Consider the following 142806-nt stretch of genomic DNA (forward strand, 5'->3'; position numbering starts at 1 on the left):
TTTTGCCATCTTGGTCTCGTACTTTCATATATAGGTCAATAGTTACCTAATCGTTGAAGGATTGATGTTCAGAAAATATTTGTTGTGGGCCCCTAGTTAATTATGATCCCTTGTGAAGTGTTTTTGAAATTTGAATCTTCCATTTTTGGTTTCTGAAAAGTGAAAACCTAAAAGGTTTTTTTTTCTTTTTTTTTTTGGTCAAAGCTCCAAAGCGCAACATTTATTACAAACCAACAACACAAACTTTACAAACCAACAAAACAAACACAAACCAAAAGTCCAAGGCTAGCATATGAACAAACAAAAAATGGGCCAAAGGAAAACAAACAAAAGCACAGCTCAAGCAACAGAGCCTAGAACCAAAAAAAAAAAAAAAAAAAGTCCAAGAAATCGACTGCAGCCACTGTTGCAACATTCTAGCACAATCTGTCCAATTCTACTCCTCTAACCTCACGTCAGTTTGCCAATCATCACATCCAACTCTAAGCACCACCAGGTATGCTGCCTCAATTGAAGAAATCCAACAACCAGATGAAGAAATCTAGCTGCCAGAAGAAAGAAGCCCGTGAGAACCCACATATAACACTGTTGGTGAAGGCAGATAGAGATGAGAAGGTGGTGGTGTTAGGAACACCCGAGCCTGTGCAAGCACCGAAGCTTTACACACCATCTCAGTAAAGCAGAACTGCATATAGGAGTAATGATGAACGAGGAAAAAGGATGCAGGTGGGATGAGAAGAAAAGGGCAAATCGAAATAAAGACCAGGGAAAACGCAGTCGAATGGTGGAAAATAAGACAACAAGAGGAAAAGGAGAACGGCTAACCAACCCTAACCGAAGCTAGGGTTGGCACCACCAAATCTGTGCAAATTTTAAGTTATCACACAGACAGTAAAAACTACAAAGTTTGAAGAATAATCTTCATCAAAAAAAAAACAAAAGTTTGAAGAATAAAAAATTTATTTATTGGAAATAGAATATAGAGAAAAGAGAATAGGAGAAACGAGAGAGATTGGGATGAGAAAATTAGTGTGTCTTCTATTATCATTAGCCATATATATATAGGGTAACAAATACATGAGTCATCATCCAAAGGTACCTAAGAGCCCTCTTTACATTATTATGGTGTTTATGATGGTTTACTACCATACAATGTATAAGGGCATCCACATTTTGTTTCACAACACTCCCCATTAGATGTTCGTCTATCAATCATAAGTTATGCCCACCGTTAATGATAATTGCTTCAATAAAACTTTGTTTAGAAAACTCAATGGGACAAAACCAAAGCGAAAGAGAAAAACCGAGCACAATCTAGAAAACATTAATAAGGTGTTGGATGCACATAATGTTGCCTTACTAAAACCTTGATAGAAAAAAATCTAGTGGGATAAAAACCTAATCGAGGGGAAAAGAGCACAACGCGCTTATATGTCCATTATAGCATATTGTCGAAGATTTCCCCTGATGAATATCTCTGCTGAATAAGTGACTCCCCCTTATGATAGTAAGGTTTGATTCGACTGATAACCATTGTCAAGTTTGAAGTAATGTGACTTCAGTTTCCAAAAAATCAAGCTTGAATAGAACTTGACCTGGAGAAGTGTATTAGGAGTTGACAACAGCCATTTGTGTTCTTGCAAAGAACAAATAAATACAAAACCTATTGTATAAAATAAATTAGGTTAGTACAAAACTTAATAGTAAATATGAACCATATATACAAATAGCCTTGTTAGCTCTTCAAGAGTCATACAAAAACTCTTTTAACTCTTTTAAGTATGTTGCAACAATATAATTTAGTTCGAACTAATAATAGTACTCGTTGAGACAATTTATACCAACTTATCTAGAAGAGGTATTGAGTACATATTTTGAGCTTTATACTCTCATATTTAAATCTTTGAATAAGAATTTCATGGCATTTTTATGCATTAAGAAATTATTCAAGACATAAACTAAAACTTCAAAAATCTCAAGTAGCATGCAACCTCCACATGCCATGAGTCTCATGTTCAAGATAGCATTGTACTTATAGGAATGTGGTTGCGCTTACAATAGTAGATTATGTCTCTAGTGATTTTATTCACTTCATCACATACACCTAAGAATAAACTTTGGGGTAAAATATACAAATAGGAACAATTGGAACATTGATATAGCACATTATCAAGTAAAACAGTGGTTGAACTATATGGAAACTTATGCTTGCTATCTGAGAATGTGGTGATTCACCTTCTATTGCAGGAGAACCGACGAACTTAATTGTTGTGTTCGGTGTAGACATTCTTATCAGTGTGAGTATCGTGATAGCGCTGGTTCAGGTAAGTGCGGCACAAGATCGGAGGAAACCTGGAAAGTAGACAAATACAGGAATGCAATGAACAACAAGAATATCATTCTAAATTCTTTATGGTTCGAATTTCAAAACTACCATCCTTTGGCCACATAAATGTTGGAAAGTTGACCTTTTGTAATTAGTTTAGTTACCTATTTGAGTCCTTGTAATCAGATTGTAAATAGGTTATTTGATATTTCTTTCCTTGTAAATCACTCTTGTACATTATATATTTTCCTCTTTGATGAGAAGAATGATATTAGAAAATTAAGCCCCAAAAATAAGCTCTAATTAACATGGTATCAGAGCAGAGATCCTAGGATTTCTGCTCTGCCCATTCCCTCAAGTAAACTCAGCCCTCCCATGGAGAACCTACCACCACTCCACGGTGAAAACAACCTCATCCTGACTGATCTTACCCTTATACTAAACACTACAACCCTAACCGAGCCTACCATGAATCCTCCTCATGTTTCGAGTTCTTCCGACATGCTTCCGGAGTCCTCAGGTAACTATGGTTATGCTTTTAATATGAATAATGGTGATACTCAGTCCGGTTGGATCATTGACTCTGGTGCCACAAATCATATGACCTATGACCACACTGATTTAGCTTGTGATACTGTTCCACTTCGACGAAATATTACCAATGTTAATGGTGTCACCTCACCGGTAACTGGCGCTGGCATTGTACGCCTCACGCCTACCTTCTTTTTGCCGCGCACACTACTTGTACCTTCACTAAAGCATAAATTGATGTCTCTTGGCCAAGCTACTGAGCAATTGAACTGTTGTATTTGAAGTTTTGTCTTATTCAGGATATTCTCACGAAGGAGACAATTGGTTGTGGTACTAAAAGGGGGGATCTTTATTTTGTGGACAATGTCAATACAAGACGGGTCAATCTCGCCTAAGGAGCCGTTGATCACAAGCGGCATCAGATATAGTTATGGCATCACCGTTTGGGTTATCCGTCTTTCAGTTATTTACAGCAGATGTTTCCGGATTTATTTGTTGGTTGTTCGATTTCAAACTTTAAATGTGACACTTGCATACTCACCAAGAGTCATCGTGTTTCTTATCCGCTGAATTCTAATAAAAGTGTTATTCCTTTTGGTCTTGTTCATTTGGATGTTTGAGGACCATCTCCGATTACTACTTCATCTGGTATTCGATGGTTTGTAACATTCATAGATGATTGCACACAGATGACATGGTTATATCTTCTTAAGCATGAAAGTGATGTTTTTTCGGCTTTTAAGACCTTCCACACCATAGTTCAGACACAGTTTTCTACTAAAATACGGATTTTGGGTTCTGATAATGGTGGTGAATATGTTAATAATGATTTTTCCCATTATTTAACTAATTACGGAATTCTTCACGAAACTACCTGTCCTTAGACTCCTCAACAGAACAGGATGGCTGAGTGCAAAAATTGTCATCTCTTAGAAACGCCTCGCTCACTCTTTTAATTGAGGCGTCTGTTCCCCACTCTTCTTGGGATGTTGCTCTTCAGACCGCCACTTGTCTTATCAACCGTCTGCCATCCAAAGTCCTGGATTTTCTTACTCCCTTACAAGTCCTTGCTACCTTCGTGCATCCACCGTTGGTTTTGGTACTCCTACCTTGGGTTTTTGGATGTGTTGCATTTGTTCATCTTCATAAAAATCAACGGACGAAACTTGAACTGTGTGCTCTCCGTTGTATTTTTATGGCGTACAGACTCCATCATAAAGGGTACCGTTGTTACCACCCTCATTCCGGTCAAATGTATGTTACTATGGATGTAACTTTTTCTGAGTATGAGATGTATTACCCTTTGGATTCTTCTAATCCTCCTCTTCAGGGGGAGACATGACATAATGAGAAGGATTGGACCATGAATGATATTGTTGATCTTCCGCTACCACTAGCCGAGTCTATAGCGGCTGCGCTGCCAACCCAGACAACAACAGTCGCAGTGCTGCCCATAGAATCAACGGCAAGCACGGCAATGCCGTCCTCACCCACAGCAACAGTGCTGCCCCTTGTCAACTTTGAGACTTCTACTGATAATACTCCCCATCGTCTCCAAATATAGTACCACCAGATAACCATACTCCTGAGAATATTCCTGAGGTAAGCTCTACTATCCCTGTTGATGATACCGTTGTTCCGAATTATCAATTACCTTTCAGGCACAACCGGGGAAAACCACCTAATTGATATTCACCGGACTCAACGAAAGGCTTTAAATACCCCATTGCCAACTATGTGTCATTACAGAAGTTATCAGAACCCAACAAAGCTTTTATACAACAAATATCCAATGATAGAACACCAGTTCATTGAATGAGGCACTATCTGACAATCGATGGACCAAGGCAATGGAGGAAGAAATGGCTACACTCTAGAAAAATCAAACGTGGGATTTAGTTCCACTTCCCCAAGGAAAGAAGAGAGTTGGATGTCGATGGGTGTACACCATCAAGAACAAAGCTGATGGGTCCGTTAAACGATACAAAGCACGATTGGTGGCCAAGGGATATATTCAGACTATGGTGTTAATTATACAGAGACATTTTCCCCGGTAGCAAAGATTAATACAGTAAGAGTATTGCTTTCATTGGTGGCCAACTTAGATTGGTCATTACAGCAATTTGATGTGAAAAATGCTTTCTTACATGGTAATCTTAAAGAAGAAGTGTATATGGATATTCCACCTGGTTATGCATCGGTTTTGCAACTTAGAGTAGTGTGCAAGTTGAATAAAGCGTTGTATGGATTGAAGCAATCACCTCAAGCATGGTTTGGTAGGTTCCGAACGGCTATAAGGAAATATGGGTTCAGGCAGAGCAATTCTGATCATACACTTTTCTTGAAACATCAAATAAGGAAATTGACGACACATATCATCTATGTGGACGATATGATTATTACAGGTGACGACAAATAAGAAATCTCAAGGCTCAAAGATTACCTATCAACCGAGTTCGAGATGAAAGATCTTGGTGGTTTGAAATATTTCTAAGGGATAGAAGTAGCTCGATCTAAACAGGGTATAATTTTGTCTAAAAAAAATATATTCTAGACTTATTAGCTGAAACCGGAATGCTTGATTGTAAACCGGCTGACACCCCTATAGTCCAAAATCACCATCTTGCCGTGCACCCTGATCAAGTTCTCACTAACAGAGATCGTTATCAAAGGTTAGTTGGGAGGTTAATTTGTTTATCTCACACCAGGCTTGATATGGCATACACAATAAGTGTTGTTAGTCAATTTATGCATTCTCCGAGTGAGGGTGCGATTGAACGCATCCTACGATACCTGAAGTCCTCATCGGGTAGAGGCATCATGTTTTCCAAGATTGATAATTGCAGAATAAAGGGTTACACTAATGCAAATTGGGCAGGCAACGTTATTGATTGTCGATCCACATCTGGTTACTTAACATTTGTGGGAGGAAACTTAGTGACTTGGCGGAGTAAGAAACAGAAAGTGGTTGCTTTATCAAGTGCAGAGGTGGAATACAGGGGTATGGCAAAAGGAGTATGTGAACTATTATGGCTTCGGATGTTACTTGGTGAACTCGGGTATCCTTTGAATTCAACCTCGGATTTATTTTGTGATAATAAAGCAACTATTAATATCTCACACAACCCAATTCAACATGATCGCACAAAACACGTGGAAGTTGACTGACACTTCATTAAAGAGAAGTTGGATGGGAATATTATTCAATTTCTGTTCGTAAAGTCAAAGGATCAATTAGCGGATATCTTAAGTAAAGTTGTTGCAAGTCAAGCGTTCTACAACTCTCTTGCCATGTTGGGCATGAACGACATTTATGCACCAACTTGAGGGAAAGTGTTGGAGAGTTGACCTTTTGTAATTAGTTTAGTTACCTATTTAAGTCCGTGTAATCAGATTGTAATTAGGTTATTTGATATTTCTTTCCTTGTAAATCACTCTTGTACATTATATATTTTCCTCCTTGGTGAGAAGAACGATATCAGAAAATTAAGCCCCAAAGATAAGCCCTAATTAGCAATAAAATCTTTCAGTTGCTAATATACCTATACAAAATTTCCAGCATAATATTTGTGTCAGGACTTACTTGGGAGGGTTCTTTTCGGATTTGCAGGTAGGCAGGCACTCAACAAGACAATCGTGACTTGGTTCTATAAAGAATGCGATCTGCCAAAGAAAAGAAGCAAATGAGATATATCAAGTCCAAAATGCGAAAGTATGTGCTGTAAAGAAAGAAAAATAAAATAAAATAGGTATTATTATCACGTATGTGAAAGCTAACATAACGAAGGCCATGTAAATCCCGAGAAAAAAAAACAAAAATCAAATATTGAGCCTACGTACAATTCAGGCACAGATTAATGATACATATAACCAACAAGAGAATCTTACACAACATATAAACACTGAAAACTGATATAGTATAGTACGCCATGAAATAGAAAAAGCATAGAAGAAAATGAGTCGTACAGAATATCTGTCTTGACCGTTCCCTACAACTCTATGCAATGTGGACCTGAGCACAAAAACAAAGCAGGAGCATGCGTCACAATCGTTGATATGAAAATTCTAAAAGGAGAATGCACATATATAAAGATCCAAATGAATTGCACAGCTCCAAACTGCCAGCATTCATCTTTTATGATCATATAATGGAGATAGAACTAGGAGAGATGTGCAGCACTTGAAAACGCCGTTGCTCCAGCGTTCCAGCATGTCACCGATATTCACTATAAATGCTCTGAAATAATAAACACAACAAGAATGTTACCACTCTGAATCAAAAAGGTGTCTTCGCATTATATTTGCTACTATGGTGGCACCTATAATTCACACCTCTAAATCGTGAAATCTTCAAAACATGTTACTAGTTTGAAGCTAACTTGTGCTAGTGTTAAAAACAGTACTTAATGGACCATATGTCCGCAAGGAAGGATATAATTATAGCACACATGAGTCAGCCAGACTTAAGCCACTTTAAAGGTATCGATCTCCCTCGGAGGGTACAATGACTAACCCTTTTATTGGTGATACATATTCCCATATTTGAGGTTTCACATCCTTATCCTTGCATATCTGCAAAGAGATATAGTGGAATTAGGTCGAATAACAGATTGATAATGCAATAGTTATATCTGCCTTCTTAATAATGGTAATATAGCCAAAGTTCACAGCAGTCTTCTTACTTGGAGACCTACAACATCATCTGTTGCCAATAGGGTTATAAAACCAAAGTCCGAATGAGCTCCAGCTCCAAAAATTCCTTTCACTGGATCAGAAACCTGACCTATATAACAAATGAACACCGTCTTATGAGTTAAAATAGTTGTAGGATTAAATTAAAGTAACAAAACTTTTGATTGAAAATTTACCATCGTAGTGTAGTAACCTCACTGTTGCTATAGCCTCGTCTAGCATTTCTGGTTTGTCGAAGAAATGGATGTCGAGATCAAGAGCAAGGGCCACAAGCCTAGCAACTGACTTAGCCACCTCGCTGAAAAGATTTACATGAAAACAGTTCAACTCAGCGTATATCATCCACTCAAGAAAGAACTAATCTAGAAGAAGAATATGGAAAAGGGTTATTGAAACCTTGTCACTAATCAATCATTCATCTTAAAACCTTGTCACTGACAAAAATGATATTCTCAAAGCAATCGGACAGTACGATATTCTGCTAAAAAAAAAGTTGCCAACTTAACAGAAGATAGGAGTAAAGAGCACTATTTAAAATGCTAAGAGGGAAAACAGAGATTTCTAAGGCTATCTCCAACCGAATGGGCTTATGGTGCCAGGCCATATTTATATAACATCTTCAACCAAAATTTTTAAGTTTGTTCTTTAATTTTATTGGTTAATTGAATTAAACTACCATATTAAAATAAAGTTATCCAGACATATTTTGAGTGTCACTTGTCGCTAAATGAATAAAGTAAGGTTGTTTGTTAAATGTTGTTTAAGTTTCATATTATTAAATATTTTTATTTTACTTGCATGTTAAAAGCTTAGACATTAATTCAAAGATCACAGTTTAATTGAAATACAAGATCTTCAATATTCAAACTACAACAACTTAGATATTAAAGATTACAGCAAATTAGGAGTTTAAAGAATGTGAAGAATTGAAATAAAATGAGGTAAGATAGTATGAAAGGGTGAAAATAATGTGGTAAATGGTAAAGAAATAACTTAGGTATTTATACAAAAAAAAAATTACATTTTTTAAACAATTTTTTTTTTAAAATTTTCACCCTAAAAAAATCAAAATATGACGTCAACTAGCAAGTGGGCTGCTGACAGCTTGGGCCTCTCAAACGGGTTGGCTGACTGGCTCAATTTGGCAAGTCCGTTTTTCTTTTAGCCCAAACTTTTATTGGAGACGAGTTTGTTCCATTTCGGATTAAAACATAGCCTATGACCCTATAGCCTCATCCTCGGATATGGCCTAACATGGAACGGACATTGATCAGATGCTTGTCGACACACGTGGACAAGCACTCTCATCCTATAAAGCATATGTGGTTCCAAGTATAAGTGCACAACTTACAAGCATTGTCTATGATATTCCTCCATAGTCTCCCTCCACCCCGGCAACACATCTACAACCCCAACAAAAAAGTACAAAAAGATCAATAACACCCTTATAGTTCCAGATACTATAAGTACAAAAGGGCACACTATAAAACCAAATTTTGCTACAAAGCCAGCATTAAATTCTACATCTTGCAGTTATTTACCTGGAGCAGGCCAAACATTAGGGCCATAAAACGGCTTTTTAGTTTCTGGGTCATCTTCTTGCAGCTCAACTCCTATGTAATACCCCTCCTTGTAATCTCCTACTCATCGAAAACCCGAAATTTACGAAACAAGAACAAAAACCCGGAATTTTAATCCACAAAAAACAACCAGAAATTGTACTTTCCGAATGATATAATACAAACCGTGAACTTGGTTTTCAGGATCGAGATGCTGGTCGAGATAAGGGGTATATCCCCTGTAGTTCTTGTTCCTCAAAAGCTCCATTTTTGCATCCAATGGCAACTCGAAAAGCCTCCTACTCTGACCAAACACCTCCGCCATGAACTCCTCGCTTATTCCATGATTCAGCAAGTAGAAAAACCCGCAATCCAAACACGCCTAAAACAACCGAGGGTTCAGTTTCCTTCACTACACAGATTAGAAAACCAGAAAATATTCAAAACCCAGAAAAACGTTGAAGAATTTATGTGGGAGTCGTAACCTGTTTGAGCAAAGAGACGGATCGGTGGGTGTCAGAGCTAGAGAGATCGATGCAGTTGAGGGCGGAGACACTGGCGGCTCCGTCGCCGTTAGTGATTTGGGTTGCCATTTTCGGGGGAAGTGAAGTGGCAGGAATTGAGAATCGAGTGTACGAAATGGATTGTGGAGGAAAAGCTTTTGGATTTCTGACTCCTCTGATTTCTTGCTTTCATTGACCGTCTCATCGAAACACGTATTACTAATCTCCTTTGGGGTGTATGTTTGACCAGATTAGGAGGAGCTAGACTAGACTAGACTAATTGCTAGTGTAGTCTCATGTTTGGTTTGCACAAGGATTAGGTTTAATGGAATTAGATGGGACTTGCTGGGATTAAAGACTTCGTTAGGAGTTCTTGGCCAAGAACCCCAATTTCGGCCGGACTTGTAAGACCACCTGCCAGAAAGAACCTCGCTCTTCCTGCGAGAGAGAGTCGTCGCCATCACTCCCTGCGTAACTGCGTTCCCTGCTCCCTCCTTGCCTTGCTTCCTCATCCTCATCCTCATCACCCTCCTCTCTGCGTCCTGCTTGCCCTCATCAGCATCCTGGTCGCCCTCCACCTAAATCGCCCCTCTTCCTCCCCTGTTCGATCCCAGTCGAAGTAACCCTCTCCCTCTCCGTCTATCACTCTCTCTGGTTCTTTTTAATTTTTTCCATCTGTTTTTTTATTTTTTATTTATTTATAGAATCTGGGTTTATTGAAGGGTGGTGAATTTCAGAATTTAAGTTGAGTTTTTGCAGGTTGTATAATGCGATTTAGTTAATGTTTATGTGTCAGAGTTTGCCAATCTGTTAAATTTTATGGACTGATTGGATTCTACCCGTTGCGTTGACTGTTTGATGGGTTTCAAGCATATTGTTGTGTGTGCGTGTGTGTGTGTGTGTAGTGTGCAATGTGCAATGTGCTCCAGGGCTTCAGGGATAATGACATGGAGAAAAAGTCCCTGCTTGTAATTTCTAGCGAAGAAGAAGAAGAAAGAGTCCCTGTTTGGACCCAATTTGAGTTGTTTGTGCTAATTTGTTGTCGGATTTGTGAATTGCATGTTGAAAATTTTATTATCCTGCTTCTTAGTCCGACACTGCACCAAACGCATCACTAAGTTAATCCAGCTTAGTCTAGTCTAAGCCAGTCCAGCTTAGTCCCTGCAGCTAGTCCAATCCGAGACAGTCCGATGTAACAAATGCACCCTAAGGATGCGTTTGTTTCACCAGACTATTTCGGATTAGAGTAGCTTTAAGGACTAATTTGGATTGGCTTAGACTAGACTAAACTGGACTAACTTAGTGAAACGTTTGATGCAGTGTTGGATTAAAAATACAGAATATAAACAAGCTATAATATTATATTATTTAACGCTTATCTAATAATATTTTATTATTTTATCTAATAATATTAACTTAACCCTTTTCTTTCTTTTTTCCCACTCTACCTCTCTCTGAACCTTCTCCCATCTTTTTCCTCCGACTCCATCCATTCTCTCATTTCTTCCTTGTATTTCTTGCAAAACGCAGTCTTTCAAAACAAGGTCATGGTAGATCTTTCAAGACAAGCTCATCCCCTTCACCCTCTTCCCACCGTTAGGCATCTCCACCTTTCTCACCTTTTTTCTCCCAAAAAATTTCGAATCTCTCTCCTCCCTTTGACATGCGTTGGCTTCTTCGTCTGCAATTCCAGAACGGGATAGCCATCTCAGAATTTTCTGGAAAAAAGGAAGAATGCTTGCTGATTAGCTTCTCCCATTGGTGTTATTGTTTTGCATTTTTTTTTTTTTTTTGAATTTTGGTGGTTCGATTTTGAGATTTTGGCAGTGGGAGAAGCTGGTTTAGGGGTGGGTAAACAGAGACGAAGCAGCGTACAGACGATGTAGTGTAAAAAGGAAGTAGATTTAGAGGCGGGACTAATAATCCCATACATTTTGGCAGGACTCGCTAAGACTAACTAGCGAATGACTTAGTTGGGACGAATCCGATTTAGTCTCATTAACGCTAGTCCTTCTTTACACCAAACACGGCTTAGCAATCCTAGTTAAGCCAGTCTTGTCCAACGAAGTTTAGTGAGGGCAAACAAACACCCCCTTAGTTTATTCTTATTGTACTCATCGCCACGAACGAGTTTGAATTTGGTTTTATAACAAAGATTTTAGGTTACGAAACGTCAAACGTTTTTCGGATATTTTGAGTTTCGTGTCTTGTGACCTTAATTTGTGAGCCACTATGGCCCATAATGGATTTTTGTCCCCCAATCATTTCCCTTTACCCCGTGACCCCCTCTCATTTTTCCCCATTTCTGAAATATCTCTCATTCTCTCAACAAACTCTCCCTCACCTCTCGGCCTTCCCCTTGTAGTCCTTACGAGTCATGAACCACAAAATAGGAGAAATTTTTTTTGAAAACTCACTCCCGAGTTGTACTATTCAAGGAACTTCTCTGGCGATATCTTGCCACAACGAAGGTAAGCCTCGAAATTGGTCCCTATCATTGTAGATCGTGTCTAGGTTCACGATTAGTAAGTTTTTGGGTGGTCTTGGTGGTGTAGGAACACGGAAAGCTAAAAGAAAGTCACTGTGCAAATCTAGAAATTTTCAGGTCGTGGTCGCTTAGCCATCTTTCAAGCCATTTTTCGGCCAACTACAGCCACTACTCTGTCCCCACTTGGTATGAATCTCTTCTCCACATTCCTAACTACATTTTGGCTTTTGAATCCCTCGATTTGGACTTGTATCGAGCTTGAAATGGGATCTTGAAGTTGGGAGAAAAATTTGGGATTTTTCCAGTTTCGAAGGTCAGCGTGTGAGCGTGCATAGGCTGCACGTGGGCACTTTCTATGGTCGGCACATGGAGCACACGTGGCGGCGCGTGGGGGAACCCGAGGTCCCCCTGTAGGTTTTTCGACGTCCTTAATCCGTTTACAACGTCCGTTTTCCCAAATTCAATCATTTTAGTATAGTTTTATTAATTGGTCCCTTTATGTGCTTAGGTGCGTTTGTTAATGGCGTTTCCATCCTACCTAGTTCAAACGGCTCTTCGGCGACGAACTATTTGTGAGTGGACCCCTTCCAAAATGCATGAATTAATTACTAGAAATGCATACATGAAAAACATAATTTTATGACTACGTTTTATGAAATGTTTATGAGTAAATTGGATTTACGCTTTATGAAATAACATGCTTTATCGAATTTATGTTTACTGAGATATTTATGAACATGGATTTATGTTATGATGTTTGAGCTATTGAGCTCCGATAAGATATACTTTGAAAATATTATGTTCATGATTTTATATGCTTACTTAGTGGATATTCATTTATATACGCCTTCGAGCAGATGATGAAGGGCCTTTGGGCAAATGATACTTATATACGCCTTTGGGCAGGTGATGAAGGGTCTTTGGGCGAATAATACTTATATATGCCTTCGGGAGGGTGATGAAGGGCCTACGGGTGGAAGATTTATATATGCCTTCGGGCGGGTGATGAAGGGCATTCGGGCGAATGAAGATTTTTATATGCCTTCGGGTGATTGTGATACCATTACTAAGCACATTGCTATGCTATATGTTTTATGAAGTTTTGTGGCACGCTAGGGTTTTCGGAAAACGTATTACTACTTATGCTATATGAGGTTTCTAAATCGAGGGTTAGCACGTTGAAGAATAATTGTTTTAGTATTACATATATATAAACTTGGTCTACTCATGTTTTGTTTTGCACCCTCTCAGGACCTAGGAACGATGTATACGACTTGAGCTACAAGGCATTCCCATATCAATGAAATTTGTGTCCTCCTCTTTGCGTAGGACATCTCTTGTAATAACACTTTCCAATATTCATTCTGCTTGTACTTTGAATTAGTAGTATGCTCTGAACATGTCATGCATTATCATTTTTAAATTGTTGACAATTGAATAATATATTTTTATTAAAGTTTGTACTTGATTATTATATTACGTTCTTATGCGCGAAATTTTTATGCATCTTTTACATGTTCTCAACATTTGCATTCATGAAATGGCTTGCGTTACCCTCAGGGTGTTGGTCAGCACATGGCTATCCCGTTGTCCTTCAGACACCGGGATCGGGATAGTGGTACGAATGTGCCTCGTCGACACTGTTCTGTTTTGATTGGTGGAATTCAGCAATTGACTGTTGCTCTGCAATACGTTTTCCCTAGGAATAGTAAGTATAGCCGTATTTACATGTAAATTGCTTAGAGTCACAGCGTTACCGAGCTGAATGTAGTTGGAGCTTATGAGGAAGCCGAGGATTGGCTCAAGAAAATGGAAGACACTCTAAATGGTATGTCCTACCTAGTGGTTGAGTGGGCGAAGACCACAGGCTACTTCCTTTAGGGTACTGCGAGATTCTGGTGGAAATCAGTGAATGACTCTCGCGCATGTAACTCGATGATGAATTGGGCTACTTTTAAGAGACTTTAAAGTAAACACTTCTTGATTTTACGCCAGGGCAACTTAACGATTATGGAACTAGATAGTACTTTTTGGCGTTTGGCGATACACCACCTCCTAGTCTATGGGAACCCTCAAGAGATGATGGTGCAACTTGAAATTGCTATGAATGATGACATATGCAAACTCTTGGCACCACAAACTTATGCGTCCTATGAATAGATGATTTAGGCAGCTTTGAGGGTTGAATAGTCGTGTTGGAATAAAGTTAGCCAAAATCAGCATCGAAATCAGAACCAGCCTTAAAATCAAAATCAACGGGGTCGAGGTTTCAGATTTCAGAGCATGAGGAAGACTTCCACTCCTTCATTTTCTTTCGACCCTAAACACTCATTTTCATTCAAATGTTGTGGCCAGGGTTTGGGATCATTCAGTGAGGGATATGGCAATGAGATAGGGAGACAGTCGTTCAGCCATTTCAATCCAACGGTCATAGTTTGTGCGCATTGTGGTATGCATCATCGAGGAGAATGTATTGCAGATACAAACATGTGTTTCAAGTGTGGTGGCACTGAACATATTGCCCGTAATTACACTACTGCGCGTCCATCTGAGAATTATACTTTTGGTTCAGGTTATGATGAGAGTAATAATCCGAATACTCAAATTTATGGTGAAGGTAGCAGTTCGGGTACTCAGAGTTTTGCTCAAAGACAACCACAGTATTCTAGTGCCGCTTCTGGCAGTCGTGCTCAAAGTAACTGAGTAGACCGTAATAATCCGGGTACTAAGACTCGTAGAGCTCGTAGCGGTGGTTCAGGTTGACAGGCTTACAGACGTATCAATGCCATGACTCAGCGAGAGGCAGAGCAGGATCCCAGAGTTATCATGGGTACGTTACTTGTTTTTGGCCATTGGGCTCGTGTTCTGATTGATTCGGATGCTAAATATTCATTCATGTCTCCACATTTTGCACGCGTTGTGAACCCACAACCTACATCACTTGGGTTTGATATGTTTATACAATTGCCTCCTAGAGATTTATTTTGTGCACAATAGGAACTCAGGGATTGCCCAGTTATAGTTAAAGGGGAACTTATGGAGGCCAATTTGATTCCTTTTAAACTAGTGGAGTTCGATATCATTATAGGAATGGATTGGCTATCTAAGCACAATGCGTATGTAAACTGTAGAGATAAAATTATGACATTTGATCGCCCTGGACCGCCAGCAATCACGTTTCAGGGTGAGTGAAAGATTCTTCAAAATAGTATTATTTCCACCATCAGGACGACGAAGTTATTAAAAAAGGGTTATGTTGGATTCTTAGCTCATGTGGTCAAGCAAGGTAAACCTTCCCTGTATGCTAAGGATGTGCTAGTGGTGAATGAATTCACCGATGTATTTCCTGAAGATTTGCCATGATTACCATCTACAAGGGAAGTTGAATTCACCATCGACTTACTTCCAGGTACTAATCTTATTTATGTGGCACTATATCGAATGACACTAGCTGAATTGAATGAGCTGAAGATTCAACTTCAGGAGCTTGTGGATAAAGGCTATATCCAACCCAGTATGTCTTCCTAGGGTGCTCTTGTACTATTTGTGACGAAGAATGATGGGTTGATAAGACTCTGTATCGACTATAAACAACTTAATCGAGTAACAGTGAAGAACCGTTATCCCTTACCTCATATTGATGACTTGTATGATTAATTGAGGGATGCTCGGGTATTCTCTAAGATCGATCTTTGTTCGGGTTACCATCAGCTGCTGATTCGGAATGAAGATATATTGAATACTGCTTTTCACACTCGGTATGGACACTATGAATTCTATGTCATGCCTTTTGGATTAACAAATGCACCTGAAACCTTCATGGATTTGATGAATACAGTTTTCAGACTGTATCTTGATTGGTTTGTGATTGTATTTATCGATGACATCTTAATTTACTCCAAAGGTAATGTCGAGCATACTTAAAACATTTGAAGTTGGTGTTGAAAAACTAAGGAAGCATCAGCTGTATACGAAATTTAGTAAGTGTCACTTTTGGCTGGACCAGATCAGTTTCCTCGAGCATGTGGTTTCCGCTAAGGGAATTTGTGTGAACCCTTGGAAGATTTCTGAAATGTCTATGTTGGAACAATAGAGGAATGTCATTGAAGTGAGAAGTTTTCTTGGGCTAGCTGGTTATTACCGACGCTTTGTGCAGGATTTTTCAACGATTGCCTTGCTTCTTACTAGATTGACCCAAAAGGGAGTTAAATTCGACTGTGATGAAAATTGCGAATAGAGTTTCCAGGAGCTTAAAGATCGTCATACTCATGCCCCCGTTCTTACTCTTCTGGACGATGACGGTGAGTTTGAAATCTATAGTGATGCATCCTTGTCAGGCGTGGGTTGTGTTCTAATGCAGCATGGGAAAGTCATCGCCTATACCTCCAGACAACTCAAAACTCACGAGAGAAATTACCCCACTCATGATCTGGAACTTAGAGCAATAGTTTTTGCTTTGAAAATCTGGTGACATTACCTGTACGGCAAGAAGTGTCGTATCTTTATGGATCACAAGAGCTTAAAGTATGTCTTCACCCAGAAGGAGTTGAACTTGAGACAGAGAAGGTGGATGGAACTTATTAGTGACTACGATTACACTATTGAGTATCATCCTGGACACGCAAACGTTGTAGCGAACGCTCTTAGTCGGAAATCCTATGGAGAGCTTACCTCCCAACGAGCTATCCATATCCTGCTATTGTTTTCTCTTAGAGAAACTAGCATTGTGGTGACACCAGATTCCTAGGGAGCATTATTGGCGCACTTCTAAATTAGGCCAGTTTTGGTGGATCTGGTTCGGGAAGCTCAAGAACACGATCAGCAATGTGCAGACTTAAAAGAACAGGTGCAAAATGGTCTGAGACAAGAATTAAGAATCCGGAGAGATTGAGCCTTGATGATGGGAAATAGATTATTCGTGCCTAAAAATAATGAAGGTGAAAAAGAAAATTATTGATGAAGCTCACATTTCAGTGTATAATTTGATAACAAGTGAAACGAGATGTTGTGGAGTATGTGAAAAGATGTATAATTTGGTATGAGATGAAACGAGATGTTGTGGAGTATGTGAAAAGATGTATAATTTGATAACAAGTGAAAGCGAATAGACAGTGACCAGAATGGTTAATGCAGAATTTCCCTATACCAGCCTAGAAGTGGGAGAATATCACCATGGATTTTTTGTATGGATTACCGAGCACACGATCAAGGTTTGATGGCATTTGGGTGATTGTGGATAGGCTCACTAAGACTGCTCATTTCCTACTAGTTTGACAAACTTACACATTGCAGAAGCTAGCACAGTTATTCATTGATAATATTGTTAAACTTCACAGTGTACTCGTCACCATTGTTTTAGATAAAGATCCAAGATTCACGTCCAGATTTTGGAGAGTTTTCCATGACGCCATGAATACTCAGTTTTTGTATAACACTGCCATCACCCTCAGACTGATGGTCAATCTAAGAGGATGATCTAAACTTTAGAGGATATGTTGAGGGTGTGTGTTCTCCAGTGGAAGGGTAGTTAGGATAATTATTTGTCATTAGTCGAGTTTGCCTATAATAACAGTTACCACTCCAGCATTGGCATGGCACCTTTTGAAGCATTGTATGGAAGGGCGTGCCGGACACCTTTGTGCTGGACTGAGGTCAGTGAACTGGTGTTAGTGGGGTAAAAAATTGTCGACACCACTAATGCTAATATCCAGTTGATAAAAAGGAATTTGAAGTTGGCACAAGATCGAAAAAAGAGCATCACTGACCAACATTTTAGGGATTGTGAGTATGTGATTGGTGATTTTGTCTTTTTGAAGTTGTCGCCCTGGAAGGGTGTGGTTCGTTTTGGTAAGCAAGGGAAGTTGAGTCTTCGTGATGTCGGCCCTTATAGAATCACAGAGAGAATTGGTGTGTTTGCTTATAGATTGGAGTTACCACCCGAGTTGTTGCAGATACACAATGTATTTCATGTTTTCATGCTTCGGAAGTACGTACCAAATCCATCTCATGTTTTCATGTTTCCATACTTCGAAAGTACGTACCAAATCCATCTCATGTTTTACAACAACAACCATTAGAAGTGAGCTAAAACATGAGTTATGTTGAGGAACCAGTGGCGATTATCGATCGACAAGATAAAATGCTAAGAAACAAGGTCATTCCGTTGGTAAAGGTGATGTGGAGGAACCACGCAGTTGAGGAAGTGATGTGCGAAACGGAGGAACTGATGAGGAGTCAATATCCGTACTTGTTTACTTGGGGTAGTAAATTTTAAGGACAAAATTCTTTTAAGGGGGTAGATTGTGAAACCTCGTCCTTATTTTACATATTTTGTAATACTATCGAACATATGAAATTACCAAATTACCCTTGAGGTTTGAACGTTGACTTTCTTTGACCGTCTCGTCGAAAAGTGTATTACTAATCTTTTTAGTTCATTCTTATTGTACTCATCACCATGAACGCGTGGGCGCAAACGGGTTCGAATTTAGTTTTATAATTAATATTTTACGTTACAAAACGTCGAACATTTTTCGAATATTTCGAGTTTCATCTCTTGTGACATTAATTTGTTAGCCACTAGGGCCCATAATGGATTTTTGTCCCCCAATCCTTTCCCTTTACCCCGTGACCCACTCTCATTTTTCCTTATTTCTGAAATATCTCTCCCTCTCTCTACAAACTCTCTCTCACCTTTCGGCCATCCCTTTTCTCTCTAAAAAACCAGCCCTCCCCGAGGGTACCATAAGCAACAACAACACACAACAACAACCTTGACTACACCACAACCTCCCTTTGTAGTCTTTACGAGTTCTTGAACTAGAAAATAGAAGAAAAACCTTTTAAAAACTCACTCCCGAGATGCAATGTTCAAGGAATTTCTCCGGCGATTTCTCACCATTTTCTATGAAGGTAAGCCTCGAAATTGGTCCCTATCATTGTAGATCATGTGTAGGTTCACGATTAGTAAGTTTGTGGGTGGTCTTGGTGGTGTAGGAACACGAAAAGCTCAAAGAAAGTCACTATGCAAATCTGGAAATTTCCAGGCCATGGTCGTTTAGCCATCTTACATGCCATTTTCTGGCCAACTCTGGCCACCACTCAGCCCTCACTTGGTATGAATCTCTTCTCCACATTCCTACCTACATTTTGACTTTTGAATCACTTGATTTGGACTTGTATCGAGCTTGGAATTGGCTCTTGAAGTTGGGGAAAAAATCTAGGATTTTTCCAGTTTTGAAGGTCGGCGCACGTGGAGTACGCCTCCGCCGAAGGTACTGTGCTCCACTGCCGTTCATGGCAACGACCACGGCAGCGCCGACGACTAATCTGGATGCGTGGCCTCTCGGGCCGCCACTCCGTGATGGCGCGTGCTGCAGTGCGTAGGGAAACCCTAGGTCCCCTCTTAGGTTTTTCGATGTCCTCAATCCATTTACCACGTCCGTTTTCCCAAATTCAATCATTGTAGTAGAGTTTTATTAATTGATCCCTTTATGTGCTTAGGTGCGTTTGTTAGTGGCGTTTCTGTCCTACCTAGTTCAAACAGCTCTTCGGCGACGGAGTATCTGTGAGTGGACCCATTCCAAAACGCATGATTTAATTACTAGAAATGCATACATGAAAAGCATGTTGTTATGACTATGTTTTATGAAACGTTTGTGAGTAAATTGGATTTACGCTTTATGAAATATCATGCTTTATCGAATTTATGTTTATTGAGATATTTATGAACATGGATTTATGTTATGATGTTTGAACTATTGAGCTCCGATAAGATATACTTTGGAAATATTATGTTCATGATTTTATGTGCTTACTTAGCGAATATTCATTTATATATGCCTTCGGGCGGGTGATGAAGGGTCTTCAGGCGAATGATACTTATATATGCCTTTGGGTGGGTGATGAAGGGCCTTCTAGCAAATGAAAATTTTTATATGCCTTCAGGCGGACGATGAAGGGCCTTTGGGCGATTGTGATACCACTACTAAGCTCATTACTATGATATATGTTTTATGAAGTTTTATGGCATACTAGGGTTTTCGGAAAACCTATTACTACTTATGCTATATGAGTTTTCTAAACTGGGGGTTAGTATGTTGAAGAATAACTGTTTTAGTATTACATATATATAAACTTGGTTCACTCATGTTTTGTTTTGCGCTCCCTCAGGACCTAGGAATGAGGCATACGACCCGAGCTACGAGGCATTCCCATATCAGTGAAATTTATGTTCTCCTCTCTGCGTAGGACATCTCTTGTAATAATACTTTCCAATATTCCTTCCGCTGGTACTTTGAATTAGTAGTATGCTCTGAACATGTCATGCATTATCACTGCATTATCACTTTTAAATTGTTGACAATTGAGTTGTATATTTTTATTAAAGTTTGTAATTGATTACTATATTATATTGTTACGAGCGAAATTTTTATGCATCTTTTATATGTTCTCAGCATTTGCATTTATGAAATGACTTGCGTCACCCTCGGGTGTCGGCTAGCACGTAACCATCCCGTTGTCCTTCAAACATTGAAATCAGGGTGTGTCAGCACAGCTAATGCCTAATTGCCTCAAAGAATGCGTATGTGGGAGGTCGAACTGGGGTTAAACGTTGCAAACTTTCGCTCGCCAACGCCAAAGCATGAATCGTTGTGTTATACTTCGATGGTGGTGGGCTACGAACATAATCTTAAAATCTAGAAAAAACATTTCTGGTGATGTTTTTGTTCGGATTTTCCTCCCCAAAACAAAAAGATAATCTTAAAATCTACGCCAAACCCGCGTTTACTACTTTTCATCAACAAATTCTTTTGAGTTTATCACAAAATGTTAAAAGTGATGGGGGTTGGCTACGAACATAATCTTAAAATCTAGAAAAAAAACATTTGTGGTGATGTTTTTGTTCGGATTTTCCTCCCCAAAACAAAAAGATAATCTTAAAATCTACGCCAAACCCGCGTTTACTACTTTTCATCAACAAATTCTTTTGAGTTTATCACAAAATGTTAAAAGTGATGGGGGTACAAATTAATTAAATTTGACCATCCAAATATACCTATGTGGTTTTCAACACACGGCTAACCAATTAACGACCCCTGGCTGCTGCCTCCCGTGTACTAGTTGAACTTTATCAAGTTTATTGTTGTATTGTCATATGCCATTATTATTTAGAAAAAAATTATTTGAACTCATATAATTTTTTTAATATTTATATTATTTTTAATTAAAGAATTAATATCTCTTTAAACGTAAATTAATTACTTAAATTATCCTTACAAACCCAATTCAAAATGTAAATTTATCTTTACACACATTTAGAAAATAAAATCTCAAATTAAATAGTTTGGTAAAGTTTCTACTTGTTTATATATGGTAATGAAAGCTTTTTGGAGTTTGATTTCTATGGACAAGTTGAATAATTTGGTGAGGTTTCTACTTTTGTATTAATCTTCCATATACGAATAATAATTTTTCTTTTTTCCCCTTCAAATTGTATGGCATGAACTTGACGAACTGTTGTGTTTGATGAGAAGACAAGATGTGTGTCACTGGCAAAAAAGTTAAAACAAACTTCAAATTATTTAAAAATATATCCAGAAAGAATATTAGAGGTGTTTTTTTTTTTTTTTGTCGAAATTGAAAGAATATTAGGTTAAAAAGGTGAAAATCCTTCAGCCTCCATCCTTATCTACTCAATACCATTGCTACTCCTTTGTATACTTCTCCATATTTAGTAAAATAAACAAGAAAACAGGAAGAAAAAAATTAATAATATTCCCCTTCTAATATTTGTCAAAACTGAAAGAAAGAGATGAGGCAAGTAGTATGGGCCTAAAACTTCGAAGAAACCAAATTGGCAGGGGACCAAATTGCATGAGAGGATGAGAGAGATGTGAAATTATAAAATTTGCCTAAACCTTCGAGGAAACCAATTTGGCAAGGGAGGCTTCGCCACCATATACAATGCGAAACCCAAAAACGTATCTTGTCAACTTCCAGCATTCATGGCCGTGAATTGAACACAAAAACTCATCTTTTCAACTCTAAAAAAATTGAAATCAAACTAAAAGTTATTTGCATAAATCAATTCACGTCTTAGTTGGAGGATTCAAAAACCCTTCGTTGATATATAAAATAAAAAAATAAAAAAAATAAAAAAAATAAAAAACTTGTTTTTCTCTATGAGAGCTCTTAGAGTTTAGCTGTAATGAACATAGGATAAACATTGCATGATACTAGGGTTTAATATTGAGTGTGGATTCATTGATTAATTTTAGTTTTATTGTTAGTTTCATCTTGTACTTGATGGTAATTATGTAATAAGGTAAAGAAGGTAATTCACATTTAAAGTTTAAGTTGGGTGTATAAAGATGTTATATGAGTTTAAATAAAATTTCCATATTATTTATGTGTTGGTTTAGTCTTTAATAATCCATATTACTTGATAGTTTGTTTTTTTAATCTTTTTAATTGGTAGTTTGGTTTTTTATCTTTCAATGGACGAGTAAAAATAATATTTTAAAATTGATTCTTGATCGTTCATTTTCTATACCAAATCATGAATCTTTCGTGTTATGCTCAAAAGTGATTTTGATTTTCTTTTTTAGTCACATTTTCTTCTTTTGGCAGATTTTTCACAGAAGTGATCCAACAATTGCTGTATCTTACTCGGCCCATGTTCCCTTTTTGTAAGGTAGTGGTGATCTAGAGGTAATGACTCTGGCCCCAAATGGCAAATGAAAAGTGTCCTATGGCCGCTGTCAAATTATTTTTCTACATTTTTTTGTCATACTATTTTTCTACATTTATATTCATATTCCAGTAAGTTTACTTTCTATAATGACTAAAAAACAATTCTGATGATGTTTTTGTTGGGATTTTCTTCCCTAAAAAAATGGAAAGATAACTCTACGCAAACTTCACTGCCTACAAACATTTTTCAGAGTATTTACGAGCAGATTTATGGACAGGTGGATTTGACACGGATGATGATAGTTGCTGGGAGACTGTATATGGGGAAATACAAAGAAAGTTCAAGGAGAAAGGATAAGAGAATTGAGTGCCACACCTGGTGTTTTGGGATTTGAGGGAGCTGGCCAGTCCGAGGAAGTGGGTGATGCCTTCTACAAAATTAGGGAGCACCTTGTTGGATGGCTTCTCCGACAACATGATCAAGTTTGTGCTGGACAATGGCGGGGAAATTAGCCCGGACCTTGTCATGGAAGCAGCCATCTCCGGAGAAGGGTATGAGAAGCTGGTTCTTGTGTACTGACTCATCAGTTTAAGAAGCTGATTAGTTTCATAACCTGTTCTTTATGTTTTTATTCTAATTATTTTCTCGTTAGTTTTAAAAAGTTGACAATAATTTTTGTTAAAAAAAATCTACGCAAACCAGCGTTTACTACTTTTTATTAACAAATTCTTTTGATTTTATCACAAAATGTTAGAGTGGTGGGGTACAGATTAATTAAATTTGACCTTTCAATAATATCTGTGGTTTTGAACACACGGTTAGCCAATCAAGGTTATCGTGATTATTGTTGCGTTATTATATGATATTATTTATGTGTCGAGTAAGTCTTCGATAGTAAGATTTATTTGGTAGTCTGGTTCTATATTCATAAATTGACAAGGAAATAAAAATAGTATTTCTTCAATTTGATTTTAATCATCTATTTTTCGCACTACTGAGTAGTCTTGATTATTGAAGAAAATTTGATATGTGTCATATAAGTATATGACATAGTATTAATATGGAAAAATTAGAGTAATGCCCATTGCACTTCCATTTTGGTCTTCTGTTAATTCCATGATGTTCAAAGCATATAAAGAAATATCTAAAAAGAGCTACATGACAAACAAAGCATATGACCAACTTTTAGAGTAATATATGAATTCGTTTGGAAATATTTTTAAATGACCGAAATCAATGAAAATGTTTTTGGAATCAATCTTTAATAAAAATATAAGTGAATCATGTAAAAGCACTTGAAGTGTTTCCTGTAAAAAGCATATAATTGGTGCTTCTTGCAGAAAATACTTCAAGTGCTTTTGGAACCCAAAAATATTTTCTCTAAAAGTGTTTTCGGTCATTTTAAAAGTACTTCCAAACAAGTTTTATATCAACAAAGAGCTACATTCACATTAAAATATGTAAATAATTGGAACTTTGTTAATTGAGTTATGAGACAAAACTAAAGAGGAATTGAAGCTTAACACATTTTTAGCAAATTCAAAAGTTTGTACTAATGTGAATGCTGGATTGTTTTGGTAGTTAAGACCTTCTTCTTTAATCAACTGCGTCTCGAGTTCGAACTCTCCTCCCTTCCTATAATATATAGACATTTGTTTTATGACATGAATGTGCTAATCGCTAACACAATGTGACAATTTGCAGAATGATCATATGCGACTGGCACACTAGCTGAATGACTTGCTAAGTTAATTACGAAAAGGCCACCACTTGATTATACAAATTGTCAACTTTCTGTTTAATCAGCAACAAAAAAATTGTTTTCTTCGTAAAAGAAAAATAAAATCCGGGCCATACATGTTTGTTTGTGATAGGCAGAAGTCGAAACAGCATACATATACATGAAAATATCAAAGATTATTTTACATTAATTAATATCTTGTAAAGACTACTACAACAACAACAATCAAGCTTTACCTACTAATTGGGGTTAGTCGTATGAATCCTAAAAGGTCACTACGCTCGATTATGCGACATACCTTCTATAAGATTCAAGTACTAATCCATATATTTTCTTAAGGTCTCTTTTCAAGTCTTCTTAGATCTTCCTCAACTCATTTTACTATGAGCCTCCGCCACATCCTCTAAACAAAGTATCTGTAGGTCTTTAATTCACGTGTCCAAACCACTTTAATCAATTTGCTCTCATCTTTTCTCTCATCTAGGAAAGACTACTACAAATTAATTTTGTTGCTCCAAACCGAATCTACAAATTACATAAACAAACAGCAGAAATTAAACTAATTAATTATACTTAATGTTGTGGTATGGAGAAAACTGCAAAGTCACTTTTCGGCGGCGGGGGTCATGGTGGAGCGGCAGAGAGGACAAGAGTTGCAGACGATAAGCCAGGAGGAGATACACGTGGCATGATATACATGGCCACATGGGACCTGTTTACCAGTAATACTGTGATCCTGCTGATCACCACCTGATTGCATCCCTTCCATGCAAACCGCACAAACATCGTCGACTGCAGTAACAGGACTCGGCATGCAATCAACTATCAACGAGCTGCAGCTTGAATTTGATGTTGCAATGATACTGTTGTTATTGCAGTGGATGGAATTGGAATTCTCTTCAAAAGACAAAGTTAAAGCTTCATCTAGATCAAATTCATCGAGGTCGATATGGTAATTTGATATGGTGTTGATCAGTTGACCTGAAAATTCAGTTGCCATGGAAAGTTTTAGGGTTTGTTTTTTTGGCCTTGGATTCGGATGAAAAAAGATATCTAAATTTAGTGAGGAGCAGGAGGAAGAAGATGTTAAATCTATATATAGAAAGATCAGGAAGCCTTAATTTTTTAAAGAGTGCAAGTTGGTGCAAACTTGATTGCTTGATTCAAGAATTAATTGACTATTATTTGGAAGAAAGTGTATGAACTATGCCTGTCTAGCTAACAAATTGCCGATTGGGCTGCTTCTAAAATCATAGGTCAATTGTTTAATTGATGTGCAAAATGGACTTATGATAATCTATATTAATTATTATGCTGTTGTTGTCACGCCCAATTGGATTGAGCTGGTCAAATACATATTATTATGGAAACTTCAATGAAAAGCTCTCAGTATTATTCACTTTAACGAAAAATCATATTTTTACACTAAAAAGTCAATCCTGATATTATTCATTTTACCTTTTATTTTGTCCTTATCATTAAAACTTAAAGTTTTTAAGTTATTTTCATTAATTTTCCTTATTATATATACATAGATGTAGTATTGTACGTACTTTAATTTGAAGACAATTTTGAATTGCCAAGTATTGTTTTGGACATTACATACAATATTTGAAAGTTACTGGGTGATAATGATACAAAATACTGTCATGTGGATATACAATATGTTATAATATGGATGAGGGATCAGATTATGCGTTTTCTTTTAGGAAAATGAATGATACGATTATTAGACTAAATTCATCTAAACTAATGATTTAAACTTGGATACAGATGGTGCACTATATTGTTCTAGACAACTTGACTAAACTTAGGTTTGCAAGGAAAAAATTATACTTTAGGATATCACAATCCGATGAATCAACATGCTCAAAACATGAATGAATTAGTTATACAACTTAATTGTGTTTCAGTACTACGCTATAATATCTCGTGGGTGGGAAGCGTAGCTAGTTAATAATGCATGTAGGGCATGAGACTTTGACTCGTCTACTAGCAAGGATGCGGATTGGGATACAAATTTGACTTTAAAATCTTTTGGCGCATTTACTAATCCGTAATCAAATTGAGAGGAATTGGATTGAGGGGGAATTGGATTGAGGAGGAATTGAAATGAGGTGGAATCAGAATCAAATTCCTTTTGAAGTTGTTTACTAAAACTGTCTGGAATCGGAGTAGGAATGATGTTGAGCCCATATAAGTTGTTTACTAATTCACTTCAATCGGAATGAAAACTAGGTTGAATACTATGTTGCCCTTACATAAATAACCTATTTTCATACTAATTAATTAAATTAAATTTATATAATAAAATTCATCTATATAAGCATATATAAATAGGTTTTATTTATTTATTAAAAGATGGCAAGAATGATGTTGAGTCCATATAAGTTGTTTACTAATTCACTTTAATCTGAATGAAAACTAAGTTCATGACTAAATTTCTCTTACATAAATAAATTATTTTCATACTAATTAATTAAATTAAATTCTTAATTAAATTTATATAATAAAACTATCTATATAAAAGTATATAAATAGGTTTTATTTATTTATTAAAAATGACATAATGAGTGTCAAATGAAGGGTAATGTTGGGATAATAAGAAACAAGTAAGGGCATCATAGGAATAAAAATGTATTCCCAATTCCCTTACCCTCAAGGCATTCAAATACCTCACAGAACTAGGGAATCATGTTCCTCCAATTTCAGGAATTGGATTCCTTGTTTCGTGTGGGCTCCACCACTTTTTTTATTCCTTAATATTAAGTAAACATGTGAATACTCCGTAATTGGAATTCAATTCTCTTTCTTTATTTCAATTACCCTTACATGAACATGCCATCATGTCTACGTTAACGACCGCAGATGTTGAGGTAGAAAGCATGAAATTGATGTATAATAATGCAACTGTGGGGACCATAGTTTTCTGTACTTAATACATAATTTTACACTTAATTATAATAAATTAACAAAGCTTATAAGTTCTCACAAGTACAAATTGATAAATTTAATAGGAATAATTTTATTGGATTTACTTATGATTTAAATAATAAAAGTCAAAACATGAAAAATATTGCGTATAAGAATTGGCATGGTCCATAGCTTACCTCCTAATAGTAGTGCTACCTTCTTAAAACTATGATTTGTCTTTTGAAAAAGAATCTTGCAACTAGATTGATCAAAAGCATAGACATTTGTTTGGTTTGTTTGAGGTGATTCATATTTATTGTTTTGTAACAAAGAAAATAAATTTCAACACAGAGAATTATGCGTATTGGATAATAAATAGCATATTATATATATGGGTTCAATCCGTGGCATCATATTTTTTACACAACTTTTGACACATAGTTTTGTGGAGCACACTCCGTAATATTATTGACAATCGGAACCGTCTATCATTTAGGATATCACCCACAAATCATCCTTGCAATTTTTTTTTTTTTAGTACATCGATATTTTTACACTAAGAGAATGGAGAGTTTAGCTAAGCCACACAATAGGCAGCCTAATTTGGTATCAAATTCGTCATCCACGAGATTCGAACCTAAAACCTCTCACTTCCAAATGAAGAGGAATACCCAGACCGTAGTACTGAGTGATTCATCTTTGTAAAAATTAGACAAATTTAAAATTATTAAAACATTTATTTATAGTGAAAGAAATAAACAAATAAAGTTGGATTTTATTATCTTTGTCTATATTCCAAACTTTACTCTCTATCTTCATACTCACCTTTCTCGATCTTTTATTGTGCGGTGCGGTAATTTAGTTTGTTTGTTTTATGTGCATGTACTATATATTCTCATTCAAGATAATTTTATGACATAATAAAATGACATCTAATACGTCAAGCTCATAATTTGACTCAGTTCGGAACGTCTCTTGACACGTACTGAGAGATTTTGGTTCGAGGAATATCCGTGATGAAAACCTTCAGCACAAATTGAGCAAATTCCACCTTCATTAACTTCTGCACCCACCGCCGTCGGCATGTTGGCTGCCGAAGTGTTTGCCGTCGACGTTGCAATATTATAGTTATTCCCACGGTAGCATATATGATCTTTAGGTGGCAGCGTCAGGGCTTCGTCCAAATCAAAGTACATATCGATTGCATAGCTGCTTGTTCTTATATTAGGGTTGGAGATGGTACCCATGAGAGAGAGAAGAGATCTAGAGAACTTGAATGTGATTCTTTGTGTGGAAAACTTGAAAACCAATATATATATATACAGTTTTCAATTGTTTTGTATGGCTGGATAAACATAAAATGAGAAAAACCATGTACAAACAGTCCCTTTGATTTCCTCACAAAATCAGGGTTACGTTTCTTCTCCTTATCGGTGTAACGGTCGCATTCATAATAAGTCATATCGAAATAAGTACATGTACTTAATCGATGTTTACACTTTCAACATATTTAGCATTTGCACCCGAAGATACGAGGGATCCACAATTTAACAACATAATCAAGACAAGAGAGACTGTTTTCACAAGCCTGAGCGCTTGTCGATTTCGGGCCTGCTTGGGCTTAATTGATCCATTTTTTTTTTTATCTTCTTCTATGTAGAATGGACTTTATTCCCCTACTTAAAATTTTGTTTCCAGGCCCATTCCACTAAAGCTAAGAAATTTGGGCCCCAAAGCATAAGAATATCTGAAAACAAAAAGTCCAAGCCATTTTAGGATTGAAACTTATTTAAAAATGTTCTCCGGTTATCAGGTGATTAAGAAATAAATCATTTTCTTTTTAATTTGATGTTAAAGGATAGAGATGAAATAATTGTAGATTTAATACTTTAATTTGAACCATTAATTACAAATCTAAAGGCGGCATCAAGAGAATAAAACTCAAGTCTCGTTAGTGTAAAACGATAATATAATACGTATGGTTTATTAGTGATTGCATAATAAGATCACGTATATATATATGCTTCACAACTATACTGAATGATCATTCCCTATTAGTTGGAAGATATAAGAGCTGTGTTTAATCGGTTATCTTATTATCATGTAATTATGATTAATGTATGCATAACATAAGGTTTGGCTACGTGGAAAACAAAAAAGTTGGCTCATCGTGATCACCTTGTATCGATCATTTTGCACATAATTAAAGATTAGAAATGTAAAACTGTGAGAAAGCTTGCTTTCTTAAATACATAAAGATTAGAATAAAAAGAAGATGCTTAGCTTATCTCTAATCACAAATTTAAAAGTTATAAACTCATAATTAACTCTAAATATGGTGCTGTAGACGGTAGGTATAATATTTCTCATGCATACGAAGTTAAATTTGACTTTTAACTTTTATGACTTATGCATTAGAGAGAGATTAAGTCAAATTTAGAGTTAAAATATAACTGTTGTTTCTTTTAAATGTGGATAGCTACATTTAACTCTAGAGTTGCATCCAAATCAAAATGGCTTTACATATCGTTTTAAAGTCATATGTGGCCGTGAACAAGGATTGATTGAGTTTGTAAGAATCGTTCTTTTAGCTAGACCAAAAAATTAGATTCGAGCATCGCTCCTGCAATCCCTCTTAGTGATACAACATTTTTGGATGATTGATGATTCTTTCTCAAGTACATATATAGAAATGGTATTATGACAACCACTCCCTTTTTCTTTTCCTTCACTGTCGTGTCCTCCTCCAACTTTTAGTGGTGCTTCTTTCTGCGTTGATGAATTGTCGGTACAAATCTGATATAAAACTTGGTCGTATTAGATTTGATTAATATTTGAACACGCAAAGGGATCAAAACGTGGCAATTTCCTGATGTAAGTAGCTCTACCAAATCGCTTTCTTTACTAAACAAACATATTCCAACTAATGTGATACTTAATTAACAATCTTAATCACTAAGCTCTCTCGATTTAGTGCAATCAAATTCCCCTTTTCAAAGTCTTTTATGGCCATTAAAGTTCGTTTTGGTGAAATTGCATTCTTCCTGGCTTTTTAGAGAGGAATCTAATCTTTAGATATGATAATCTGTAACAACTCGTCTGATTCACGAAATATTTTTTTTATTTTTTTATTTTATAATTAATTTGTCATGCGTAGGAGATAGAAATGCTTTATTCCATGTGGGAGGTGCCACGTTTCCAAGAATGTGTTCACGCACGTAAAAATAAAATTTGTTATCCTAATCCGCGAACCCAAATTTGGCTGCTTGAGTTTTTTCTTTTTTCTTAAGTCCTAATTGGGTCCATATAATTATGTGCTCGTTTAAGTACTTTTAAAATAATTCAAAGTTATTTAGATGAAAATATTTTTGGAACCAATTTTTAGTAAAAATGCAAATGAATCATAGAAAAGTATTTGTAGTGCTTCATATTAGAAGCAATAACTGGTGCTTCTTGTATGAAGCACATTAAGTGTTTTTAAAATCTAAAATTATTTTCTCTAAAGTGTTTTAAGTCATTTTAAAAGTAATTCCAAACAAACCATATACTATTTTTCAATAAACAAATTTGATGGCTGTCGTGAGTATTGCACCTTATATGTGCTTTTCAGGGAAAAACTTCAGTCCGGGCATATGGATCAGATTGCTAGTCCGCCCACACACACAAAACAACCCCACTCTTCTGTTGTGCCCCTCCTAATTGCTTGTGGTCTCTATCCTTTATATATGTTGGTACAGTGTGACAATCATATTGAATATTTCTTTGTTCTTAAATAAGTTTAATTTGATCAATCTCATGCTACATAAGTATCACAAATTATATGGTGACGGTAGCAATGAAACCGAATATGATGATCCTACTTATGAAACTCTTCCTTTTTGCATAAACTTATATTTTGTTCACAATGAAACATCTAAACTACTTTAATATACTTTGATGATGCATCACAAAGCCAATAAGGATCACAAGCGTAATTTCTTAAAGGACAAGATTATGGAGTTCACTAGTTTAGAGAGAAATTCAATAGGATAATTTGATTAAGTATTATTTTATGCAATGGAAAACAACCACGACATAAATAAGCCGTTTACAACACCTTGGGATAATTCCAAAGCATTAAGAAATTAAGATGAAAGTAAAATGATATTAATTGGATGACAAACAAAAAGTCTTATTTTTATTACAGAAATTAAAAGGTTGTTTTAGAAGGCTAAATGATCGTTTTTTACCTTTAAAACGACCAACTCATAGTTTAGCTGGCATGAGTCTTGTTGTGCTCACGGTTCTCTTCAAAATCGACACATTATACACCAAATTCTGACGCCAAAATATTATTTCCTATCTCTCTGTCGCCACATCGATTGCATGAAATATTCTCCCCAATTCTTCTTTTCCATAATTTGAAATATTTTTGTTTCTTTATGTTTCTTTTTCAAAATTGACCCATATCTTATCCTTCATCCTCCAACAAAAAAACTATTTTAATATTACCAAAATAAATATTCAAACTTAAATAAAAACATACGTCTACTTCGTCAAACTATATACATGAATGATTGTATATTTGCTATAACGCATACCGGACTTTAGTCCATCCTGGCAACGTGTTAATACATCAACAGTTATGTTACCTGAGTGCCGTTTGATCTGATCACCATCCAAATCACGTTCAGTCGACTTGACTTTATCCGATCCACTGGTCCCACCTTCCACCTTCGCCAGTTCTCTGTGGGGATTCCAAGTGGGCTCCACTCTCTACCCGTGCATCGCCATCTCTTTTTCTCTACTGTACAACAATTCAACGAACACCGTCCGATCCCATTACAATTAGTCGGAGAAAAGACAACCGTCCACGTGACACTCCATGTTTTCCACCGTTAGGAAGTTTCCCACCGCCGTAACCCCATAAATTTCATTAACTGGTTAACACATTTCCGTAAATAAATGTCAAATTCTACCTAATGGATTGGGCCCCACCGTCTTGCCAACGTGCCACCTATTCCTATTATATAGAGATGGTGTACCCATTACCTGGGTCCACCAATGCGTATAATAGATTCCTCAGAGATAGAGTAGCAAACATCCGCTGCATCTCGTGTAGGGTACACCAACGTTGGATTGCCGAATAAGCATCTGCCACGTCATCAAATGGGACCCCATTCGTTCAATTATTCTTATAATTGTTATATTGTTAGGTGATGTTACAAATATAATCGTGCTATATTACGCGTATGTGTTTCATTAATACAATAATACATTGAGCTTATATCACGTCATCAATGTTTTACTATAACACTAAAGCTTGTTTGAGATTTTTTTTTCTTCATTTTTTTATAAAAACACTTGTATCGATAAGCGCTTTATTGAAAATGGTTTAAATCTTGATTAAAAATTCAAGTGCTCCTTAAAAAGGCACTTAAAAGTGTTTCTTAAGAAAACATCAACTAAGCATTCACTAGACAAAAGCTTATATGATCCACAAAAATTACTAATCCTTTTTTGCCAAATTCTTTTAGATAATGGTTTTATTTTTTATTAGAAAGCGCATGTTATGCATTTGCGAGTGCAAATAATGGAATACAAGAAGTCGCAGCGACAAGTATCGTTCTTCAATGTGAAAGCATGCATAGAAGGGACATTTGAAAGATAATTTAAAGTAACGTCTGTCATATCGTGATACTAATACACGATGTTACAAATCTATTCATGTTTTAAATGTTTTTGTAAGTCTGATCTACGAAGAATCTATATCAATCATTTTGCCTATCCTAAGTCTAACTTTGTCAACGTTTATTGCGGGTGCATAGACCGGTGTAAACATGCTGCAGCAGACAAGCAGCGCTCCAGCGTGGCAGGGCCATCTGAAATGAGGACACGTAACGGTGCAGCGAAAAGCAAATGAGTACGACTGCCTACAATCAATGCCCTCTTTTTTTCCCTCATTCACCACGGATGCGTGTGTCATCGAACTTATATCTCCGCACACGTGTCGCCTTCCTAGCTGTCCCTTCCCTCCTATTTTATCCCCATTCTTCCCTCTCTCTCTTTCTCTCTCCCTCTCTCGCTCGCTTCGGAACATGGACTCCACAGAGGACGAGCAACTCGAGCGAGTCAACTCACTCCCCGACGTTGAACTGGCATCGACGAGCTCGAGCGTGAGCCTGTCCTCGGTAATCACCTCCGAGGACTACAGAAGCGCGACGAGCTCCGGCGAGGTCTCGCGGACGACGACGAGCAGCTCTGGCGAGATTCGGGCGCTGCTGGTCCCGAGTCTGGTCGACCCAGCGCTCTCGACCGCCGAAGAAGTGAGAGTGGCGGTTGCTCGGCCCAAGTGCGTAGGGAGGAACAACAAGGGAGTGACCTGGGGTTTCACTTCGGTGATTGGGAGGAGGCGAGAGATGGAGGACGCCGTCGCTGTGATTCCGAGCTTCATGTCACGCACGTGCGATCACGTGGGCGGTTGTACGGCGCCTGGTTCCAGATCCTCCGCCGAGATCTCACCCGTTCATTTCTTCGGCGTCTACGACGGCCATGGCGGCAATCAGGTTTCCTCATTAGTCCATTTCTCTGTTGATGATAGTTTTTTATTAGTTTATTTCTAATTGAGTGGAAGAATCCGGTTGCACGCGCGGCCGCTTAAAAATCCCATAAATTAATTAATAATTAATAATTAATATTTTAATTATAGTTTGAGAGGAAGATAATAAAAAAGGGAAGTAAAACAGTAGCACTATAGAGGAGTGTGAATATTGTTTTGGAGCCATCATTGTTTCTGAGGAACGACGACACGTGCCCTGCAGGGAGTGGTCCACATTAATGGATTTTAGGGGCGCGTTTCGTTCTCAGCCGGGACACGTGTCTTTGGAATCTGTGCAATTTCGGTCTCGGTGAGCTGGGCCGCGCCTATTCCCTCCCTGTTTGGCGAAATTTTTTTAGGGTGCCTGGGATTGTGGGGTTAATGCTACCGTCACCTGCATGCGCGCTGCAGTTCGTCACAGTCGCATCATGTAGTAACAGCAGGACCCGGTGGGCCCGCTTGGTAATTGTGAAAACCCGGGCTGTTACTAGGTTACCAGAATTATGACATAATTGTATTATCATCAACACTTGTAAGTGGGATATTTTATGTTAGATTTATATAAATCATAAATTCGATACGAAATTAATATTCATCTATTAGGTGGCTTAGACAAATTTCCCCTAGGGTATAATAAAGTTGTACAAAACAAAAAGACCTAAGCTATTGGACTATGGCTCATGTGTTTTTCAACACGCTACCGTTACATTTAAATGAATAATTAAATGTCATATGTTTTAATTTTTTGACGATACTGTGTTATTAGATTGAAATGTTACAATAATGCAAGAAGTGTAGTGTGTATAGTCTTTTTTTTGGGGGGGGGGGGGTTTTTGAGGTTGGTGTCACTGTGACGTTCTGTTTTAATAAAACACTGACACGTTGAAGTTTCGCAACGCGTAACATTGTATTACTGGATCGAAACAAGTGTGACGATGAACACGTTTCTTGTAAGTTGCGCTTCTCTTTGGAGCAGTTGATCAAACATTTTAGAAATTTGGCACTGAGTGCTGGTTTATTTATTTAGGGTAATAAGCTGGAGTGATCAGCTTTTGACATTTGGTTGCATAAATGATCAGTTTTTAGTAACAACATATTGATCATATATCGATTGCATAACGATAATAATGATGACATGATAAAAACTTACTCTTTTTAAGTTTTTTTCTACTCAGTAAATCGGTAAAAAAATAATTTTTATGTTGCGATTGGTTTTTGTATGTATTATGATTGGTTTAGAAGAAAATTATTAAATTTTTATTTGGGTTGCTGGTGGGGCGCTGAGCGTGTAATTGTCTGAAAAGGACGAATCACCAAGATCATACAGGTTCCATTTTTGTTGGAAAGAAAATCCTGGTGGGACCATTCTTTTTTTGTGTGGCTTTGTGTTTGATTTTTTTATAAACGGACGGTGGTATATTGGGTCCCCTTCCATTATTTTCTTTTGGAATCTAAATTGTGTGCTTTCTCATGATCTCACCTTGATTTGGACTGAAAATTCATAGCCTTCTAGTTGTAACTTTGTTTCTGTACAAAAGTTTCTATTGAACATGTATACTCACACATAAAACTGGTTACAATTATTTAATTAAAATAAACAATGGCACATTTTGTTTAGCGTCTTCTGATTTTATTGTTGATTAAAAGTTTGTACTAGTACTTTATGTGCGTATTTTACCCTAAAGGTTTAAGGGTACAGTTACTTGCAGTTGTGTACTTATCCAATCTATCCATATTTGACACTATCCTGTACATCCAAAGGTGGCTAAATTTTGCGCTGAGAGGATGCATGAAGTGATTGCACAGGAGTGGAATCGAGAAACGATTGACGGCTACGAATGGCGAAGGAGGTGGGAAGCGGCATTCTCGATTGGTTTTGAGAGAGCTGACAATGAGCTCATGGCAGAGTCAGTTGCGCCGGAGATGGTTGGATCAACTGCAGTTGTTGCGGTTCTATCCGGTTGCCAGATTATCATATCTAATTGTGGTGACTCTAGGGCTCTTCTTTGCCGAGGGACCGAAACAATCCCCTTAACTGTTGATCAGAAGGTCGCTTCACAAACTCTTCTTCTTCTTTTTTCGAAGTTTTCATAGATTTGAACTCTCTGTTTTGTTACTTCTGGTCTATTTTTTTAGAGCTTTACTCCTATTTGCAGGCATTGTTGATTTAAAGTTTATACCTTTCTAGATACATAGAAATCAAAGCTGAATTTACATTAAAATAATATCCTTCTTATCGGGGTGTAGTTAAGAACATTCAACCTGTAAAACGTGGAGAGCAGTTGAGAAAATAACAGGAAGTACTGATATTCACAAGTTAATTAGGCTCTTAATATTATTGGCATTATTTTCGTAATGATATTAAGGACGTGGTTTCGTGTTGCTGCTTTTACAGCCGGATAGAGAAGACGAACTCGAGAGGATTGAAGGAGAGGGAGGGAAAGTCATAAACTGGAATGGTGCTAGGGTGTTTGGAGTTCTTGCCATGTCCAGAGCTATAGGTTTTCATCTCAGTCTTCTTAATATGCCGTTCCCTGTTTTCCATTTGTTTGTTGTATGATTGATATCGAAGAGCCAAGTTCTTTGTGATTCGATTCATTCAATGATCGAGTGCACTCAACTTTGAATGGTGGGTACATGTCAGGTGATAGGTATCTGAGGCCTTGGATAATTCCAGTTCCTGAGGTGACATTCATGACGCGGACTGACGAGGATGAGTGCTTGATTCTAGCAAGTGATGGGCTTTGGGATGTCATGACTAATGAAGAAGTCGGAGAGGTGGCTCGTCATCATTTAAGAAGGCGGCGAAGGTCAATCTCCACGCTTGACGATGTTTCTCCAGCACAAGTTGTTGCCGACTATCTCACTGAAATAGCATATGGAAGAAATAGTTCAGACAACATATCCATTGTCGTCGTTGATCTGAAAACAAAAAGAAAACGCCAGCAAAGGCTATGAGGAGGGGGGGAGTGGAATAACAGTCGTTCTCTCTTTCGATAAAATCCAATTCTATCTCAGCCTCTCAAGGAATTCAGGAGGCAAGGGCAGGAAAGATCTAGTGACTGTCAACCGGTCGCTCATCTTCAGCCTTCAGGAACCTTTATCTGACCTGTACAGAGCTGACTTGGTCGATCTCTTCAAACTGTAACAACTGGAAACCAGTTTGTTACTGCAGAACACTAGATCAATCCTCAATTTTAATTGGTTTGGTTGAGACAACAGTAAAAGATCGCCAAGAAAAAATTGCAAATTGTTCGATCATATTTGCTTGAAGAAAAGAAAAGAAGCGCGATGGCAAGAAAGATTTCTTTTAGTTATTTGCTCATTCTTTCTTTCCACATTCCCAATTTTCCTGGCGGAATATTACTCAATCTCGGCATTCTGAACTATAAATCGAAAACATAAGCTTCTATAAATGTTGTATTCTCTACGTTTCCAACCCTTGGGTTTTTTTTTTTTTTTTTTTTTTTTTTCCACTGAACATCGAAGGAGTGAAGTTATTCTTATGATTTTGGCAAAACCATTGGGACCAAGTTTCCTAGCTAGGAAGAAGGTCCAATCATGTACATTTTGCTCTGCGTTCAAGTTCATCTAATGTATATAAATATTGCATTATACATGAGTGGATTCTTTCTATTCCTGTTTATAGCTTTCAAATTTAAAAAAAAATTCTAAAGACGGGATATGACTTACGCGCTCTTGTTTTCTCATTTTGCACTCATTCCCACTGTTTCTGTTCTTCGATTTTCCTTTGCCGATTTACCCAATTCAATGGCTAGAGAAAAAGAGAGTCTAAAAATCATTTTTCTTGAAAAGTTAGGCGTCATGCTTCAAATGCATATAAGAATAAGTGTTTGAATTAAGTAAATTTAGATTGGAATATTTTTTTTCATAGAGAAAGCCAACATCATATTACATTCAAACGTAACGAATTTTGAATTTAGAGCTCGAATCCAATCCAGCAAAGTTATGAAATCAACCGAATTAGGGTTTTGGATTGGATTTTGAACACCTTTAGAAATAAGTGGTATAATCATTGCTTAAGCAATGAAAAAATAGTTTCAAATAGTTGACTTGGTATGCAATCTAGAGTACCAGATCCTCAACAATGACAGTAATGAATTTACTCCAGAGAATCCATAGCTGTCACAAATAAACAAACAAAATCTCTATGCATTTATTTTGCAATCTAGGGACTAGATATGATGATGTATAGAAACAAGGTGCTAAGAACCATTGCTCAAACAAGTGTCTCATGCACGCATTAACAACTGACAGCCACTCGCTCACATTAACAGTTGAGAGCCACGCACGCGCTGGCCCGGCGAGTGTTCTAAGCAAATTAAGCGGCTCTAGACAAACATGTCTCCACTGCACATCATTTCTTTGCATGCCAACACAATCAGCCATTTCTGCTGTTTGGATTCTGCATAATCTGCACTTTTTGAGGAGTAAATGCATGCCTATAAACGTGGCGTATCCCCGATTTCTTTTCCTCGGTATATAAATCGCCATCTCGGCTTGTCATTGTTGTACTCAATTCAATATTTTCAATGTCTGCAAAGATCAAGAAAATGGAGGGCAATTCCTTGCGTGAACAAGTTGCAGCCATGAGGCAATCTCTCTTTGATGAGGTCCTCTTTTCTCTCTTTCTTTTTGATAATCATTTCGTTTTCTCAGTTTTCGGTTGTTCCTTTTTCGTTGGATTTTTCTGAATATGTAGGACTGGTTTTCCAGGAAATTTTGGACAAACAGTTTGTGCAGATGGAGGAATTGGAAGATGTACACAACCCCAACTTTGCTGAGGAGCTTATGACCTTGTATTTCAGGGACTCCTCCAAACTGTTAGTTTCTGTGGAGAAAGCACTGTGAGTTCATTTACTACTTCTATAACATTAATTTCTTTCTATTGTCACTTTTTCATCCTCGTTGACGGGAGGGGGAGAAAATTGAACTTGAGACATTTTCCAGACACTGGAAAGAAAAATGTTACCAGAACATGTGCTAGTTGGTCTTTCTACTTTAGGTTTGACAGTGATGATGATGATGATGACGACATCGGTTACCCGTGTTTTCGTAGGGAGAGACCCCCGTACGACGCTAACATACTTGATAAGTTTCTCCACCAGCTCAAAGGTAGCAGCGCCAGGTAAATCTGACATATTTAGCCAGAGGGCATTTTTCTGTATATTACAATAAATATAATAATTATTTACAGGCTAGCATTTGAGCTTATATATTTGATAAAAATCTAACATATTTTTGTATAATTTGTGCAATTAACTAGACTGTTTTGTCATACAGCGTTGGAGCTAACAAAGTACGGATTGAGACCAACAATATGAGGGAGGCTCTCAAGGCAGAAGACGTTGAAAGGTGATGAGATGCTACCACTTTACTGTTAATTCCAAACTTTTATATTTTTCTTCCTTTAAAATCATGAAGTAAAAGTTATTGTAGCCGTTATGGCCGATTTAATTTTGCCTCTTCAAATTGTCGTTTTTGCAGTCATGTTGAAATTAGTGTGTTGTGCACATTTTCTTATGTACTGTTTAAGTTTTATTTATGAATATTCAAAAGAAAATTAAAGCGTATTAGACTAGGGTCGGTTTTGGGAGTGACTATGGAAAGCTGGAATCACTTTTGGGAGAAGCTGTTTTTGCCAATTAGTGATTATAAACTTGTTCATGAATGCATGTGTGCAGGACCAAGAGTCAGTTCCAACTGGTTAAAAGGGCGCACAAGACTCTCAAAGGGAAAATGGAACCCTACTTTCATCTGCTACGACAAGCCGGACCTGCAGATGCTGCTCAGCCCCCAGAGTAAATGAAATGGTGAAGCAATGCAACCAAGCTTGAAGTCTATCTATATAATTAACTAGAGTAATTTAGTTTAATGTTGGAATAAATAAGCAAGGTTGCTCTTGTTGTTGTTGTTTTGTTTATGAATTAGGGGAATCTTAAAAAATGACTAAGGGTATCCTAAACCTTTTATGATGTTGTAGCAGAGAATGCAAATCATGAACTTCAAGTCTCATGAAGTATAATTTCGATTTATACCTTTGATTGAGTGCATTAATTTGGGGTCTTATTTCAAACCAAATCCTAGTTGTTTTCCATCTCCAATCAAAGAAGTTTGCGCATATGCATAAAAGTGTAGTTAAGTTTATGACGTTTATCAACGACGTCGTTATATTGATTGTATATCGATAATTCTAAGGTTAATGTATTTTCAATATCAATAATATGCGCAATTGACCACATATTTACATTTTATAACCCGCAAAAAAGAAAAATCCAATAATAAAATTAGCATATACTGTTTATTATTTATTTGGCACCAAAGCTATTACATTTAGCCTTAGGAACAACTTCCTATCTAAGAGTCAACAATTCCTCACTGATGAACAAACCCTTACATAAACATGGTTCTTCCATAACCACTTGAGCTGAGTTGAGGCCAACATTTTGCACCATTGCACTTGCAGAGTTAAAACTTATTTACATTTACTTATCTCTGGCACGTGGCAAGGTTAAAAAACGCACCACGCTTTTGCTTGAGCTGAGCATATGTGCCTTTTTCCACCACCTTCCCATCTGCAACAAATGCGATCATATCTAGGTTTTTTATGGTGTTGAGCCTGTGTGCTATCACAATTGTTGTCCTTCCAACCATAATGCGATCTAATGCTTCCTGCACAAGTTGCTCTGATTGCACATCAAGTGCACTTGTTGCCTCATCTAGCAACAATACTGTTGGATTCCTAAGTATTGCTCTTGCAATAGCAATCCTTTGCTTTTGTCCTCCTGATAGCTGCACCCCTCTTTCGCCGCACTCAGTGTCATACCCATCCTTAAGTGACCTGAATCCGATAAAAAGATGAACACAGTGTTTCAAAATGATCAGGATGACAATCAAATGGCTAAACAATTTTCAATGAACTAAATCAAGTAGATAAGCAAACACAATGTTTTGAAATGATCGCAGTGATAATCCTATGGCTAAATATTTTCGTTTAAGAAGCAATGTTGACATTGTCTATACTTACGAGATAAATTCGTGCGCATTGGCGGCTCTGGCAGCTACTGTGACCTCATTTTCTGGCGCATCAAGCTTCCCGAACACGATGTTGTCTCGGATGGTACCAGAGTATATCACCGGCTCTTGACTAACAAGGGCCGTGTGCCTCCGGTACCATTGAATATCTAGATCCCTTATGTCAACCCCATCCACCTTCACTGATCCCCTCTCTACATCATAAAATCTTTGTATCAATCCAATCACAGTTGATTTTCCACATCCACTTGTCCCAACAAGTCCAGTGCTTGTGCCTGGCTTCACCTCTAAGCTAAATTGGCGCAGCACTAATGTCTCTGGCCTGCTGGGGTATGCAAAATCAACCTTCTTCAATTCAATCCTTCCAGCCACTTTCTCTAATGTGATCCCGTTTCCATTATTACCATCTCCATCCCCAGCCTAAGAAAGATCAAAATTAATACAATAGCCATAAGTTAAAAACCAACTTCAATTTAGGGTGTAGGTTTTCCGATTTGTGACTTACATTATTAGAGCCTGAAATTAGTGAATGCCGGTCAAGAATCTCAAACACGGATGCAACTGCAGTCGAACCCTTGGCCAAATCAGAAGTCATGCTTCCAGCTTCAGCTATAACTTTACCAGTGCTGACCAATATGAAAAATGTTTTGAACACATCCCCAGCTGATATTTGCCCTTTTTTCACTAATGTACCACCATACCAGAAGTCCAATGCCCATGACATAAATGTTAGGCACTGAGCTGACCCCATTCCAATCCCAGCTAGCCATGCCTTCTTCCTTGCTTCTTTCCGTGGTGCCTCCTGAGCCTCATCGAACAGTTGAAGTACTTTTCCCACACTTCCGAATGATGTCACAATTCTATGGTTGTACACTGATTCAACTGCAATTTGAGTGCTGTGGTTTTGTGCTTTGATGAAGTTGGCTGAGAGACTAGAGAGCAGGACTTTCTTGGTGTAGAAGCAAAGGATCGCGAGTGGTTGGACCGAGATCATAACAAGTGCTAGCTTCCATGCCACGATGAGCCCCAGGATCATGGCTATTGTGACAGCTGAAGTGGTTTGGACTAATAAGGACACCCTGTCTGCAACGAGGGACTTAACCATGGAAGCTTCATTGCTCAATCTCGAACACAATGCCCCGCTCGAGTTCTGCTCCTCATCAAACCAAGCCGTTTCAAAGGTCAAGATCTTTTGAAGCATTCGTAATCGGATTCTTTTCGTGAGCTGCTCACCCATGTAAGCAAAATTGTAGTGTTGGAAGAGATTCAAAGTCATGGAAATTAAGGAAAGTGCACAGAAAATCAAGGAGTATGTGCGAATTCTAGCGCGCATTTCCTCATGGCTTTGCACAAAGAAAGCGGATATCATGCCACCTATGGTTAGGGCATAGATAGGTTGAACTGACCCAAACGCTATGGCAGAGAGGCTTCCTATTAGGCCTTGCTTCCATTCCGGGGAATTTAAAGAGAGAAGCCGGTAAAAGGAAGTCGGAGGATGTGACACAAGTTGTAGGGTCTCATTAGGTAATGGCGATTTTGCAAACGCTGGTGCAGGGCTTGATCTTGCTGTGCTTAGCCGGCCAGCGCTGCTTCTACTGACGGAAGACACCGAAATTTGTTCTTGCTCAACGTTGTCAAAAGTACTCAGCTGCCTCTGCAGCTTTGCTAGCTTTGCATAATGCCCGTTTTGGCGGTTGATGAGGTCGTTGTGGGAGCCTATTTCGATGATACATCCACCACCCACCACTGCAATTAGGTCTGCATTTCGAACCGTGGAAAGCTTGTGTGCAACAACCTGATCATGGTCCAAAAATATGTGAGATAATGAAAGGTAATTAATGTACTAATTGAGGTAAATATCAATCGAATCTTAATTTTTTATTTTTTTGGTAAAAAACCACGAAATCAATCCTACTCCAACAAAAAATCGGTTCTTAATTAGCATAACATTTATTTGATTAATTACCAATGTGGTTCTTCCCATGGAGGCTTGATCAAGAGCATTTTGGACCAAAGCCTCTGATTCAGAGTCAAGAGCACTTGTTGCTTCATCAAGTAGGAGAATCACAGGGTTCTTGATGATTGCTCTAGCAATGGCTATCCGCTGCTTTTGTCCACCAGATAAAAGAGCTCCCCTCTCACCAATCTATCGCATAAATTCCGCCATGTTAATCACAATTACGTCAAATCTAATAAAAATCACTATATTTTTTTTATTCAAAGCGATTTTCAACTTTAATCTAATCTATACCACATGATCCCCAAAATCCTACCTAACCTAAACTACAAAGAGAGAAATTCGAACTAGGGTTTTAGAGGGGTGCACATCTACTTTAGCCAACTTAGCTCCGCATAGGTGTGCATCTGATCATAATTGGAATAAATTTTTCTTAGCAATAAATACCCTTTTTCAATTAGTACATATATTCACCTTGGTCTCGTAACCCTCTGGCAGTTGCCTTATGAAATTATGAGCATTGGCTGCCATAGCTGCAGCTGTGACTTCATCCATATTAGCATCAAGCTTACCAAACATAATATTTTCCTTTATTGATGTCCCAAACAATGCATGTTCTTGGCTCACAAGTCCCATTTTGGATCTTATCCAATTCAACTGAAGCGTTCTTATATCAACACCATCAACACGAACAACGCCATCATCTGCATCGTAAAAGCGTTGCAGCAACGCGATTGCCGTGGATTTTCCACTTCCACTTGCACCTACAAGAGCAATGGTCCTCCCAGCTTCAACTTTGAGGTTGAAATCTTTGAGGACCATGGAATTGGGACGAGAGGGGTATGTGAACTTGACATCAATGAATTCTAGCTCGCCTCTAATGTTGTCTAGCACTATTCCTTTGGTGTCTTCACCATCAATCAAGGGTTTCCGGTCAATCCTGTCGAATATTCTGGTGGCGGCAACAGCAGCTTCTGTGAAGTACCTCAAATCCGGAAGTGCCATTCCCAGGGATCTGTTAACATTCATCAGGTTGTGTCAAAATATATCGAATGTATATATATTCACATCAGCAGAATGAAAATGGGGTTTTAAATATAGTCAGAAAAATGTTCAGAGTAAATTATGAAAGATTTTACAGGCCAGAACAATGTGTCTATGTTGTATTCAGACGAGTTCGAATTTTCTCCCCTGACTAGTTTAAAATATACATGATCTATACATAGATGTCCATAAGTTGCTTATGATTAAATATTTTTAAAAAACTATAATTAATTGCTAGTAATTTTCATTTAGTATCGTCTATATAGAAATTAATTAAGAGACCAAATATTCTAATATCATATTATCAATCGAGTAGAAACTAGATAGCTATCTACATCCCTCATTACACACCTATCTAACATGTGCTAATTAAGATCAATTAGTAGATTAACTAACTCAGCAGCAAGAACATCCAAAAAACATGTGATTTATTTTATGAAATTGGAGCTTGTCATATTAAAAGATACTATTAACTAATGGCGGGTTTGATCTTTGAGGCCTTTTTCTAGCACAATTTGCACGTGCTTCCATTGATCGAGAGGGAATAATTAATAATATACAATTGAGCACTTCATTTATAATAATAAAGGAAGAAAAAGGTAAAGCTAAATTAACATGAAAACCCCACAAAAATTATGGTCTTCCAGTTTCTTGACCTCAAAACATAAAAATACATAATTGAGATAAGGTGCGATCAACATATTACATTTGAAATATAAACTGTATATCTCAATTAGCAAAACATGAACGATTGTAATGTGACAAATTAAAATTTTCCAATCTGACAGACATTATTACAGTGTATAAATTATATGGTGAAGAATTAGCAAATTTTGCAAAGAATAGAGTGAATAAATTGCAGATTAAATAAGTGACCAAAATTAATCGTTTGAACTTTTCTTAGAGTCCAGCTCAGTTTTTCCATTATGCTAGTTGCAATATTACTTGTGAACATCTCCATAACAATCAGAAATTAACATGCAGTCTCAATTAAGATAACTAATTAAAAAGAGACAAATTAAAGACAAAATTTAGAAAAACAAAAACAATATCATAAAATGCATGAGGGGGATCAAGAAACATACAGTCCACTCAATACGAAAGAGATCCCAGCAGCATAAATCCTCCCACCACTTTCGCCTTTATACATGACCAAATGGCTCCCATACCAAGCAAGAAATCCCCATATCGCAAAAGAAAGCCCCGTGCTTCCAACAGCCAACCCTTTTGCAATGCCTTGCTTTATCCCCAGCCTGCTCGTCCTCTCCAGTATTGCTGAATATCTGTCCACAATTCTCCTCTCGGCAGTGAACGAATAAACAGTTTTAATGGAGCTCAATGCTTGCTCTACTATTGTGTTTGCTTTTCCATACTCTTTGTACGATTTTTTCGACAAGTACATGAGGTACTTCCCATATATCATTCCTGGTATGATTAGGAGAAGTAGTGTGGGGAATGCTACCAAGGCTAGTCTCCATGACAAGTAGGTGGAGAAGGCCAGGCCGGAGATGAAAACGGAGGAGTGCATAACGAATGTTGGCACCTGATGATCGATTATAAAAAATGAGAAACAAATTAAGCAGTAAAATCAAGGGAAAGCTATTTACACTCCCATGTGCATAACAAATATTGGCACTTGATGATCGATCCTAAAAAATGAAAAACAAATTAAACCTCAAAAATGTAAGAAAAATGTTATTCACACTCCCAATTCATCATTCTATACCCTGAATTGAAAACGAATTAAATCATAAAGTTTAAAGAAAATATTATTCACACTTCTAGTCTGTCATTCTACGACTCTTTAAATTAGGAGAATATTAACTTCAGAGTGCAAAACTATGATCCTTGTCAGTGAATAACAATTGCCCGATCTAATTACATAAAATTATGATTTTGACCAATTTCATGGTGATGATGAGTACAATCACCTTTTCACTTAGAACTTCTTGTATGAGAGAAGTGTCTTTTGATATAGTATTGATGACCTCCGACGTAGTGGCTTCTTGTGAATCGAAAAACCCAACCTCCTGCCTTAGAACAGCTTCCAAGTACTTGTAACGAATCTTCAGCACCTGCCTCTCACTGGTTTTGCTCCAACAATAACCCTCTACAAATTGCCATTAATCACTTCAATTAGTCTGGATTTTAATTATAAGCATATATATCAACCTTTCAAATTTCGTAGGGTTTTGGATCTGTGTCCCGCATATACACGGTCGGTGATTCCATATGCTTAGAGGGTTTAACTTTTAAGCCACTAGGGCTTTTAGGGTTCCACAAAGATACTTCCTTTTTATTCATTCTTCCTCCTTTTTCTCATAATTTATTATGCCAAGTTACCAACTTTTTTTGTCAGATCGATGCTATTAGGAACATATGAACTGGGTTAATCGCAGTTTTGCATTGATCGGAACCCCTTTGTTCTTGGAAATCAAAGCAAATGAGGGGGAAAAAAAATTAAAAGAGAGAAGTTTGAAATTACCCAAAAAAGCCACCAGCATTACTGCTAATCCCAAGTATACAAAGTCTAAGCTGCACTGTCAACAAAAACAGAGACACAATTAAAACATGGATAATGTGAGGCATGAGGAAATGAGTTTGTTGTTGAAAAAGGAATATTAAACAAAAGCACCCAGAGCTAATATGTTGGACTGAAAATTAGCAACTAACCTTTTCAACCTCGTCCATCCAATTATTCCCATGATTTTTCGGCTGGGTCTGACCATACCCCAAATTGTTCATAAGACGGCTAACGAACAACAGCAAGCAATTTGTAGACATCCCATCTCCTATTGCTCCCACTGTACCCAGCACCATCAGCACCACATCAACCCAATCACCATATCTGAATATTTTCACAACTGAATTTTTTCTTCCTTTAGTTATAACTCCTTTGCTGCTCTCATCTCCTTTCTCTTCTACCATATTCTCATCATTCTTCTCAGGAGAGTTCATTTTACTCATTCTCAAAAACTAATCAAAATGGTGAAAATATTATTGCATATGGAATTGGAGGGCCTGAAAAGAAGAGCAAAAGGTTGATTCATAAAAGAGAGAGTATGCTCAAAGAATGGTTTGCACCTATGGCCTTTTTATATATAAGCAAATTAAAGTGCTTCTATAAAACAGCCTTATTAAATTTTTTCATATGCTTTATTATCAATAAAATTATTGGACATAAAAATCAATATATTTCTAACGCGCTCTTGAAGGCGAGAGAATCTTACGTATTATTAAATGTATGAGTTTTTACTATTGTCTAAATATCATCAACCTATAATGCGATCAAAACATGCAAAGGTTAACCCATTTTTGGGCCAGTGCACTAGCTAGTACTGTTTAACAAAGTTGACCATGACCACTGCCCCATTGGGCATCTTTTCGTTGCCTTTAGGTTACTTAGATTAGTTTATTTTGAAAGCATGTCGTTTACCCCGTGCTTTTTTATCTGTCGCTATTAATTATTCACTAATATTGTCCTTATTGGTTGTGCTTGTGCCCATTTCATCTTGCGCAAGCCTTGCAAATTGCAAGGATAGTAATTTAATATCTACTACTGAAAAGGGAGGCAACCCAGTTTGACAACACTAACTTTACTTTCTCATTAAAGTCTAGGGTCTCGTTCGATGAAAAAAAAGAAACGATAAGAATGTACAAGTTAATGTTGATTTTCAAGGAAACACAGGCTGACTAACACTTTTTATACGGGATTAAGCTTTTCATCATTGATCTGCTTAGATTGCTTTTACATTTGACAAATATCTTTTTATACTTTGTTTGCAACAATCAAATGTTTTGTTTAATAAAGTTTGAGGATTTCATTTCCTCCTTGAATGAGAGAGACTATTTTTTTTTTAAAGTGTCTTTGTTTCTTTTCCAACTCATATCCCCTATGAGCATCAAGCATTTTTTCTGGGTAAAGTTCTTCACTTAATATTCATAAAACTATCAATGAAAAAACTTGCTTAAATCTTCTTAGAAGTTCATTTGTTTTAGGTTGTCCAGATTAAATTTTAGAGAGATAAAGTGCATTCAAAGTTCTTGAGCTTGCCTCTTTCTTATTTATGGAACCCTAGCTGCAAAAATGCTTTTCATGCATGAAACTCCAAATCATTAAGAAATAGGTTTGCACTATTTTCATGGTCTAGCTTTAAGTTTTAAATCGTCATTTAGACCTGGTTTTCGGATTCACGTTGGTTTATTCCTTGAACTGTTTGATTGGAGAAACTGATTGGTCTTTGGATCCAAATTTCACATTATCATCATCTTCATATCATTTGCATTCTTCATGTTAGTCTTGGTGCCATAAGGTGAAGAGCTCAGGAAAATGAACTGTCATCTTGTAAAGACTGAAGACATCTCCATCTCTTGCAAAGTAAGGTTGCACAAAGGTAAAGCTGGTCCACAGATTAGATCTAGGAATTGAGCTTGACGTGGTACTTTTTATGAACCTTAAAGTCCTACGTTTTTTAACCCATAGGTGGGTGTTTCCGATCAATTTCTTGTGTTCCTTCGTACTTAAACTTGCTCGCATATCTAGATATGTTTATGGTATGTTGTATGAACTACTTAGTTGATGAATTGATATTTGAGGGTGTTTAACTATACGCTGCTGCATTGTGAGATATAGCTGTGTTGTTGTTGAATAGACTAATATACTAGTATACTAAGTTTGTTTCCTGAATCTGGGTTTGTAGTTCGAACAAATTTGTACTTAGTCGACTAGTTCTTATGTCTAGTCTACGTTGCATATTTTAGTTGTTAATTGCACGATATTCCGCCTGGTACTAATTTCAAACCTTAATCTTCGAACACAGCCTTCGGGATGCCATCGTTGACCCCAGCCCTCAGTCGATCGCAATATTCAAATAAACTTTCCTTTTTTCTATTTAATCCACCCAAGAAACATTTCGTCACCTTGGAAAAGAGGAGTGGGTGACACTGACATCATTCCGAGTTTAGGCTATTGGTGCAAAGAGATAATGAGAGAGAAAAAGGAAGCGAAGTGCAGCGAACAGACGCAAGCAAATGAAGGTCTTAGTAGTCCCATGGTTTTATATGGTCTAGCTATTTTCTAGCGAGGCCCTTAGTTGACGCGGGTAACAAACACAGTATTAGACTAATCTTTAATCCAGTCTAGTCCATTGAAGGCTAACGAATGCAAACAAATGCATCCTAAGCGATTAACTTTGGCCGGAAAAATCCCCAAACCTTTGTTATGCTTATTTCCAAATTTAGGCCTTTTGACTTGTTCTAAATAATATGGGTAATAAGGTAAAAGAATCAAAGAAAACGCACACAATTATTTCCCATATAGGCATAATCGTCTAAACATCCTCTATCATTCATCACCATTATGTTTTTTCTTTTACTTTTCAATTAGTTCTGGTCATGTTCGTTTCTTTTATTTACTAATCAATCAATTTGGTCCAATTCAAATATTCAACTATTTTTCTTTGCTCTTTTGATGCATAAGTGTTGATTTTCCATCCTGTAGTTGGAGGAGTTTAGCGGAAAGAGTTCTTGTAGAATTATCAGAGAGAAGGGTCAAAAGTCCACTTCTAACAATACCAATATTATTTCTAATTTGGTAATTATCACGTGCACAGTCCAACAGATGTGGAGTTTTATCATAAAATGTCTTGATATTAGTTGTAATGTAGCTAGGATATTTAAACTCTTTTTTTTTTTTCTTAGAGATAAGGCCACTATTGGATGTTTTAACATGCCCTCTCAAGTGGGACCCAATTAGTGGGTCCTACATAGGAGATCCATTAATTAACAACCACGTGGAGCTAAGGGGACTCTCCCTACACGCGGAGCCAAGGGACCCACCATCATCGTGCGGGGCCAAAAGAACCCACCTATCATGTGGCAGTACGGGCTCGTTCCTTACTTTGATATTGTCCCCAACTTGGTACCACCTGCACAGTCCAATAGGTGTGAGGTTTTATCACAAAATGAATCAGTTAGTTAAAGGGGGGGTTATGATATTTAAACTCTTTTTTTTTTTCTCAGATATACGGTCGATGTGAGATATTTCAGCAATTTCTAGGCTTATTCTGCAAATTAAGGATTGGCGGACCGATACCCACACAAAGAATGTAATTAAGCCACTCACTATTTGTTTGAACTTTCTCTTACTCCCCATTTGCTCATCTTTTTTTTTTTTTTTTTTTTTTTTAATATATCTTTTTGTTTTTTAATTTCAAACTTCATATACTTAATGTTAAGTCATATGTCATGGACAGGCGCAACCATGAAGATAGCCTTGGGTTCTTTTAAGGGAGTATGAAGAAATATTATATTATACCATAAAACCAATTGATGTTATGAGTAGTAATCTAATTGCTTTTAAGCACATACAAGATCCTTTTCTTCTTTGATGTGGGCTTTATACTCTCCACAGAATGTAATCCTTCAGAGTCGAGAACTAGGTCTGTTATGTTCCACAACACACTAGTTTCGGGATTGCAAGGTACATTCAAATGTATATTAAATTTAGAGATTTAATATTGGTTCCAAACCAAGACGGCTAAAAATAATTACGACTGTAAATTTTTAAATTTCTATTCAACCAAAAATTACATTACTGGTCTCACTCAGTGGTGGAACACTATAATTTTTTTTTTTTTTGTAAAACATATAATGAGTCCATACATTTATGTTATAAGTTTTATCATGAGTTGAACTTGGAACATGTTATGTGGCAAATCATATAAAACCTTAAAACCATTGATACATTAAGCAGACATGCATGCCTTTGAATATGCATGGGTAATGCATATATATTACAAGTTGACAATTCGTTTAAAACTAAAGGAAATATTCAAAAAACAGTTAGACACGACAAGATATATCACGATGGGATAGGATCCTCTGCAAATTCTCTTTGTAGGGATTCAGATGATTAATCAATCGTGTCAGTTCATCGTACATCGTGCGGTTAGAAATCATTTTAATTAAAAGTTGAATATAAATAGTACATAACGAAAATTATATGCACGATGTACGATGAACAGATACGATTAATTGATCACTGGATCTCCACAAAAAGGATCCGGAGATGATCCTTGTCCCCTCACGATGTCGGCTTGCAGCTCACCCGAAAGAAAGTTCCCCATTTTATCATACTATATTATCATTAGTAATCTAGCAATCAATTAAAGGTGCTTTCTTATAATTATTTAACAAAAACAAAAAATATTTTGCATATATATATATAGAATTATAGAGTTGGTGTGCTAAGGGTGATTTTTGAATGTATGTTGTAAGACCTCAATACTATTACTAATATTAGAGCAGTGGTTTCAAAACTCAAAAGCAAGCTCTTTATTCAAAGAATGCATATATACTTAGTTTAGCTATAAATCCACTTTAATTATGTGATTTGGCTTTCCGCACACATGCATGCTGGACATAACAATTAACAGATGGACATATATGGAAGGGTGGCATTATATATGGATTACTTTTGGCTCTTCGATTGTATTTCTCTAACCTATTGTAATTGTTTCCTTCGTCTTTAAGGACACCGATTACCGATATGCCGGTTATGAATCAACTCAGTTATTTATCACTTAACTAAACGCAGTAAGCTATTGAGTACACATGTAAAAGAAATCTGAATTATGTAATAGATTACGAATTATTAATTTATTTTCTTTTGCAAAGGAAGAATATTATGGGAATATTGATCTGATTCTTAGACCGCATCTTATAACCTTTTCACAGGTTTTCTAACCAAAATATAATCTTCCATGGATCATAAGAAACCAACTTTTAATCGACACGTGGGATTGGGTTGATTCTGTTTGAAAACCACCTCTGATTCTCTGTATCCTGTTGTTTTTGCAGGAACACAGCACGTTAGCTTTCACACGAGCAAAATCAAGAATCTTTTCGTCTAAATAATAATCAACCGTAAAATAAAGTAGTTGTATTTAAAAATGTTGTGAATAAAAAAAAATATAAAAATATATGGTAAATTTTAAAGTAAAAGTAATCCATATGAGAAAAAAATTCAAAATATTGGAACACAGTTATAATCTACAATTGAATTACATATATTATAACACGTAAATATATTTCTATAGCCAAACCCTATTGTCAAATTTGTCATCCATGCATATTATATTATAATACAAGATTGATTTTTCTAATTTGTGATAACTCAATCTCAATCTTTATGATTTTTGTAATTAAAAAAAAAATAATTAGGGTCTCATGTGCATGTGTAGTACTTTGCCCTAATAATTTAGTTTATTTGTGATCACACTTCTGCTTAACATAACCCTAAGGTCCCGGTTTTTTCTTTAATAATTGGAGAATGCATGATAATTAAGCCATCGAAATCAACAAAACCCTAAGGAACCGGTTTTCTCGGCAGAAACTGGGCAAATTAGCAATTAAATAATTAATTAATCAACGTTCTATTAGACGTGGACTTAACAATAAAAATACTAATTTGTGAGAAAATGTGGGATTGTGGAGGGTATCATCATGTCCTTCGAATCAAGAGAATGCTTGATCGTCTTTCAATAAACGAGTGAAAAACAGTCAACCCAGCGGCAAGTTACCAACATTCTACACTTTTTTGCTTTGAATCAGAATATTACTAATCTTAATGCATTTTTCATAAGAATCACGTGCCACAATTGAGACTTGAGAGTGGAGACAGAGTAGTTAATTATAGGTCTAATCTAGTAGACATCCCATGATAAGAAGGTTGTTTAGGTAATTTTAATATGTATAATGGCCAAGGTAGGCTAAATTTGGTACAAAATAATTGTTCATCATTCGCTGCTTTTTATGCAATCCCTAAGAATGTTTTGCGATTCCGAGTTTGTTCATGCACGTAATATGTTTAGTGGGTTCGTTAAAAGGTCATCGTAAACATTGAACTGCGCAATTAGTTCTAATTTTCAAGTATTTAATCAAATCAAATGTAAACGTGATTTTTCTAGCAGTCAAGTTTGGTATAAAACCTAGCTAGGTGTGCTGCTTTCCTGGTGGCTTTGCTTAAACAACAAATACTTCGTGTACTTTGTCTTCGTTGCATTAGACCAAAGATATATTCTAGACCTCTGAAAGATAACATATTTTATTTGCTTAAACAACAATATATTAAGGCAGTGATTACATTTCTTTTGCATAAAAAAAAAAAAAAAAAAAAAACTTATATATATATATATACATATATTTTTCTTTAAAAAATTAAACTTCTTTTATAGCTTTAATGATTAAGGTCTAGAATCTTTCAAAGAAAATGTAATCTTTTTTTTTTTTCTTTTGCATCAAAAGAAAAAAAAAAAGATTACATTTTCTTTGAAAGATTCTAGACCTTAAACATTAATTAAAGCTATAAAAGAAGTTTAATTTTTTAAAGAAAAATATATGTATATATAAGTTAACTCTTTTTTTTGAAGAAAATCAAATTCATTGATGTGGATGATATACATATATAGGATCTCTTATCACGTGAATATATTCCGGTTATACTTAAGAATATCTCATTCATAAGGTCTTCCACCTTAGTTTAGGTGAGTGTGATACTTATATATAGGAATTAGGCATCTTGAGTTTGATTTCTATAACACTATTGTTACACTAGTATGAGTTTAATATATTGGTACCGCACCTATGAGTTAGATACTTTGAACTCATGAGTTCAATACATATTGGTATCACAACCATTTTTTCTGGCCTACCATGAAAGGCCCAAGGAGAAGTACTCTCTCGTTGGGTTAAATTTTGATTCACAATTACTACATACATTAACTTGGTGGTGTAGGTACATAACTGAGTCAACCAAATAATAGGATAATGAAAGATATTTGTAAATGTTAATGTATACTGCTGGATCTTGGTATGGGTTTACTAGTCACAGGTTGATATGTTGTTAACTCTACGGGGATAGGTATGGAAGCCACTATGAGTATATATCCAGGTATGCTTCTAGATAAGGAACTGAATGTCACGCCATAAACTAAATTCCTACCATGAGCGCGAGCATAATGAACTGGATCTACTGGGTGTATTGTACAACAATGTAAGTGAATATCCAATTTTAAATGAAATGGATAAAGACATTTTTAATTTTAGCAACAAGTCTAATTAGAGTAATGTTGATCATTTAGTCGGCAACAGATACCTTTGAAATTTCATATCTGATGACACTTTTTTCATTAAGGATAGTAATAGGGACAATTATTTCATATATTTTGATATTGAAAATAAAAATTTTGAGATTGACAACAACCGTTATTTTCTAAGTGAACTAGAAAGTCTTTTTAACTTGACATGAACTATGGCACGGTCTTAATTAATATAATTTTTTAAATAATTAAAATAAATTACCACAAAAATCCAAGACAAATCTTAAAATTATATATGTCAAAATTTAACCTAGACATGGCAAAACTAGAAGAATTATTGAAAAGTTTTTATATATTTTTTTTACGAAACCAAAAGGATTATGTGCATGATACGTATCAAAATTTAACCTAGAGATGCATATGTATGGATTTATTTGGTATTCGATCAAACATATCCTAATTATTAAGACATCAACGTCATGAACTAATATCCTACTGATGACAAGAAAAATGAAAAGAAAGAGGTTGGTCCTACGCTCTTTAATCTCAGTCCGCAAGTTTCTCTGGTCGGGACTGTTCAATTTCACCCACCTATGATTATATACAGTAAAGTAAAAGTTGACAAAGAAATGTTAGGATTTTATAGCTTTTTATATATAAATAGTTCCATAAAATAAATATAAGCATGAAATATTAATTTTACGTGCTTATGGAGTAGGGACCTCCATGAAAATACAAAGATGACGACGCAGAAAGAAAAAGAAAGATGCAAAGATGACGATTATTTCCAATCTGAAAATGTCAGTGAGACCTTTCCATCACATCAAATAGAGATGTAAAATACTTGACAAAAAAAAAAAAAAGATATAAAAAAGAACTTAGCACTCCTTTTTCTTTGTCACGAGCAATACAGGGAATATACTAAGGGATAGAACATTTTAATTTTAAAAAAAAAAATTCCAAGCTAACATAACAAAACTATCCACGCAGTGGGCATTTTTTTTCCCCTTTACTTCTTTAATTTTTGAGTAAAAAAATATATTTTAAACAAAAATATGTAAAGAATAAGATGTAACAAAAAAAAATTACTACATGTGTGAGCGTGTGGCAAGAAGCTAATTGTAGCTTAAGTAAAAGTAGTTAAAGATGTGATTAATGGGCCAAGGTGGGATTAAGGGAGCACTATTTGTGGTGCGGGTTAGGTTTAGCTTTGAAGGGGGCAAAAAATACTGGATTGCTCTGTTTATATGCTACTTCAAAGTTCAAACCATCCACCATCATTCTCTGTCGTCTAATTATGGCAAAGCAAAAGAAAGGATCACTAAAGTAAAGCCTTTTTAGTGGGCCCATGATACCAACTCCACATTCTTGATCATAATATTATATTTTTGATCTTTAGGTTTAGGATATGTTAGTCATAAATCGAGAAAGAAAAAGAAAATGGGTATGGAACCAATAGCCATAGTAGTAAACATAGGGAAAAATCGAAATAATTCAAGTACCTCCTCCGCATAAGTGCACGTATCATAATTTCTTAACCTTTTTATTGGGCCATGATACCAACTCCGCATTCTTCATCTTTAGGTTTAGGATATGTTAGTCATAGAGAGAGAAAAATGGGTACGGAACCAATAGCTATTGTAATTGATTCTAAGATTTTATTCTTAACTTTTGATGTATTAGATTACGAATTTAACGTGAAATCTATATCTTTTTTAATTCAACACTTGGTATAAGCGCACAAGCAGTTAGAAATTGGTGAACATATGGGAAATTTGAAATAATTCTAGTACTCATTCCACGGAAGTGTACAAACCAAAATTTTTTGACATTTCCGTGGTTTATTACAAGCGATATTATGAGAGGGTGGAATCAAACATATGATCTCGGGGGAAGGAGTAAATCTTTTGACCAGTTGAGCTTCAACAACTTACAATATGTTGTGTCTTGTCAAAAGAACTAGGCTTTACAGTTTACCCACAACATTTTAGTCATAAACAGCTAAACCTCAAAGTGGCTAAATGAAATCCCATAGTTGTTAATGAAGACTTACAACAAACATGTTCTGCCATGAAGTTAGCAGCTACTGAAGGAGAAATTTTTAATTGTGATGGGAACACAAGTGGTACACCACGTGTTTCGATAGAAGTGATGAGAAATTTTATTTTTGAAGTTATTAACTTTTTAGCACACATATCTTACAATTTGTATAATGACACGTGGTGTACTACCCCGTATATCGGTCATACTGAAAAATCTCTCTTACTGAAGAATGCACGAGAGTGCAAAACGAATGAATGTGAATGAATCTAACTCTACTCTTCGCAACGGGAGCCGCCAATTCTTTATTCTCCAACTCACGTTTCCATTTCTTTGTTACAATTCTTACTCATTTATACGAACTCCATGCCTCCCTCTCAAAATCGCAACACATTACAGCTTTGCAAGTATAGCCAGGAAAGGATGCAACTTGTATATTTTCGGCACAGATGCTTTGAAAATCTAGTCGAACTAATTCTGCGAGTTAAGGTCTAAGCAGTCTTGTTGCACCAGCTCTTTTCGGCCATTAAGAAAACCGAAAACCTGCTTCAGGTTTCCTCATGAAGGCCTGGCATTTCCAATTTTGAAGAATCTTCTCCGCATTTCCAATTTTGTAATGCATGTATCTCTGAAGAATCTTCCACCATCAAAGGTTCCTAATGAAATTGTCTTAATGTTAGAAAATGCTCGAACAAAGTGTAATTACAACTTTCCTGGAAAAGATTAAATGCTGGTAGTGCAGCAGTAAAACATGAATCAATATTGAAGATCCAGGACAATAAACAAATATTTAAACCACAGACATAGAGAGAACGAGTCATTTACTACTACAAGCTAGCTTAGACAAATATGTTTTAATTGAAAAGGGAAGAGGGGGCGGGGATCATGCACGACGTCTAATCTAAACACCTCTTCAGGAAGTAAGAAGCACAAGAACATCATCCCTTGTTTTGATAGAGAACATGTTTATTTATGAAATAAGAAGATACGCTCAATGGTTTACACTCAACGAGAAAACAATAAAACCCATCAAATTCGAAGTTGAAGATATTTCTAGCAGTATAAGAAGGCATACCTCTATCATCAAATAATGAAGTCAAGATTGCCAGACATACACATAAGCTGATATCTTCCCCTGGAATAAAGAGGATATTGGAAAATATTAGAAGACCCTAATGGTAATCCAAGAACAAAGAAAACTAATAATCAAACATTGAAGAACATTATTTATTCTCTCTCTATATATGTGTCATATAAGTTTCGTAAAGTATATTTATAAGAATGTATATCGTTTTCAACTAAGTTCAGCAAGGGCTAGTAACAGATCAACATGGCTATATCGACTCTGAAGCCTGCATATGTACTTAAGCACAATCACTTCAGAGAAACTAAAAGTTCTTGAGATTCCATATATGAAACAAAGAGCTCCATCAAAATGCGATGTTATGTACAGTGGTATTGTTTAATGGAATTAACTAAGCAAAAGATGTGAAGTCTTTACCGTTATGGCACCAAATTAGGAGGGTCTTCCCTTCACTTAGATTCAACTTTGCAAAGTTCAGAGCAGAAGGGAGATTATTAAACAAGGAAAGCGGATCAAGCTTTGATGTTTGCCAAGGAAAGTGAAAAGTTAGTGGAACAATTACACAATGAAAATGAAAATAAGAATGTTATCCTAATATTCTTTTGAACTCACCACCATAGGAAGATGCATATATGCTTTAGCATTTTGACGAGAAGCAGAGATCGACTCTTGGTCACAATTTAGTATGCAATCAACTTTGCATACTGCAGCTGCAACAAATAAGGTAGACCGAAGGGTAAGCCAAATGAATTAACAAATACATAATGTTGCTGACATAAGCTAGATAGCAAAAGAGTTTTGGAAGGCAGATAAAATATGAACACATAAACATTCACATGCACTGATAAATAGAGCCAAAAATTAAGGGTCAGGTTGAATTTGGATGCTAACAAACCATAAGTAGTTTTGAACATACCGGTTGAAGATATGCCTACAGCAAGACCTGTTGAACCCAGCCGCGATATAGCACAATCTTCGTCACGAGAATTTAAATCCATATTTGTGTTTGAAATATCCAAAGGCAACGTCAAGTGATCGTGCAAACAATGAACCGAGTCAAATTCGGAGCGTTGACAGAAACCTGAGGGGCAATTTGCCCCCTTCGAGCACGATAAACTTGATCCTTCTCAACCATATCAGCTACCATCTGGTTACACAAAACAGGCCAGGCATTTATAATATCATAGGCATGATTCCGGAAGAGGGTGGGTGTTAAACCCCTTGCCCAGCTTTCTTCCATCATCACCGGCTCCTGCTACGTAATTCCAGCTAAATTCTGAACTAGTCCTGTGTGGTACAACACCATCGGAGGCAGAGGCAGAAACAAGAATGATGGGTGTGAAATCCCATTGATTCATGGTCTGGAAGTTCGTTCAACCAAATCAGTCTTTTGAGATATACATAGAGGGCGCAACGGCTTTTTCAATAAAGAAGCAAGCGAGGCAACGTCAGTTCCGCTAGCTTCTGACCGTTGGGTCCATTCGCTTAATCGATCCTCGATAAATAAAGGCACAAGGGACTATGGAATTAACACACAATTCCTCAAGTCCATTCTCCACTCTCCTTCTCTCCATGCCGCACCCCTTAGATAAACATAGGGCACAACAGTTTCATCTTTTTTCATGCATTAGAATACTAATTTTAACTGTAACGTAGTAGACACATATCTGCTTTTACTCTCACATATGCTGGCAAGTGTGAGAAATCAGGCATCAAAGTAATTTCAATATGTGCATGTTAATGTAATGAAAAAGAGTCAAGAATCGTAATATTTCCATTACTTGTTCTAACTATTTCAAGAAAACAAGCATGTCATTAATGAACTATTGTTTACAATTTGAAAAAGTCGTCGTGCACTTGCGGAACAATAAATTTTCTTATATATTCTCAAAGGGAAGGAAGAAAGAAAGGATGGAGAAGAAAGAGAGTTTCAACTTGAAATTCCCACATCCAATATGCAGTTTCTTGTTAAGCATAAATACAATTGCAAGATTAGAGTCAATCCATAGTAGCAAACTTTAGATATTAATTGTTATCCCAACCTCCATCAAATATCCAACACTAATTAACAAATCACTGATGGCCTTTAAGAATATTGGTTTCTACTTTTGGCAGCATTCTTGAGTACTCCTGTTTTGACAGAGGAGGCTGGATTGATGGCCTTTCTAATTTTGAAGATGTTCCAAGCAGTGTTAGCAATATGCCCCGTTGTTGCAAACACATCCTCAGTTGTCTCCCCTGCACTCTCCCCAAACCTGCAGTTTCTCAACATTAATAGCAATTCAACTAACATGCAAGAATCATCTGTGTATGTATAGTAACGGGAAACATGTACAATTAGAAATGGTTATTATTTTTTAATAAAAAATAGAATCAGAAATACACTACTCAGGCTTAAGCCGTATATAAGCACAATTTAGTGCTTCATCATGTAGGATAGTGTCTCTCCAGTTCTATTTTTGATTAAAAGTTTGTAACGGTACATGTTCTATTAATCGAAACTCTTCAAATGTAGAGTCTAACATTTTCGATCATGTTTGTATAATTGGCCATTATTACCTGTTGCTGACAATTCTAGTTGCAGCACCTGAGGTGGCAGAAAGAGCTTGTTTCTCAGCAACTTCAGCTGCATCCAAAATTTTATCTGCAGTTTGCAGGATGAACCATATATCAATATGTAGATTCTTATATAGCCTTGGCAATGTGAAGAGAATTTTCAACTACGCATTCAAATGACGGCTAGATTTATATGTTTTATATGAAAGAAATCATCATATATGACGGTCTACTAAATCCCAAAAACGCAATGTATTGCAGAATTTTCGACATGAAGAATGTATGAATTTGAACTTACTGATGCCATCAAGTGAAGCCAAGAGGACCTCTCCCGGAACCATGGCAAAGAATGCCTTCCCTGCCTGGGAATTAACCACCGGACCCATCACCGATCTGGTCACAATACCAACCCCATCAAGCATAGATTTGCTCAGCTCTGATGTCATCTTTGACAAATTTTTCACACTGAATCATGGCAATACAAAAGATCCATTCACTTGAGAACTTTTCAATACACGCTCACAAAGTACTGCAAGGAAAATGTGTTTAACCGTTTTAAGTTCTCGTTGATTCCACTCTTCTTTGTCGCAGCAGAACTTTCACTGCTATTACTTCCTTGTTTTTTGACATAACTTTTCCCCTCCACGGGGCGAGCCAATGTCGTTTCCCCTCCTTTTTGGACCTGTTTTCCTCTCCCATCATACAAATTATTGTTAGATCTTCAAAAGAAATCAACCCAGATGACGTTTCTTATACATTTTACCATGTATTTAACTAATTGCGGAAATGTTGAGATGAAACTGATCATTTGAGAAAAAAGAAGAAGATTTCATTGATTCATTTTGTTAGATAATCATTAGACCCCAAAACTAGCTTAAGTTGTCACAGAATAAGCTAACAATATGTATCAAGCATACACCTTCACAGACATACATGCAAACCATATAAATGTTGCAACAATGTATGTCAAACTTAAACACTCCCTCAATCATGATTAAGCAACAAGTGAAAGAACGGGCTGAAAGAATGGGGAGGGTTCAGGGCATATTTTTACAGGTTTCGCACGTTGTGCAGTTCCTCAATTTGTAAAATCTATGACCATTGAAACTTTGTAAAATTGGGATTATAACCTGTGTTACATGTACTGTTTTAAAGTAAAAAGAATTATTGGCTTGACCAAATTGACTAGAGTGGTATGCTTTCCATACAAAGCAAAGTTTAATTCTTGGCTCCTAAATTTGGATGAGAGAAATAAATTTGGGATTTAGACAAAAGTCATAATTTATAAATTGACATGCATAAATTCACTTTTGGATTCATAAAGATAGAAATTTAAAAATTTTGCCTGAAAAAAAAAATAATCACTTGAAATTTTTAGGACATCCAATTCCTATGTTTAAATTTATTAATAGTGTTGTTTCCAAATTTTCAGAGAGTTTAAAAATAAAAAAAAATAAAAATACAACAAAACTCAAATATGAGTGGCCATTACCACCACATACCGTTATCAGCCCCGTCGCTAACACCCACCTTCATCACTACTGCCACTTTCACCCACCATTATCACCGTTGTTGCCATTACTAGCACATTTCCTAACTATTATCACTCATTTACATATTAATGACTCTATACACACATTAAATTTCATTGGTTTTTTAAGTTAAGCAAAAAAGAAAATTCACAAATTCTAAAAATAAAATTCCGTCATTTTAAAATTTCTTAGCAACCTTAAATTTTCTCATTCAAACAATTTTGCGTAAAATACTAAAATTATTTCACTTGTTCAAAACACCAAAAAAAAAAAAAAAAAAAAAAAAAAAAAAAAAAAAAAACCTGATTGGTGTAAGCATTGCTACACATAAAGATTCCCCTCACAATCTGACCAGTCCCTCCTGCAATTGCTTTGGCCAACACATTATTATAATCTTCAATCCTTGGAGCATACTCCTTCCAATCAACCCCCTTATTATTATTATTCTTGGTCAATGCGGTACTGAAGCAGGAGTGTTCTTTCAAATACGAATCCAGAAACCCCAAGTTACTTTCGTATTGGGCGGGAAATGTCACGCCGTAGCTCAGAGGATCGCCGTCTTTCATGGGGAGGGAGAAGAGATAGTGCAAAGCGTCGAGCTTCACGACCGGCTCGTCATTTGTCAACGGCCACTGAATTTCTTCGCCGACCTTGATTATGGTGGCGAGCGAGACGTTGTTTTCCAAGATGTTTTCGAGGACGAAGTCGCCGTTTGCGAGCTCTAGGGTTTCTCCTTCGTCCATGAGGTGGACTTTGCATCCTGGGATTCGGAAGAGGACTTGCTGCTGGAGGTTTTTGGGTTGTTGGTATTGCTGAGTAGGGTTTTGGGTTTGGTACTGCGGCGGAGGTGAGGTGGGAGGGGAGGTTTTGTGTTTGGTACTGCGTGACCGACTGAAGCAACCCATTTCTATGCCGGGAAGGAAATTGTCTGTACTTGTTTCACCGAGGGGTTGGAAAGAAGATGATCGGGAAAAGGTAATGGGTTAAGAGGAAAAGTTGTAGGCGAATTTGATGCTTTGTCATCCTCCAAATTCTCCACTGAAAGCCATACGCATTAATTACATTAACCCCAAAGAATCAGAATAAAGTTGTTTGAGGCTTTCAGTGGAGAATTCGGAGGATGACAACTGTCTGCATGATGCTGGATAATCAGTATAAAAGTACAGACACACCTTGCGGTTTCCAAAGAAAGTCTGAAGTGTGAACCCAAGTGAGAAATGTTGTGGAGATTCTCAGCAAAAGATGACTTACTATTGGCTTTCTAACACTTTATAATTTACCGTTAATTTTCGTATCAACATTATAAAATATTAGGTAAAAACTTGAATTAGCAGATAGTTCATAAAAAATCTCATTTTTGAGGATCTTCTTAACATATCTCTTATTTCATATAATCGATATTGGAATGCTAACAACCTTCTCAATACATTTTTATTTTAACTTTGCACTTTTTTTATACCACACGTACTCCGCTAGCACTCAAAACTAAAATTTTAATTATATTAAAATCTCACTAATTTTTTTTTTTCATTTTTGTTAGTTTGATTACAATTTGAGTTTGTCAACCAAACAGTAATTTAATTTTTTGTTTTGCGTTCTAATAGAATGCATGTGGCATGAGTAGAACTGAGTAACTAAGTTTACTTAGTAATTGAGTTTACTGTAACGATGGTGTCACTTTAGAGTTTAGACAAAATATTGTCACGTGCAAGTTTTCATCACATGACATTATATTAATATATTAAAATATTAAATTCACTTGATTTTGTAGTCTCATCTTCTGCCAAGCAGTTTACTGTATTAGTTGATATGCAAATTCTCGTGTACAAACCCTAATGGTGCGTAATAAGTGTAGGTGCAGATGTGAGTGACTGGCCAACCGACTCTTCCACGATTCAGTTCAATTGACACTAAAATTCTTTCTTATGGATCGTAATGGTGCGTATAATAGGCTATATCTTAGTTGATGTGTTTAACATGATTAAATTTTCATTTAGCAGACTTATGTTGTGAGATATCAATGATCGAAATTCATAATATGACAACATAACATAACTTACATGTAAAACTTCCATCTCATGTACAAATAACTTCTCTCTTGCCTGGACCCATTTAGGCCCATTAGGCCCAATATTAAACTATCATAAGAAATGTACTTCTCATGTTCATCAACAAAATCTTTACGGCCCACACCATCTCGCAACACAGACTGCAGAGAGAGTCTGAGTCATAGACAGTTCTCCCTCTAATTTCTCCAAAGCCGAAATCCGCCATCCATGTCTCTGTCGCCATCGCCGGAAAATCCAATCCAATCTGCAGGTCTCTCTCTCTCTCTCTCTCCAAATTGCTCTCTGCATCAAAATCTAGAATCTCTAAAAGCCTGGGAAACTCCAAATACATTCTGTTAACTCGTACTTAACCAGTCTGTCTTTCGAGTCACTTGAACTCACTTAGAATCCTAGCAAACTGCTTGATTGCAAAAAATGTCAAATCAGACAATGCCTGTCTTATCCGACCGTCTGTGTTTATCTAACTTAATTGAACAAAAAGCTCGAGATTATGTGACATTTACCACATTTTCTGATCTGTTTTCATTGCTTGGTTTAAGAATTTCGACTCGGCGGTGTAAAGACTAAAGAGCTCAACTTTTGAGATATGATGATCGCCGCAGCGGCGCTGGTGGCGGTTATCCTTCTGGTAGCTTTCTTTGTGATCCCACGAGGCCCAAAATATTCTACTTTCTTGTTGGTTAATCTTGAAAGAGAATATAAAGTTGTACTAGATTAAAAATAGATCAATTCATCTCAAGTTCGAGTTGTGAAAAAAAAGATGTTTGTTGAATGCAGGGCAAGCGAAGAAAGTAGTTCCAAACGAGAAGGTAACTGCAACCGTTAACACCACCCAAAGAAAATACTTTTTAAGAGAGTTTTTGTGTTACCGATTGCCTTCAAATGACCTGTTTTTCTTCAGCCAGCCAGAATGTACATGAAAGCTCAAGTCTCGTTGCATAATAAGCGAACGGATTGTTGGATAATTATTAAAGACAAGGTAACGTTTTGATTTCTCATTTGATTAGGAGTTAGGGCTCTCTTGTTTTCCATTGTAACCACACTTGCATAATCCTTGTAGGCATATGATATTACCTCGTATGTAGAGGAGCACCCGGGTGGCGATGCCATCTTAGATCATGCTGGGGATGATTCGACTCAAGGGTTTTTCGGGTGAGTGTCGCTTGTTTTCGTTGTCACTAGATACAACCATGTCTTCTCCACTCATGACAAAGTCTCACTCACCAACTGATCATTTCATGACCAGTTTTTTCACTGGCTGTGTTAATGTTTATGACTTGATAATATTCAGAAAAAGGCTTGTCTCATCTACTTGGGATTAATTAGTTATGTTTTGACGTCAGTGTCACACAATCACTTGATCTATAACTGAGAAAGAAATAGTTCCGAAACAGGAGAGGTGGAGGTTTTGATCTCGTGAACTATGCTGAAAACCGAAACTCGCTTCTTCTTCCTTGTATCTTTCCTGGTTATTAAAATTGGCACATTCTTTGCATTTGCAAGGTTATAGCAATGATACTCCTGACAGTTGCTTGTTATCTTTACTTTTCGTGTTCCAGGCCGCAGCAGGCTGCCGGAGTCTTTGACATGATCGACGACTTCTATATCGGGGATCTGGTGCTGTGACCAACTTGGAGTCATTACTTTGAGATTCCATTCTTCTCTTTGCATTTTCTTTTCTTACAACATTGTATCTGTAAGAAAGCCCTTCAAAACTCGTATTTCATAGTAAATAAACACTTGTATTTTGCACTCCAATTCAAACTCGCGAAGTTTTTCACTAAAGATGCAAATGAAGGGGAGGAGCCAACAGTGCAACACTGGAAATGGAATCAAATCTCTACTTGCTATCCTTTAAATCTCAACTGTATAAGAATTTAAATTACATAACTAAAAACAAAAAGGTGCAGATTACAAATCAACCGAGGCAGGTCGGGTTTGAGGCTGAAGAATCAAATGGATTGAAGGGGAATCGAAAAAATGAGACTAAAATTTCTAATAACACATCAATAAATCAATAATTGAATGGCCAACCAATCTAACCCCAACAGATTCTTTCTTCTAACAATCTTGTCGCCCATCCGAACTTGAAACGTTGGGAAAATCGATCGAAAGGTGTTTTCTCCAATCACTTTCACTAGATATCATATTTCTTCGGCTGGCGCCATTGTGCCAAACTTCTGGCCAAAGAGCTCAGGAATGACAATTTCGGAGGAGCTCCTTTCTTCCCTAAATGCTTTCCTCCCAAATCCGTATATACTGGACCCATATCCTTGCTTCGTTCAATCTTCAGTGAAATTATACAAAATATTTCAGAAAATATAGCTCAGAAGTTGTAATGTTCTTAAAGCTATAAGCAGAAAGGCCTTAGACAGCATACCTTGAATATCTTCCCATCCTTTAAGTGATATCGAATACCAGACCAATTTATCGACTGAGAGAAATGAGAACGGAAGGCAGAGATGGGGTACAAAAAATTATCTACAATGAGTGCAATAAATACCTGCCGAATAAAAAAACAGTACATGAACATTAGAGAATACTCAGTAGCCATCATCAAGGCGCCCCAGAGCTCCAACTAGATATGGAGTTTGGATTTTCACATATAAAAAGATAGAGCTCACGAATGTCTGATTTTTCTACGGTACTTTGATATAAACCTTCGATCAGGATATTTTGGTACGTATAATATACAGAATTCAAGATACAGGCAATGAATTTCAAAATTCTTCTGAGGGTATAGAGATGGACACTTACAAGGCTCCAGTTGTAAGTCGCAAGTGAGAGTTTAGGCGCCTCCGGTGATAACATGTTGCATAGATGAACTTCTATCCTGGTCAAGTTCCACATCGAAAGAAGTTCGATAATTGTGCATGTCGCTAGGCAGCCTACCAGTTTCAATCCTGAGAAAGGGTGGATGAATGTTTAAGAGCATAAAAATAAGCACCAAATTAATGGCGAACGTGAGGATCTTTATTAAAATGACTGATTTGGAGAAACGTTTGATTTACTTTAGGCAAGAAATCATAATCCAAACGGGAGAGAGAATCAAATTTTATCTTGCACACTGGTTTTCTACATTAGTATTTGAGTCAACGCTACTAAACTACCTAAAAGAGAAAACTAGAGTGCTCACCACCAAAAGTGAAGGTTGTTTCCTCGATTGAATACCCCTTAATATACATTCGTAGGGCTGCAGTGATATGAATAATGGCCATTAAGAATGGTGCTACAAATCCCCATGAGAGATAGCAGTGGACGGTAAACAATGCACGGTTCATAATCCAGTTAACTGTTGTTGTATATGATTCCAACACAAATGTCTGCTTCCTCAAGTAATTCCAATACCTACAGGACAAGTCAAAAGATGTAAGCATGAAGTATGACTGCATTTTTTTTGTTTTTAGAGAAAACAAGTGTACATCACAAACCTTGGAAAAGTAAGATCACTTGCAAGCGGATGGGGGAAAACGGCAACTGGAGGTGATGTGATGAGCCTTTTATGAGCACCTGGAAAAGGTCAATAACATCAGCAACAATGCATAGCCACTTTAAACCACACTGAACCAAATCATGGAAAAATCCTTGATGTAATGTCTCCCTTCCCTTGTAAACGTATCCCCCCAAAGATGATTAAAAAACACAAAAAAACAAACATAGGGAGAGCACTAATTTAACACTCGAACAGCCAAAAGAAATGGTATGCACAAGACATGGTATAAGTTGGCAGGATAGTTATATCAGATTGACAAGATGATTGCATCTAAGCCTGCAGGTAGCAGAGAAAACTTCAATGGGTATATTACCGGCTATAGCTGCAAGAGTCATATCATCAGAGTAACCACCATTTTTAAGTCCTGTGACCACTCCATAGCGATCGAGTCTAAAATCATCTGCATGCATCTGCATAGAATTTAAAACAGTTGAAACCGCAAGAAATTTAAAACTAAAGCAGCATGACGATTTAGTGCACGCAAGACTTATAGAAGGCTACTGCTACTTACCATCATGCATCCTCCCCACAGAAAGAATGTCCTTCCACCAGTAGCAAAGCCCATTGAGCAAGGCTGTACAAAACAAATTGCATATGACTAGGATGCAGACTTCAATTAACATATAGGAGGAAGCTTAAGATAAAATACAAGAAATAACCACTAAAAATTATATACACGTTCATTTAGATGTTAAAATACAGATACATGTATATGTATTTTTTGAAGAACAAGTGGGTACCATATGGTATTCATAAATGCAGTAACTCCCTAAGCTTCCCGAAGGCAAATCAAGGGGGTATCCGGTTTGGATGAATATCTGCACATTATTTAAAACAGGATTAACACCATAACAGAACCCACAACTAACATACCACATATAAGATAGGATCAACGTACAAAAATCTTACATCAGGATTTTTCTCCATCTCCGAGGTTAGGGCTCCAATCGATCCAGGGTGAAGCCTAACATCGTCATCCAAAAACAATACATACTTGCTGTCTTTGTGCATTTTCTCCACTCCAATCTGCAAAAAGACATTTCGATCTAGTAATGGATATAATTAGTCACTACAGAATGTCATGCTTTAAAGTTCAAACCATGTATGCAAAAAGATTTAAACAGAGTAGGCCACAAGGCTAAAGCTCACATTTCCATATATAATTCTAAGTGCAGCTTTCCTTTGCCTTCTATTCTACATGAATCCTCAAAAGAAACCTTACACAACAACGAGTCTGATGCCTTATATAGTGTAGACATATACCCTACACTACTAAGACTTAGTAATAAGTTTATATTCCCCTATTCCATAAAGAAAAGAACCTCATCATAAAGAACAATTATAGGTACATAATGATTTGATAAGATAACACATAAACTGTGCAAGACCTTGCTATTGCACCAGCACAGTAGCAAACCGTAAATAATTTTAATCAGGTACATACCAATTGGTTGTGAATTTTCTGACTACAGGTTGTTGAAATACCAGCCACAACAATCTTAGCATCAACCTCATCCTGCAAGAAAATGAAGTTAAACTTAAAACAGATCATTCTGGGCACACATGCAACCATAAAAATGTTACCATTAAACTTATGCTTCCAAGCATATATTATATAACTTGTCCTGGATGTTCTTATATTAAAGAAACCATGATTATTGTTGCATATACCTTAAGCTCTGATAGTAGCATAGATACAGGACGATAAGCAGGGTCTTCTGTGCTTTCCACGATAAACATAAATTCTAAGTGACCACCATAGAGAGAAGTGACCTGCGTTCGTTAATAAAACAAAACAGCTCAGACCATATTGGAAAAAAACCTTGGATACAGATTCAACCTATTAAATCAGTTAGCACATGGATTTTGAACACTTCACCATATAATCTAATCATTTAAAAGGTGTTGATGGTTTCAACAACTCCTTTTTTTTCCCCAAACAAGAAAATATAAACACACAAGAGCGGACCCTCAAAACCAAAGAAGACTCTTGGCATCCCCGTCGAAAGCAAAGTGTCCCTCTAACCTGGGTTCTCCAGTTGTGTAAGTTGTGTTCTCCAAATCCCTTCAAAGGCATAACAACTGTTACTCTTGGCAGTTTGAGCTGATTTGAGTGCTCAAGTTCAGTGATATCATGGCAAAGGAAAGCAAAGCTATTGCCTCGTTGCATACTATCCTTCATCCGATTAATCTCTCTATTCCTGAGGGGGGAAACAGAACAGGAAAAAAACATTGAATACCAAGCAAAGAAAGGAAATTTAACATCGAAGAAGCACAGAGGCCATGCTAGTAGTTGATGTTACATTGAAGTCGGAATATAAACTCAAGTACCTGACATAAGCCGCACAAGCCCATCCGAAAGCAAGAATCAAACAGATTAGACATCCCTACAGCGCAAATACAGAAATTTAGACATGCCCACCAAAAGAAAATATAGTATAACTATGTTAATCTAATATCACAAACATATTGAGCTTCCAAATCTCAGACCCAACAGAGTGTAATTTGAACTTCTTATGAAGAAAAACCTAATCTTTCAACTCGAAAATAACACAAAGAATCGCCTAAGAAAATGCGAACTCGAGGAGAAATGTAAGCCGATTTTTGACGTGCCAATAACAGCTCCCAATCCCAAAGCAGTCTAATTTTTTCAGTTCAAACCTCATTTTCTGGATTTTTGACTTCTCTCACCCAGAAATCATATATTTGACCTCCATTGTACAAATATAACGAAAATTACTTTTAAGCCAGAAAGCATGAAGCTTTAATTTTAATTTTTTTAATAATCGAAAATAAAAACTGCCGCCATAAATCAAAATTGAAGAATTCAAACTTCGAATCGAAGAATTTCGCATTCCCAGAAGCCGAATTCAAATGCCGGCAAGCAATTCATCCCAGACCCGACCCCAAATAACAAATTAAAACCCAACGAAAAGAAAATTTTCAAGTGAATTTCTCGGCAACCAAACGGACCCGGATCTGAACGAAACATAAAATGGCGAAAAAATCTAAATTTTAAGGAAAAAAACAAACCTGGATCTGAACGAAAACTGCTAGCGGGCTGCAGAACGCTCTGCCGAGAGAAAAGAGGAGCGAATCGAGAGGATCCAATGCAGACATTTTTATTATTACGCTCGTGTTGCTTGTTAGAGGGAGGAGGAGACAAAGATTATGGCGAGGAGAGAAGCCGCAGACATTCTCTCAGATCGCCATGGCCGATGAACAGCGTCGATAATCGCGACGGAGATAGGGAGGAGAGAGAGATGGACAGAGAGAGAGAGAGAGAGGGAAAAAAGGGGTTCGAGTGAGGGAGCGCGTAATTTATAATTCGCAGGAGAAAGGGAAATTACTAATTGGCTCGCTGGCCACACAACACAACACGAGCAGCAACAAGAATAATATAAACAGAAGAGAGCAATCCTGTCGTGTGTGTGTGCCCTTTTGCTGGCTTTGCTTTTTTAAGGAAGAGAAAGGGTTGAAAAAAGGTCGGAGGGTGATCCCCTTAACAATAATTCCTGGTTTTTCATTCGTTGCTTGGTCCGACACCGCCTCATGTCAACGATATTATTTACGTTAAACAATGGAAGGATAAATTAGCATGGTCATATCGAACTATTTCTAGATTCAAATTTAAGATTTTTCGCCCATAGACGATGAAGAATATTATTAGAACTAAGTAGAAGTATTAAGTAGCATGATGTTATCAATTTTTATGTTGTACAAACATTTTTGGGCGTAAAAAAAAAAAAAAAAAAAAAAAACTTTTCCACATCAGAGTTTTTGCGCACATATCAACGTCAAAATCTGATTTTATTTTAAAGAAAGAATGACTCCCAACATGTACGAAGCTAAGCATTTTTTGTATAGTATAGACTCTAGAGATGCGGCAGTTTATAATTTTATAGTATATTTAATTATTTATGTGCATAAATATTAGTATTGTGCTAAGCAATTATTGACCATGAATCAAGACGATTCGTGTACGCTAATTGAGTTTTATTAAAATACTTGTTTTGATTTATTTGATCAAATAACAATGGTAGGCTCCAAATCTAGACTAAGGCTTGTTTGAAAATATTTTTTTAAATAACTGAAAAAAAAAAATTAGATATGTATTTCTTGCATGAAACATTTAAAAGTGTTTTTACTAAGAATTAGTTTAAAAAACATTGTCACCAGAAACGCTTTCAATCATTTTAAAAGTACTCCCAACAAGTCCTTCATCAGTTGGCTATAAAAGTGATTTCTCCTCCCCATGGTGTGGACCATTGTGATTCAGTTGTATCAAAACTAAAATAACAATGGTGGGATTGTCGATACTGATAGCAACACTCCCACACCAACAAACAAACAAAAAATACCAAAACCACAACTTTGGAATTCAGTAGAACGAAGAAATACTTAATTTAATATTTATCCGTTTACGAGCGTAGTTCTGTTTCGTATTAAAAATTAAAATCCAATGTTTTATCTATCAACAATTAATAATCGTTCATGTATATCTTTTTATGTTATTCAATAACAATTAATTATTCGCATGTGTTCATGAATACGTAGGAATTTTCCGAATTTGTCGTGACCTAAACGATACGTGGCCAATTGGGCATGACAAAAACATGTCTAGGATGCTAAAAGTATATTCCATGTTCGAAATATTATACGTCTATTTCATAAGCCCACACAATTGAGTTGAGATTTGATCGATTGGATAATGACAGAGGCCCATACAAACGCATCGTCTTGTGGTCATATGCATAGCAGGTACCAGTAGCATTCATAGAAACTTTATGTTTCAATGTTTCATCCAACATCTTGAGCTACGTGCAGAGACAACTTTGGGTCCGGGGATGTGGGGGACTGACAGCATTTGTAACTGGAGGAGAATAAATGGAACCGGATTCCCCGCCGAACCTAAAGGAACTGAGCTTAAAGATCAAATTATTCGGGTTATTAAAATTTGATCTAACGGTTACAATTATTATAACTTTTAAAAGAGCCCCCTGTTTGTAGCCGTTGGATCAAATTTTAATAGCTCAGACCATTTGATCATTGGGCTCAATTCCTTTAGATCCGGAGAGGATCTGGTTCCAGAATAAATTGTCTCAACCTTCGACGTAAGGACAACGATCGTAGTATAGCTCGTTAATGCACATCATAAGCTGACACATACATAATTGAGACTAATAAAAGATTAAAAAAAAAAAAGGGTAAATCTTAGTTTACTACACTCATGTTTCGTGGTTTTCAACTTTTAGTACATCAAATTTTTTTCGTTCTAGAATCATACCTAAAGTGTAGACAATCTCATACATCTGTTAGTTAAATTGTTAAGTCTTCCGTTAATTGATGACGTGGCGACTATGTGGACAATGACTAGACGTCACATGTCATTAAAGAGTCCAAGTGGAAATTAAAAATTCAAAAATAAATTATTAAAAAAATAAATAAATAAAATAAAAAACCAGCCTTCCCTGAATCCCACCCGTGCCCACCCTCCCACCCCTTTCATTTTCTCCAGTTATCTCAATCTCTGATTCGTCCTATGAGCTCGATTCATGAGGAGGAAGACGATGGCGGCGTACAGATGGAAGTACTTCGAGGAGAACGAAGACTGTCCCGAAAAACCTCGAGCTATGGCGTCACAGAAATGAGAGGCCCCCATTACTCCCTCTTGAGCCAAAACGTCCTCCAGGTACTTCCCAAAATTTCATCTTTCTTTTCCCTTGGATTCATTTCATCATAATTTTTTGCTTTTGGGTTTTTCACAAAATGTTGTTCTGCTATGTAAATTTCAAAATTTTGGCTTGCCCCCATTCAAAATTTCAAATTTTTGCTTTTCTTTCCAGATTTTAGGACTTGGGTTTTTTAATTTGTGGAAAAGTTGATGTGGGTTTTATCATAATTTGTTGTAATTACCACCCCCAACATTCTTCCTTTCGCACCACTCCTACCCGGACTCCCGCCACTCCTCCCCTCGCTCCCACAACTCTTTCTCTCTCCCCATTCCAAAAGGGGCCCAATTTTCAACAAAATCCAAAAGGTTCAAACTTCAATAGTATCTGGCTGCAAGATTGGTGATGTAAACAACAGAGGGAGTGTTCTCCTGAAAGAGCTGAACCGTGGCGAGCTCATCGGATTGCAGCTTCCTTGGCGGAGTGACGACGAAAGCAGAGGCCGGATCCACATCGGCAAAAACGGAAAATGGCATTGTCTCCAGGGGGGCTTGGGGACGGGTCGGCTGTGGACCGCCAACGACGAGGGTTGGGGTGCAAGAAAAGGAGGAGGAAGCAGAGGGTGGGGTTTAAGAGAAGAATGGTGGAGGAGTTGCGGGTTGCAGAAGAGAGATGGAAGGGAGGGAGGGGTATGAGGGAGGTAGGAGACCGCCCCCCCGGGGGGGGGGGGGGGGGTGGGGTGGGGGAATTTTTTTTATTTTTTTATTATTTTTTATTATTTTTCAAGTGGCCCCTATTGACACGGGGGCGCTCAATCATTGTTTACATGAACGTTAGTTAATGGAAGACTTAACAGTTTGACTAACAGATATATGAGACTGTCCTAAAATTTACTCTGGGATAAAAAAAACTTGATGTACTGAATGTTAAAAACCATAAAACATGAGAGTAGTAAACTGAGATTTATCCAAAAAAATATACGCATACATGTAAAACCACAATTTGTCTATAGGGAGCACAACAAGGAGCCAAGTATTTTTCCAAATTGAATTAAGTGTATGTTTGAAAGTGCTTATTGAAAGGTTAAAAGTGTTTTTTAACAATTGAAACATCATAATATCTTGATTAAATAATATACTATCGTGATTAAGTTTCACTCTATATAGCATTATTGAATCTGTAATATTGCGTGACGGAAGTCATATTCAATTTCCATGTAAGTTGTCGCGCGGAAAGTGCTTTTGACTAAAGTGAGCTGTCAATGGGAAAGGCATGAGGAGGAGGAGCCATCTTCAATTATACATTTGGCATCCTCATCATGAATCACATGATCTTGCCAGTTTTGCAGCCGATGGAACATGTTGATGGATTATACAATTAACATGGCAACTTTTTATATTTTAATTTTTATATTTTTTATTTTTTGAGTTGAGCGATATTGTCGTTAAGTTAGAAATTAGTTTGCTACTGATAGAGTTCGAACCTCTGCGGTCATGCAAGGGTATCAGTCCTCCCCACCACTATGATAGAGGACCACCTGCCTTCTTATTTTTATATACGGGATAGTTGGAATAGGTAGAATTGTGATATGATATGGGGTCCTACAAACAAATCCTTCTAACTGACTTGTAAGTTGTACCTACAATTCTTAGTGGAAAAGCGACTGTTATCCTTCTGAGATTTTCACCATGGGTTCGCCTCCAGACTTTCAAGGCATGTTTTCTTATTAAGAATCCGCACGCAAGGTATGTGTATCATTCTCATTCTTAAACCTGAACAAACACAGAATGTAAAAGTAGGTCTCACATTGAAATTCAGTATGTCATGACTCGTACTTGAACAACTAGGTACGAGATGAGATCACCAGGGGAGTTGTTTATGACTTGAACAACGAGTATCATTCTCATTCATGACTTCTCCGATTCACGCTTCAAGGAGCACTGGGAATCTGGATTGGATGAGCTTTGGGATTGAAAATAATGGACGGAAAGTAGCACAATTGCAATGGAGATTCAGGCTGGCTAATTAATTTGCAAAAGTACTTTTGATCACACGAGTCGTATAAGAGTCAAGTCAGACAGATTCAGCAACTGGAAAGCATAAAAGATGGATGCCATTTTCAAACCACATGCTCGAAAACAGGTAATGCATAGACGATCAAGAAATAAATAACTCATCAGCATTAGGCATCATCGCTACATCATATGTAGAGCCTACAGATCAGGTATCTGGAACCGCACGTGTAGTTGCAGAAAAAACGTAACTTTTAGCCATAAATGCAAATAATTCTGCAGTGCGGTGAGTAACAATTGAAAGATAGCCATACTTCATATCATCGTGAGATTTGTGGTAATCATTCATTAACATTGGAACACCACGCTCACAGATTAGAGGGAAATGTATGTGTTTTGTGATAAGGGAATAAGGGTAAGTTGCAGAAAACATGACGGCAGTCTTTGAAGACAATTAGTTGCTGTATCTAGTTTCTATGAACGAATGTGAATAATAGCGTCCAAACTTCACATATATCACTAGTATGAACTGTGATGCACAATTTAATGATCTCAAATCGTTTAAGATATTCATTTTAACACCAAAAATTAGAGTTGTTATGGCACACATTTCTGATTAAGAGGCGATAAGGAAATAAAAACTGTAAACCTACTCCCAACTTTAGATAAAGCTTTAAAAAGTGCCAATATGAATTACAACGTGTATGACGAACCTCAGTCAAGTTCGTCAGTCTGCTGATTAACTGCATCGACATCCTCATCGTTATTGTTTCCTGTTAAGTGATGAAGCAACACACCAGCTGCAACGCTGACATTTAAGCTCTCCACGGCCAAAAATGATCGGAACTCTTCAGCTGAGCACGCATGATTCCCTTCCACGGTTTCAGTATCATCAACTCCACCAGCAGTAATTTCCATGGGAATATTCCCCGGGATTCTAATCAAATCAGTGCAAGATCTTTCCACCAAAGGTCTCAACCCAGTGCCCTCACTTCCCAGAACAAGAATTGTTGGTACACTAGGTGCAACCTTGTTCAAAGGTATAGCCTTGGCAGAAACAGAACCTCCAAGAACTCGCCAACCATTTTCGGCTGAGGATGTTAGGAACTGCATCATATTCTTGCAGTATCTCAACTCCATCAACTCAAGTGAGCCTGCACTTGCTTTGCTCACAACACCACTCAGTGGAGCTGAATTCTTTGCACATAACACCACCCCAGAAGCTCCAAAGAAGTAAGCAGACCTGATGATTGCTCCCACATTCTGAGGATCCGTAACCTCATCCAAAGCAACCCAAAGAGAGCCCTTACCTTCCTCAACCGAAACGGGGTCCAATTCGTTAATTTTCACCATCTCCAACGGAGAAGCATCTAGAACCAGACCCTGATGAGGTCGATTATCAGTAGCCATATTAAGATCATGCTTGGACACATCCTTTACGTTTAACCCAATCTTGTCAGCCATCATTAAAATTCTCTCAAAGCCCTTCTTGTCCTTCTTCTTCCTATTATTTTTGCTCAAATCCATCCCTTCTTGAACATACAATGCATAAAATTCTCTTCTTCCAGCTGACAAAGCAGCCAAAACTGGACCAACGCCATAAACACTTTGGCCAACCATCCTAGGCACGGACGATTCAGTAGCCTCTTTCCATGTCTTCTTACCCCAATCTTCCTGCCTATTCCACCTTCGAAATTCAGGTCTCTCACGTCCAGGTTTTACATCTTCCATTCCACTGAACTTGTTTTGAATACGATCCCACCTTGGATCATCAACAGCCTCCATTTCTTCTTCTTGTTCATCTCCTTCTTCTTCAACATCTCCTTCTGTATCAGCTTTCTCAAATCTTCTGTCCCTCCCTCGGTAATCACTCTGATGATCCTTTACCACACTTCCCCTTCCAGTTCTACTTTCTCTACCCCATTGCTCCGATGTACCACTTTTCCTAACATAACTTTTTGCTGTATCGGCTTCGTCCAATCTTTTGTCCCTCCCACGGTGATCACTCTGACGATCCTTTACCGAAGTTCCCCTTTCAGTTCTACCTTCTCTACTCCCATACTGCAATGGACCACTTTTCCTAACGTAATTTTTTCTTGACACATCCCAAGAAGCATGGCCAGTTTTCGAATTTGTTTCTTCCTCTAACCTATTTCCCGATTTTCCCCAAGACGACTCACTACTATCTCCATCTAATCTCTTTGCCGCTTCTCCCCAAGAACCATTATCACTAACTTCCTCTAACCTCTTAGCAGATTGCTCCCAAGACGAAACAGATGTCTTCGCCGTAGTTCCCTTCTCCAACCCTTTTGCTCCCCTAGCTTTTGCTGCCGGCAACCACGGGAGTCTTTTCCTAGCTCTACCCACACCACTCCCTCCATCAACTCCCTGACCCGAGCAACTCGAAAAACCTCTACCTCTTACAAAACACCAACTCTGTGCACCACTTGTAATCCTAAACCCACCAGAAACACTTCTGGGTTTTGCAACAACCCCAGTTTCCAGAAACTCACAATACGAACCGGTTGAAAAACGAACCAAATGTGACAACCCACAATTTTTTTCACCAAACCCGCATGTTGGTTTTGTGAGTTTGATCGACCTAAGGTTTATTGGGGGTTTTGGATGAGACCCGATTTGTAAAGATTGAAACTTTGAGGTGTGAAAAGATTCGGGCCTCGAACAAACCCTAATTGCCAAGGGAAATGCTTGGCCTTTTGCTAAATTCGCATACATTGTATTTTCTATTTTCAAAAATTCAGAAAACTCGATCCGAAAACATAAAAGGGGACGCAGAGAAAGAGCAAAAACCTGATTCAAAAACGATTTCTGAAGAGTGTCGAAGGCTTTTTGTTCACTGTGAAGCTTCTCCGCACTTCAAACGACTTCGTATCGCTGAACGGTTCAAGCCACCACCATGAAGCTTTGCTGAAGAGTGAGGATGGCGGGGAGGTTAAACGGCAGCCTTGGAAGATAAGATACTTTAAGCTGTCAAACGACGTCGTAGCCCTAGAACCTACGAGTGAACCCGACCCATGGATTTTGATGGACTATAATGCCCCTTAACCCGTTATTTTTTACCTTTTTTCTCTTGGTTTTGTTATGTTTGTTTACTTAATTCATTGGGAGAGAAATAAATCAAATAATACTTAATTTTGTTAATTTGTTGGGAGTAATATTTTTTGTTTTTTTTTATGAAGCAAAAAGCAAAAAAAATAATTTGCAAATGAAAAAAATGGAAACATAGGGCCAAATGAGTCATTGTGTAGCAGATTTGACATTTTCTTGCACCCGTAACCAAAACCCGACCGAGCCAAACGACCCGCGATATTTCACAAGGATATTTCCGTCAAAACGGCCAAACAAAAACCTAGAACTATAGGGAAAACAGGCCGTCTTAATTCGATCTCTCTCGACTTCTCCGTTCTCCAAACAAAAACCTTGGAAGGCTCGAAGCAGAGAAAAACCCTCTCCTCCCACCACCGCCTTTAGACGCAATCATGGGAACTCCAGAAACATCCCGGGAACCGTGCCCCGACCGCATCCTCGACGACATAGGCGGCGCCTTCGGCATGGGCGCTGTCGGCGGTTCCGCCTTCCACTTCATCAAGGGCGTCTACAACTCCCCCGCCGGCGCCCGGTTCATCGGCGGCTCCCAGGCCGTCCGGATGAACGCGCCGCGCGTCGGCGGAAGCTTCGCCGTCTGGGGGGGCCTGTTCTCCGCCTTCGACTGCACCATGGTCTACGTCCGCCAGAAGGAGGACCCCTGGAACTCCATCATCGCCGGCGCCGCCACCGGTGGCTTCCTCCAGATGCGCCAGGGGCTTGGCGCCTCGGCCCGATCGGCCGCCTTCGGTGGCGTTCTTCTGGCGCTGATTGAAGGAGCTGGGATCATGCTTAATAAGTTTATGAGCCAGCAGCAGCAGATGCCGGTTGTGATTGAAGAGCCGGCGAATATGGCCGGTATGCCTGGGCTTCCTCCGATGGGCCGGGATCCGGGTCAGCCTGGCCCACCGGAGATGGCAACGTCCGTCAGCAGCGGATCTGAGCCGAACTCGAGCTCAGGATCGTGGTTTGGAGGGTGGTTCGAAAAGGGGAAGGAGTCTGAGGCCAAGAGCAGCGGAAGCGCGACGAAGATTTTGGAGAGTTTCGATGCACCGCCAGTGCCGACCTTCGAGTTTAAGTGATTGATTATGGTAAGGATTAAGGAGGAGGGGTTTTCGTAGAAGGCTGATGATTAGATTGTATTTAGGGAGGGGGGAGGGGGGGGGGGGGTTTGGTATTGAACTGCGCGATTTGAGAAAGTTAAGGTTTTTATTTCTAATTTTCGCCGAAACGATATGTTTATGTTGTGCTCTGTCTTTTACTAGGTTTTTTGGAATAACCAAGAAATTATAGCTTGTATTATAATGCTTTTCCAATTCAAATTTGATGTCTTGCTTGAATCGTTGTTCCATGCTTTTGATCTGCAAAAGAATGTTTTGTAATAATTTCATGGATTAGGAGCGCTAAGAGTTTGCATACTTTGGATTGTTTTCACCGAATTCTCGTGGACAATGTGATAATTTTGTTGTGACTTGGTTTAGCATTTGCATGCTGGCCTTGGTGCTTGTCTGCTTGATCATCACGTTTTCTGTATTTCTCGTGTTCATGCATTGAGACTGGACTATTTTACACAAATTTGTCCTGGTTATATGGATATAGAAAGCTTTGGGAACCAGTTGTTGCGTTGAGGCTCGTAAGGTTCACAAAGAGTAGATGTGAATAGCATCATTCAAATTTAACTTAGGGTATTTGTAACCGCATGACGTTCTTGTTTATGCTTGTAAAGATTGAAGTGATCACATATGCAGAGAAGAAAATCCCCTTCCTTTGAGAACTAAGCCAGATAGTTTATGTTTCGTTGTTCCAAGCATTAGTGTTATTCTGTAATCTAAGCCAGTGGCATATTCATCCTGTCCTTTATGCCCCGAATAGAAAGTTGCTGAATGTATTTGTACTCTATGACCGTGCAAATATTTGGAATAGAACAATGCTGAATTGGTATGCATTGTAGTCCATGATTGTATTTGGAATAGAATGTCGCTGAATTGGTAATGCGTTGTAGTCTATGGTTGTGCAAATATTTGGAGTTCTGCTCGAACTTGTATTTTTTCCCCATGGCATTGCCAGTTGCCGATGCATGTTTCATTGGACAATGCTATGATTAGGGCGGTCTATGATTCTTTAATTTTGGCCATGGATTAATTGGTGGTTCTCTCTTTTCATTCTTTCAGTGGATGAACAGCCTAAGACTGCTATGGATATTTCATTTTTGCTTTGAGGCGCTTGAGGAGCAGTACATAGTAGAGACACGAAGCTCGCCACAACCATAACGTCGAAAGAAGTTGGGAAAACTCAAACAGTTAGGTGTTCCTGTGTAAGAATTAAGGATCATTGTTATACCCTGGCCGGTGTACTAGTTTCGAATAATTATTCGCCTGTTATGTTTCAGGGATTGTACGTTATACTCTGGCTGGAAAACTAGTTCCTTAATTAAGACGAATGTTAATTTCATGTTTCCATTAATGTGAAATTACTTATCCTTAATACAAACTCGAATGCGAATGACTTGGTTTCGGAACAGGTTGTATGGTGTGGTACATTCATCTTTGTCTTCTGCTCAAAATTTTATTTTGGTACATTAATCGTTTTGTTTTATATCCGCCCACAAGTCCGGCCTCGACGTGGGTCTTTTCCTTGACGCGATCAAGGTTGGCGCTGCTGGGTCGAGGTCGATGGATTTGCACGGCGGCCAGATTCTGAAGAGGGATTTTGAGCCGGGATTCTATGTGAGCCACTTGGTGAAGGATTTGGGCATTTGCTTAAAGGAGTGCCAGAAGGTGGGACTTGCTCTGCCCGGATTAGCCCTGGCTCAGCAGCTGTACTGAAGGCTCACGGCGAGGGCAATTTGTGATTTCATGCGCTTATTGTGGCGGTGGAGCGGTTGAATAATGTGTCACTTGAATCTGCTCCTGCAAAATAATGACTCTGCAAATGCATGTAGTATGAAATGTTGACGTGGATTAAAAAATTAATATAGTATGTTGACGTGGTTTAACCATGACCTCGAACTCTTAAAAAATTAATATAAAATGTTGACGAGATCATGACTCTGCAAATGCATACAGTATGAAATGTTTCTTCGATTTTGTGTCGAAATTTTGGTTTTTTATTTCTTGCTCAGTTGCTTTAATGCTTATAGTATGAAATGGTTCTCTCATACCAAATTAAGCAATTGCGTGTCTTTAGATATATGCTTGGTAATTCTGCAGACGTGGGTGACTGTTGGGAAAATAGTTAATTATTTTTGTTGTTTGGGTTTTAGACCCAGTTCTTTAGAATTAGGTTTTCATTTCCTTGCTTATTAAGATTGAATCTGCTCCTACAAAATAATGACTTTGGACATCAAAATTTCCACATGTCTCTCTCCAATACATTCAACTGTGTAGAGTTTACCTTTGTAAAATATAGCATCAATATACCTGGTCTTAAGAGTGCTGCAACTCCAACGTTTTTGCCCCCCCTTTAAAGAAAGCAATCTTTGATTTCTCGTTTATTTAGAATGCTACAACCATAGAATGCTACAACCACAAAATTGTCTCTATCCAAATTGGGAACAGCGGACAAGACAACTTTTATCTTTGTGTTATCGTTTTTTCTCGACAGAAAGCTGCCCAAGCGAGGGAGGGGAGGGAGAGAAACGACTTCAAACTTGGGCCGCCAACGCTGCGTTGAGTTGTTATGGTCTTTTGCAACAGACCACCACTCCTTGCAAACTGCAGCAACATAAACTTGGTCGAGGGGTTCCAACACCTTATTTAGAATAAAAAAGACAACCTCTGGAGGAAGGCTTGCCCAGTCTGCATAATCAAACAGGTAACTAGTCTGCTCGAGGTCAATGTACCGGCCATGTGGATTAAAACAGTATGAAATATAAAAGAATTTACTAAAAGAAAAAAACCAGAGAAAACCAAAAAACAAGAGAATAATGCTTTAATGCATTGTACTCGAGTCACAAGGCAGATTGTTTAACGAAAGAGTTTCTTGGGGAACACGGAAAGTTAAATCCCAGGGGAATATGAAAGCAAAAGATGGTCTATAACTGTTACTTGTAACCTAAGATTTAATCCTAGGCGTTCACACAGTCGTATCTCACACGAAATCCTAATCTCATGGGATTCTATTTGAACCACTTTCTGAATGATTTGAACGTAAAATTTTGTTTTTCAATTTGATCTTCCATATTGACTGCTACACAGTCCCGTTATATAATCAGAGAATGCTGTAATTGGTGGTTGCATAAGAAGTACCTTTTTACATACACAACTTACATCAAAACCTTGGAGAACTAGATATTGTTGAGGTAGTCACTTCCCGTTTTACATACACAACATCAAAACCACAGTCTAGTAATATTTCTCTTCATTGATAAGCCAGACGTCTCAAATTCGACTTACATGAAAACAAGGATGTATAATATTAACGTTGAGTTCAATATTAGTTCCGGCTAACCCATTGTGTGGCTTAGCCTAATCCCCTTTCCCCTTATGCTCCTAGGCAACACAGCCTTTGACATAATGAATGAAAACGTGTAAAAACTGAAATAAGATAAACATGAAAACAAAGAAGTAACGCATTTGATACTACAAATTATTGAGAGACGTGAAACAGGTGAAACATAAAGTACATAAACTATAAAAAAGAATAGAATACTTAATCACTCCTTAATCTAAATTTATAATTAATCCTTGCAATTATGATAGACTGGAAGCTTGATTAGATATCAGAGTCCCTCAACAGGTGGGGTTAACCAAAGTATGTATGGCTTCCAACGGTTTTTTTTATAGTTATATTCCAGAATGGTCTCTTTCTCGTCTAAGTTGAAGATACCCATATCAAACGGTACTTCTGAATATCGACGAAAGGGCCCTGCTGCAAAATTTAATACAGCATCCGCATAGTATATGGAGTTGCGCTGACACCCAGGAAAATCTGAAGCTAAAACAGATACCGATGTCTGGTTGTCACCAACGAACAAAACTTCGTCACCGATACTCGTTACCTCAACCGCCTCCGCCATCAATTGTCCCCCATCAATACTGAAAGCCAACTCGTAAACCCTAAACATCACTCCGGCCGGCGGCGGCTTGTTATTGCCAGGAATCCTACCACTTTCTGGACGCCAACGTTTCTGAATATAGAACAGGTTTCCTATGGTTGATTCCACAAGATATCCGAAACGAGAAAATCTTGGCGTTTCAATTACAAGGCGTGCCGTTGGTTTTTGCCACGAATGGGCCTTTTTAGCAAAGATGCTTTGGATATTGAACACTGACACACGAAGTGTACTTCCACTACATTCAACTGCGTAGAGATCACCTTTGCAAAAGATAGCATCGATAAACCTGTACGGCCCAAACGTGTAAGTCCAATCCTTTTGTCCCCCTTTAAAGAAAGCAATCCTGTTTTTCCCATACATGGAGAATGCTACAACCACATAATTGTCTCGATTCAAGTTGGGAACTGCGGACAAGATAACCTTTATGTTTTTGACTTTTTGCGGCGCAAAACCACCAGCATTCAAGGGAGGAAGAGAAACGCTCTCAAATTTTCTGAAAGGGTTGAGGAGAGTAATGTGGCATTGAGGACGATGTTCTACTTGGGCCAACCAACCATGACCACAGCCAAAAAAGAACCTCTTGGTCTTCGTCCTACTAATAAGACTAGGCAACGACAATTGAACATTCTCGTAGGTTTTTCCTTCCGAAACGCCATACAATACTCCTCTCATCTTTGTTCGGCTATGAATGTTACGACTCTTTCCTTTGGAGTTTTCAGGGAACAGTAGCATGGGAGGAAGCACCCTATGCCAACGCTGCGTTGAGTTGTTATAGAGTTTAGCGATAGACTGCCATCCATTGCAAACGCCGGCAACACGAACATGATCCACATATTCCGACAGCTTATTCAGAATCACAAAGAGAACATCTAGAGGAACGCTTGCCCATCCTAAATGATCAGATGGGCAACTAGTACTGGTCGAAGTCATGGTACTGGCCATATTGATGAAACAGTAGAAAAGATATGGCAATTTATGCAAAGAAAAAACGAGAGAGAACAAGGACTACCTGAAAAACAAGAGAAGAGTGATTTAATGGGTTTTGGTCCTGTCGCGAGGCATAATTAAACAAAGAGTTTCTTGGGGAACAAGGAAACTCAAATCCTTAGGGTAATGAGAAAGCTAAAAATTCTCTCTAGGTGTGACATTTTACCTAAACTTTTATTCACATATATATGATCACAATCATATCTCACATGAAATTCTAATCTCATGGGGTTCTATGCGTGAACCACTTTGTGAAGGATTTGAGTGTTTGTTGAAGGAATGTTGGCAATTAGCTATTTATTACGGGAAAGAAAAATTTTGCACTCCCTTTTTAGATCCTCTGTCTTGACATTTATACAGTTCCGTTCTAATATGGTGATGAAGAATGCTTTAATCGGTTATAACGTGTAAGGATTGCGACTAGTGTATTTTGACGTGCAGAGTTTAAAACAAAGAAGTTACTTGTTAGCACAATCTGAGTTACTAAACATGCATGTTGGCATAATCTGAACCATTGAATGAGTTTTAAGGAATAAGATTAAAAACCTAGTATAGTCTGGGACCCGTAACCCTATTCCCTTCGGGGAATACTTTTGCTCTCCCCCTAAAGTGGGGGTGATGCTCAAACCCCTTATGGTGTTAGCAGAGTCCTCCACGTCCATAACTTCATCATAATTTGTATAATTATCCTCTGTATATTGCTACCTTATCTTGAAGATTTATAAGTACGTTAGGATTTGTATTGGGAGTCACTCTATCCCTTGAGGATTCTCTGTACACTTGTATATTTATACTTGATAATAAGCAATGAAAAGCTTGCGACTTCCCTCAATATTTTTCCTTGTGTTTACCGTGTTCTTTCTCTGAATATATAATTTCTACAGTGGGGGTTGATGCTCAAACCCCCCCCCCCCCAACAACTGATTGTCATTTTAAATTTTGAGATTCGTGTCTTAATGCACTCCTTGTCTTCCCTATAAGCCACAGAATGTCCAGGCTATAATTTGGTATTCAACACGTCTTTCAAGGTAGTTGACTCTCAGATATTTTCACTTTGCAAGCAAAGAGTAATACCGCTTGTAAAGAGAAACGCCACTAGTACTAAAAGACCATAGTACTGGTGGTGTCTGTTATATTGTTGAGAAGAAGAGATTTTCCGTCCTTGGGTTTTTCATCATTCTTCTTATCAATACTCTTTGTGTTTTGGATTGTGGTTATGTGTTTTTTCCCTAAACTGAGTACACTTAAACAGAAAATAGTTGTCTATCAATGGTAAAATTCAAGGATTGGAATCAAGGGCTTAGCCTTCAAAATTGAAGCGTTTGTGTTTGTTTTGTTATCGTTTTTGCAGAACTTTTTGTTTACAAAGCATAGAATTTCAGACTAGACAATGAGTTGCAGTGTTGCACCAAAGCGAAGTATATACGATAAAACATGTTCGTAAAGTAGATTGAGTTATATTAATTTCCAAACTATACATTTACGTATCAAAATCACAAAAAAATAAAATAAAAAAATAAAACAGAGAAATAATAAAGGAAACAAATTTTATCTGGATGTTACTTGTTACATAAGCTTTCAGCCATGGCCATCTTCCTAAACTTCATCCTTGCAGTGTATACTTCTTTCCTGTGAATGCTTGCAACTTTGGCTTTTCGGCCTTCTGAGACTGCTCTTGGCTGCTCTTCTGTGGGACAAATTTTGGGGTTTCATTCGTGGGATGGTTGGCACTTAAACCATTTGTACCAAACACAAGCTTTCCATTAGGTCGATGCGCTGATGCAGAAGTTGATAACATAGAGCCCTTGGTTCCAGTCTCACTCTCCGGTTGGTTCTGCTTGAGAATGCCGGGAGAGGAAACCGGTGCAACTGGTTGGTCCAATGCCGGTTTTCCATCCAATCTTCTTACTGAACCAGTAAAGGGGCTGAATTTCGGAATCTTCTCAGGTGGTTCTTCTTCCTTTTCGGCTTCTCTTGGTCTCTTCTTAGACTGAGTAGATGGCACTGCTGGCTTTTGAGGCTCCACATAATCAAGGGGAGGGGCAAAATCAACCTCGCAGTTGGTATCAATTATACAGATTGCTGGGGAAGGCTTTGTTTCGATTACGTCAATGTAGTACTCCTTATTTTTATAAGGAACCATGATAATGTCACCAGTGGCTAAACACGAGTATCTCCTCAAAGCAGTCTCCAAAACAGCTTTCAGGTCTGATATGTCAAGAAAATTCATGGTGTGAGGCTGCAACTTCATGTATGTTCCCTTCACAAGGCTGTTGTTTTTCACCCGAACAATATCGCCTTCTTGTAAAAGCAGCTTCTTCATCATCCAGTATGGTAAATACATTTGGCCCTCATCAGCGACAAATTCCGACACCCCACAGTGAGCGGCTCGTCCAGAATCACCAGGATTGCTGAGTTCAAACAACATGGGGTAATCGACCTGTAAATTTGACACTAGGCGGTCGAGGGCTGAGGGCGGCATTACGATTTTATCACCCTTTTCGAGATGTTCCTTGTTGATGAAGGAAACAGGATAACAACGGTAAAGGTGCTCAAAGGAATTAAAATTACTGCCAGGTTCTTCATAAATTCCGCCATGGAATTCGGAATCACTGACATGGTCTTCAGAAAGATTGCTGCTATGGTCTTCAGAAGAACTGCTATCATCTACAGAGGATTCACTGACATAGTCTTCATCAGATGAATCGCTGCTATAATACTCTTCATTGGATGAATCGCTGATGCAGTCTTCAGAAACCATATTTACTGCGTCCAAGAAGTTACTGATGTATCGTCTCCTTGTGCTTGTAATGGATGAATTGACGGAGGTAATTCCGAGTTTCTTGCAACCCAAGGAACTGAGACTCTAAACAGTAAGTGCAAAGAATGTTGCGTTCTCAGATACTAATTGATGAAATATGTGAAACCAAAGCGGCCTCCCTTGTATTTATACCCAATTCAAAACCAAATCCTATAAGGATAAGGAAACCGTAATCTCACTGGAAAACCTAATATTTGAAGAGCGTACAGAATAAAACTTTTAATCTTGTCCGTCTACAATCCTTACTTGGTAACTAATCTTCTAATCGTAGCCGTTCGTAATCCTTATAGGACTTTTCGCAATCTGATAATTAAGTAGCTAATCTTCAGGGTGTGAGAGTAAATGATGCGTGGTGTGAAAACAAGTGTGTCCAGTGTCCTTGTACAAGTCAAAAACAGGATCCTTTGAGAAATAGGAAACCTAATTTCACTTGGAAACCAGAAAATAAAATTAAAAAAATAAACAAAATCTAAAACTTTCAGAAAAGAAAAAACAAACAAAAATAACATCTTAAACTTAATATATAATTCTTAAGTAAAGCTAAATAGACAGTGTCGGTTTGACCCTTGATGTCGAAGAAAGTCTTCGGTTCAGACGCCGGACAAGACTAAAAGAGAAACGTTGGGTTCAAAAATGAGGTAGGCTTGGGTCTCAAATCAGCGGAGATGAGCCATGCGAGTTTTTTTCGTAGTTTTGGTATTAGGAAATTAGTGGTCCGGACTCCGAACTCTAGAAGTTGTCCTCTACGTCAGGTGATTTCACAATTTGAAGCCCCGTAATTTGTTAATTGGTGATGATGGGGTGCTTAATGGGTACCCGTTAACAATCCGATAGATTGATTTGCCATATCTACCTATTACCCAAAACAAACAAGGATTTGCATAATTATTATAATATAAAACAAGATGTTTACAGTAAAAGAAATCCTCTATAAGGAAATCACGAATCAGGAAATACTGCAAGAATCCGAACTCCGGCCAAAGGTTCGGATACTTTGATGCTATAAGAATTCCGGTAGCTAAAAACAACATAGGAAATTATAATCACCAAGTCCCAACCGAACCACATAACTAAAAACAATATTCCAAACATTTGATTACTAGGAGTATTAACTATTAACTAGATCTAAAAACTTAAGGGACCATCCCCGAATATCAAGAGCCCTGTAATCAACTTCCTTAATGCACTGCAGCAGACTCCCTTGCTTGGAAAGAATTCGTCCTCGAATTCAAGTTGTGGGTCGAAGAGAAGCCCAGGTATCTTAGGTTACGCAAAATTTGTTTCATGACCCTTTTCATTTGAAATTGGCATTGTCCACTGCAAACAAAAAGATATTTGAAATATTTGCTTGTTATTGGATTGCAAAATTCTTCTGTCATATTTGGTCTTGCCACCCAAAAATTCTTCTCACCAGATTTCATCTCACTAACAAGATCAATTAGATTCTCGGGCAACTTCAAACTAAAGGCATAAACTCCAATAATCAACTTGTTCACTAATGCAATGGCTCTCTCATCTTCAATTTCACTTTGAAGAACTTTACCAATAACACAAACAAAGTTGACAGAATCTTCATCAACCTCATCAAGAATTCAAAATCTCTTTCTTTGCGTCCTCACAAACAACTGGCAATTTGTTTTCTTCAACTCCACAAAATTCATCGATCCCAAACTGTTCAGTTTGCTTACTAGAACAAATTTCGCAACTGTCTTCAAGGAAACAATTGAATATTGGTGGTAGATTACATTAAAAGAATATGACACACCAAAATAACCACCACAACTTGAACTCAAAAGTCAGCCTCATCACTTGAGTTTCCTGAGCTTAACTCTCAAATCAACATTTTGTCGCTCAAGTTGCATGGTTAGGAGTTCGACTTGTTGTCGATCTCTTGAATTTCATCGTCTCTCTCATTTTTGTGATTTTCCTGCGCATGGTCACCACACCTTCCTCTACCATTCCTTGCTGCCATTTAGATAAATGGTGTGGAAGCTACCCAAAGAGCATAGCGAAGTTCAGATGACCAAATGATGCGGGGAGGAAAACAAAGAGATGTTTATTGAAATCTCAAGCACAACTATGACCCAAGGAACATATAGAGAACTAGTATCTGTTAGACATAGATTCATTCAAAATTTATGATCCCTTTCTTTCTTAACAATTGTAGCCTTTTAATAGGCTTAGCAATAACACAGTTCAATACTAACACAACTTCCTAGTCTACTACAACATAGGAAATAATAATCACCAGGTCAAAACCAACCACATAATTAAAATAATATTCCAATGAGTGAGTGTTTCCTTCTTAAAAAAATCAAGCGTTTGACATGATTGTGTGAGTGAATCCACGATTAACAATGTCGAGCGACCTCCATTGTCTTTGGTTGAATCAGGTTATTTATTCCCTTGTCCTCGAAACCCTTGGGTTTTCCTTGCATTAAGTGGCATCATAGTGGGGTTTTTCAGATTTTTATCTGAAATCCTTGTGGAGGTTGCGCGTCATCAAAACTAAGTCAGTTCTGGTGACTTATATTTAGACTGTTTCATATTACTGAGAAGCTTTGGTAGTTTTGTTTTCAGCGCAATAAACGACGTGTCAAATGGAGTTTTGTGTGAACAAGTACCAGCACAACACCACAAAGCGGTAGTGCTGTGCGGAATCTGGTCAGTTTTATTTTGGACCAAATTTCCAGTTCAGTAAGTACTATTCAACCTTGAAGTCATATATCATTTAAAATCTCTTCTAGTATAGTTCCATATCTCCCAGTGGTTCTTCAATCTGTTATTTCTACAATACAATATCCTCATTTTGCTAAAACATGTCGTTGTTGTCTAGGTATGTACTATAAACTGAAGTAGACAACATGGTTACTTTGGATTTTTCAGGTGACAACTTCCTAAATCTTGATCTTCCCCAGTTTGATCTTTGTCCAAGTGGTTCTTGTTGTTGTGATATATGTTTTGAGGTTGAAGAATATTCGAGCATGGAGTTTGGCACGAAAATGGAACATATTGAGTGCATTGATGAAGTCGATAATCTTGCCAATTGGGAACCCCAATCTTTGGGGCTTACGATAGTGATGAGGATCTTACTGCAATGGTTGAAGGTCTTCATGTACAACTTCATAAAGAGGTAAAAGCTTTGCAGTTGTATGACGATTATGTTTAGGAAGATTTTGTTGCTCGGGACATTAAAAGAAAACCTTCGGAGAATAAAGTTGCTCCATTTGCGTCTGAGTCTGTACTATCCTTCCAAGACTACTCATCTCAGAAAATCAGTTGGAAATCACATGTGCGTGATTTGAAGTCAATTTCTAGGTTACCTGCTTTGGGAATAACGTGGAAGTGCAGTTTAATTGAATGTTTTGTGGGTTTGAAAACTTTAACAACTTTGAATCTCCTTTTGATGTGGCTGTTGTAGAAAGATTTGAAACGTCATCCAAAAGAACGAGGAAAAAAATCAAAGAAAACTTGAGGACAAGTTTTTTTTTTTAATTTTTAATTTATTTATTTTTATTATAGAAAAGGAGTATGACGCAGTGCACGATAATACATATAGCTCCTATATTAAATTGGATTGTTTGTGGCTTCTCATTTTTCAAAGTTATGTTTTTTAGGTGCCTAGTAACTATAATCTTAGTATTAAGTATTTATTCTACCAATATATATTGTAATCTCTCTATTTAAAGAACTTCACATGTCTGTTTAAGGCGGACTTATTGAATGAAAATATATTTTGCTTTGTTTAATTGAAGTGAGCCACTGTTTCTTCTTTCTAAAATTAAGTGTTTGCTTAGTCGTGTGAGTGAATCCGCAATTAGCAACATCGAGCGAACTTCGTTGTCCCTGATTAAGTGATTCCCAGATTATTTATCACGGTCTCCTTGAGACCCTTGGGTTTTCCTGCAGATGGCACATGTTTATATCAATGAAATGTTGGTGGATATCATTTTTCTTAGGGTTTTTATCACAAATAGTCCCTAAAATTGAAAATCGATAAATGTAGTCCTTGAAATTGTGTGTCGCAAATCAATGTAGTCATTTCGTCGTAATTCCGTCATATATATGGATCCCATAAATTTAATTAAATATTATTATATGAATTAAAAATATTTAAATAATAAAAACAATTGTTATTTTTTATAATTAAAATCTTAAAAAATAAAAAAAGGAATGAGATAATTGAACACTGTTCATCATCTTCTTCCCCTCCCACCCTCCCACTACAGCCCGCACTCCACCCCCTCCCTCTCTCCCATGAAGTTGTGGGTATCTTTGGAGTGCTGCCGTCGGACTTGCCGCCGTCGTAAGGGAAGGCGGTAGCAGACTGTTCGAGCTCTCCAAGATCTGCAAAACGTGTTTGGTTCCGGTCACTGTCGTCTTCCCTGTTTTTCCACACCGCAGAAGAAAACAGAGCAACTGGGTTATTTTATACTGCTGAAAATCTGTACACTTCCATAAATTTCAAGACTTTCATGTTTTTTTTACCACAACCCATTTCTCATACGCCTTAAACCAAAAACCCAGAAGAAGAAAAAAATATAAACAGGAAACAAATGAGAGAATGAGAGAGAGACCTGAAATAGAAGGACAACTGGGTTTGTTGAAGCTGCTTTGGAGCTCTCCATTTTTTTATTGATTGGGTGGTGATTCTTCTTTTTTTAATTACAAAAAAAAAAATGTTTTTATTCATATAATAATATTTAATTAAATTTGTAGAATTCATTTATGTGCCACATCAGCACTTAATAGAATTTTTAACGAAATTATGACAGAATAACTATATTGATTTGCGACAACTATTTTCAGATATTATCGATTTTCAATTTCGTAAACCATTTTGATTTGATGGGTCAATTTCAAAGATCAGATAAAAAAACCCTTTTTCTTATTCTTTGTGTAGAATTTGACTTTTTTTTTTTATTCCACTTTGCTGTCTATATCAATGAAATCCAGACGTGCTGTTTTTGTCATTCCTAGTCATAAATTTCTGATGGAAATATGGGATCAAAATTCTAACTTTTAGGTCAAATCTTCCACAAGAAAATAGTTATATTTCATACCTAAAGTCTTCATTCAACAATGGCGTTCGTTCACACTTCAGAATTGAGATCCCAGGAAACTTCACTGCCGTATTTCCTTGCCTTTCACGTACGTCATGTTTGGCAAATGGACCAAGGGCCAAGGGGAGTTCAATTTATACAAACTGTAGATTTACCCCTTGAACTTTCACCTAGTTTTCGATTTCTCCCATGAACTTTTCTATTGGAAAATTAAGAACTCAAACTAATTTTTTTAGCCGATTTGCCCGTACCTAAGTAAGACCATGTGCACAACATATGAGGGTAGTTAAGTCATTTCACTCTTAAAAATGATTAAAAACTGAAAATAAATAAAAAAACAAAATTTTCCCTCTATTTTTCCTACTAATTCCTATGATCAATTTTATTTTTCCCTCTCATTCCTATGCATGAGAAATGACATATGGTGTTCTTGTCTTCATAAATAGCTAAGTTAGTCTTTTTCTTGAAGCATGTACTACCATTTTTATTTTCTCTAACAAATTAATAATTTAACAAATGCTCATAGTGTTATTGTCTTCAAAGCAGTGCATTAATATAAGAAACACATTCATAATACTCATAAAAAAATGCTCAAGATGATTACATACTTTTCATAATGTCATAATAATCCCAATACAATTCCACAAAATGATCCTTAAGAAGTTGGAAAACATAAGAGATTTTACCATCCATAAGGTATAAAACCCATAAAATCTCGATTACAAAATATGGGCATTCCACCTAACCAAACACAAGCAAAATAAGATTTTAGTTATCAAAGCAACAGCACAAACATTCTGCTCGAAACGCACATGACACGTGGAGATCAACTACACTTTCCATGGCCTTCCTTATTTGGTTGGAATCTTGTACCTAAATTTATTTTCATTTTTGATGGCTGAGTAAAGTTGAGGGTGTTATGTTTTCCAACTTCTTAAGGATCATTTTGTGGAATTGTGTTGGGATTATTATGACATTATGAAAAGTATGTAATTATCTTGAGCATTTTTTTATGAGTATTATGAACATGTTTCTTATATTAATTCATTGTTTTAGAGACAATAACACCATGAGCATTTGTCAAATTATTAATTTGTTAGAGAAAATAAAAATGGTAGTACATGCTTCAAGAAAAAGACTAACTTAGCTACTTATGAAGACAATAACATCATGTCATTTCTCATGCATAGGAATGACAGGGAAAAATAAAATTGAGGATAAGAATTAGCGGGAAAAAATAGAGGGAAAGTTTTGTTTTTTTATTTATTTTCAATTTTTTAATCATTTTTAAGAGTAAAATGACTTAACTACCCTCACATGTTATGCACATGATCTTACTTAACAGAAATATAGATGGAATATATGAAAAACTAATGGTAGGGGGCAAATTGGCTAAAAAAAATTAGTTTTGAATCCTTAATTTTCCAATAGAAAAGTTCAGAAGGGAAATCGAAAACTAGGTAAAAATTCAAGAGATAAATCGACAATTTACTCATTTATACAAATACAATTTCTTGCCGTCTAAAACTTTGGCAAATTGCAAGCATGTGGTTTTTGTTCGTCTTGTCCATCGTTGGTCTAATACCATGTATAATAGTCAACTTGTTGGGCTTCTTATCTTCGTATCTCATATCCCTGGACTGTAAAACTAAAGCCTAATTCTTTTTTTTTTTTTTTTTTTTTTTTGTCAAACAACTAAAACCTAATTCAGGAATTAAAATATTCGGCTCCTTAACTTATACGTAAGAGTCCTTCCTTTTTACACACAAATTACAGTTTGATATGTGCACATAGACTTTTCTCTTTATGGGTTTAATGAGTTTTTTTATATAATATGTCATTTATCTTTACAGACAAATTGCAGTTTGACATGTGAGCATAAACTTTTTTTTTTAATGGTTTTAATGAGTTCTTTTTATAAAATAGCAATAGGTGCTGCTTAAGAGAATATTAACTTACGTGTCAATAAAATAGTAATAGCTTTTGGAAAGATCTAAGCAAGTGTAAATGAAAAGCTTTGACCATAACTTAACAGATGAGTGATAGGCGCAAGCCCGCAAGAATTGGTGGGTTTTCTGCACTTTCTCCATTGACCATCATTTTCCAAGTACCCCCACTTGAATTCCAAACCATTTAAAAAGGAAATGATCACATCCTCTGAGCTCTAACTAACTTGCCATCAACACAACCGCGGGAATCAACGAACTTTTCAATCCCTCTCCCTCCAAATGACTAAACAAAACACCCCAACATCTTCCCTCCAAACCCACCTCCACTTCCTCCTCCTCCTTCCCCTCCTCCTCCTCCTCCTCCCCCATGCCAACTCCCAATCCCTCCAAGACCAAGAACAAGCAGTCCTCCTAAAACTCAAGTCCTACTTAAACTCTCCGCCATTTCTCAGCCATTGGATCCTATCAAAATCAAACGCTTCTTCCCACTGCTCCTGGCCTGAAATTTCCTGCACCAACAACTCCGTCACCAAATTGTTTCTCGACAACAAGAATATAACCCTACCGGTGCCATCCTTCATCTGTGATCTCAAAAACCTCACAGTCATTGATCTCAGCTACAACTACCTCCCCGGAGCATTCCCAAAAGCTGTCTACAAGTGTTCCAAGCTAGAGTACTTGGACCTGTCTCAGAACTACTTTGTAGGCCCCATTCCTAATGACATCGACAGCCTGCCCCGGCTTCAACAACTTATCCTCGCCGGAAACTACTTCTCCGGTGATATTCCTCCCGCCATAGGGCGGTTGCAAGAGCTTGAGAATCTTCAGCTGTACATGAACCAGTTCAATGGCTCTGTCCCACCAGAAATAGGTAACTTGTCAAATCTCAAAGACCTGAACATGTCTTTCAATATAAAACTTGTGCCTTGGAACTTGCCTTCCAATTTTACCAAGTTGAAAAAGCTCAAGACTTTATGGATACGCCAATCGAATTTGATCGGAGAGCTTCATGGGACACTTGGGGAGATGGAGGCACTTGAACAACTGGATTTGGCAATCAACAGTTTGAGTGGGGAGATTCCGAGCGGTTTGTTTTCGTTGAAGAATTTGAGTATAATCTATCTCTTCAAGAACGGGCTTTCTGGGAAGGTTCCTCGAGTGATCGAATCATTGAACTTGAGCATTCTTGATCTCTCTAACAACAATTTAACAGGGACAATACCAGAAGAGTATGGAAATCTTACCAAATTAACAGAATTGGCTTTGTTTTTCAATGGTTTTTCGGGGGAAGTTCCGAAGAGCATTGCCCGCCTGCCAAACCTCATACATTTCAAAATCTTCAACAATAATTTGTCAGGAATATTGCCTCCAGAGTTTGGGAGGCACTCAAAACTCGAAGCTTTTGAAGTTTGTGTCAATAGGCTAACCGGAAAACTGCCAGACAATTTGTGCTATTGGGGTAAGCTGGAAACACTTATAGCTTATGAAAATCATCTCAGTGGAGAATTGCCAAGCTCTCTTGGAAATTGCAGCAGTTTGAAGACTGTCAAAGTTCATGATAATTTACTGTCTGGAAACATTCCTAGTGGCATGTGGACGGCGCCAAACTTGACTTCTGTGCTGATAAGCAACAACTCACTTACTGGCGAGCTTCCTGAGAAGCTTTCATCAAATCTTTCGCGGTTGGAAATGAGAGACAACAGATTTTCGGGCAACATTCCAATCGGGGTGTCTTCCTGGAGGGGTTTGATGGTTTTTGACGGCGGTAATAACCGCTTTAGTGGTGCTATTCCTCAGGAATTAACCGCGCTTTCTAGCTTATTGACACTTTCTCTTGATCAGAATCAGCTCACCGGCTTCCTTCCATCGGATATTGTATCGTGGGAGTCACTCACTAGTCTTAATTTCAGTCGAAATCAGCTCACCGGAACAATTCCTGAGAAACTGGGTCTTCTGCCGGGACTTACTGAATTAGACCTTTCAGCAAACCAGCTTTCTGGCGAAATTCCGGATCAACTCGGGCATCGGAAGCTCAACCAATTCAATCTCTCTTCCAATCACCTCTACGGGAAGATCCCTACTGAGTTTGAAAATGCTGCGTATGAAGGAAGCTTCTTGGACAATCAAGGCCTCTGCGCAACTAGCTCGTCAGCAAAGCTCCCCATGTGCAATTCTGAATCCCAAAAGTCCAGCAAACTTTGGTCGAAATCTCTTGCGCTAATCTTATCTTTTGGCGTACTGTTGTGCTTGTTGGCTATTTCCATCTCGTTCTTCATGGTCAGAAGTTACTGGAAGAGAAACGGTGGATTGGATTCTAAATGGAATCTCAACTCATTTCAGAGGTTGAATTTCACAGCTTCAGAAATTCCATCGAAGCTCACAGAAAGTAATCTGATTGGAAGTGGTGGGTCAGGAAAAGTTTATCGCGTTCCTGTGAATTGCAATGGTGATGTTGTCGCTGTGAAAAAGATTTGGAAGAATGAGAATTTAGAAGAGAAGCTTGAGAAAGAGTTTCTTGCAGAAGTCAATATCTTGAGCTCAATTCGACATGCCAACATAGTGAAGTTGATGTGCAGCATTTCCAGTGAGACTTCAAAACTTCTCGTCTACGAGCACTTAGAAAATCGGAGCCTGGATCGATGGCTGCACAGGAGAAATAGGCCATCCAATCTCTCGAGGCCAGTCCATCATGTCGCGCTCGACTGGCCTGAGAGGTTGCAGATTGCAGTGGGCGCTGCTCAGGGCCTCAGCTATATGCACCACGACTGTGTGCCGCCCGTGGTGCATCGCGACGTGAAATCGAGCAACATTTTGTTGGATTCTGATTTCAATGCAAAAATAGGAGACTTTGGTCTGGCCAAGATGTTGGTCAAGCAAGGAGAACTTGCTATAATGTCATCTGTCGCTGGCTCCTTTGGCTACATTGCTCCAGGTAAACCTTATACCCCACAAATGCGAAAAGTTAGGGCATGTCTGAGACCGCTTTTAGAAATCACTTCTATTATAAGTGCTTTTGCAAGAAGTGGTTTTCTCTTCTGCTCATATAATTCTACTAAAACCCTAGTGCTTTGAAGAAGCACGTGAACAAAAAATGCTTCCTAGAAGCACTTCTAAGTTTTTCTGCCAAACGCAGTTAGAAGTTTTTTGGGTTGTCAAAAAAGGAGCTTGCCCTTAGTGCCTAAAGAAGTAAGTGTTATTTTTCTTCATTTCCATTAGCAGTAAACTGGTTTTCCTTACCCAAAATGCAGAATATGCTCAAACAATGCGATTGAATGAAAAGATCGACGTGTATAGCTTCGGGGTCATCCTTCTGGAGTTGACAACCGGCAGGGAAGCCAATGACGGCGATGAACACACTGCCCTCGCTGAATGGGCGCGGTGTCACATTCAAGAAAACAAAGCTATCGCTGATGCTTTGGACAAGGACATCAAAGAACCTTGTCACTTGGACAAAATGTGCTCCGTTTTCAAACTCGGCCTCATTTGCACTGAGAGACTTCCAGATGATAGGCCTTCCATGAAGGAGGTTCTGCAAATCTTGCTCCGATGCAGCCGTCCAGTACTCAGCAGAGAATATACCGAGCATGTTGCCTCTCCTCTGCTCCAAAACTTGAAGCGCAAGAAGACCTTGGAAGACGATGATGGTAGTTTGGTGACCAATGTCTGATGCCTCGTCGAATTCACGAAGAGGAACCGATAAAGGGGAAATAAAACTTTCATTTCGCGTCGGTCTTAAGCTGATCGAATGATCGAATGTATACTATAAGAGGAATTACATAAGACATACTGATCAGATGTATACTAGAGTGCGGCACTGCATCGTTAAGGATGCCGAGCTGCACCCTAGGCGGCGAAACTACCCTGTATATTTGCATATGCGTAACATCAAGAAGGGCATAATAACGAGTAGCGAAAATTCTCGAAAATCAGTGAGAACAATCCTATGAAGTCAAAATTTCGTTAATGGTGACCAATCTACTTGACAATTTATCAGTAGAATGATCTCAAATCTTAAATAGTAGAAAGTTTCGAACTGAAAAACGAAACCGTAAAACACGTTTTATTTGCAATAGAGAACGAGAGAATGTTGCGCAAAACGTAACTACTCACAGTTTACATCCCCTATTTTTTAAGTAATCCAGGAGAAATGAGCTTATACACTGATTAACAACACAACGCGCCTAAACATCCGCAGCGCGAAACAACGGGCTGCAGCGAGAAAGCTTAGCCGATTGTCTACTCCAACTGCCTATTATGATCCTAAGCCAATTACCAGCTCTAAGGGATCATAAATTATGGATGGGATGCAATATCTCTCGAATTATAAGCTGAGAACAGCTTGAAATTGATCCGAAGGAAATAGTGAGAAGATAGGGTAAACGAAAATATACAAAAATTGAGAATGTCACACTTCATTCATCTACCTGGTCTTGACCATTTTATGACTCCTCTACCTCATGGTACTGGGAGTGAGAGGCTGCCAGGAGGGCAGCTCCAATTCCAGAGCCATCGTTTGAGTGCTCGACAGAAATGTGCTCAGCAACTTCGTCACCCAACAACTCTTTGAGAGTACACTCCATGCTGGTGCGGAATTCGGTGTAGTGCTCATACAAACCACCATCCATTGCAACCACCGATTTTTGCTTCTCTCCATCCTTAACTGTGTCTCTGCCTAACTTCTTAAGCACTCCCAAGATCCCAGCAGCAGATAGGCGGGCCCCACGAGTGGCAACTACGTCGCAGACTGCCACAACAACCTTTCTCATTTTCAAAGAGGTGTTGGAGATCTACAATATTGAAAAATCAACCATAAGCTCATGTCACCTGTCTAGAGATTGGCTTGAAATTTTATAGAGAAAAATATGAACGCTCTTTTTTAAGAGTGCATGTTTAAGGACGCCACAAACAAACAGATGACGGCACCGCGTTCACTCTATGAAAATGTGATTCAATGAAAGGTATCATGCTTTCAACCAGTCCTTGTTTTTACTTTTCTAACCACCCACCCAAAAGAATTATGAGGAGGAAAAGAAAAAATTAAAGTAATTTGCACAGCCGGATAACAAAATGATCATGTTATCCCATAGCATGAGCAATGTACCTCAAGGATGTCCTTGAGTTTGCTCCCGACCACTTTCAGATCTGGAGATGAGTCATGATGTATGGCAGACATGTCAGGAGTCCTGCAATTATTACAACCACGCCATAAAGACTCAGAAAACTCTACACTATTCCGAAATTAATGCCAACCCAAGCAAAAACAATTTGGTAGGAACTATATAGAGGTGAAACAATTTATTTAGCATTATCAACCTTTTGATAGACTGTTTCATACACAGATTTCGTTGTGAATAAAAAAAAAGGGACAATTCGCATGTAATCCACAATGGCAGTAGCAATAAGTTTTAATCTAGGCACCATTGAGAAGCAAACCCTCTTAAAATTCGGCAACACACAAACACATCCAATTTACATACCTCAAGCTAACAAGGTTTAAACCAGTCAGTCTACAAAAGATGTTAGAATATACCTTAGTACGAACGGAATTTTCAGTTTTGGTGGGACAACATCACTAAAAAAGTCAGCTTCTTGAGCCATCTTGAGCAATACTCTGCGCACAATTTCCCCTAAATACATGCCAGAAATGATCTTCTCGAAGATCTGCAAACAAAAATTAAATCCATATGATATATCCATCAAGTCATCTACATATGCAAAAACAAGTAACGGAAAATGTTGTTACTTGCTCTCCAGGGTTTAAAGTCTCAGCATCAAGTGCTTGATCGTATTCTGTCAGCGGAAGGTGTGATGAGCGAAAGTTACCCCACTCCATGTTGATAACCTATCAAGAAAATAAACAAAGAATTAGTATGTTCTAACTATAGAACTAAACCTTAGAACCAGGCAACAAACCATAGTTCCACAATTTGATAGGAATTTTTCGTAACATACTAACCATTTCTCCTGATTTTGGTAGAAGACCATGCCATTTTGGAATGGCATGCGCTTTTTCAACATAAGCAGCATTTGTTCCAGTGCCCAATATCACAGCAGCAATGACATCCTGATTGTGGTACCTACCTCCTGCTAATGTACCAATTGTATCATTTACCTGCATCAGCCTGGCAAGTTAGGATTGTCCAAAATGATAAGCAATAAATCACCAAGGTTTAATTCAGCTCCTCGCAGTGTAACATGAAAATCCAAATTGCTGATATTAAAAACCAAACTGGACTGACCAAAGCTGTAACACGCATATCAAGTCCAATTTTTTCCATTGATTTGGTCAGCTCTCCTACCACATCTTGCTCAACCTGCACAAACATCAGCCAAAAACTGTCACAAGGGACACCCTACAATAAAGATTAGTCCACCGCCGCTAAATTAAGTTATTATTGGAACACATTGATTGGGTAACCTGTAGGCAGGAAATAAAGTAATCTGTAGAACATATGTCAAGAAAAGATAACATAACGAAAGCTCCAATGCCCATTGTATCAGGCGCAGTATCCTCCAGACATGACTTACATGACTAACTATCAAAATAAAAATCAATATAGCAAGAGATGTAAAAGTACCGTGTCCTCAATATTGAAGCCTTTTGTCCACTTAATAAGGGTCCCTGAGGTAATTGAAGTTTGCCACACAGGAAATGAAAAGGTAAAACCCAGCTCCCTTTGTCTACCGGGTGCAGGATGCAAACCTTCTCCTTCCGTAGCAACAAATTTTGCAAGTGCTTCGGCAATAAAATCAAATAACCCCTGAAACCAAGTCGTGATAAATTACAACCATGTTTGAACAAATCTAAGCAGGTTTTGTAAGATTGCTTGAAGAAACACTAACTTCAGAAGTTCCAGTCATCAATTGCGGTGGAATGGAAACTTCGTCAAATTCGTGTTTAACAACATGTTTTTCTTTCCCACCAAGCTGTACACGCAGAACACGGAAGTTTGTCCCACCAAGGTCCAACGCATAAAACAGCCCATTCTCATCCCTGAAATGATAAGAATGAAAGTAATGGGAGTTTACCATGAATCCAAAAGGTAAATAAGGGGGGGAAAAGACACCAAATACAGCTCACACAGGGCCAGCCTATCAGCTCAGTTTATGAACCCAAATCACGAACATAATCTACCCATTTATAACACTCATTCTAAGCTTGTCGACTTTAAATTGCCCTTCCTTTTCCATTTGCAATATAGTATCTCAATTTCTTTTCAATACGATGACACTCTAAAAAGATTAGAAGCACATTAATCCGTTGAGTATAGAACATTATAATCCACTAAAATAGCGCAGCCCACACCACATACCGTGAAGAACATACCAAAGACGGAAACTAATAAGAGAGCCATAAAAGCTCCATCTGAAGGACACACGGGATAAGGACAACCGCCAATTTTAGGCTTTTAGCAAATCAAACTTTAATCTCTACAGTTTGATCAAATATTATTTCGAAGCGAAAAATCAATGGGAGCTGCATGAAAAAGCAAAATTCCTACAATCAACTAAAGATTGAAAATTTCTTGCCACAAGAAATCAAAAGAGCACAACATCAACAAATAAGAAATAACCATCGCAAGGAAAGATTAATCAATAGATTATACCCAATACAGAAACACACACCAACTAATAACTTCCACCAAATTACCATACTAATTCAACATCAACATAACTAACTCGTATTTATTAATCAACCCCAATAAATGAGTTCCCATCTCATAAACAACGGAGATTAAAATTCCATCTTTATCCCTTTTAATCAGAAAATTAACAAAAAAAAGGACAAATACACCAGTCCAAACAGAAGACTAATTGCCACAGAACAAAATTATTGAACCCAAACATATTTTTTCAATCCAATCGAAGTTCAAATTACAAGTCTTTCCAATCCCAATCGAAAAATAAGAAATTAAGGGCGGGTGAGATAGACTAAAATACCCAGTGGGGAGGTTATCGACGTAGCTGATGAGCATCTTCAGCTTGCTGCCGCCCTCGGATGCGAGGCCAGCGTGCATTTCCACTGTCATGGCGTCAGCCACCTGTCTCAGCTTACCAATGGGGGTCCCGCACTTATCCTCCAACTCCCTCAGAATCGCCATCGCCCGGGCCCACCTTCCCGAGCTCTTCATGCGGTGCCGCACGACCAGCGCCGCCGCAGCACATACCGCCGCCGCGCACACCACAGCCGCCCCCACCGCCACTTTCCCCATCACCACCGCCGCTCAAATTACCAAATCTTTGATGGGTTTTTCAATCCGAAATCTCCCGAATCCGATTTTGGGGTCAGGAATCGATGGGCGGATTGAAATTCTCGTGCTTGCGGGCTTGCATGAGTGAGAAAGTTTGGGTAGTGAGAGAGAGAGAGAGTAAGAAGTGAAAAATTAAAAGTACAATTTTAGATCGGACTTTCGGGGAGGGATACGAATGGAAAATTGTCAAATCAAGGAATTCCAATCTGCGGCCTAGTTTCTCGGAAAACAAAGCTGTATGAGAAAGAGTGTGTGTGCATGCTTTTATGATTTTCTTGGCCCTGTTTGTTTTCTCGGAAAATTAGCCTTTTCTGTATTATTTTTCTCACACTTTCTCGGAAAATAAGAAGATATCTTTCGGCGTCAAAAATGAATTTCGGTATTTTTTGGAGGGAAATGGCGGGAAAGTGGGCATAGTTTTGCGTTAAAATTACGAGATTGACCTGTCAGAGTCGAGTGCGAAGGTGATGTGTTTTATGGACGAACATGATTCCTTGATGTGATTTGGGATTTTGGAGTTTTCAGTTTAGGGAAGGCTAAGCGTGCGGTTCTCCCTGATTCCAATGCCTAAAGTTGGGATTTTATTGCCTTCCAAACAAAATCTAATATGCTTCAAGCATATGTACATGTTGTTCCTCCAAACAAAAATTAGTATGCTAGCTTCAAGGTTTATAGCTCAGTTGTATCGTTTAAATTTTAGAGTTAAATATGGTTTTCTCGTCTAGAGTAATTTTTTATGTTTGTGATTCTAAGAATGTTATAATCACTTGTAGATTGAAGTACATGTGTGTTTAACAAATAATATTCCCTCGAGTGATTTTGGCATGTCTGGTCTTAAGTGATTTTGAGAATACATAATCACTTACTGGTGGAAGTACATGTGTGTTTGACGAGTTGTTTTATTTCAATGAGTGATTCTAATCTGTCTTGTCTTGAGTGATTATGAGATGCCAAAATCACTTATGAGTTGAAATACATGTGCTTTTGACTGAGTGGTTTCTCTCTAAAAGTGATTCTAAATTGTCCCCTCTTAAGTGATTATAAGAATGCCATAATCACTTAAGGGTTGAAATACATGTGCTCACGAATGATTTTCTCTATTAATCACTTCCAAACATTTGCTTTGAGTAAAGAGATATTGGCTTCGACTCTTCCTCTTTGAATATAATTTTTTCGAATCAAATCTTTATTGCAGAATATTAAATTTTATGAAATGAAAATATTTGCGAGTGTGGGATTTATAGAAAGGGTGGAAGAGTTTAAGAGATAAGGAAAGTAGACCTTCCCCTCGTGTTACGACGAAATCAACCTCTAAACAACTGCAGCCAAAAGAAAAAAAGAAGAAGATATTTATGAAATAAGAATCTGCCATCTCACTACGTGGGGTCTATTTGTCTTCAACTTGAGGGATTAAATTAGATAACCCCCACATAAAGTATAAGGCATAATCATACATCTTATATTTGAGGTGATTTTTTTTTTTTTTTTTTTGGAGAAAATATTTGAGGTGATTTTCAGATTAGATGATCTATTCTCTTTTTTGCTAATTTTTCTTTTTGAACAAATGATGTTATTTATAGACTAAATAAAAATGAATAACATTAGATTGTAGTACTAAATGACTTTTTTCTGCTAATTAACACGACCAATTAAACGAGAAGTGATTCAAGATATGTTAAAGGAATTAAAAAAATGTATCCAACTTGAATGCAGAAGATGGATTGCTTGTTAATAAAACTTGTATATTTCAATTCCTTTCAAAACAGTTGGATTTGAAGGGATAGGTTTCCTTCACATTTAACTTTCTTCTACTTCTTTCAGGTTGAAGAATTCATTCACATCTACCTTCAATACGCATTGAATTCACAAATTAGTTATATTAATCCAATTTTAAACATCAAACGAAACCAGATATTTGATGTCATGATTGCAGTAGGATTTTTTTCCGTTCACAAACATAAGATTGAATTTAAGATTATCTTCAAACTATGGCAACCGGAGGAAAAAATCTCGTGACCCTACTCAAGAATACAAAGCTTGGTGTTGATAAAGCATTAAGATTCAAGTGCCCCTCGTTAAGTTTTAAGCCAGTTCAGGTCTAGGGCAAAAGATTGCGAAGAACGGAAGATGATTCTTTTCGGATCTACTTTGTGAGGATTCATATCCTAGCTGTTTATATCGTACGGCCAATTTTCATCACGTACTATTTGTATTTAATTTTAAATAAAAAAAATCAAATGATTTTTTACCGCATGATGCACAATAAATTGTTAAGACGTGAAGATCTCTATAAACTTCACAATTTAAATCTGAATAGGATCCAAATCCGCAAACAACAATAGCCAGATTATTAGGTCCGGCCAAAATTCGTGACTGGATGCCCACCCCTATTTGGTCCTTGTCCCTCATCTGGAGGTTCCATTTCAGTTCCATCAATAGATGGAATCCCAAAACGTGGTCCTATCCTACATTTAGACACAACTTGTTCCTAACCAAATAAAACATTTGTTATAATTGAAGAACAGAGACAAAATCAATTCAAGCCGACACATGACAGGCCTGCATGTAGGGTATCTTTTTTCGTTTATGGGAAGTGATTTTTATAATTTTTTTTTATTCGATTCGATTGATTCAATAGAATGTTACGTTGATGTTATCCAAAGAGCTTAATTTTTTTTGTTTTTTACAGACAACGATTGTCTGTTCTTCCATGTTCTCATGTTTTGTGTAATCACGGTTAAACAATGTCAATATTTTATATTATTTTTTTTTATAGAGATAATAAAATAAAAATGAATATTAATATAAAATGTTGACGTGATTTAACCGTGATCACACAAATAAAAGGGTACGAAAGAGCATCGGAGGTGGAAGGGCAGATAATCTTGTCATTTTTTTGCTGTCTTCTTTATAATGAATATATTTCACTTTTTATGACCAGATCGGATGCTCCAATTGTACCAAATTGGTATACATATTTGTTATAAAATAGAACACGTAAAACAAAATGTGTGATGTGTCGTTAATCAAAAGCTACCCTTGTCGAATTACTTTTGGGGGAGGTTCTTGTTACAGGCACAAGCAACAGTGGAAAAAGCCAGACACCACCCCCCTTATATCCTCAAGAACAAGAACAAACAATGCGCGACTCGATGAGAGAGATAGACACAATCTGGTATAGACAACCGATGATATTTAATTGGTGATGAAACCTTGCAAAATGCATGAATCATAGTGACACATTCTACATGTATTGCGATCACATTTCCTATAGAAAATCAATCAGTCAATTAGTTAGGGTACCTACGGTTTCATAAGAAACTAGCTAGTCAGCTAGTTCCTTGGCAGTGGGGATTTTACAGGAACAAGATAATTCCCGAAGGGCGAATCAAAGATCCTATAGCTTCCGGTCGCACCTTTTTGCGCTTGTGCAACTGCCGCATTTTTGGCCTGCACAATCCTCAAATTCACTCCGGCACTTGTAGTTTGAGACTCTGGAACCTACATACGTACAGCAACATAGCATTTCCCCCTCAAATCGATTAGTTACTGACGTTCCAACTCTGCTCTTCTTCTCGACCGGTGCAGGCACCTTAATCCCACTGTACATTTGAATACTCAACACCAGTCAGTCCAATTAAGAAGTAAACAATTTCTTCCCGGCTAGTCCAAAAAATTCTAAATTTTGTATCTTTTCACCGAACCAAAATTATCCCACCAGATTAATTTACACCCAAGGCCCCCAGCTAGCTCTATTCAACAAATAAATGAAGCAATAAAACAACAAAATTTTAACAATACTAAAATATGTGAATTGAAGAAATCACCATGTGGTTTGATTACCTGAAAGACGATGGTTCGTCGGCTTTCCTCCTCCTGGGTTGAGCCGCCATTGATGGCCGCTCTCTCTGACCAATAACAACGAACGAAGGGCTTATGGGTTTAATGAAAGGATCGATTTTAGACCGCAAACTTTGAAGTTATGGGCTTATGGACCGGACCGGGTCTTCTAACAAAAGGAGCTCTGTATTGAATGGGCTGGGTTTTTGTACTTAGTTGTGGGCCCAGACCATGGTATAATCCAGTTAACACATCACTCTGTGCAGCGTGCAGGTAGTTAAGCTTAGGAATGTCCTTGAGGTGGGGGAAAATTGGGGTTTCTTATCAACAAAACATGGATTAGACATGATTAGATTCTCCATATAATGATAACCCCACGCCTAATTCTGCTCTTTAAGCACTAATCACTCTTGAAAATTTGGGATGATGCTGCACACGCTCTGGATATTTCATGTTAAGTATCACTTTTGAGGATTTAGCAATCATTTCTCTCAAGCACCATTGCCATTAGTTGCTATTTCTTTTTCCATAGCATTTAACCTAGCTATCGTTTACTTTAACTTGCTATATAGTCTTAACTCTTGAACTATATGTAGACAGGTCGTGTTTTAGGTCATGAGATATTCTAAGATATAGGACATTATGTCTCCAGTTATATAGCAGAATCTCGTAAGTGCTCTTGAAGTAACTATTGTTGATCAACTACTGCTATGTAGTATTCACAAGTGTATCTCGTGAGTTATTTTATCTTGACAACTTCTCGATATGTACTTGTTCTATGACGTGATGACTTTTGACATCTACTAGTGGTTAATTTCCCATCTTCTGGTGGAGGTGATAGTGGCGACCCTTTTGCATTGGTGGGATTTTAATTAATTCAACCAAAATAATATTGATTTGGATGCACTGATGTAGTTAATTAGTTCTCCTTAAAAACAGTCCAATCAAATATAAATCTCCCTCCAAAGTCACTGGTGCAAGAAAACTTGACCTCCCATATCGAACCAAATCTATTCTCATCATTCTGCAATTCTTTGTGGATGTACGCCTACACTTTTTCGGATTTCTGTTTCCATTTTGTCAACCTAAGATAATGTTTTCTTTTCTTAATTAGTGATTATTGAAGTGATTGACTTGACTAATTACTTTATATTTGACACCAATTCGATTTAGTACACAACAATTATTCAAGGTTATAGTTATTTAATCTATCTGAACAAAGTAAATAATAGCTTGATTATTCATGATTAAGATGTGGAACATTCTCCTAAATAGACAGGTTAATCACAATGCCAATTAAGTTGGACCACCAATACGGTTTGTGGGGTACTAAATCGAGTTAAGTCTCAAGAGCAATCTATACTCATGCGACTAGGGTTTGAAATTAAATGTTGCTCAGTGCACGCCTTTCATTCTTGCATCAATCAAGGAAATTATACAAAACCGAACCCAGTAAAGAACATATATCTGTGTTTAAAAGAAAGCAGATCATTAACCTAGCTCTTCCTCTGGCCTACCCAGTTTTCCATGTGGCTAGGGCCCAATTTGCCATGTGTATCTCCATATTGCAATACGGGGAATTGGATCCTCTCCGAGACAACCCCTCGGGATCCTCCTGACAGGTGTTAATGGACCGTTGGATTTTTATCTAACGGCTACAAAAAAGATGGTCATCTAAAAGTTATACTAATTGTAGCCGTTGGATAAAAATCCAACGGCCCATTAACCTTGATCAGGAGGATCCCGAGAATTTGCCTTGGAGAGGATCCAATTCCGCAATATGGCTTTTTAGAACTGGTTAATTATTCTCAACAATATGACACAATCCTCATGCAAAGACCCTTTTATTAGGTCAAACACAAACAGTATTGTAGAGGGTCCCAATGAGATTGGAGTTTTTGTTCACTTGTTTCCTCCTTCCAAAATGGACTTTCAGTCTTGACCTTGATTGTTAAAAGCAGTCCAAGTCCAACTTATACGCTGAAATAAGCAGTCTTGCAGGAGTTGTGCTCGGCTTTATTGATGGAATAAGATATAGATATATTGAGTTGTGTTATCGTCAATCATTTATTTTTAACCATTATACGTGTGCACTCACATCTTATTAACTGTTAGATTGCCCATATGAGCGCGTAGACGACTAATCTTTGTAACACTCTTTAATAATTCATTAAAAGGCCATGAGGATTGAGGGGTACGGTTCACATTGTTGAATGAGTAATGCTTAATGTATGAAAGGTCAGTAATGGTGTGGATTTTGGACAAGAATGTCTCACGACCATGTGCACAAATGCCCTCCACGTCGGGTTTGGCATGCGTGTGGGTCTCTTCCAAGTGGTTCTGTTTTTTGCATCTTTTGCGTGACAATTTTGGTAAACTACAGCACACTAGGATCCCACAAAATTTCCAAGCATGGAAAGTTTAAACTATATAATTTATGAACTAATTAAGAACATTCATATTAATTATATTTAGCTCTTTTTTCCAGATAATAAAATGGGTCTTCTTCTTCTATCTTCTTCTACTTTAAAAGAAAAATTAGATGGTTGCTAGAGTTTAGATGGATTTTAAATAGATGCATATACATAGAGATGGGAGGTGAGCTGTGCGTGTGAGACAAGTAGCTGGCCTTTACAAAGACCCATCGGCATCTCCTTCCTATACAGTATATAGTTTACCTATTTTCTGTCCCTTTTTCGATTTCTTTGAGAGTGAGATGAGTTACATCCTACATGGGCATGCACCAGTGTTTTCGCTTTCTGGCAAACTTAAAGTATACAACAAGCCAACGGTTGTGCAAAGATTGGCTGCTACTTATAATATTTATTCATGATTTGAAGTATCAGCTGCCAAATCTATCCAAAACTTACTGCAACGGTGTGCATGTATATGTTTTTGTATATATATTTTTCTCTTCATGTGATGTATAAGAGTTTAAGGTTTACGACAGAAGCACGAATGAGTATACCCTCCGTTAATGGTCTCTTCGATCCCACGATATATTACGTTAGGACAGAGGAAAAAATCTAGCTAAAACTTACCTGCCTAAACCTTAATGTATTGCTTAAGGAAAATATTGGCACAAACCGGTATACAACCCCTTACAGTCTGTTTCCTACTATCTATGCTTTGAACACCACAAACAGCTACTTTCTATTCACCCAATCCCAACTTTCTTCTTTATCTCCATGTTATATTTTGGGTTTTTTAAAATGATATAGTTCTTGTTTCTGTTCAACTTTAGAATTTTTTTGGGGGTGGAAAATGCATGATAATACAAACTGAAAGGTAAACTTACACAGTTGGAAAGAAAAGATCGGGGGTATGAATACTATGTATGTGGAAAGGAAATGCTTTGCGGTCGCTTATACCTTTTTGGAAATTCAGTGTGATCTTTGGCAGGGCTTTTTGGCAAAAGGAAAGCTCATATTAGTTTATGATATGCAAAAGTGGCAGTTTTGAATGCCTTCTGTGCTCCTTTCCCATATTTGGGGTGTTGCCACGAGTCCCATAGCGTTGATGTTTTTGTTCTCTTTTCTTTTGTGTATTTTTTTCCTTTTTGGTTTCGTTGCCCTTTCGTGATCATGGGAATGAAAATATCACTTTTTATTCCTCGTAATGCGATGGTTCTCACATATTGGTTGTTGGGTGGGCGATATGTATATTTGAAATCTTAAAATACATGAAAAAAGTTAATAGTACTACCACAAAATGCTATTGCCATATGCACTTTTCAAAGCCATCCATAAAGAAAAAGTCAATCTACAAAACTTTCAACAATTATATATGTTATCTTCTGAATGATATATGTCAGAAAAATAATGCAAAAAAAAATAAAACATAATGGACCTATTATACAGTAGTTGGAGGAAGAAGGAGTTCACTTATAAAACAGCATTTTCTTGTAGGATTAAGGAGTTGAACGACAATGAATTTGGCTTATATCCAATGCATTGGTTTTTGAACAAGGCATAAAATCTTAGTCTCTTCATTAGCTTACAGAGAATAAACCCTCAATTAGTCTCATCTTTCACTCTTTAGTGAGTACGATGTATACACATCTTTCCCCTAATCACTCATCTTATGAGCAATATGTTCGTGATTGATAGTTGTAAGAATAAGACGTATAAATCGATGCAACTGTGCAACCTAAATTTTCTTGTTCTATAAGATAGCAACGGTAAATATGTTTACAGTAACTTGATGGGTTAGTTATTCGATTGAGCACTCTGCATTCTATGATGCGAAACTTTGTGATTAAGAAAAGGATTGATTAAAGATGTCATAATTGGCTACTAATAACCTTTGCCTCAAGTGGGAGGTCAAACTGCAAACTAGCAGTCAATTAGAATGGCTTGTTTATTTAAACAAGAAGCAGCAGTCTAGCTAAGTATACGTACGTACTGCGCGCTAGGGTTTTTACCAACTCATGCAAAGCAGAGTATTTTAAATTTGATGCTACTGAAACAGTATACTGGTCATGTGCCTCCATGATCGATACACACTCACACACACACACACATATGTACAAATATAAATATATATCAAGTGGCTATGATATATATGTTATATTGCTTACACACTATAGGTAGCTGCTGCCCATCACCCAATAAAGATGCCCCACTAGGGTTTCTGCTGCGTGTGACGGGAGACCTACTCACAATCCACCAAATAAGAACCAAGAAGTTCCCTAGCACAAAGGCTTCTACTGTCTCGGTTCAACACCTGTGCCTTTCCCAGTTTCCCTCATTTCTGCATCCCCTTTTTACTTTCTAGTTATTAGTTTTTAATTAATCCCTTGGAAAAGAGGTTAATTTATTAATCCTCTTACGATCTTCAGTCTTTCTTTAAAGCAAATCTAGGCAGAAAGAAACCTACATGCTTTGTGCAATTGGGTTTCTACTATAATTAATTATAACCCTAAGAATTATATCTAATATATTCTCGTATGCCTTACAGCATCATTGACAACGAAGTTCATTCTCATCAAGCCATGGATCCATTACTTACCAACACCATGTGTAAACAAAGGTTCTGATATATAGATTGTTTAAATTTTCTGAATTAAACCCTAAATTAAATTGATTTCTTAAAATTGTATGATGAATCACCAGCTTGATGCATATTGTCAATCTACTTATATATTATAATACGTCTTATATTTATTAATTATGATTTTACGTTTAAAAGAGTAAATTAATTGCTTATGTATATTATGGTCCGTGAAAATGAAGAACAACATATAGCATACATTGTTAAATTTAACAGTTGAATTTGAGCTCAAACATCCAAACTCGTTAAATATGAGCCACTTAAAATGAATTATACACTATAAATTGATTTAAAATAGAAGAACGGCGAACAATGGAGGGAGCACACAAAATTTGTCTGTTGGAAAGAAGTGGTGCACCGAAGAGGGGAAGATGGTGTCAGATAATAGGGTTGGAAATGTGTGCGTCAAATTCACTACAAGGCACAACCTAGCACAAGGTGGCTATCAAACTAGCTCTCTCTTGATCTCTCTTCATCTGATTCTGAGCCACCGACCCAGCATACCCCACCTTCATTACTGTTTCTCTTATTTTCGTGCTCCATGTATGTATATATATATACGCCCTTTATGTAAAGGGGTCTTTATAATTTTTTTAAAATAGAGATTAGTTGTAGGATTCACATCACATCGAACTTTAACGATCCGAATTGTGTATTTTTCAAGTTGCATGACCCGGCAGTTTCTGACACGACGCGAGACACGAAAACGATACGAAAATAACGAGTTTCAGGTCAACACGATAACTAATTGGATCATTATCGAGTGACCCATTAAGAACCTGTTAATAACGGGTATACAAGCGGGTAATATGTGGGTAACCCGTTTCGACCCATTAGGAAAAAAATTATTTTGATAATTTTAATGTTTAATTACCAAAATATTTATTATAAAATACAATAATCATATTAATATATTCTATATTAAATATATAGTTTTGTATTATTGTTAAATTTACGTTTTTATTTATTTTAATCGAGGGAATTGATGGAAATGCCCTAGGGGGCAAAACGTAATTTTTCGAGGACGTATTTGATCCTCATATATTCTGTCATGTTTCTTGACATATTTGGATAGAACTCGACCTCACGAACGCGTAGGCACAAACCGTTCGTGAAATGAAGTTATAACGAATGAGTTATTAATGAGTGAAGTGGAGGGCAAAATAGATAATTTAACATTTAATTGGAAAGCTCCAAAAAATCTGGAATAATGGGATGAGCCATGTGTGTGGCTGAGATTGACGGAGCAGATGAAGGAAGCAAGGAGATAAAGTAGGGAAAAGAGGGAGGGAGATAACCAATTGAGGGAGAGAACAAGGAGGGGAAATGAGAGAAAAGGGAAATGGGGGATTCTTGACCCACGCCCTTTTGACCCAACCCGATCAACTCCTTACTCTTCCAACGGCTTTCCGCCCATTTTTCCGGCGAATTACATCAAACCATCACTTGGAAAACCCTCCATGATCTTCCCTCTTCCTATTACACCCCAAAAATCAAGGGATTTGGCCTTGAAATTAAGAGAACCCGCACGGTGGGGTGCGGCGGCTTTGTGTTCGAATCACCTAAATTTGAAGCTAACGACATGCATCTCCACCACCATTAGACTTTCATTAAGGCCTAGAACAAAGCCCAAACAACTATAGGGACGGTGGAGCACCAGAAGTGATGGATCGAAGCCACCCATTCTTAGGGTTCCGACGGGTTTGAGATGAATTGGACCTTTTCCCAGCTAAATTAGACTTGGCCACAAGTATAAAACTTTCTCTATTCATTGAGATCTTCATTCTTGTAAATTTTGGTAATTTTTGGAAATAGTTGGATTTTCCGGTGAGTCAGGGCGGCTGACCGCCACCTGCGGCGACGTGTGGGCCGGGCTATCCCCTGACCTTCCTAGCCTAAATTTGATACCCCTAATTCCATATGTGAAGTCAGATTGATGAAATTTCATTGTTTGAACATAGTTATGATAGAGACATTCACTTGATCCTTATATGAATTGAAAATTCAACCGTTGAATCGTCACCAAACTTTAATACGTTATAATACATAATATTTGAGGACAACAGGAACTAACGAATCTAGAATCTGACACACGGATCTTCCCGAGCTGAATTTGTAAGCTCGTAAAATAAAACGTCGGCCGCTACTTAATTCTAGTAATTAGTGGAGATCCGACCGTTTGATCGCAATGAAATTTTAGTATGATGTTCTAGAAGCATAATGTTGATCTTTGGAAGTTACGGATCAGAAATCCGAGGTACGGATCAGAAATCTGAGGTGCGGATCTTCTGGATTGAGTTACGTAGGATTGTGGACCCTACCATCGACTTTTGATTGACGGTTGACTTTTGGTCAATGGGTTTCAAATCATTCTAGAATGTCTTTGGGATGTATTTTATGTAAGTTACGTGTTCTATCGATAAGAATTCTAAGACGTTATTTGATAATTGTTCTAGGCAACGATGGTTCGTGCTGCCTCGATTTCGTGCTAAGGAATTGTAGTGCAGACTTCAGGTGAGTGGGTCTTATCCATTTTATAGTATATATATGATTGATAGTTCCACAAATGCTTTTAAGTTAATTTATGCATTTTATGCCATGTCATATATCTATATATAAATAAATATTTTTTTTTAAAATACTATGATATGGTTGAGTTTTAGATTGCATCATGGCATATCCATACGCATATTACCTGCATATAATTGTTGTGAATGCTTGGAAGTGCTAAGGTGAACGCGGGACGCGCAGGCAAGTTCATGTGAGTTTATTGTGTTATTTGAAATGATTGAGTTGTGGCATGACTATATTTATGATTTATGCAACTCCGACACTATTGTACAAGTTGCAATAATAGATAACTCTGATATAGTATCGTATAGGTTGCAATAATTGGCAACTCCAACACTAGCGTACATGTTAGGCAACCCTGACACTGTCGTATAGGTTACAATAATGGGCAACTCTAACACTGGCGTACAGGTTGCATTAGGCAACTCTGACTCGTGTGTTATCATAGATTGATTTATGAGTTGTGCAGGTTGCCTTAGGCAACTCTGACTCATGTGACAACATAGATTGATGAGCACCTGATTTTATTATGTTTCTGCTGATATGTAGTGATTTGGAATATTTCTGGATTTACTGTTGATTTGCATTTGATTTCATACTTATACGTAGTATGATTTTCTAGAAACTATACAGGTTTTACAGCGAGGGGTTACAACATTTTCAAAAGGTTTTTTTTTATTAAAACTTTATTTTCAGGCCCACTCATCCTTATTTTTCGCCCCTCCAGGGTTTAATAGCTAAGCTTCTTATCGACAAGGATTCGTGGCAAATCTTGGTATTGGAGATTACCTTCGATGGTATGATTCTCAATTCAGTCCACTGTACTTTACTTATGCTCTGACGTTACTTGTGAAATGAGTTCATTCCCGCTCACAATTCACTCTTGTATTTAGGCACTTTTAAGTTTAAATTCATTCACATTTTCCACATCACTACACTTTATGGCTTCGTCACCTTCCATCACAACTCGATTCGGAGTCCTAGTGGACAATCCAGGTCAGGATGTGTCAATTATTATTCTATATAATTTAAATTTAAAAAAAAAGTTTTAGTCATAATTTATTTTTATTGTGAGAGTTCCTTATTATCATTACTAGGATAAATTTTACTTAACATGTTGTCCAAAATTAAAATAAACTAGTATAGTATTTGTATAGGCAAGAACTAAGAAGACATACATATAACTATGAAAAATGTGAAAGAATATATATACACTTGTGATTCATCATTATTCCTCTACGAGTAGATAATGATTACACTTACATTATCATTTAGATTTTTAACATCCTCCAAACCCTCATGAATAATATTTTTTATTTCAGGGCAAAATTAATAATAATTATTGTAGAAGTGTACAAAATGTTAAAAAAAAAAAAAAAATGCAATCACTCATAGTGACAAGCTTTACAACTTTCATGAATGGGTCAACTTCGAAATCTAACACAATAATCCATAAACCTTAAATTTATATTTAATCGTCATTTACACTTTATTCTTCTTACTGAATTTCATTTTTTAAATTTTCTTTTTTGAAAACATGATCATCTAGCGGATGTAAGAAGATGAACGGTTCAAATCTTTGATATCACGTTTCGATATTTACGGTTAACTGAAATATGAGTCGATGTCATATAGTTTGTAGAATCTTTATAAACATCAAGCAATATTTTCACTAACCGTAAAACTCTGAATATAATATCAACGATCTAAACCGTTCATCTTCCTACATCCTCTAATAGATGTTTTCAAAAAAGAAAATCCGGAAAAAACTGTTGATGAGAACAATGAAGTGTAAATGTAAACAACAATCAACAGTTAAATTTTGATCTATGTTTATATGATTATAGTGGTGAATTTCGAAGTTAAACTCTTCATGAAAGTTGTAAAGCTTGTCATTACGAGCGTTTATATATTTTTTGCACTCCTACATTAATTAAAAAACTATTAAAGACTTTACTTAATTAATTAAGCTATTAATTAATCTATACTCATTTTGTTTTAGAAGCAATGGATGCTAGAGATTGAGATTCAGTAAACCTTAGTGATGAGGAGTCCGTGGAGATTATAAAGGGAACAGAACGAGATCTTGGAAGCGAAAGTATAGACAATACAAATACGATTCTTGCAAAGAAAAAAGCTAGAGCAATCAATTTAGGTAAGCAAAAATATACTTAAAAAAATGCATTTTTATGTTTTGGATGTTACAATATGGTAAGTATATACTCATTTAGTATTATATTTTTCATTTGATTATTTATTGGTTTAAAATATATTTTCCTTAACAGTTAACGGGTCGGGTCATATTACCTGTTAATATTATCGGGCTGATTTCAGGTCTGGTCATTTTACCCGTTTATTCTAACGGCTGTTACATGACACGACCCGTTAAGATATCGAGTATATGACACAAAAATGACACAAACACGGAAAACACGACACGAATGCTAGGTCTTTGCACCTCATAGATCATTCTTGCACAATATTAGCCAAATCGGAAATGTTTAAGACATGCATCTAATTAAGTTCAAAGAAATTAAAGAATACTTTGTTTTATAAAAAACAATGAAATTTTATCTTGATAATTAAATAGGCAAATGGTTTCAGATGGAATTGAATTTTTGCAAGGATGATCTATGAATTGAGACTTACAAAATAGACGGTTCGAAACGTTAAAGTTCGATATAAAGTAGACCCCACACCTTTTTTTTTTTTTTTTTTTTTCATAAATGGCCTGATATATATACCTATATATCTTCAAGATTTATTAATAAACATAAACGCAAATGTGTTCGTGGAAAAAGACAATACGTTAGTCAATCGCGCCCAACTCAACAAGACAGTGAGTGAAAGCTGCAGAGAGAGAGAGACAGAGAGAGAGTTGCATGCAAAACGCAAATGCATTCGTGGAAAAAGACAATACGCTAGTCAATCGCGCCCAACTCAACAAGACAGTGAGTGAAAGTTGCACAGAGAGTGAGAGAGAGAGAGAGAGAGAGAGAGAGAGTTGCATGCACAACACAGAGGTAACATGCATTTATTTTTTGGAAGTTAAAGTAAATTAATATATATAGCAATAACAATGCATGCACTTTTGGTCATTGATCATTGAAGGCGTCTCTGTCTCTTTCCTTCCGTCTGTATACGTTTATGGAAACCCAGCGAGGCGCTTATGTGCTACGTCTCCCGGCCCCCATCCACCAGGACCATCACGCACGTATAATTTGACTTTCAACCTCACAAACCTCACAAACCCTTTGGCCTAGCTTGTAACTATATGCTTATATATTCATACATATACATATACATATACATATATATATATATTGTTGGGATTTTATGTTTATTTAAATTTATTAGAGTTAGTTTTTTTTTATTTTTATTAACTTTGGTTTCCTATTTTTATGGAGAAAATCTCTTCTTAAACTGCAAGGTTTTATTTTGATTTGGGAGACCTATTCTGTAACATCCCACATCGACCAACGGAGAGAGGATGATGTGCCTTATATGTACATGTCTACCTCCATATAGCACGAGGCCTTTTGGAAATTCATTGGCTTCGGATTCCATCGGAACTCCGAAGTTAAGCGAGTTTGGGCGAGAGCAATCTCAGGATGGGTGACCCACTAGGAAGTTGTTCGTGAGTTCCCAGAAACAAAACCGTGAGAGAATGGTAAGCCTAAAGTGGACAATATCGTGTACAGCGGAGCCGGTCTGGGATGTGACATATTATTTCTCAACAAAGTGGCTTTACTCCCTTATTTTGTGAGCGTGATCTACTCAACTACTTCAACGTTAAAGTCTTGCAACTATGTATAAATACTAGGGTTTTCTGCTACGTAAAACACACTAAGAAAAACTAGAAGAACTTTGAGTATAAGAGTGGTGAAAGCTTTGGATCTTCCTTAGTGCAAATGACAGGTCCGACCCTGATATTCCTCGAATACCAGGGTAGGCACGTGCTGGCTAACAACCGAAGGTGACGAAGCCATATTAAGATGCATGAGAAATAATAAATACAATGATTATGCAATTAAGGAATGTGTTTCGAGTATACAACTAATCTAGAACACTAAAAATGAATAATATAAAATTGAACGGACAAATGATGGGTGCTACACCGAGAGGACTCGAAGATGTTGATGCAGAAGTGCCTTGACGCCGGGATTATACGTCTCGATTCTAAGTCCTGAGGGGACACAAAACAAACATGAGTTGACCAAGTTGATATATATATATAATACTGAAACAGTTATCAACATACTAACCCCCAAAGTTTTATGAAAATTCAATAGCATAATATGTAATAGGTTTTTCCAAAAACCCTAGTATGCCATAAAACCTTCATAAAACACATCTCTTATATAGTGTGCTAACTAGTTGTATCAAGTCGCCCGTAAGCACTACATTTCTCGGCCCGAAGCCAGTGCATATATCTCTTGGCCCGAAGCCATCTACATATGTCTCCCTAAGCCATATATCTCCCTCGTCCGTAGGCAAAAAAGTGACCACTAGATATGCACAAAATCATTGAACAGTCTTTCCAAACATAGATACATATATCTCAAAACATCTTCATAGCATATAGTCATTCATCATAATCATATATACTATAAAGAATTGTGTAAAAGCATGTTCATAAATAGTATATAGTCATCCATTATATACCACACAGAACATCATTTCGATAAAATATGGTATTCCAAAATATTCTCAGTAAGTATAAAATCTCATAAATGTAATCATTAAAATCATGTTTCTATTAAAACATGCATTTTAGAAGGGGTCCACACACAGATACTTCGCTACCGAAGAGCCACGCAAATTAGCCAAGACCGAAACACCACAAATAATTGCCCCTAAGCACATAAAGGGTCCAATTAATAAAACTCTATTAAAATGATTGAATTGGGGAAAACGAACGTAAAAAACGGATTTAGGACATTGAATTACCCTAAGAAGGGTCCCAGGTAAATTTCAAAAAAGTAATAAAAAGTCAACACAAGAATATTCTAATATTCTAGGAATATTCTAGAAATATTCCGTCTGGTCAACTGGGCTGGGTCAAAGGCCGATTAACGGGTCGGGCCTGGGTGTGGGCTGGGCCTAGATTTTGGGTTCAAGGGTTCTTGGGCTTGGGCTAAATTAAAAAGTGGGTCTGGGTTGTACGGCCCAAGGGCCTGGTTTAGTTTCTTGAGTTAATGGGTTGGGCTAGTTAATTGGGTCGGCTTCCATGGCCTAATTCTTTGGGCTAGACTAGTGTTCCCGAGTTGGGTTTAACCCGGTTTCGACGAGGAAGAAAGCCGGAACTTCTCAAGCTTTGTTCAACCCCAAAACTCAACTAAAAATAGTCATGCAATATACCAAAATGAAGTCCAGGGGGAAGAGGAAGAGATCTATACCAATTTCAAGGCGTGTGGTGGCCGAAGTTAGCCGAAAAACGCCATGTAAGCCGCGGGTACTCGTCGGAAACTGTGTTTAGTTCATTCGAGGTGATTTCTCGATGTTTCAACATCCATAATACATACATACGATTAGAAGTGAAATATAGGAACCAAAATGGAAAGCTTTTGAGTGTTTTTCGAGACCTACCCATGTCGAGGGTGATGGAGACCCGCCAGAGCTCCCTCATGCATTTGTACCGGTCCTTGGGGTGTCCAGATTCTAGAGTTGTCATGCGCAGAGGAGGGAGGGGTACAAGAGAGGTTAGGGAAGTCCCAGAGGGAGTTGGTGTGTGTGTGTGTGTATGTAGTTGCTCAAGGGAAAGAGAGCTGAAGGATTCGAGAAAGATAGAGAGAGATGGTGTGCACGAGAAGGGGAGAGAATGAGAAGTTGGGTTGGGGGGACAAAATCAAAGGTGGGTACCACTTGGGCACACCAAATAAGACCCAAAAATAATATTTTAAACAAAAAAAACCCACAACCCAAGTGAAATTACCAATTGACCATTTTGTTCCGTAAATTCCGGGACGGGTTGTCACATTAAAGGAAGGCCTATATAGAGGTGTTTTCAGGGCTGTTTTATCCTGGAGACATCGTGGTATTTTTAACTGCTTGCACAATTTGGGCAGAGCCGTGAAACGTCTTAAAGAAGACAACATTGTTCGCGACTCAACCCAAGAAAAGTCTGCAATATTTGTTTTCCTGGTATCCTCGTTCTTTGTTTTGAATTTGTGCAGTAGCATAAACATTTTTAAGACGTTACTTATCTGCCATGGACACTAAAATCAATCCCTTTGTCGTTGATTTGAACAAACCTACCAAGTTTGAAGGACTTCGCTTCAAATGTTGGAGGCAAAAGATGTTGTTTTTCCTGACCACCAAGAAAATTCCCTCAAACTGCACCTCTGAGATGCCACAACTACATGAACATCCAACGGTTGAACAATTTAAATTGTTTCAAACCTGGACTAAAAATGACTTTATGTGCAAAAACTACATATTAAATAGCTTATGTGATGATCTCTATGACTACTATTCTTCTTGTAATTCTGCTAAGGAACTGTGGGATGCTCTCCAAAAGAAGTATGATACTGAAGAAGTTGGAGCAAAGAAGTTTGCAGTTGCTCCTTAAGCCAACCTTATTGAGGGTCAACTCATTACAATGATGTTTGAGATCAACCTAGTTGATGGATCCGAGAGGTGGTGGGTAGACACTGGTACTACACGATATGTCTACTATGATCGTGGGCTTTTTAAGTCCAACACTGAAGCTGAAGACAAAAGGGTTTTGTTAGGTGACTCTCACTCAACTAATGTTGCTGGAGTCGGGGATGTTGAGCTCAAGTTCACCTTAGGAAAAACAGTAATATTGCATGAGGTGTTGCACGTTCTAAAGATCAGGAAAAATTTGGTTTCTGGTTACCTTATCAATTAGGGCTGATTTGTATACTCTCACAAAGAATGGTGTCTTTGTGGGGGAAAGGTATGCTATTGATGACATGTTTAAGTTAAATGTTGATGTTATGAATAAAATGTTGCTTCAGCTTATATGCTTTGTTCCTTTAGTGTTTGGCACGCTAGACACTGTCACGTAAATAAGAAACTTTTGAAACAAATTTGAAAAGTGTGAATTCTGCAGTCAAGCTAAGGTCACTAGAGCTCCACACAAATCAGTAATTAGAGACTGAATTACTTGAACTAATCCACACTGATATTTGTGAATTTGATGGGGTAATTCCTAGAAATGGGAAACGGTATTTCATTACTTTTATAGATGATCACTCTAATTATTGTTATGTTTACCTGATGAAAAATAAGAGTGAAGCTTTTGACATGTTCAAACTATTCTTAGCTGAAATAAAGAATCAGTTCAATAAAAGAATAAAAAGGTTACGTAATGATAGGGGACGAATATGAATTTGGGGCTTTCAATGAACACTGTAAAAACCTAGGTATAATACATGAAACAATTGCACCTTATACTCCATGGATGAATGGTAAGGCCGAAAGAAAAAATAATACACTTTGTGAATTAACAGTGGATGTGCTTCTTAATTCTGGCAATGCTTCATATTGGTGGGGTGAAATCTTATTAACTGTCTGTTATGTTCTCAATAGGGTTCCTTCTTCAAAAACAAAAACTCCACCATATGAAATTTGGAAGAATAAGAAACCTAATGTGTCCTACGTATGAACATGGGGTTGTTTAGCGTATGTACGCAAACTTGACATTAAGAGATCAAAGTTAGCAAGTAGGGCTTTTGAATGTGTTTTATTGGCTATGCATTGAATAGTAAAGGATATAGGTTATATGACTTGAAAAATCATGTGATTATTGAATCAAATGATGCTGACTTTTTTTTTTTTTTAATAGATAAATTTCCTTTTAAGCCAAGCAATAGTAAGGGTTCAACCTCCACTAATTTTGGGTTGTCTGGAATGATCAACCATGCTCTTAATGATTCAGTTGAAACTAGCGTTGAACCAAGAAAGATTAAGAGACCCAAAGTGGCCAAAGATTTCGGGACTGACTTCCAAGCTTACACGCTGGAAGAATATCCTAAAACACGCCAAGAAGCCTTAACTTCTCTGGATGCAGATTCATGGCAAGAAGCCATAAACGATGAAATGGATTCATTGGAATCCAACGGAACCTGGCACTTGGTCGATCTTCCCCCTGGATGCAAGACCATTGGGTGCAAATGGATACTAAATAAGAAGCTAAAAGCTTATAGAAATGTGGACAAGTTTAAAGCCATGTTAGTAGCTAAACGGTTTAGACAAGAAGAGAATGTTGATTTCTTTGATTCATTCTCACCAGTTACTAGAATTACTTCCATACGTGTTTTGTTTATATTAGCTTATTATTTGATTTAGTTGTGCATCAAATGGACGTTACAACTATTTTTTTTATTTTTTAATGGAGAGTTAGAGGAAAAGATTTATATGGATCAACCTGATGGCTTTATAATAACTAGCCAAGAGCATAAGGTTTGTAAATTAGACAAGTCACTGTATGACTTAAAACAAGCACCAAAACAATGGCATGCTAAGTTTGATAGTTTACTCATAAATAATGGTTTCAAAATTAATGAAAGTGATAAATGCATGTATGTCAAATCTATGAATAATCTGTGCATTATAATTTGCTTATATGTTGATGACATGCTTATCTTTGGCTGTAACAATCATGTGGTAAATGAAGTCAAGTCACTGTTATGTGTTAATTTTGACATGAAGGACTTAGGAGAGGCAAGTGTTATTCTTGGTATTAAGGTTAATAAAACTGAGAAAGGGTTTTCTTTAGATCGATCACATTACATGGAGAAATTTTGAAAAAAAATTAGTTATTTTGATTGTAAGCCTGCATGTACACTATATGATCCTAGTGTGAAATTATTCAAGAACACTGGAGACAGTGTTAGACAAACTGAATATGCAAGCATCATCGGAAGTCTAAGGTATGCAACTGATTGCACTAGGCCAGGCATAGCCTATGCAATGGGGGTCTTGTGCAGGTTCACGAGCAATCCAAGTGTTGAGCACTGGCGTGCTATTGAAAGGGTAATCAGATACCTTAAGAGTATGTAATAAGTATAGTGAAGGATATAGCGACACTGACTGGCATACTCTTTCAGTCAATCCATATGCTACAGGATTTCATGCCTCCACTCGAGTCTAAGAAACAAACCATTCTTGCTCAGTCAACGATGGAATATGAAATAATAGCACTAGCAACAGCTAATGAAGAAGCAGAATGGTTGAGAGATCTCTTATATGATATTCCTTTGTGGGAAAAACCACTCCTGCAGTGCTTATTCAATGTGATAGCACATCAACGATGGCAAAGGTTGAAAATCGATATTATAATAGGAAGAGATGACAAATTCGTCGAAAGCATAGCACAATGAGAGGGTTTCTTTCCACAAAAACTGTCATAATAGACAAAGGTGTGAAGATAACCTGGCTGGTCCTTTGACGAAAGGATTAGCATGAGAGAAAGTTTGGAAAATCTCCAATGGAATGGGGTTAAAGCCCTTGTTAAGTTGAGTCACTTGTGATGATAACTTAACCTCTGGGCTAGAGATTCCAAGAAATTGGTTCAATAGGTAATAACAAGTCATGGAGTGATATGGATTCATGCCATACTTATTACAGAAGTTATCGTTAGACTCGAGTGGAGGCATGAACTCATGTAGCATATGTGTGATGAGTTATAATACTCTTAATGAAAACTATACTCTAGTTGAGTGGGATACCTCGCTATAGAAGTATCTTTGATAGTTTCACCTTTGTGATGGTGAAGGTGAGGCCGCCTACTATGAAGTTATGGGGCTAACTTCTAGCACTATCACTAAACTGGGATACAAGCACATGGCCAAATCGTGCTGGCTTCGAGCTTCACCTAAGAAAGGTTGTGTGTGCTTTGTTATCAAAGTTTGAGTCCAAAACTAAGTGTTACTCATGTTGATTTGAAGCTTAGGCACTATGTAATGGTTCAAGTTACATAACACCATCATTTATGCACAACTCTATGATGATATACTCAAGGATCAAGCTTTAAATAACTAAGTGGGGGATTGTTGGGATTTTATGTTTATTTAAATTTATTAGAGTTAGTTTTTTTATTAACTTTGGTTTCCTATTTTTAGGGAGAAAATCTTTTCTTAAACTGCAAGGTTTTATTTTGATTTGGGAGACCTATTCTTTCTCAACATAGTGGCTTTACTCCCTTGTTTTGTGGCTGGATTTTGTGAGCATGATCTGCTCAACTACTTCAACGTTAAAGTCTTGCAATTGTGTATAAATACTAGGGTTTTCTGCTACGTAAACCACACTAAGAAAAACTAAGAAAAGCTAGCTAGAAGAACTTTGAGTATAAGAGTGGTGAAAGCTTTGGATCTTCCTTAGTGCAAAGGAAGGTCTATATAGACGCGTTTTCCAGGCTGTTTTATCCTGGGGACGTTGTAGTACTTTTGACTGCTTGCACAACTTGGGCAGAGCCGCGAAACTTTTTAAAGAAAGCAACATTGTTCGCAACTCAACCCAAGAGAAGACTGGGGTATTTGTTTTCCTGGTAACCTCATTCTTTGTTTTGAATTTGTGCAGTACCATCAACAATATATATATATATATATATTCTTTATTTAGTAAGCAACTCATTAATTAATTCACATGCCACTAGACTATCGATCATATCTGCAGTCTTGCAACACTACAAGAAAACCTGACAATATAGCCACTGAATCAGTAGTACTGATAAGAGAATGACCCTTTTAGGTCAGGGTCTTCTTTCTCATCAAAATAGTTAATGAAGTGACTAAACTATTAGTAACTTGGACAAATCTTCTTTTTCAATATCGAGAGTGGTAATTATATACCTAAAGCTAAAGGTATGATGATCATTTTAAAGTAGAGCAATATCCCATGAGTAAATTGAAATAAGTTAAACGGTTGACAACAATTCACACGCGTAGACGTTTGTTGCTAACATAGCTCTTTTTAACTTATGAGGAGCAGTGACCTGAGATAAGACTTTGGAGGAGCAACGTCGTCCATCGGCTGCAGTTTTGGCAGTACAATGAAGTTTTGCTGACGTTTATAGCCCTGACCATCTTTCGTGTCCAATTCAGAAATTACAGTCGCCCAATCAGATCATTCAAACGGCCACAAGGCCCACACACCGGCCAATACCCCCATTTCCTCTCCCCCTCCTCTCTTCTGCCATCCTACTCTCGATATATGACTCCATTTATCCATGTATTAATTTTTCTTTTTTGTTTGCTGCAGAAAATTCAACTGAGAATCCATAGAGTTCATAGGATCGAGACTCCAAGTAGTGCAACTGCCAGTGAGAGTGACCTCACGTCTCACTCCTCCTATGACTTTTGATCCAAGAGGATTAATTGACACTCAATCAAAATCAACGCACCAACAAACAGCTCGCAATTTATGTGCCTCAAAAAATGCGGCAAGAGATGTTGTTAGACACTATGCATGACAATTTCCAAGAAGCTTGTGCTTCCAATCAAGGCTCTCATGACCACTATGATATCTAGGTTGACTACTACCTGATTAACTTAATTATGGCTTTATTAAACCTTGGATACTATTGTGTTTCCTCTTGGAGATGAGCTCATTTTCCTTTTATGAATAACGTATCTGGATCGGACAAATTTCATAACGGAACCATTCAATTTTGTAATCTTTATTTAAAGATCACCTTTACAAAAAATTATTTCAATCGGGAATCATTTAATCATTTAAATATATAAAACAAATCGATGACGTAGGTTCCAAGTAATAAACTCATGATGAACCTTCCATTTATTTGATGTGTTCGGATGATTAAACGATGTCCAATTTGAATGATTTTTTTATAGAAGTAATCATCGAACGAATATTATCAAATTGAATGGTTCAGATAGTTGATTTTATTCGGTCAAGGCATAGTGTTCACAAACTAGAGTCCCACATAGGGGGATTGTGCATGCGAGATAGAGAGATGCAAGTATTATCCTTAAACTTTTAACGAAATATTTGTAGTTTTCTAGTTTTTTTTTTTTTTTTTTTTTTTTTGTCAACAGTAATTTTCTAGTTTCTATTTTAAGTCATTTAACTTTGACAAATATTCAAACTTTTGATACGTTTTCAAAAATTGAAGTTAATAGATGTGGAGTGTGGGGAGGATATATATATACACAAAAGTTCCTTTCTTGGTTGCATTATATTGGCATTGCATATCCTTGGGCGCCCGTGAGAAGAGGGGAGTGTGCTCGAATCACTGGCATTTGAAGAAAAGCACATTATACAAGTACTCATGCACGTAGGTAAATGCCAGAACTCAAACAGTCAGACTGCGAGCAGCAGAGACGGACGCGGTGACGAATATCATCATCCTCCACAACTATCTCCCACTTTAAAAATTTCACTTATTGGAAATTGAATCCTCTGCTGAGTCTGCCCTGCCTTGCCTTCTGACAATCTGACGTCTCTTTCTTCAAACTACATAAACTACTAAACCCTAAGCAAGTATTACCACACTCTCCCCCTAAATAATTAAAAAAAAAGAATTGTGATTAGTTTTGGAGTTAATGAAACTTAGAGAGTTATAAGCCTTTCACGAAACAGTAAAAACGCCTAAGCATTAACCGGTTAGTAGCTTAAACCCGAAGAGCTCTTAAGAGCATAAAGATAAACAAAGTTCAAAGGCAAATGAGAAAGACGGAAACACCCCTCCTCATCACACCTCTATTTATACTTGTACATCCCTTACATCTACCCCCAAAAAACCAACCCATCATCCATCTATCCATCCCCACTCAATTTGAAGTCATTAGAGTGCTCTCTACGGGAGTATCTCCTTCTCTATCCTCTCTCCTTTTCTCTCTAAAAAACAGAGAATCGTTCAAAAACAGAAACAATCGGTCATCGCATACAAACGAAACAAATACATTTCTTTGTTTTTCCGTAGTTGCAGTTCTCTGTTCTTGTTCATCAAACAATCATGTGTAATCCAAACCCTTCATCCACAGCCACGAAAACAGAGCATCATCACCATCAGCCGCCGCAGCCCCACTTGTTCCTAGACTTCTTATCCTTACCAGAAGCTCCAAAGCCGCCTCCGCTGCCACATTTCACAAGTTCACTTGCTGTTTCGGACATAGTCGCCGAGACCAAGTCTCTGTTTCTGCTGGCCTTCCCAATCCTCCTCACCGCCCTCATTCTCTACTCCCGCTCGGTCGTCTCGATGCTCTTCCTTGGCCACCTCGGCGACCTCGAGCTCGCCGCTGGATCCCTCGCCATCGCATTCGCTAACATCACCGGCTACTCCGTCCTCTCCGGACTAGCCCTGGGCATGGAACCTCTCTGTTCCCAAGCCTTCGGTGCCCAACGTCCGAAGCTCCTCTCCTTGACCCTCCACCGCTCCGTCATCTTCCTCACCCTCGCATCGCTGCCCATTTCGCTCTTCTGGGTCAGCATGTCAGTAATCCTCTTGTACCTCCGCCAGGACCCAGATATCACCGCCGTGGCCCACACCTATCTCATCTTCTCCCTCCCTGACCTCTTCACAAACTCCCTCATTCACCCAATCCGCATATACCTTCGCGCGCAGGGAATCACCCACCCGCTCACGTTAGCATCCCTCGCCGGCGCGCTCTTCCACCTCCCGATGAACCTCCTGTTAGTCACTCGGCTCCAGCTCGGCGTGGCCGGAGTCGCGGCGGCTTCCGCCGCTTCCAATCTATTTGTTTTACTGGCCCTCGTGTCGTACGTGTGGGCCACAGGGATCCACGAGCCAACGTGGACGAAGCCGAGCCGCGAGTGCCTGACAGGTTGGAAGCCACTGCTTCGGCTGGCAGCACCGAGCTGCGTTTCCGTGTGCTTGGAGTGGTGGTGGTATGAGATCATGATCGTCCTGTGTGGGCTCCTCGTGGACCCCAGAGCAACCGTCGCCTCGATGGGCGTGCTCATCCAAACGACGTCGCTGATATACGCGTTCCCGTCCTCCTTGAGCTTCGCGGTCTCGACGCGGGTCGGGAACGAGCTCGGGGCGAACCGACCGCACAAGGCAAAGTTATCCTCTGCGGTGGCGGTCATGATTGCGTTCTTGATGGGCCTATCCGCGACGAGTTTCGCGTCTGGGATGCGGGGGAGCTGGGCTCGGATGTTCACCAGCGACGCGGAGATCGTGCGGCTGACGTCGGCGGCGCTGCCGATCCTAGGCCTGTGCGAGCTTGGCAACTGCCCGCAGACAGTGGGTTGTGGGGTCCTCAGAGGCAGCGCACGTCCGTCCACCGCGGCTAACGTGAACCTCAGCGCATTCTATCTCGTGGGCATGCCCATGGCCGTGGGACTCGGGTTCTGGGTAGGAATCGGGTTTTGCGGATTATGGATCGGGTTGCTGTCAGCCCAGGTTTGTTGTGCTGGGCTGATGTTGTATGTGGTTGGGACCACAGACTGGGATCTTCAAGCTAAGAGGGCCCAGTCGCTAACGTGCGCCGGTAGTGAAATCACAGTACCTGATTGTAAGGTTGTTGAGGAACAGCAGCCGTTGATTGTTATTACGGTGCCTTCTTCTCGATAATCCAAAAATTCCAGATTAGATGTAATGTTTTCCACCAGTTTTTTTTATATAATTATTTCTTTCTTTCTTTTTTTTTGTCTGTGAATTATATTGTTATTAATTTTTTGGGCTAGAGATTGGGATTTGCGTAAAATAAAATAATTCTACAATTTTGTTCTCTCTTATTTATCTGTGGATGCTTAGTGGATTTTGCTTTATATTTTGCACGGACTCATTCACAATAAGTGACTTTGGTTTGATTAATAAATTATTCATATAAATAATTTATCTACAAATAATTCATCCAAGAAAATGCTGGAGTATCCTGCTTTACAGCTTTCCACATAAATTTTAGACTTTCAAACCCTAAATATCTGACTAATTTGCACATATATGTCGGATCAGTTGAGCTGCTTGAGCATAATAGTCTCTCAATTTAGATATGTCACGTTTGACGTCTTTGTGACAGATATGCGCCCAGATTTTTGGGTTTAGTGGTCTCTTTTAGCGGCTGTAAAGGGATTTAAAATTATTTGAATTATGTGCTAATTATCTTTAAATTAAAAAATTGATCGTCGTAAAAAATGTATTCATCTAACACTTTTTGTACATGAAGTTCTTGGCAATAACATATTCCATAGCTTCTGTAAAAAAAAAGCCAATCTTTCAATAGTAGTTTGATATATTACGTCGTATAAAGATTACAGAATTAATCAAGTGAATTTGATCTAAACCAAAGTAATTTGTTTCTTTATTTTTTGTTAAAAAAAAAAAAAAAAAAGTAATTTGTTTCTTAGTTGTTCGTGACTCGAGTGTTTTGTGTGGTGACTGTAAATAGCGATTCATTCAGTGTTTTTACTTTTAAATTTAATCAAATTTGAAATGATATTTTGACAGAGACAAGGGCTTAGTACAGTGAAACTGGCAAGTGTTTTGTGCAAATAGGAAATGTCTCAGAAATTCGGACATGTTTGATCTTTTCCTTTCATGAGCTATTGTTGGGTGGACGAGGCCTAACGAAAGTATCCGATTAGAGTCGAATGAGATTGTAACACGTGGCAGTGGGTTGTCCAAACAATGTTTTGTAAATGGACGTTTTATCTTATCGTTTTCTTTCACGTTGGTCCCCAAGTTGTAAATCCCCCAACAATAACATTTAAGGTGGATATTATTCATCATAGTTGGATATTATATGTTGCCCACTCATGCTAGTTTTGATCGATCAGAGTATGCGCGGTCAATGGTGAGAGAGCATCTTTGACGCAACTCAGGTGTTATTACAACGGTATCTTAAAATGATGTATTGGTACTTAAGAAAATTAAAATGTATAAAAATTCATTATATAGAAATACGAGATACCGTCATAATAATAACTCATTTTCAGTAAGTCTCTTTCAGTGTTTCTCTCGGTAGTGAAAGGTAGTAGTAATCTATTTGGTGAAGAAACATGCATGCTCAAAAAATAAGATGAAAGCAATGCATGCACATAATCATACTCAAAGACAAATGTTTTTGTTTTAGTTATTGTCCGTTCAATAATCATTAAGTTTTTTAGTTTTAACTTTTAATTTTAATTTTTTTTTCCCTAACTAAAGACTCGTCTCGTCTAATAATTACTACTTTGAGTTGTTAGTTTTCGGAAAAAAACAAAAAAATGAAAACAAAAATCAAGCCAAAATTTTAAAAATTAAAAAAGTAGCTTTCAAATTTGGGTTTGGAATTTCATTTTTTAAAACAATTTTTTGGTTTCAGAAAAACGTTAAAATAAAAAATAGAAACTAAATAGCTATTAAGCAGCTGCTAAAATAATATTCGGTCATTTTCAACTATTCTACTGTCAAATTATCATTTACAAAATATATTTAAGATTTTTTTGGATCATACATCAAAGTATAAAATTCTTAACCTTGAATTAACTTAATTATAAAAAAAAAAAATTATTGTTACGTTCATATGTGAGTTAAAATAGTTGGTCACAATAATCTACTGACTTCTCGAATTCTCTTCCTAGCAAATCAAACTAGTATATATAGAATATCGTTTCCCATTCGGATCCAAAATCCAAATACCATTAAGTTATGTTTTCAGTTTTTACTCTCACAAATATTCGCAATTATGCTTGCTCACATAAGGGAGGAATCTGGACGACTTCATTCATAGAGTTTTAGACGCAATATGCAAAGTGATTGGGGGACCAATTATATTATCTGAAGACACGTTTGCGTTTATAATTATTTCAGTCCACGCATATATCCCTATCAAAATGATAAGTACCATAGGAAACAAACGGCCCGAGTACCACATAATGTCATAATTTGTTACGAACAAAGTTAAATCCAGCCTCAATTATGAGAGGTTGGTAATTTGAGTACTTTTCTCACACACATTAGTCTCAACTTGATCGCATCAACCCTGTTATGCAACTAGGGTTTAGGTTCGTTGACAGATAGTCTATTGATATTTCACTTTCCGATATTAGATGACCAAGTCCCAATCTCTGCTTTCTCAAAAATAAAACAAAAATTAACCGTTATATTTACAGTATGCGTGAATAGATTGACATCGTCATGTAGTGCCATATCTGACTTATTTGGACAAAAACACAGACACGTATCTACATATATATGTTCTCATGACATGTTCTGAATACATGGAATTTAGGTGGTTCATTTAGGTCCCTATGATATGGATAAAAGGGAAATGAAGCAAGGGAAACAAACAATGGACATGTATAATGCAAAAGTCACACTACTCATTAGAAAAGACGTCCACCACAGTGCTATTTAGAAAGAAGATAGAGAGGGTGTTGTCTGTTGTGAAGCAACATGCATACTCTATATGTGCAGAAAGTGCACGAGGGGGAATCAGCCCCTTCATGTCAGTTTTGTCATTCATCTCAGTGGGACTTCTTGTTTTGCCTACGTACTCTATTGTCTTTTAATCCGCATATTTTTCCGAAGCAGCTAGCAGCTCCCATACTCATTTACTTCATCCAGTTATCTCCACTTAGACTACCTTGTGTTCGGCCAAACCTGCCACTTCAAAAACTGACCCCCACCCAACTTATTTTTCAAGCCAAAACTGTGGGTTCCATGCCGTCAAATCAATCAAAACAAACCAAAACCAAATTATTTTGCCTTTTTTTGCTCATGCATTGGCCGGCCTTAAAGGGAGCCAGACGAAGCAAAAGTCTAAGATTTCTTAATCTTTGATTTGAAAAATGTCTCCAACTCGGTTCGACTCTATGGTTTTTTACATTTGAAAACCCTAATCTATATGACAAAAATTTCATTCGCCCCTAATCCGTATGGTTTTCAATTAGGATAATGATAAGGAGACTAAATTTGTAGACAAAATTTACAAATTAAATGATGTGTCACCAATAAAAAATGAGCACATTTATCAACGCTTAAACAATAATCCAATCATCAACTTCCATATAATTTAGTTTACAAAATTTTATTTACAAATTTAAACTCCCTAGTATTATTCTTTCAAATATATTTTGCTATCATTAGGTGCTTACTAAATCCGCTTATCTCCAAAAGGGTAATGCTATGGAAATTAAATTTGTAGACTAAATTTTAGAAACTAAAGGACATGAAAGTTGATGATTGGTTTATTACTTAAAAGTTAATAAATGTGCACATTCTTATTGGTGCCACATCATTTAGTTTGCAAATTTAGTCTCCAAATTTAGTCTTCCTAGCATTATCCTATCCAAAAAAATTTAATACATTAATTGTCCTGCATGAAGTGTTCACTTGAGACATGTTTTTAGTTTTTCATGCATTAACTGTTTAAGGATCGACTTCCAAAATTCATTATCCTTTAAGTGTAAAATATTGTTGTACATTACAAAACAAATACTTGAGTTTGACATTCGAGAGGCATATGTTTTGATCAGTTCTTACCCACTTTGTTAGCTCCGTTGACATTCTATTAGTCAACCTAATTTCAGTGCAAGAACCTGCATATATATCACTGATGATTTTAAATAGAATAAATGGTACGTCATTTACTCTTTGGTAATAATAAACAAGAGTAAGCTTTTGTCAAATGCATGAAAATTTCATAACCAATTGGACGCCGCGATAGGGATGCGATCGATCACAAGATATCTAAGATTAATATATCATGCAGTGCCCTATACTATTTGCACGACTAAATATATTTAGAAATATATATTTCTGTATGTTGTCAACATAGTCTCTTTAGTTTTGTGCTATAAGTAATTAGAGAAACTAAATAATAGGATAAGCATATTATTGGATATATAATCACAAATATTTTTACACTCTTTATTAGCCATTAGATTTTATAACATTCAAGGGTCTTGATTAAGAGTGATGTCTTTTAAATATTTTGTCCCTTGATCCTATCTTGTAAACTGAACTAATAAAGAAAGGAAAAGGCTGAAAAGCATGGTTCGTAGTGCTTATTACTTCGTGTCCATTAAGGTTGAGGCTAACTGCTGTATCCTAACCCTAGCATGGTCCAAACTTCAACCTCAGACCCCATGGCGCGCGTGTCCATTATCATGCACCTAGAGCTAGATATTAATTATATAAAAGTTAATTAGTGATCCTAATCCTATCTTAATCATGGTGGTATTGCTCTTAAAATGAAGTAACAGTTGGATGCTTGCCAAATTCTTGGTTGTGGGATATGATGAGTCAGAGTGACCACTCTTGAAGCAACAGCTAGGGTTTTTCCAGATTTTTTTTTTCAAATCCAAATCGCATATTAGTTTGATCTAATTAGCATCTAAAAGGCTTTTTGAGATTATCAGAATCTTGAACTATATATGTAAACGGGGTCATCCAAACATGTCCCAGCCTAAGGTGATTGGGAAAACTCAAAACATGTCGCAGCCAAAATGCCAAATAAGCACTGCATGTGGTTTCTGTTAGTTGCCTGAAAACGCCAAAGCATCAACTCCCACTTGAAGAGTTATATGTTCTTGACAAAAAGCCATACTCTTAAAAACGATGCCATAATTAACTTTAACATCAAATATCTAAATGCGCTAGAGTGAAAAGGGTTGATATAAACATCAGCACGCATTCTTGCAGTTGCCTTAATTTAGCTTTTAAGGCAGGTTATACTACTTCAATTGTGGATTGCCCTGCAGGTTAGGATCTTCCTCTTTAACTTACTGTGTTCCGAATTCAAATCATTCATTCTCCCTTTAGTATATACATTGAGATATTATTTAGCTTCTAAGGCAGGTTAATTATACTCCGGTTCAGTCAACTCAATAATTTATAGATTTATTTGATCACTACGCTTAAGTATTGAATGAGAAATTATTGTGTGGTATTGAAACGCTACTTGTGAAAGAGTGCCAACAACATTATTTTAGATTATAATGGAATTTCCATCACATGGTAAGTGCTCTCTTTCTATGAGCAACCACCCTATTTCTTTTGATCAAGCCTCATATCTTTCTTCCTATCTTGTCCCCTTATCTAAAACTTCAAATACTAAACAAGATACTTCTTGCTGGCATTGATCTCATTCTAAATAGTAAGATCCCAAGAAAACAATTATGAAAAATATATATATAATACACCAACTCCATCATGCCTGTCTCTTTTGTACACATGAAAGAAACCCCATAGCCCATTAGCTCTTACCCACATGAACTAGATACCTTGTAGCCTAAATTAGGGCATAGAGGCAGCCTTTGTCCAACTTATAAGCAACAAAGAGCTAGCTAGAGCTAGGCACATTATTGTCATGCACTTTGGAGTTTGGAATATTCTAAAATTACAAGGCTTTCTGCATGAAAGAGATTAGGGTTTTTATTTTTGTGTGACATGCATGATTTGCACAACTGTCTGTGTTTGTTGCTTTATTTCTCCAATTGGCATGGCATGTCTCCTCTCTGGAGGTACTCGACTTCTCTCTACACATGGCCCTGTGCCACCATCTAGGGTTTGTAGCACTGTTCAGGGTCTCACCTCTCACTCCCAAACCCATCATTTTCAACCTCCTTTGTGGTCGACACGTGGGTCCAATCTAAATGTTGGTGGTCATAAAAGCAAAACTATTTAATAATTTTTATTTATTTTTGTAAATATATTGAATCACTTCTAAAACATGCATGCATGCCAGTAGATAGTACACACAGATATGACATTTAGGAGAAGTGGCAAATGTATTATAGCTTTTGGGAGAAAGATTTACATGGCATGATTTTATCACTACGAAGCCGTTTCGGGTTAATAAAATAAAGATGTGTAAGTATTTGCCCACACGTTATTGTTTTATTGGTACTGGTCAGAGCATGCCGGTGTAATCGAGCTTTCTAAGTTGTTTTCAACTTTTATTTGGGACCTTTGGGGGAAGGGATTTTTTTACTAGGCACCAAAGCATTTGTTCCATCAAAGTTTTAAATCGTTGGAACTTGTAGGCTCTAAACAAAAGGTTCATATCATACCCAGAAGCATGTGGTAGGTTTTTCCAAAAGGAAGAACATTTTCTGTGTTGAACTCCAAGCTTTCTTTCCAGCCATTAATAGATCGCACATGGATGAAAATAAATGGGGCGCTGCCGAGAAGCACAGAGAAGTAACGAAACAGTATGAAAAAATATATCAGAGCCAGGTTTCGATCCTGGGACCTGTGGGTTATGGGCCCACCACGCTTCCGCTGCGCCACTCTGATTAACTTATTTGTTTATTATTATCCGTGACCCATTAAGCTTATAAACTTTGTGTGACCTAATACCCATGTTTGGGCCCAGAAACTGAGAGTCGTACGATTGTGTTGTGATGACACGGGCTAAGCCCTATGACCGAAGTTCACTATGAACTCAATGAGAGGGAGCCCAATTATAATCTTACCAGGCTACCACAGAAGTAACTGGAATTGTTTCCTGCAATAGTTGGGCTTTCTGCCCATAGTTTTATGAATGTGTCAGGATGTGAGTGGCCGACCGACCTCATACTATCCATTCTATTTCTATTTCTCTTTTTCTCTTGAAATATCTTCGGCATCGACATCAAAATGTGCAAGTGTCAAATTGTGACTGGCCAAATTTAGCTCGTAATACATCAGCTTCTTTGAACCCATTCTGTTGTATAAGGTCAGTGGATTTCCCTCTTCTTCATTTCCCTCTGACTCAAGCCATACCCATCTCAATGATTCACCCCCACATATGCCACTGTACCCATCATTCGTCATCATGGTTCCAAATGGGGCAGAGGATATAATGTCTATAAGACCAATATATTGTACCTTGACAACTCATATGTACAAGCCCATTCCTTTGAAATGGTCATTGATTTTCCAAAAATATGGCATCCTTTTTAGTACTACCAATGTTCTACTCTAATGTATACTGAATGGGCATCTTATTTTATAAATCTCACTTGTCTCAAATCTCAAATGTCACTGCAAACTTTTGTGTCTTTTCCATTTCGTTGTTCTCTTCGAAACAAACAATGTATTATGAATTCAAATCGAATGCAAATCCCTCAAATTAGGAGGGTGTAGTCAAACTAAGATTTTAAGAGGATTAAAGACTCTTACAAAATTCATATGGATTTTTAAAGAATTTGAATGGATTGTGATGGAAGGATTTGAAATCCTAGGGGATGAGGTTGGATTCTGTTTAGTCTTGGTTATATATACTTTTGGCTCTCAAATCCCACAAAATCCACAACTTATTGAAATCCTCCAAAATCTTGATTTTTTTAATACACTTGGATTTGGATGGATTTTAAAATCCTTTAAACTCTTTTAATTGACTACACCTATATTTTAAAGGATTCTAAAATCCTTTAATTTACACCTAGATTTTAAAGGATTCTAAAATCTTTTAATTGACTACACCTAGATTTGAATGGATTTCAAAATCCTTTAAAATCTTTTAATTGACTATACTAGGATTTTAAAGTCTTTTAAAATCTTCTCAAATCCTAATTTGACTACACCAGTCAAAACCTGTTTTTCTTGGACTTACACCTATCAAGCTGTTGCATAATCCAATCGGGCGGTTGTTCTACACGAGAGATACACCCATACGTTCCTTACCACATTATGTGGTATTAAATGACTGTATAAAACGTGGTATGTCTAGCATTGTTAATTTTTTTTGGGTCATCATCTTGTATTGTTCATTAGCTTGTTTAGTTTGTTATTCTTGCAGTTAATGCCATTTCTGTTGGAAGAAGGCTATGATTTATGAAATCCGTAACTACCGTTTTACAGTACAATAACAGAGTGCATAATATCAATGGTTGATGCTAGGGAGATCATGTTTTTAAACTATATTTTGTGGACTACATGATGTGGCAGTTGACAGTTGAATTCCTAGTTTAAATCACTAAAAAATGTATATAACCATCAACTGTCACATTATATGATCTAAGATATAGTCCCCTAGGATTTTCCAATATCTAATGCAAATTTGTCCTCATAATTCAAATATAGGTAAACCTACTTTGGGATTCAAATTGAAATTGGAATCTACATAGGTAAACCTACTTTCTGACTCTTTCATTCTCTTAGACCCCATGATCGAAGCTAATTGTGAACACATGCTGTTCGATCAACCCTTAATTCAACAGTAAATGTCCAGATAACTTTTGTTGTACTATTTTCTTCTCCACCGTTAGATTAAAGATCAAACATGAGTGACTACAACTTTTTTATACACTTGAGTTTTTGAAGAAGAAGGGAACTCTATATTCTGATACGCAATTATGTTTGTGCAGAAGATTGTTTTGAGCTGCAATCATAGTTCACGACTGTAGTTTTCGGGTTAAAATTATTTTTCCTCCCCTTTCCATCTCATCCCATTCCCTCCTCTCTTCTTTCCATCCTCTTTCCTTCCCTAATCTCACTCTCTCTCTTTTGTCTTTCTTTTTTTATAAAAAATTAATATAAGATAGTAACGTGATTTAACAATAACCGTCCAAATAAAAAGGAATAGAAGTAGAGGAAAAAAAAAAACTTTTAAGCATGGATTTAGCCATAGCTACTAGCTAGGCACGGACAACTTATTGAAACTTGTGATACATAAGGAAACTTTGCAGTCGCACAAGAAAGTAATTAAAATAAAATAGGGCAACAAAATGAAAGAATCTATCAACTTTTCTTTGTAAGTAAGAAAAAGTGTACAAAATTTCCTCTTTCCATGTAAATTCCGACAATCCGTCACCATTTGGTTCCCCACTTCCCCTCGTGGTGCACAACAAAGTAATTACGTACTAATGAAGTCAATCTCTTCATCCTGCCGTCTCCATGCTGAAACCCTAAAATCCATGAATTGAAAGCTGAAAGTTTAAGCACCATCGTACGCAAATGATGAGCCTCCGCCAAACCCAATTTGTCAAACCTATGGCCTATAAATTTGTGTGGCATTTCCGAAAATATACCAATTTCTTTACCTCATTTTGGATTTTGCTTTTTCATGGTATACCAAACATTTCCAGCTATGAAATCAATGTATCTCAAATGAAACTCAATTTACCATTTTACCTCCTTTGGTGCCTGAAATTTTATCAGCGAGATAAACTTACAGTCAGTGTGATATCGATTTGTCGATATTTAGAGTCTTATCACGTGAGAAAGACGTACATATACACTCTCAAGATGGAGAGATTCTTTTATCGCAATTCATCACGTAACAAGTGTTTATTGAATGACTGGTTTATTTTTTGAACACGGGAGTCGTGAAACATGTACTTAATGAATGGTGCCACCCGGTCTTGTTGCACAAGAGAATATCTCCTTAGTTTGCCACCAAGCATCATGAAACACTAATATGATAGTACGTGTGCTTATTCTTTTACATAACATTGTATTATTAGTTTGAGACGCCACTAACGAGTTGATATAATTTTACTTTCTCTCATAAATATCCATGACTAGCTTGAGTAGCCGTCACATTACCGTTCAAGTTGCATGTATGTTATTTTCCTAGTGAGCAGCTACCCTACTAAGAGATAGAGGTCTGCAAAGGGCTATTATTAGGGTTGCCAATTTTGTTTAATTATTGATAATTAATGTGGCAGGGGACAAACTCTCATTTAATCACTTTCCTCTCAAAAATGCATTTTACAGCACTATAGTTGTAAGTGTAAATTCAGCTTCAGTACAGGAACCCACCTTGGGTTGTCCATTACTTGTTGGCACATGCATCTTTACTTTTGTTTTCGAAAGTGCACTATTTCGAGACACTTTCACCTTTTTCTCTTGGTTAAAAAACTGCTTAGTTCTTACGACAAACTAAACTGTATACATACACCTTCAATGGTTTTTGAAAAAATGTGTATCCATAATATATTTTTGACCTATTGATACAATATATTTGTACGAGTTCAGCTACAATACAAATACATACTCGACAGAATGCCTAAAAACACTATCAGAACGAGATGTGCTTATCTTCTCCTTTTCTAAGCAGTCTTTCTGTATTTTCTTTTCCATGTTGCTTTATTAATGGAATTCCTATTGACCAAAAAAAAAAAAAACTCATTGAGTGATATATTTGGCTCATTCAGTGATGTACCACGACTTCAAGGGTCTGGTAATCTGATTGGTCTAATACACCTTCTCATGAATCATTTGTAAATATTCGTATTTAATACGTGTTCGTAATCTAAAAAGTATAAGGTAATTGTATCTCATCCGTGAACATATTGCTTTGGTAACATTAGCCTTAGAAATATATAAATTTAATGTATGAAATGACTCAACCCTGCATAAAGTATATTATGGGAGAGAAAAACTGTAACTAAGCTATTTAATGTGTGCATGGTCGAACAGAAGTTGCAGAGAAAAGGGTAAAAGCAAAGTTCCGGAGCGTTGAATGAGTGCACGAATAATTGAAAGAAACAGTGTAAAAGAATTCTGGTTCTCTTATCTTTAGATGCTGCAACTGCAACCGGCCGAATCATCTTTTAATCCAAAATACAGGGTTAAAAAGGGGTGGCAGCACAGCAGCCCTCCCAACATTGGCCCAGAGAAACAAGAAGAAGAAGAATAACAAAATCCACAAGATCAAACAAACAACCCTATTAAATTTCAGTCGACCATGCATTCGTGGACGATCAGAATTTTAAAAAATAAATAAAAATAGAAAGGTAATGATTTGCTTTACTTGTAGATGCTACGAGAAATTTGAATGACGAGAAATTATAAGTACGAGAGAAAGAACGATCGTGCAGTTGATATTGTGTTTTTTTGTTGCGAAACTGATATCCGTGCATTCATTGCCGATTAGAAGATTAAGAACCTAGAACCGTAATGATTTGCTTCACATGTAAATGTAACTAGGGAACTGAATGAACGAAAATTTCATGTGCATAAGAAAGAAAGCCATGCAACCGATCTTATTGAAAATGCATTGATAGTTGCTTTCAACATTGTTATCACCCAACAAGATCCTCTCCGGATTCTCTTTGAGGATCCGTGAATTGTGTCATTTCATCATACATCATGCGATCATTTTTCGTACAGTACTATTTGTGTTCAATTTTAAATAAAAGAATTTAGAGTTCTTTAAAAAAAAGCCCTTAAAACTCCTATTTTCCAAACAAAAACCCACCTAATATTAAACATCCAAATAAACCCAAATTTCAAATAGAGTACCATGCAGACAAATATGTAATCAATTATTATCACATATTTACAAACTTATGCCACAAAACCCTAATTATGTCAATAAATATTATTACTCACCCTAATTATGATTAGCAATTAACCCCATATGAAAATTTTACCTTTCTTGTATGATAAATATTAGGAACATATATATATATATATATATATATATATATATATATATATATATATATATATATTAATTTAGCCATGTTCATAAACAATTATGGGCACATTTTTCGTATGGAAAAAAAAATCCTTTGTACAATCAGTTATTTTGCATCAAATAATATTGTTTGATAAAAACAACAAAGAACCAATTAATATTCCTTCATGTTGTAGGTAAATTATTTTACCTAGATTATTACATACATTAGGCATTTTTTGTTTGTTATTATATATGCATGTTAAAAATAATTTATCTATATTTATATGTAAAATATAAGTAAATTAATTTTGAATCAAATAGCACTTATTTTGTAGGTAAATTAAAATAGTAGTTTCATTATTTTGGTAAAGTTAAACAGTGCATAAATTATTTTGTAAAAATTAAACCAAGACAAATTATCTCCATTAAAATAAAACAGTAGATATTCGACAAAATAAAAATAAAAATAAATAAAATAGTAGATACATTATTTTCTTATAAGATTAAAAAATAGGTATATTATTTTCTTATAAGATTAAATTGTAGATACATTATTTTCTTATAAGATTAAAAAATAGGTAAATTATTTTCTTATAAGATTAAAAAATAGGTAAATTATTTTCTTATAAGATTAAACAATAGGTAAATTATTTTCTTATAAGATTAAAACAGTATCTTTATTTTCTTATAAGATTAAACAATAGGTAAATTATTTTGCACATATCATTATTTTCTTATATTATTATATAAAATATAGATAAATTTATTTTGAATCAAATAATATTTATTTTATTTTATATGTAAATTATTTTGCATGTATCATTACATACACAGGGCAAATTTATTACTAATACACATGTTAGATCCCACATCGTCCAGGGAAGTGGATCTGGTAAGCCTTATATGTATATTCTCATCTCTACCTAGCACGAGGCATTTTAGGAGCTCACTGGTTTCGGGTTTCATCGGAACTCTGAAGTTAAGCGAGAAAGGGGTGAGAGCATTCCCATAATGGGTGACCCACTGGGAAGTTCTCGTCTGAGTTCCCAGAAACAAAATCGTGAGGGCGTGGTCGAGGCCCAAAGCGGACAATATCGTGCTACGGTGGAGTCGAGCCCGTGATGTGGTGGGGGCCCGGGTCAGGATGTGACAATTTGGTATCAGAGTCAATCCTGGCCGGAGGTGTGCTGGCGAGGACGTCGGGCCCCTAAGGGGGGTGTATTGTTAGATCCCACATCACCTAAGGGAGTGGATCATATAAGCCTTATATGTATATTCTCATCTCTACCTAGCACGAGGCCTTTTGGGAGCTTACTGGCTTCGGGTTCCATCGGAACTCCGAAGTTAAGCGAGAAAGGGACGAGAGCATTCCCATGATGGGTGACCCATTGAGAAGTTCTCATGTGAGTTCCCAGAAATAAAACCGTGAGGGCGTGGTCGGGGCCCAAAGCGGACAATATCGTGCTACGGTGGAGTCGAGCCCGGAATATGGTGGGGCCTAGGCCGGGATGTGACACACATGTCCAAATAATTTACCTATATTTTTTAAATATAGGTAAATTATTTTATAATGCTCTTTTAGATTTTCATTTGGTAAGAAAATGACAAGATTAAATTAAAATTGTCTAATTTTATGCAAATTTGAAAAACAATTACGAAATCTTAAGGAAAGTATAACATTAGGGAAGTGTTATTGGCACTCCAAAAATCTCATTCTACTCTCCTCATAAGTGTATTTTTCTTTCTAAAGATAGAAAGTTTAGAGTGTAGAATGAGAATTTTGGAGCGCTAATAACAATTCTCTAACATTATTAATTCTTTTTTGCCTTAACATACAATTTGTTATGATATATTAATATGCAATGATTTTAAATTAATGCATTTTTTTTCCATTAATCTCTCCCTTTAAATGTGCATATAATTAAATGTCTACATTAAAATTGTAATTAGGGGTATTTTAGGCATCTGAAAAATAAAAAATATGTAAAGGCAAACAAAATTAATGAATTTGCTTATGTAGAGCCTAGTCATTGTGTTTTATTGAGATAAAAAGGCTATATTGGATTTTATGTAAAGAAACTTGAGTTTCAGGGGCTAAAGTCATATTTTTAGAATAATTTAAAATGATTTATGATCGCATGTTGTACGATAAAGGGACATAATTCACGAATTTCCGATATCCTCACAAAGAGAATCCGATAGTAATGACGTCGGTTTCATAGCCAGACTAATTAAGCTTTCTTTTCAACACCAATATCATTGCATCACCCATAGACGTTCGTCTCATAGGAGGACTAATTCAATGAAATGCATAAAATGGGTTTAATTAAAGAAAAACTAATGAAAATGGTTTGCAAACTTTGAGTTTTAACGATAATGACAAAACAAAGGGCAAAGTATATAATACCATGATTGACTTTTTAGTCTAAAAATATGATTTTTCTTTAAAGTGAACAGTACCGGGAGCTTTTCGTTAAAGTTCCCTTTAATTAAAGGAAAAATAACGAAAAGTCCAAAAAAACTATAGTTTTAATGAAAAATGACAACTAAAGGTATAATGAATGGTATAAAAATAAAAAAAATATGATCTTTCGTTAAAAATAAATAGTACTAGAAATATTTCATTAAAACTCATTTTAATTAAAGTAGAAAATGGTATATTTTTACAGAGAATTATGGCATCACGGATTCACGAGTCGAGTGTCAGAAAGTGAAGACACTGAGGTATCCTTTCTTTTTTAGGACACGTCGCTCCAGAAAGTTGTGAGACAGAAGAGCAGAGACTTATTCTGTAGGGAAATAAGGCTTTCTTCTTCTTTTTCTTTTGTTTTTCAGAAGAAAAAATAATATAAAAATAAAAGAAGAGAGATACAATACAAGCTTTTTCCCAGAATCCGAGTTGCTCATTGGAGCAGTGAAAATTCGAGCGTTTCAATCCCTTTCCCTTTCCCTTTCCGTTTCCCACAAGTGTTTTTTCTTACATTTCTTTTTTGTCACTTTTCAGGTGGGAATCAGATTCTACCAAGGTGAGATGTGAGTTAATTCCTCGTTTACGTTATTATTTTACGAGGAATTTTATTTGAATTCATGTAATATCTTTTTACATTTAACTTAATTTCTTCATTTATATTATTTTTTTATTAAAGAATTAATATCTCAGTACTATAGGTTATAAACTTATAAATGCATCTCAGTA

General features: G+C 37.2%; 14 protein-coding genes, 1 long non-coding RNA gene, 1 other non-coding gene and 1 pseudogene across 17 annotated transcripts; 6 read left to right on the top strand and 11 right to left on the bottom strand.

Moving 5' to 3' along the window:
* Positions 1 to 2012: 2012 nt before the first annotated feature.
* LOC137717814 (2-oxoglutarate-Fe(II) type oxidoreductase hxnY-like) lies at positions 2013 to 10050 on the bottom strand. The gene is made up of 11 exons (XM_068457302.1): positions 9594 to 10050; positions 9295 to 9490; positions 9091 to 9189; positions 8901 to 8952; positions 7726 to 7847; positions 7540 to 7640; positions 7371 to 7429; positions 7038 to 7094; positions 6824 to 6869; positions 6441 to 6520; positions 2013 to 2352 (listed from the first exon to the last, which is right to left on the bottom strand). The coding sequence occupies exons 1-11, from the start codon at positions 9699 to 9701 to the stop codon at positions 2262 to 2264; spliced, it is 1011 nt and encodes a 336-aa protein (XP_068313403.1). The 5' UTR covers positions 9702 to 10050; the 3' UTR covers positions 2013 to 2261.
* A 15090-nt stretch (positions 10051 to 25140) lies between these two features.
* Positions 25141 to 25536, bottom strand: LOC137747265 (E3 ubiquitin-protein ligase RDUF1-like). Its single transcript, XM_068487381.1, has one exon. The coding sequence runs from the start codon at positions 25534 to 25536 to the stop codon at positions 25141 to 25143; it is 396 nt and encodes a 131-aa protein (XP_068343482.1).
* Positions 25537 to 33511: 7975 nt separating this feature from the next.
* On the top strand, positions 33512 to 37442 carry LOC137737976 (protein phosphatase 2C 56-like). Its single transcript, XM_068477573.1, has 4 exons — positions 33512 to 33994; positions 35788 to 36075; positions 36422 to 36527; positions 36671 to 37442. The coding sequence occupies exons 1-4, from the start codon at positions 33527 to 33529 to the stop codon at positions 36982 to 36984; spliced, it is 1176 nt and encodes a 391-aa protein (XP_068333674.1). The 5' UTR covers positions 33512 to 33526; the 3' UTR covers positions 36985 to 37442.
* Positions 37443 to 38579: 1137 nt separating this feature from the next.
* Positions 38580 to 39852, top strand: LOC137732045 (pseudo histidine-containing phosphotransfer protein 5-like). Its single transcript, XM_068471343.1, has 5 exons — positions 38580 to 38660; positions 38764 to 38894; positions 39107 to 39175; positions 39331 to 39402; positions 39732 to 39852. Exons 1-5 carry the CDS (start codon positions 38580 to 38582, stop codon positions 39850 to 39852), a joined length of 474 nt encoding a protein of 157 aa, XP_068327444.1.
* Positions 39853 to 40536: 684 nt separating this feature from the next.
* On the bottom strand, positions 40537 to 47050 carry LOC137731062 (putative ABC transporter B family member 8). The gene is made up of 9 exons (XM_068470136.1): positions 46757 to 47050; positions 46569 to 46623; positions 46015 to 46193; positions 45169 to 45626; positions 43514 to 44054; positions 43049 to 43228; positions 41588 to 42877; positions 41075 to 41502; positions 40537 to 40888 (listed from the first exon to the last, which is right to left on the bottom strand). The coding sequence occupies exons 1-9, from the start codon at positions 47048 to 47050 to the stop codon at positions 40537 to 40539; spliced, it is 3777 nt and encodes a 1258-aa protein (XP_068326237.1).
* Positions 47051 to 56781: 9731 nt separating this feature from the next.
* On the bottom strand, positions 56782 to 59020 carry LOC137747350 (uncharacterized; annotated as a pseudogene).
* A 179-nt stretch (positions 59021 to 59199) lies between these two features.
* On the bottom strand, positions 59200 to 62567 carry LOC137717507 (senescence/dehydration-associated protein At4g35985, chloroplastic-like). Its single transcript, XM_068456896.1, has 5 exons — positions 61698 to 62567; positions 60415 to 60545; positions 60162 to 60328; positions 59867 to 59951; positions 59200 to 59562 (listed from the first exon to the last, which is right to left on the bottom strand). The coding sequence occupies exons 1-5, from the start codon at positions 62298 to 62300 to the stop codon at positions 59394 to 59396; spliced, it is 1155 nt and encodes a 384-aa protein (XP_068312997.1). The 5' UTR covers positions 62301 to 62567; the 3' UTR covers positions 59200 to 59393.
* A 1483-nt stretch (positions 62568 to 64050) lies between these two features.
* LOC137745514 (cytochrome B5-like protein) lies at positions 64051 to 65754 on the top strand. Its single transcript, XM_068485480.1, has 5 exons — positions 64051 to 64139; positions 64225 to 64273; positions 64366 to 64443; positions 64525 to 64616; positions 65024 to 65754. Exons 1-5 carry the CDS (start codon positions 64051 to 64053, stop codon positions 65088 to 65090), a joined length of 375 nt encoding a protein of 124 aa, XP_068341581.1. The 3' UTR covers positions 65091 to 65754.
* LOC137745500 (uncharacterized) lies at positions 65292 to 70370 on the bottom strand. 2 transcript variants are annotated; one of them, XM_068485463.1, is made up of 14 exons: positions 69991 to 70370; positions 69289 to 69344; positions 68984 to 69158; positions 68629 to 68730; positions 68402 to 68473; positions 67867 to 67983; positions 67698 to 67775; positions 67469 to 67531; positions 67271 to 67367; positions 66896 to 66974; positions 66601 to 66812; positions 66222 to 66367; positions 65845 to 65967; positions 65292 to 65751 (listed from the first exon to the last, which is right to left on the bottom strand). In XM_068485463.1, exons 1-14 carry the CDS (start codon positions 70075 to 70077, stop codon positions 65602 to 65604), a joined length of 1557 nt encoding a protein of 518 aa, XP_068341564.1. In that variant the 5' UTR covers positions 70078 to 70370; the 3' UTR covers positions 65292 to 65601. The 2 variants fall into 2 exon arrangements, with proteins under 2 accessions (XP_068341564.1, XP_068341572.1); XM_068485471.1 differs by lacking the exon at positions 68629 to 68730.
* A 4806-nt stretch (positions 70371 to 75176) lies between these two features.
* LOC137748212 (uncharacterized) lies at positions 75177 to 77576 on the bottom strand. The gene has a single exon (XM_068488329.1). It carries the CDS (start codon positions 77375 to 77377, stop codon positions 75356 to 75358), a length of 2022 nt encoding a protein of 673 aa, XP_068344430.1. The 5' UTR covers positions 77378 to 77576; the 3' UTR covers positions 75177 to 75355.
* A 446-nt stretch (positions 77577 to 78022) lies between these two features.
* On the top strand, positions 78023 to 80210 carry LOC137738618 (mitochondrial import inner membrane translocase subunit TIM17-2-like). The gene is made up of 2 exons (XM_068478106.1): positions 78023 to 78837; positions 79918 to 80210. The coding sequence occupies exon 1, from the start codon at positions 78142 to 78144 to the stop codon at positions 78826 to 78828; it is 687 nt and encodes a 228-aa protein (XP_068334207.1). The 5' UTR covers positions 78023 to 78141; the 3' UTR covers positions 78829 to 78837; positions 79918 to 80210.
* A 5182-nt stretch (positions 80211 to 85392) lies between these two features.
* On the bottom strand, positions 85393 to 86346 carry LOC137729635 (uncharacterized). The gene has a single exon (XM_068468630.1). It carries the CDS (start codon positions 86269 to 86271, stop codon positions 85393 to 85395), a length of 879 nt encoding a protein of 292 aa, XP_068324731.1. The 5' UTR covers positions 86272 to 86346.
* A 7497-nt stretch (positions 86347 to 93843) lies between these two features.
* LOC137731319 (receptor-like protein kinase HSL1) lies at positions 93844 to 97520 on the top strand. The gene is made up of 2 exons (XM_068470426.1): positions 93844 to 96554; positions 96871 to 97520. The coding sequence occupies exons 1-2, from the start codon at positions 93902 to 93904 to the stop codon at positions 97287 to 97289; spliced, it is 3072 nt and encodes a 1023-aa protein (XP_068326527.1). The 5' UTR covers positions 93844 to 93901; the 3' UTR covers positions 97290 to 97520.
* Positions 97521 to 97656: 136 nt separating this feature from the next.
* On the bottom strand, positions 97657 to 102203 carry LOC137731329 (hexokinase-1-like). Its single transcript, XM_068470436.1, has 9 exons — positions 101564 to 102203; positions 100466 to 100616; positions 100201 to 100383; positions 99862 to 99936; positions 99579 to 99734; positions 99366 to 99464; positions 99153 to 99283; positions 98724 to 98805; positions 97657 to 98409 (listed from the first exon to the last, which is right to left on the bottom strand). The coding sequence occupies exons 1-9, from the start codon at positions 101833 to 101835 to the stop codon at positions 98062 to 98064; spliced, it is 1497 nt and encodes a 498-aa protein (XP_068326537.1). The 5' UTR covers positions 101836 to 102203; the 3' UTR covers positions 97657 to 98061.
* Positions 102204 to 105050: 2847 nt separating this feature from the next.
* Positions 105051 to 105783, bottom strand: LOC137729743 (uncharacterized). Its single transcript, XR_011068031.1, has 2 exons — positions 105718 to 105783; positions 105051 to 105476 (listed from the first exon to the last, which is right to left on the bottom strand). It is a non-coding gene; the product is annotated as an uncharacterized lncRNA (long non-coding RNA).
* A 20296-nt stretch (positions 105784 to 126079) lies between these two features.
* Positions 126080 to 128028, top strand: LOC137714667 (protein DETOXIFICATION 51-like). Its single transcript, XM_068453823.1, has one exon. The coding sequence runs from the start codon at positions 126284 to 126286 to the stop codon at positions 127862 to 127864; it is 1581 nt and encodes a 526-aa protein (XP_068309924.1). The 5' UTR covers positions 126080 to 126283; the 3' UTR covers positions 127865 to 128028.
* A 6415-nt stretch (positions 128029 to 134443) lies between these two features.
* Positions 134444 to 134515, bottom strand: TRNAM-CAU (transfer RNA methionine (anticodon CAU)). The gene has a single exon. It is a non-coding gene; the product is annotated as a tRNA-Met (tRNA).
* Between the last annotated feature and the right edge of the window lie 8291 nt (positions 134516 to 142806).

Source organism: Pyrus communis, chromosome 1, assembly GCF_963583255.1.
Source record: "Pyrus communis chromosome 1, drPyrComm1.1, whole genome shotgun sequence".
Lineage (NCBI taxonomy): Eukaryota > Viridiplantae > Streptophyta > Magnoliopsida > Rosales > Rosaceae > Pyrus > Pyrus communis.

What these genes read in the sequence shown, in the direction of transcription:
- LOC137717814 (XM_068457302.1), bottom strand. Translation starts at nt 9,701, where the DNA reads ATGGCAACCCAAATCACTAACGGCGACGGAGCCGCCAGTGTCTCCGCC. An exon ending in TCCTGAAAACCAAGTTCACG is followed by an intron (nt 9,190 to 9,294) that starts GTTTGTATTATA and finishes TTCGATGAGTAG; the next exon opens with GAGATTACAAGGAGGGGTAT. An exon ending in ATGATGTTGTAGGTCTCCAA is followed by an intron (nt 7,430 to 7,539) that starts GTAAGAAGACTG and finishes ATCTCTTTGCAG; the next exon opens with ATATGCAAGGATAAGGATGT.
- LOC137747265 (XM_068487381.1), bottom strand. Translation starts at nt 25,536, where the DNA reads ATGGCAACTGAATTTTCAGGTCAACTGATCAACACCATATCAAATTAC.
- LOC137737976 (XM_068477573.1), top strand. Translation starts at nt 33,527, where the DNA reads ATGGACTCCACAGAGGACGAGCAACTCGAGCGAGTCAACTCACTCCCC. An exon ending in ACGGCCATGGCGGCAATCAG is followed by an intron (nt 33,995 to 35,787) that starts GTTTCCTCATTA and finishes GTACATCCAAAG; the next exon opens with GTGGCTAAATTTTGCGCTGA. An exon ending in TGCCATGTCCAGAGCTATAG is followed by an intron (nt 36,528 to 36,670) that starts GTTTTCATCTCA and finishes GGTACATGTCAG; the next exon opens with GTGATAGGTATCTGAGGCCT.
- LOC137732045 (XM_068471343.1), top strand. Translation starts at nt 38,580, where the DNA reads ATGTCTGCAAAGATCAAGAAAATGGAGGGCAATTCCTTGCGTGAACAA. An exon ending in GGCAATCTCTCTTTGATGAG is followed by an intron (nt 38,661 to 38,763) that starts GTCCTCTTTTCT and finishes CTGGTTTTCCAG; the next exon opens with GAAATTTTGGACAAACAGTT. An exon ending in GTTTCTGTGGAGAAAGCACT is followed by an intron (nt 38,895 to 39,106) that starts GTGAGTTCATTT and finishes GTGTTTTCGTAG; the next exon opens with GGAGAGACCCCCGTACGACG.
- LOC137731062 (XM_068470136.1), bottom strand. Translation starts at nt 47,050, where the DNA reads ATGAGTAAAATGAACTCTCCTGAGAAGAATGATGAGAATATGGTAGAA. An exon ending in TAATTTCAGGCTCTAATAAT is followed by an intron (nt 41,503 to 41,587) that starts GTAAGTCACAAA and finishes GATCTTTCTTAG; the next exon opens with GCTGGGGATGGAGATGGTAA. An exon ending in AATGCGCACGAATTTATCTC is followed by an intron (nt 40,889 to 41,074) that starts GTAAGTATAGAC and finishes TATCGGATTCAG; the next exon opens with GTCACTTAAGGATGGGTATG.
- LOC137717507 (XM_068456896.1), bottom strand. Translation starts at nt 62,300, where the DNA reads ATGGGTTGCTTCAGTCGGTCACGCAGTACCAAACACAAAACCTCCCCT. An exon ending in GGCTTCACTTGATGGCATCA is followed by an intron (nt 59,952 to 60,161) that starts GTAAGTTCAAAT and finishes TGCAAACTGCAG; the next exon opens with ATAAAATTTTGGATGCAGCT. An exon ending in ACTAGAATTGTCAGCAACAG is followed by an intron (nt 59,563 to 59,866) that starts GTAATAATGGCC and finishes GAGAAACTGCAG; the next exon opens with GTTTGGGGAGAGTGCAGGGG.
- LOC137745514 (XM_068485480.1), top strand. Translation starts at nt 64,051, where the DNA reads ATGATGATCGCCGCAGCGGCGCTGGTGGCGGTTATCCTTCTGGTAGCT. An exon ending in CCAAAATATTCTACTTTCTT is followed by an intron (nt 64,140 to 64,224) that starts GTTGGTTAATCT and finishes GTGAAAAAAAAG; the next exon opens with ATGTTTGTTGAATGCAGGGC. An exon ending in GGATAATTATTAAAGACAAG is followed by an intron (nt 64,444 to 64,524) that starts GTAACGTTTTGA and finishes TAATCCTTGTAG; the next exon opens with GCATATGATATTACCTCGTA.
- LOC137745500 (XM_068485463.1), bottom strand. Translation starts at nt 70,077, where the DNA reads ATGTCTGCATTGGATCCTCTCGATTCGCTCCTCTTTTCTCTCGGCAGA. An exon ending in AGTGATCTTACTTTTCCAAG is followed by an intron (nt 66,813 to 66,895) that starts GTTTGTGATGTA and finishes CTTGTCCTGTAG; the next exon opens with GTATTGGAATTACTTGAGGA. An exon ending in CGACTTACAACTGGAGCCTT is followed by an intron (nt 65,968 to 66,221) that starts GTAAGTGTCCAT and finishes TTTATTCGGCAG; the next exon opens with GTATTTATTGCACTCATTGT.
- LOC137748212 (XM_068488329.1), bottom strand. Translation starts at nt 77,377, where the DNA reads ATGTATGCGAATTTAGCAAAAGGCCAAGCATTTCCCTTGGCAATTAGG.
- LOC137738618 (XM_068478106.1), top strand. Translation starts at nt 78,142, where the DNA reads ATGGGAACTCCAGAAACATCCCGGGAACCGTGCCCCGACCGCATCCTC.
- LOC137729635 (XM_068468630.1), bottom strand. Translation starts at nt 86,271, where the DNA reads ATGCCGCCCTCAGCCCTCGACCGCCTAGTGTCAAATTTACAGGTCGAT.
- LOC137731319 (XM_068470426.1), top strand. Translation starts at nt 93,902, where the DNA reads ATGACTAAACAAAACACCCCAACATCTTCCCTCCAAACCCACCTCCAC. An exon ending in CTTTGGCTACATTGCTCCAG is followed by an intron (nt 96,555 to 96,870) that starts GTAAACCTTATA and finishes CCCAAAATGCAG; the next exon opens with AATATGCTCAAACAATGCGA.
- LOC137731329 (XM_068470436.1), bottom strand. Translation starts at nt 101,835, where the DNA reads ATGGGGAAAGTGGCGGTGGGGGCGGCTGTGGTGTGCGCGGCGGCGGTA. An exon ending in ATATGCGTGTTACAGCTTTG is followed by an intron (nt 99,735 to 99,861) that starts GTCAGTCCAGTT and finishes AGGCTGATGCAG; the next exon opens with GTAAATGATACAATTGGTAC. An exon ending in CTTTAAACCCTGGAGAGCAA is followed by an intron (nt 99,284 to 99,365) that starts GTAACAACATTT and finishes TTTTGTTTGCAG; the next exon opens with ATCTTCGAGAAGATCATTTC.
- LOC137714667 (XM_068453823.1), top strand. Translation starts at nt 126,284, where the DNA reads ATGTGTAATCCAAACCCTTCATCCACAGCCACGAAAACAGAGCATCAT.